We start from the raw sequence: 144179 nt of genomic DNA on the forward strand, positions 1-144179 counted from the left end.
CCTGAAAGGGCTTTGCTGACCATATGTAACTAATAAACACAGGAGTGCATCTTTGCTGTTAAGTCATTTCAGTCATTTCCAATTCTACATGACCTTATTTGGAGTTTTCTTGGCAGAGATATTGGAGCAGCTTGCCATTTCCTTCTCCAGCTCATTTTACAGATGAGGAAACTGAGGCAAGGGTTGAGTGACTTGCCCAGGGTCACATACTTAGTAAGTGTCTGAGTTGAGATCTGAACTCAGGAAGATTAATCTTCATGAATACAGGCCCAGCACTCCATCCACTGCACTACTTAGCTATCATTTAGAGAAGGGGAAAATGATGACCTTGCTTCTCAGGTTAATTTTTGTTTTTATGTCTTTCCCCTAATCCCACTCTTCTTTCATCTGCATGGTAAAGCAGAGAAACAGTGTTTGAAGAGAGATTTCTAGGGTGGATGCTGTTAGATAGAGTATAGTCATTAGAGTTTAGAGAAGAATAGGAAATTTCCATCCTCGATAAGAGACGTATTTAAGTAGAGGCATATCTTAGCTACCAGGAAAAATAGTTTACTGCAAATATAGTTATTCGCTCCTTGTGAAAAATGGACAATTTTATTTAATTTTTCTAGGTTCTTTTCTAGGTTTTATTTTTTTTCTGGGAAGGATTTTCACTAGTCCAATGACTAAGAATGTCTGCTTTCTAGAAAGGCTGGTAATTTCTAAAAGAAAGCCTTGAAAGACTTGAAACTGAAAGAGCATGGCAAAACCCACTCTTCTTTTGAGGAAGAGAAAATACTTCTTAAAGAAGAAAGTTGGGAGCACAACGAACTTCCCCAACTAAGTGTTTACTAGTAGCTAGTTACAAGTGATTATAAAAGGGAGTAACCCCTAGCAGAGAATTTATATCTATTGCTTTATCCACTTTCTTTTCGTTTGGGGACCAGCTTGTGGTGGCAGAACTTCACATGTTCTTTTTGGAAGTGTGGGCTGCTAGGTAAAGGCAAGGTTTTCTCTCTGGCTATCCTGCATAGATCTAAGCTAGGGTTTTCCATTCTATAAGAGATCTGTTCTCACCCTCTCTCTCTTTACTAACTTCTAATACACTTTAATAAATACTTAAAATCCTAAACTCTTACTGAATTTATCAGTAAATCTTAGCTAGTTTCCCCACCCCATAACTGGGACAGTGGGGGTGGGGGAGGCAGGTAAGGACCCACATCAGATTTTAAACATCACAGTAGCAACTTCAGAAGCAGAAGACCTGGGTCAGATCATGATTCTGCCCCTTCCTAACCATGTAACATTGAACAATTCACTTAAACTTTCTACACCTCAGTTTCTCATCTGTAAAATGAGTGGCTTGGAACAGATGAACCCTGAGGCTACTTCTAGCTTCACATCTGTGTTAACCTGTCTGAAGCTGGGCAAGCCAGGAAAGCCTTCTGGATCCCCATTTTCTCATCTGTAAAATAAGGAAGTTGGGCTTGATGATTTTCACTGACCCTTCCAACTCTAAATTTCATGATCTCACAACAACCCTGTGAAGTAGGGAGTATAAATTCCCATTTTGAAGATGAGAAAACTGAAGCTCAGCCCAAAGTCACATAAGTGTTACACTGGAATGTAGTCTGGCATGCCCACCATGACACACTCATGCTGAATGGACTCAAGTGGAAGATTACTGCATACTACTCATAAGGATGGAGAAAACTCCATTGCTAAGTTGGGGCTGCCAAGTTCACCTTAGTATTCTCAGAGGGGAAAGGAGGAGAAGAAATAGGGGAGGGCAAAAGGGTGATGAAGAGGAAAAAAGGGAAGGTGAAGGAAAAAGATGAGACAGGGGAGAGGGGAATAAAGAAGCCAAGGAGAGAAAGGAAGAGTACAAGAAGGGAACAGAGAAGGAGGAGGAGATGGAGGTGGCCAGGAAATCAGCCCTTTGAATGTGTCTAAGAAATTCTCTGTTGATAAAGTTCTTCAATAAAGTAAGTTATTAAATGATTTCTCCCCAATAACTCTTCAAAATTTATTATCTTCATTTTACAGATGAGGAAACTGAAGCTTGTGAGCATATCAAACTACTTTCTTCTGTAAAGGAGGTCTTGGTTCATTGCTGATTCATTTCCCTGGAACTGAGGGACAATATCACCCCAATCACTGGCAGCCACAAATAATGCTTTCACAGTAGTCTACAAAATGTGCTTGGCTATTTCCCACTAGGGCACTGTCATTGACATTAGGAAAAAGAACACAGTGTATTTATTAACCCAGCCATGCACAAAGATAAGCTTTATTTCTTCTCTTACAGTAACTCTAGATTCTGTATCTATATTATCAGGATAGTTAAATAGTTACATATGTTAGGGCCAAAGAACTGAGCTTTGATGTGGTCCCAGCTTCTAGGAAAAGTCTTCCCACTCTCTTGTTTTGGGCTGTATTGTCTTTCCTTCCATCTGGCCTTCTAAGATGCATCACTGCCTGCCAGGGACCAAGGAAGACAAAGCAGGATGTTCAGAAAATAAAAAAACAAAAACAAGACATGTCTGCTGTAAACTATTCTCCCCAGTGAGTAAATATTTGGATTAGGAGCTTCTTGGAAGTAGCAAGAAGGGCTGCCTGGGGATGCTGGGAGGCCTTCTGACTAGAGATGTCAGGCTCTTGTTTAGAATTCCTGTTTGTTTTCTCACGCAGGCTCAGCAGCTCTGTAGCCAGGAAATAATCGAAGACATTAGTGAGGTGAATAGCTAGGATGCCTGTTGTAAGAAAGGCTTAATTCAAAGGTCATGATTACCATCCCTTTTCCCCATCCCCATGAAAAAATGCTTTCAGGGGCAGCTAGATGGCACAGTGGATAGAGCACCGGCCCTGGATTCAGGAGGACCTGAGTTCAAATCCAGCCTCAGACACTTGACACTTACTAGCTATGTGACCCTGGGCAAGTCACTTAACCCCAATTGCCTCACCAAAAAAAAATGCTTTCATATTGATGGTTTCACTTCATTGAATCACAAAATCAAGAAATCTTCAGGTGCTTTAAAAGACACCTAGGCTAAGCTGTACTCATACAGGAACCTGATCTACAATGTCCCTAACAAGAGATCATCTAGCCATTCTTTGAAGACATGAAGTAGGGGTGAGGGAAGGAGAGGCACTACCTCATGAAGCAGCTCATTCTATTTTGGGAAAGCTCAAATCCTTAGGACATTTGTCAATGTAATTTGTCTCTTCAATTTTTCTCATCATTGGTTCTCATTCTTTTTTCTTTTCTTTTTTTTCTTTTTTTTTTTTTTTAAGAATGCCATTGGTTCTCATTCTTAACATGGGCCATGGAAAACAAGTCTTCTCAGTTCACTAATCAAAAGTATCTGTCATATGCCCTTCCCCCCTCCTCAAGGTCTTCTTATTTTTATAGTTCCTTTAATTGATTCTCAAAGGTCATAGTCTCCAGTTTCTTCACTCTCCTGGTCATCTTCTTCTGAATAGGCTTTAGCCTGTCAATGTCCTTCCTAAAATTTGGGTGATCAGCACTGAACACAAGTGTTAAAGAAATGGTCTGAGCTATCCGCCTTTTCTATCCTGTATTACTCAAACCCAAGTATAATACCTTACATGTATCCCTTTTAAATTTTATCTAATTAGACTTAGCTCATTGTTTTGGATCTTAACACAGTTTAAATGTGTTAGTTGTCTATCCCAGCTTTACGTCATTTACAAATTTGTTAAGTATACTAACTCTAGATCCATCCAAGTCATTAATAAAATCTTGTACAGCAGAGGGCCAAGTACAGAGTCCCTGGGGCACTCTACTTGAGATTACCTTTTAAGTTAACATAGGCCAATGAATGACTACTCTTTTGCTTTGATCATTCAAAAAAATTTGATTTCATATAACTGAAGTTCTAGTATCCATTTTTCCCAACTTCTTCATAATGAGCAACTTTGGCAAATACTTTGATGAAATCTAGGTATGCCATTGTAACAAGTGTCTCACCTGACTTTGGGACCCTTGGCTCTCCTGGTTCAGTGTAGGGTGTTTAGGGATAATTATAATTATGTAAACATGACTTTATTTCTCCACCCAGAGTCTTTTCTAGTACCAAACCAGGTAGGAACCACAAATTAGAAAGTAAAGCATTTCATGAAAGTGGAATAGAAAAGTACATAAGAAGAGAAAACCAAGTAGTAGAATTAGTCTACTCAAATTACAATTGCTGGAGTGGCTATGGAAAATAGGCATATTAATGTACTCTTGGTTTAGCTTTGTTTTTGTGAGGCAATTGGGGTTAAGTGACTTGCCAAAGATCACACAGCTAGTAAGTGTCAAGTGTCTAAGGCCAGATTTGCACTCAGGTCCTCCTGAATCTAGGGCCAGTGCTCTATCCACTGCGCCACCTAGCTGCTCCTTTGGTTTAGCTTTCAATTGATCTATCCATTCTGAAATCAACTTGGTACTATGCCCCCCAAAGTTATTAAGCTGTCCCTTTGATCCAGAGATAGCATCATGAGTTCTAGTCTCCAAAGAGATGAAAGAAAGAGGAATATGACACATGGGGTACAACAATATTATAGAAGTTCCTTTATGTGATGACAAAGAAATGGAAACAAAGGTGATATCCATCTGCTAAGGAAAAGTTAAACACGTTATGGTATATGAATATCATGGAATGTTTTAGAGCACTAAGAAATGATGAGACAGTTTCTGAGAAACTTGCAAAGTCTTGTTTGAACTGTTGCAGAATTGAGAACTGTAATAACAATTTATTTAATAAACAACTTCTTGCATTTAAATACATTATTCTGAGAAGTCCATAGGTTTGACCAGATTGTTAAAGGAGCCCATGCCACAAAAAAGGGTTGAACCCCTGCCTAAGCTTAAAAGATACCTTTCCCATTGGAAATACATAACCTCTAAAAATGTAGGTGAATTGAGCCATATCAGTCTTTGTTCTGGTTCCCAAGAATAAAACTTTTTTGTTCCCTTGATGATATGCTTAAAAGACCATAACATTGTTTTGGAAGATGGTACCAATATCTGGCAGTAATGAACTGGACCACTGAAATATATGGGCTTGATTAATGAGTTAGAAAGCATCTTGTATCTATAAAATGCACTTTTTACTGGTGAGGGAATGGAGAGGTACTGGTGCCATTTATGCACACCAAAATCCTGGTCCAGCATCCGTATTATTATGTAAGGCAATTTCCTGGTCACTGTAGCATTTGGTGGTGGAAAAAGTTATATTTGTCGCTGCTCAGTGCCATCTTGCTTGTATGAAGGAGGATCTGAAAAGTACTGTTTTTCTTTCTTGGCTTCTTGGCATAGAGTGTTGATGTTGGAATAAAAAATTCATCAATTTAAATCCTGCTTCCAATTCTTACTAACTATGCGACCATGGGCAAGGAACTTAGTTTTTATGAGCCTTATCTGCAAAGGAGTTAATAAAGAAGGTCTGCGGTATCTCCCGCACAGGGCTATTGGGAAGCTCAAATGGGATAATATATGCAAATTGCTTTGTAAAACTTAAGGTGTAGTGTGAATGTTACTATATGTGGTTACTAATATCATCATCTCTGTCACCATCACCATCATACATACATAAATACTCTGGGTAGTTCAGAGGTGGATTATGAATAAGGTACTTATCATTTTATTGAAGGCTATTTTTTTTTTTGCAGGCAATGGGGGTTAAGTGACTTGCCCAGGGTCACACAGCTAGTAAGTGTCAAGTGTCTGAGGCTGGATTTGAACTCAGGTACTCTTGAATCCAGGGCCAGTGCTTTAACCACTGTGCCATCTAGCTGCCTCCTGAAGGCTATTTTTAAGATCAAAGATACCTCCTTCTAAGGGAAGAACTTTCTGAATCCTCACCCTAAGAAGTCTTTTGTTTCCTTCCTTATCTCATACTTAGGACAAACTGATTGCCAGGATAGCAGAAATGGTTAGTGATGTGGGAAGCAAGCAAGCAGGCAGGTGGGTGGGCAGGCAGCCAGAAGGAAGGAAGGAAGAGATGGAAGGAAGGAGGAAGGAAGGAAGGAAGGAAGGAAGGAAGGGAAGGAAGGAAGGAAGGAAGGAAGGAAGGAAGGAAGGAAGGAAGGAAGGAATTATGGTCTCAGAGAGAAGGGAGGGGAGGGAGAGGAGGGATAGAATTTGGAATTCAAACTTTAAATAAAAATCTTTATTATTATTTTTAAAAATTCAGTTCCAGACTCTCTCCCTCCCATCAATCCCACATCCACTGAGAAGGCAAACAATTCAGAAGTACAAAGAAGGAAGGAAGGAAAGAAGAAAGGAAAAAAGGAAGGAAGGAATAAATGGATGGACAAAGGAAAAAGTCATTTATTAAGCGCTTACTATGTACCAAGTACTGTGCTAAGCACTTTCAAAATATTATCTCATTTGATCTTTACAAAAGCCCTATGAGGTAGGTGCTATTATTAACCCCATTTTACAGTCGAAGAAACTGAGACTGAAAGAGGTTAAGTAATTTGCTCAAGATCATGCAACTTGTGTCTGAGGATAGATTTGAACTCAGGTTTTCCTGACTCCAGGCTGGAGTTCTAGCCACTACATTATCTGGCTGCTTCTGCACCACCTTATTGTCTCACCTTCCCTGATGATGGAATCCAGCAGACTATGGAAGAAAATAATCTCTGGTCCTCATTTTCACTACTCAAGTAGGTAGAGGAATGCTAGGAAACCTCAAAGCAAATGAATCGCAGAGAATCTCTTTATTATAAACATGAGCAAGGAATATGGCTAGCTCACTAAGTGACTTGTTTTTGAACAATGCCCTTACCAATAGACGTGCAGATAGATGAATCCCTCTTCCCCTGCTTTTTCCCCCTTTTAATTATTTATTTTTAACTTTTAAAAAATTTCATGGAGCTATACTCAAAAGGCTATAGAACTGTGTATATCCTTTGATCCAGCAATACCACTGCCAGGTTTATATCCCAAAGACCCCAAAAAGAGAAAAAGACCTATTTGTGAAAAAAATATTTATAGCACCTCTTTTTGTGGTGGCTAAGAATTGGACATCAAAGGAATGCCTATCAGTTGGGGAATGGCTAAACAAGCTGTGGTATATGATGATGATGGAATATTATTGTGCTATAAGAAACGACAAGCAGGATGATTTCAGAAAGACCTGGAAAGATTTATATGAACTCATGTATAGTGAAGTGAGTGGAACCAGGAGAATGTTGTGCACAGTGACAGCAATATTGTTTGATGAAGAACTGTGAATGACTTGACTATTCTCGGCAATAAGATGATCCAAGATAATCCCAAAGGGATTAATGATAAAGCATTACTATATGGCTCCCAAGAAGGAATCGATCAGACTGAAGCATGCTATTTTTCACCTTTCTTCCATTTTTTTCTTTTATTCAAGTTATTCCTCATACAAAATGGACTAATATGGGCAATGTTTTACATAACTTCACATGTGGTGTAACCCTATATCTGACTGCTTATTGCTTCAGAGAGAAGGGAGGGGGAGAGGGAGGATAGAATTTGGAATTTTACCCCACCCCCAAAACTTTAAATAAAAATCCTTTATTATTATATTTAAAAAAGCTTCAGTTCCAGATTCTCTCCCTCTCATCAATCCCCCACCCACTGAGGGAGGCAAACAATACAGACGTACAAACTTGTAGAAGTGAAATCATGCAAAATATATTTCCATATTAGCCCATTTAGTCACCACAAAAATGTGAGAAAACTATACTTCGATTTGGAGTCAGAGTTCAACAGTTTTCTCTCTAGAGATGGATAGTATTTTTTCATCATGAATCCTTTGGATTTATCTTGGATCATTGCATTGATCAGAGTAATCAGGTTTCACAGTTGATAATAATTACAGCATTGCTGTTATTGTGTATAATGATCTCTAAATTTTTCTCACTTCACTTTGCATCAGTTCTTACAGGTCTTGCTATGCTTTTAGTAAAACCACTCCCCTCATCATTTCTTATAGCACAACAGTACTTTATCACAATAATATTCCACAACTTCGTCAGCCATTCTCTAATTGATGAGCATCCCCTTTGATTTCCAATTCTTTGTCACCACAAAAAGAGCTGCTACAAATATTTTTGTACATGTAGGTCCTTTTCCTTTTTCTTTGATCTCTTAGTGCTCCAGACCTAGTACTGCTATTGCTGAATCAAAGGGTCTGCACAGTTTTATAGCCCTTTGGGTATAGTTGCAGATTGTTCTCCAGAATGACCAGTTCACTACTCTACCAACAACTCTTTAACGTACCTATTTCCCTTCATCCTTTCCAGCATTTGTCTCAAAGGCATAAGCTAGTACCTTTTCTCTAACTATAGTGATTTAGAACCTTTTTTCATATGACTATAGATGGCTTTGATTTCTTTTTCTGAAAACTGCCTGTTTATATCCTTTGACCATTTAGCAATTGGGGAATGACATTTTTATAAATTTGATTCAGTTTTCTATATATTGATAAATAAGGCTTTTATCAGAGAAACTTGCCATAATTTTTTATATTACTTTGTTGTCTACGGTAACTTTTAGCAAAACATAGTTTCCCTGATTATCCCTTCCAATTATTTCTATTTTTGCTTTTACTTTGAGATCATGATTGCCACCCCTGTTCTCTTCACTTCAGCTGAATGGACTCTGCTCTGACCCTTCTTTCAACTTTGTGTGTGTCTTTCTGTCTCAAGTGTGTCTCTTCTGTACAATATATCATTAGAGTCTGGTTTCCAATCCATTCTGCTCTCTGCTTTCACTCTATGGGTTAACTCATCCCATTTACATTCACAGTTATAATCACTAACTGTGCATTTCTCTCTATCCTGTTTTCCTCTTTATTCTTTTCTCCTTCCTTTTTATCCAGTCCCTCCTCAAAAGTCTGTCTTGCTTCTGATCATTGCCTTCCCAAATCCACCTTCTCCCTAACTATACCCAACTAAGTGTGTGTATGTGTATGTGTGTGTATTCTTCCCTCTTTGAACCAATTTCTATGAGAGTAAGATTCAAGCATTGCTCATCTACTTATTTCCCCTCCACTATAAAAGCTCTTCCTTGTGCATTTCCTTTATGTGAGAACATTTGCTTCATTTTACCTCTCCCCCCCCCCATTTCTCAGTGCATCCCTGTTTTTTACCCCTATATTCTTTTTGAGATCATCCCAAAACTCATACCTGTGCCCTCTGTCTATGCAGAATTCTTCTAATTTCCCTAAAAATGATAAAGTTCTTAGGAGTTATATGCATCATCTTCCCATTTAGGAATGTAAACAGTTTAATTTTATTGATTCCCTTACGATTACTCTTTCATGTTTACTTTTTTATGCTTCTCTTGAGTGTTATGTTTGAATGTCAAAAGTTCTCTTCACCTATGATCTTTTCATCAAGAATTCATGGAAGTCCTCTATTTCATTAAATACCCTTTTTTCTCCTAAGGGATTATGCTCAGTTTTGATGGGTAGGTTGTTCTTGATTGTAATCCTAGCTGCTTTGCTCTCCAGAATATCATGCTCCAATCCTTCTGCTCCTTTAATGCAAAAGTTGCTAAATCTTATGTTATCCTTATTGGCTTCATGATTTTTGAATTGTTTCTTTCTGGCTGCTTGCAATATTTTCTCCTTGACCTGGGAGCTCTGGAATTTGGCTATAATATTGCTGGGAGTTTTCATTTCGGGATCTCTTTCAGGAGGTGATTGAGGGATTCTATTAATTTCTATCTTACCCTCTAGATCCAAGATATCAGGGAAATTTTCCTTTATAATTTCTTGAAATATGATGTCTATGATTTTTTTTTCATAATAGCTTTCAGGTAGTCTGATAATTCTTAAATTATCTCTCTCAGTCTATTTTCCAGGTCAGTTGATTTTTTTTTTGATGTTTCACATTTTCTTCTATTTTCTCTATTCTTTTGACTTTGTTTTATTGTTTCTTGAAGTCTCATGGAATCATTAGCTTCTACTTGTCCAATTTTAATTTTTAAGGAATTATTTTCTTCAGTGAGCTTTTGTATCTCTTTTGCCATTTGGACAATTCTGCTTTTTAAAAGAATTCCTTTCTTCAGTGAATTTTTGTGCCTCTTTTACCATTAGGCCAATTCCATTTCTCTAAAGGGTGTTATTGTTTTTAGCATTTTGTGCCTCTTTTATCAAGCTGTCAATTTTCTTTTCATATTTTTCTTGCATCACTCATTTCTTTTATCAATTTTTTCCTCTATTACTCTTATCCCTTCCTTTAACTCTTCCACAATTCTTGCTGGCCTTGGGTACAATTAGCAATTTTCTTTGAGACTTTTTTTTTTTTTGGTAGCTGTTTTCACATTATTGTCTTCTTCTAAGTTTAAGTCCTGGTCTTTCCTTCCACTTTATTATCTTTTATATTCAAGTTCTTTGTTTTGTTATTTGCTCATTTCTCCAGCCTATTTTTTTTTCACTTTAAACTTTATGTTAAAGTTGGGCTTTGCTCATCTAGTCATGTGGAGCTACTATGTCAAGCTTTAGGCTTTTTTGTGCTGCTGTTTTCAAAGCCAACTCTGGGAGTCTGCAAGTTTTTGGTGCTTCCAAGGTGATGTTATCCTGGATGTGTGTGTGTGTGTGGGGGGGGGTGATCACTGCTTTTCTGGTCTACACTTTGGCCACCCCAGGAATGGTCACTGCTCCCCTATAGTTGTAAGTACTAGTCTTCATCTTGGCCTTGGAACTATGATGCAGAACCACTTCTGGGCAACAAAGTTGCCAATCAGTGCCAACTGCATCAAGTGCCAGTAAAGGGTCCCCTGTAATCTTTTTTGGACTAGTTTTTCTTTACCATCTTTGGAATGAGAACTACTGAGGCTGCTGTTACTGCCTCATCTCCAGGGCCTATTGCACTTAGTGTGCTCCTGCCATGCCAGGCCTATACCAACTCCAATGTTACAGACTTCTCCTGCATACCTCCTAAGTTGTCTTAGGCTGGAAAAATGTCTTCCTCTGACCTTTTGTTGGCTCCACTACTCCAAATTTGATGTGAAAAATATTTTAAAGTTGTTTGGAAGGGAATGTTGGGAGAGTTCAGCTGGGTCTTGGTCTGTAATCTTCCATCTTGGCTCTGCCTCCCTGGATTCTCTTTTGAGGTGAAGTATTAGGGAACAAACTTAAGATGAAGAATTCCACTTGAGTCTCTTGTTCTATAGAGATGGATTCCATGTAGTTTCTAAGGTTTGTGCCAGCAGATGATTCTTTTGTGTGATCAATTTACAAAGAATATTTTTAAAGTGCCTATTTTGTATCAGGCACTGAAAAAAGGGTCCCCAAATTCCTTCATAGGATCATAAGACCACATAATTTAGAGGTATAAGAGAACTTAGAAATCTACCCCAACTTCCCTAAAGGGGGAGGTGACTTGCCAATGTCCACACAGTTATAGAATGTTTGTAGTAAGTCTTTTTCCAGAATGGAGTTCTATTGGGAGGAAGATAGTTAAGGAATAAACCAAATGTTTATTTATTTACTTGGTTTTCTTTCTTTCTTTCTTGTTTGTTTGGTTTTTGCAGGGCAATAAGGGTTAAGTGACTTGCCCAGGGTCACACAGCTAGTTAAGTGTTAAGTGTCTGAGGTCAGATTTGAACTCAGGCCCTCCTGAATCCAGGGCCAGTGCTTTAATCACTGTGCCACCTAGCTGCCCTCTTATCTACTTGTTTTTATTAAAATATAATAGTTTTGACCAGTTCTTAAGCTCTCAGAATCACAGAATTTCAAAGTAAAGGGACCTTTGCAATTTATACTCATTGCTCCTAGTTTCTCCTCCAGGGACCAAGGAGAAAAATCTCAAATGTCCTTAAAATACTGGAAAAAATAAGTCATGTTTCCCCCACCCCAAGTCTTCTTTTATCCAGCATCACATGATATCAAACTCTAATCCTACTGTAATAACCCCAGGGGTGAGGGCTGCCCTTCCAGCTTATCTAGTATGCTTTTGCTCTCTGAGGGCTGGATTGTGATTTCAGATGTCTCTAGTACATCAGACTTTAATGATTCTTCTACTGCTCTTTCTTAGTTGCCTTGGTTGGTTATTTGTCTTCCTACCCCTTAAATACTGTTGTTGTTGCTGGGTTTTGCCCTTCATTCTTGAAGATGAGCATGACATCAGAGTGATGTCATGAATTGCAATGAATTGTATTTAAGTGAGGGTGGGCTGTTCAAGGTCACCAAGCTCACTCTCTCCTCCAGAGTCATCTCAGTCAAATGCCAAGATATACATCAGGATGACTGGAGATGGCCCTGGATGTTTAAGGCAATTGGGGTTGATTTGCCCAAGGTCACACAGCTAGTAAGTGTCTGAGGTGAGATTTGAACTCAGGTCCTCTTGACTCCAGAGCCAATGCTCTAATGACTGCACCACCTAGCTGCCTCCTTAAATATAGGTGTTTCTTAAAGTGATGTCCTTGGCCCCATTTTCTTCTATACTCCCTCAGTACTGATTTCCTTCATTTCCATGGATTTGATTCTTATCTCTCTACAGATTACTCCCAAATTTCTATCACCAACTTTTACGCACAACTCCAGTCCCATATTTTTGTCTGCCTGTTGAATACATGCACATGTATGTCTTGCCTGCACTTCAAACTATATATCCAAAATTTAACCCATCATTTTATCCCCAAACATTCTCCTCCTCCAACTTTTCTATTTTTGTTGATAGTTAAGTAACTGGTCTTCCTTAAGTCCACTCTCCCCTTCATCTTGCCTCCTTAGTAATCTTCTTGATATGATTCTTATCTAATATATCACTTTTCTAACAACAAAAAAACCCAACCTTAAGTGATATTTGATTGCCTACCAAATTAAGTGTAAGCTCCAGATCCTATCATTAAGACCCTTTACTTCCTGTACAGCCTTATCTCATACTACTTGCTTTCACTTACTGTTATAGGCTAATTACTATCTCTCTTTCCAGTTTCTAGGGTTTTGTTCATGACATTCCCTCCTGCCTGTAAAGGACTTTCTGCTTTTCATTTTTAGGGGTTTAAACTCATTCCTTTCCCCTATGACCAGAGCCTGGATTTGGTGACATTGATCTCACTGAAAGATCAAGGATTTCTTTGATCAGATTACTTGCTCTACCCACACACCCCAGGTTCTTTTTGGTCATAAATCTCTATACTATCCCACAATGATTTCCCAAAATTCTACTATAGTTTTACAGCTGAAATAATAACTTAAACACAATTCTTGCCAAGAAAAGAGGTCTTGTACTGTTGTAGATAGTCAGTCAACAAACATATTAAAAACATTATTTACCAGGCACTGTGCTAAGTATTGATGATTTTTTTAAAAGCTAAAAACAATGATCCCTGCCCTCAAGAAGCACTCATTCTAAAGATGAAGACAGTATGTAAATAACTAAATACCTAGAAGATACATACAGAGTAGATGAATGTCTCTAAACTTTTTATTTTTTCCAAAGACTAACAGTATACATACATATTGATTCAGTGATCAAACACTTCTGCATACTAGATATGGGTTACCAGCATTAAAATAATTAAAATATAATAAAATATATCTTAACACTGAAGTATATAGTGAGGTACCTCAGTCTTCCTTTGGTGATTCAGAAGACCCTCTAGAACCATGAGGTAGCTCAGGGTCACCATTCTGAACATCAAGCCTTTCTCTGCTGGAGGTACATCAAAAGGGGTCCTTCAGGGTCCATTCCAGTGAATGGAATGTCAGATAAGGCATAAAATAATTGTTTGATGCTTATACAGCAAAGAAGGAGAATGGGAGTTCCTATCATGTGAAGCCTGACATCTGGCACCCATCAGTCTTCTTTCCCCATCACCAACCTTGCAATGATGCTGAGAAAGACCCAGACTTAGTCAGAGACAGGGTTTGCCACCTCACCATGCAGTAACCAGCAGTAGAGACAAGCAAGTTATGCCCAGGAGGGCATAACTATAGGGCCTGGGCTGAGCTGCCCTGGACTGCCTTCAAGATATTGAATGTTACTAGATGAAAGGATGCTCATTCTGGCAGATAACATAATACAAGTCAGCATCTCTACACGACATTAAGCCAAGAGGGCAAGGAGGGAAGCATCACTCATAAAGTCCCATTGTTGCACTTTGGCCCAGTGTTGATTTACTGTTTTGCCCCACTGCCTGAAGCCTTCTCTGGTCAAGAATTAAAACAAGCAAGAAACCTTGGTGTTCTTTCCAGTTTGAGAAAAGAAGAAGAAGAAGAAAAAACAACCAGAGGGGGTAAAGATGCAAACTGACAAATCCTTTTTATGATGCATGAATTTATAGGATGTCTGGTTTTCAGTACATTTTTATTGAACCAGAACATGTGTTCTTTGTAAATGATATGCAATGCAATAAACTAAAACAAGATGATGATTTATCCCATAAAAGATAATGACCCCTTTGTTAATTGAGATTTGTTTTTATGCTGTCAACAAGGGAAAAATAAGACTCATGAAATTCTGGAGATGGAAGAGAATGGGTTTCAATGAGGTTTCTCCTTTAAAGTTTGGACAGTTTTTGTTCTGACTGAATTTTTGATGAGGTTTAACTGTTTGTTCTCCACTTTTATGTTCATTTTGCAGAGATTTTATTCAATGCAATGAATCAATGTGTTGAATATCCATATGTCCAGCCCTGTGCTAGGCACTACAAGAGATATAAAAGGAGTGTAAAATACATCTCCTGACCTCTGTACATATAACCTCATTGGGAAGCTAAAACCTTAACATGTGAGTCAGAGAGCAACAAAAAGAGATGTATGATTGTGCCAAGATTAGTGAGGTAGACAACTGCATCAAAGGCAGGTACACAAAGTAATTTGGAGGTCAGCGAAGATAGATTCCCTTTGGTGATAGGAGTGGCAAGGATATTGACCAAATGAGATGAATAACTGGTGGCTGGATTGCATAGTAGCTAGAAAACTGAAGCCAGGGTCAGAAAGAACCGAGTTCAAATTCTTCCTTAGTCACTGTAAAGACTAAGATCTTGAACCAGTCAGTCACTTATCCTCTCTTACCCTGTTTCCTCATCTACAAAATGGTGACAATCATAGTACTTAACTCACAGTTATTGCTCAAATGAGATTCTCTTTTTTTCTCTCTCATCTTTTAAAACTTAGTCTAGATAAATGATCACTACTCCTTACTTAACCAAAGATTTAATTATATGTATACATATACATTCATGTGTGTATAAAAACCTACTGGCAATAATGATTGTCAAATCTATTTTTATTATTTTCATTGATTCTTGAGAATCAGAGCAATTACAGTCTTTGGGGAGTGTTTCAAAGGTCACTCAAGTCACAATTTCTTAGATGTAAGGGACCTCATAGGTTACTTATCTCAACTTGTCCCTCAATAGGAAGCCCCTTTAAAGTTTTTTGACAGATGATCCTCCATTTTTTCCTTAAAGATCTCCAGTGAAAGAGACACTGTTAATGCTTTAAGCCCATGAAACTTCTGTACAGCTCTCAGCATTAGGAAGATATCCCATACATTTAGCTCAAATCTGCTTTTATTTCACTTTTACCCGTCACTAGGTCTGCCATCTTGGATCAAGCAGAAAAAATCTAATTCTACTTTTTTATGAGAGTCCTTCAAATACTTGAAGACAGGTATCTTGGTTCCAGGAAATCTTCTCAAGATGAAATATACCCTTTTCCTTGATTCAGTCTGCATATGGCAGCCTTAAGTCTATTCCTCATTCTTTTGGGCTCCTGAAATCATGTTTTAGCTTGTCAATAAGCTTCCTAAAAGGCACTAGATATGGTCTTACTAGGGGAGGGTAGAATGAGATATCATTTCTATAATCATGAACTTTAAAAGAGTCCTGAGAAAGAATAAGTAATATGCCATGGTCTAATATTCTTTTGGAAAAGTTAGCCCAAGAATTGTGGGAAACTCTCAAGAATGATTCTGAAGACACAAACAGAAACATCTCCAATGAAGGGGGAATCATTAGTCAACTTAGATTTTTAGAAAGACATATAGAAGAGACCAGGCAAGATGGATGAGCAGGAAGAAACAATCCAGTCCAGCTCATCCCTCAATTACTCCAATAATGATCTTAAAAGAACATCAGATGGGTTAGTGAGTGGGTAATTGAAGGAAAACCTAAAGTGGGCTATCTTTTCAGCCCAAGATCTTGAATTTAAGACAAGGGTCCAGAACAGAAAGCGTGGAACAGGTGGAAGTTAATACCACAGACTCAGTGTCCAGAACTCTGAGGGAGGCCAGCAGTACAGGGATTTTCAGAGCTAATCAAAGACTAGGTCACAGGCTTGAGGTGGAAGTGGGAGGGTAGGAAGCAAAAGTAGAAGTCTATACCAATGAAGAAGGGGTATTAAATGCAGGTGTCACTTGAAGTGATGAAAAGTCAAGTGAGTAGAAAGGCAACAATTTCTACTATAACAACATTGCAAGAATAGGCAATTTTGAAAGACTTAAGAACTCTGATCATTATAGTGTTCAATCATAATTCCAAAAGAGCAATGATTTAGAATGTTGCCCTACATCCACCACTCCTGACAGGGAGGTGATGGACTAGAGATGCAGGGCAAAACCTAGTTTTGGACATGGCCAATGTGGGAATTTATTTTGCTAGGCTATGTGTATGTGTAGCAGGGTTTTCTTTTTCTTTTTCCAGCAGTGATGGGAGAGGTGAAAGACAGAGGGCAGTTGCTTGTAACTGGAAATAAAAAGGAAATTTAATCTAAGAAGAAAGACATTTTTTTAAAAAAAGAAAAACAGGAAAGAGAAGATGAATAAAAAAGAGTGTTCCCCAGGGTCTTGTAAGAATAGCATTAGAAATACTGAAGCTCCAAATGAGCTGAGGCTAGAGCAGGATGCTAAGGACAAGAAGCAGGCTTGTTTGACTCTGTTGGGGGAAAAAGGAAGATTCCAGAGAATCTGACAGCTGCTTGGTCTGGATTCCTCCCCAGCCTCAGCTCATTCTGAGTTTTGGCATCTCTACCACTATTCTTACAGAACCTGATCTCTCCTTTTCCATCTTCTTTTTCTTGTTTTATGTTTCTCTATAGATTAAATTTCCTTTTCCTTTTTAATTAACAACAGATGATGGAGAGAAAGCTGAACTCTTTAATTCTTATTTTGCTTCTGGATTTTTTGTTCAGCTAAAATGGATGATATTTGGACCTGGAATGCCAGGTCAAAACTGGCTAACAGAGTTAAAACCAAGAGTAAACGAATAATCAGCTTCCTGTAATCAATCAAAAGGAACAAATTTATTTAATATATACTAATGTTGGAGCAGCTATGTGGCACAATGGATAGAGCACTGGCCCTGGATTCAGGAGGACCTGAGTTCAAATCTGGCCTCAGACACTTGACACTTACTGGCTGTGTGACCCTGGGCAAGTCACTTAACCTTAATTGCCCTGGAAAAAAAAAGAAAAAAAGAAAAAAAAGAACTGGTCCCTTCTGCTCTGTCCTATTCAGTCCCAATCATTTCCATCCTAGCCACCAATTCTTCCTCATTTATAACAATTGGGCCCCAAATATAAGGTTCCTTCATAGGCTCCTCTGATCTTTGAAGGATGAAATTATTTTTAAGGAAAATTAAGAAGATTAAGAGAAGATGGCTGCTCAGCTCTCCAATGCATCTGTTTTCTGTGCCAGAGACCAGAAAAGGTGGGACAAAAATGAATAAGCAGAGTTGTATTCAAGCTAATCAGGACAATAGTATCAGAGAATCTGGAAAGGAGTGTCAGAAAGGATGTTTTGGAATTAGTGTATGGTAACACCAATAACAAAGGGGCCACCAGGTGGTATATTGGATAGAGAGCCAGGCCTGGAGTCTTATCTTCCTGTCTTTGTTACTGGCCTCAGACACTTACTAGTTGTGTGACTGTGGGTAAGTCACTTAACCCTGTTTGCTTTAGTTTCCTCATATGTAAAATGAGCTGGAGAAGGAAATGACAAATCACTCCAGTATCTTGACCAAGAAAACCCCAAATGGGGTCATGAAGAATTGGACATGACTGAAATGTGTGAACAACAGCAGCAACAAATCCCAATAAACACAGCTATTTCAAAGGTGATTAAGAGTTTTGAGAGATAGTGGGCTCCCTGTTACTGGAGGACTTCAAGGAAAGACTGGACAAAGTCTTGTTAGGTATATAGTAGAGGACATATGTTTTTGTCATGTGGATTGGAGTAGACAGCCTCTGGGGTTCCTTCCAATGCTGACTCTGTGACACTGTGAACTATGTGACAACTGTGCAGTTAAAAAAAGCAATTAATATTATCTAAAGTGATATACAGGAAGCCCAAAACAGGGACCCTGGTGCCCCCAGAGCAGACCTCAACTTAAAAAATAAATAAATAAGCTGCAATAATGAGTAAGAAGCAAAAAAGAGCCCTCTACATTGAGAGTTTCTGTATCAATAGGGAAGAAGCAAACACAAACTCAGATGCGGACAATACCCTCAAACTGCCTACATGTGAAGCCTCACGAGGGAAGGTGAATTAGTCTCAAGAACAAAGTCTTCCTGGAAGAGCTCAAAAAGGATTTTAAAAATCAGTTGAGAGAGGTAGAAGAAAAAATGGGGGGAGAAATGAAAGCAAAACAAGAAAACTATGAAAAAAGGATCAGCAGCTTGGAAAAGGAAACACAAAGATTGCAAAAAACAATTCCTTAAAAAATTCATCTGGCCAAATGGAAAAAAACGTGCATAATTTCACTGAAGAAAACAATGCCTTAAAAAAATTCATTTGGCCAAACGGAAAAAAAAGGTGCATAATCTCATTGAAGAAAACAATGTCTTAAAAATTAAAATTGTACAGTTGGAAGATAAGGAATGCATGAGACACTGGGAATCAGTCAAGCAGAATCAAAAGAATGAAAAAATAGAAGAAAATGTGAAATACCTCATTGGAAAGACAACTGATCTGGAAAACAGATCCAGGAGAGACAATTTGAGAATCATTGGACTACCTGAAAGCCATGATCAGAAAAAGAATCTAGACACCATATTCCAGGAACTTATTAAGGAGAACTGCCCTGATATTATAGAATCAGAGGATAAAATCATCATTGAAAGAATCCACCCATCACCTCCTGAAAGAGACCCCAAAAGGAAAACTCCAAGGAATATTGTAGCCAAATTCCAGAATTATCAGGTGAAGGAGAAAATACTCCAAGCAGCCAGAAAGAAGCAATTTAAATATCAGGGAGCCACAGTCAGGATTGCTCAGGACCTGGCAGCTTCAACATTAAAGGACCGCAAGGCTTGGAATATGATATTCCGGAAGGCAAAGGAGCTTGGATTGCAGCCAAGAATCTATTACCCAGCAAAAATGTGCATTCTCTTTCAGGGGAAAAGATGGACATTCAATGACATCGGCGACTTTCAATGTTTCCTGATGAAAAGACCAGAACTGAATAGAAAATTCGATCTTAACATACAAGACTCAAGAGAAGTTTAAAGGGGGCAGCTAGGTAGCACAGTGGATAAAGCACCGGCCCTGGATTCAGGAGTACCTGAGTTCAAATCCGGCCTCAGACACTTACTAGCTGTGTGGCCTTGGGCAAGTCACTTAACCCCCATTGCCCTGCAAAAAAAAAAAAAAAAGAGAAGTTTAAAAAGGTAAACAGAGGGGAAAAAAAGTTACTCAATTAGGTTAAACTGTTCACATCCCTACATGGGAAGATAATACTCATAACTCTTAAGAACTGTAAATGTATTTGGGCAGAGAGAAGGACTTTACACAGAGGGTATAAATAGAAATTGTCTTTGATGTGATAATACAAAGAAAATTAAGGGGTTAAAAAGGGAGTCTATGGGGAGGAGAGGAAAGGGGAGGTGGAACGGGGTGAATTATATCATATGAAGAGGTGAAAAACAACCTATTACAATAGAGGGAATGAAAGGAGGGGTGAACATTGTTTCAAACCTAGTCTCATTAGATTTGATTCAAAGAGGGAATAACATATTGTAACGATTGGAATGACGCCACCTGCTGGATACTTACTGTAGAAGAGTTCTGCCCATGAAGCGAAGGTCTTTGAGGGCAAGACCAGGAGTCTTTTCTTTGGCGGGAGGAAGTGACGCGGACTAGTGGGAGGAGGAAGGAAGAGACTGGCGCTGACTCTGGGGCTCTTTCCTGAGGATGCTGGCGGAGAAGGGAGCTAGAAATGTGCTCTCCCTTTAATAGATAGAAATCTAGGCCTTTCTCTCTCTCTTTACCAAATTCTTATTCTCCTTAATAAATGCTTAAAAGTCTAACTCTTGCTAAAGCTTATAATTTATTGGCGACCACTCATTAGATATTTTAGACAGTTTAGCTAGAATTTTACCCCTTAACAATATACATTCATTGGGATAAAGAAACTTAGCTCATTCTTTAGGGAAGCAAAAGGGGAAGGGGAAGGGGGGATTGATAGAAGGGAGGACAAAAACAAGGGAGAAAAGGGTAAAGAAAAAGAGAGGGGGGTGATAAAAAGGAAGGGCAGATTGGGGGAGGCAGGGGTAAGAAGCAAAATGTCGGTGAGAAGGAATGGGGGAAAGAAGGGGGAAAAAGTACAAAGGGGGTAAATAGAATGGAGGGTAATAGACAGTAATAATAACTGTGAATGGGAATGGGATGAACTCTGCTATAAAACAGAAGCAAATTGCAGAGTGGATTAAAAACCAGAATCCTAAAATATGCTGTTTACAAGAAACACATTTGAAGCAGAGCAATACACACAGAATAAAGGTAAAAGGCTAGAGCAGAATATATTATGTTTCAGCTAAAGTGAAAAAAACAGGGATAGAAATCCTCATCTCAGACAAAGCACAGGCAAAAATAAATCTCATTAAAAGAAATAAGGAAGGAAACTACATCTTGCTAAAAGGTACTATAGATAATGAAGTAATATCAATATTAAATATGTATGCACCAAGTGGTATAGCATCCAAGTTCTTAGAGGAGAAGTTAAATGAGTTACAAGAGGAATTAGACAGTAATACTATACTAGTGGGGGATCTGAATCCCCCCTCTCAGAATTAGATAAAGCTAGCTGAAAAATAAATAAGAAAGAAGTGAAAGAGGAGAATAGATTACTAGAAAAGTTAGACATGAGAGATGTCTGGAGAAAATTGAATGGGAATAGAATGGAATATACCTTTTCTCAGCAGTACATGGCACATTTTCAAAAATTGACCATGTATTAGGGCACAAAAACATCATAATCAAATGTAGAAAGGCAGAAATAGTAAATGCATCCTTCTCAGATCATGATGCAATAAAAATTACATGTAAGAAAGAGCCAGGGAAAAGTAGAATGAAAATCAATTGGAAACTAAATAATATCATTCTAAAGAATGAATGGGCCAAACAACAAATCACAGAAACAATCAATAACTATATCCAAGAGAATGACAATAATGAGACAACATACCAAAATCTATGGGATGCAGTCAAAGCAGTGCTTAGGGGAAAATTTATAGCTCTAAATGCTTACATGAATAAAAAAGAGAAAGAGGAGATTAATGAATTGGGCATGCAACTTAAAAAGCTAGAAAAAGAACAAATTAGAAATCCCCAATTAGATACTAAACTAGAGATCCTAAAAATTAAAGGAGATATTAATAAGATTGAAAGCAAAAAAACTAAGAATTAATCAATAAGACTAAGAGCTGGTTTTATGAAAAAACCAATAAAATAGATAAAATATTGGTTAATTTGATTAAAAAAAAAGAAGAATACCAAATTGCCAGTATCAAAAATGAAAAGGGTGATGGTACCACCAATGAAGTGGAAATTAAATCAATAATTAGGAATTATTTTGCCCAACTGTATGCCAATAAATTTGACAATCTAAATGAAATGGATGAATATTTACAAAAATACAAACTGCCCAGTTTAACTGAAGAGGAAATAAAATCCTTAAATAAACCCATATTAGAAAAAGAAATTGAACAAGCCATTAATGAACTCCCTAAGAAAAAGTTCCCAGGGCCAGATGGGTTTACAGGTGAATTTTACCAAACATTTAAAGAACAATTAATTCCAATATTATACAAATTATTTGGAAAAATAGGTGAAGAAGGAGTTCTACCAAATTCGTTTTATGACACAAATATGGTGGTGATATCCAAACCAGGCAAAGCAAAAACAGAGAAAGAAAATTATAGACCAATTTCCCTAATGAATATTGATGCTAAAATCTTAAATAAGATATTAGCAAGGAGATTACAGCAAGTGATCACCAGGATAATACACTATGACCTGGTGGGATTTATACCAGGAATGCAGGGCTGGTTCAACATTAGGAAAACTATTAAAATAATCAACCACATCAATAAGAAAACTAACCAAAATCATATGATTATCTCAATAGATGCAGAGAAAGCTTTTGACAAAATACAGCACTCCTTCCTAATAAAAACACGAGAGAGTTTAGGAATAGGTGGAGCTTTCCTGAAAATAATAAACAGTATCTACCTAAAACCATCAGTAAGCATTATTTGAATAGAGATAAATTAGAGGCCTTCCCAATAAGATCAGGGGCGAAACAGGGATGCCCATTATCACCCCTATTATTTAATATTGTACTAGAAATGTTAGCTGTAGCAATCAGAGAAGAAAAAGGAATTAAAGGAATTAGAATAGGCAAGGAGGAAACAAAACTATCACTCTTTGAAGATAATATGATGGTATACTTAAAGAATCCTAGAGAATCAACTAAAAAATTACTTGAAACAATTAACAACTTTAGCAAAGTAGCAGGATATAAAATAAATCCACATAAATCATCAGCATTTCTATACATGACCAACAAAGTCCAGCAACAAGAGATAGAAAGAGAAATTCCATTTACAGTAACAGTAGATAATATAAAATACTTGGGAGTCTACTTGCCAAGACAAACCCAGGAACTCTATGAACACAACTACCAAACACTCTTCACACAAATCAAATCAGATCTAAATAATTGGAAAGATATCAATTGCTCATGGATAGGCAGAGCTAATATAGTAAAAATGACAATACTACCTAAATTAATTTACTTATTCAGTGCCATACCAATCAGACTATCTAAAAATTATTTTATAGAGCTAGAAAAAATAATAACAAAATTCATCTGGAAAAACAAAAAATCAAGAATATCCAGGGAAATAATGAAAAACAATTCACAGGAAGGTGGGTTAGCGGTACCAAACCTGGAGCTTTACTATAAAGCGGCAGTCATCAAAACTGTCTGGTACTGGCTAAGAAATAGAGTGGAGGATCAACAGGCTAGGCACAGTAAACACAGTAGTAAATGACACTAGTAATGTAGTGTTTGATAAACCCAAAGACTCCAGCTTCTGGGATAGGAACTCAGTATTTGACAAAAACTGCTGGGAAAACTGGAAGATAGTATAGCAGAAATTAGGCATAGACCAACATCTTACACCTTATACTAAAATAAGGTCAAAATGGATACATGATTTAGACATAAGAGGTGATACCATAGGTGAATTAGGAGAGAAGGGAATTGTATACCTATCATATCTTTGGAAAGGAAAACAGTTTATGACCAAACAAGAGAAAATATTGTAAAATGCAAAATGGATGATTTTTATTACATTAAATTAAAAAAAAAATTTGTACAAACAGAAGCCATGCATCCAAAATTAGAAGGGAGGCAGAAAGCTGGGAAACAATTTTTGTGGCCAGTACTTCTGATAAAGGCCTCATTTCTAAAATATATAAGGAACTAAATCAAATTTATAAGAATCCAAGTCATCCCCCAATTGAGAAATGGTCAAAGGATATGAACAGGCAGTTTTCTGATGAAGAAACCAAAGTTATCTATTCCCATATGAAAGAATGCTCTAAATCTCTAATGATTAGAGAGATGCAAATTAAAACAACTCTGAGGTACCACCTGACACCTATCAGATTGGCTAAAATTACAAAAAAGAAAATAATAAATGTTGGAGAAGCTGTGGGAAAATTGGAACACTAATGCATTGTTGGTGGAGCTGTGAACTGATCCAACCATTCTGGAGAGCAATTTGGAATTATGCCCAAAGGGCTATAAAGCTGTGCATACCCTTTGACCCAGCAATACCACTTTTGAGTCTTTTTCCCAAAGAGATCATGGAAAGGGGAGAGGGACCCACATGTACAAAAATATTTATAGCTTCTCTTTACGTGGTGGCAAGGAATTGGAAGTTATGGGGATGCCCATCAATTGGGGAATGGCTGGAAAAGTTGTGGTATATGAATGTAATGGAATACTATTGTGCTGTAAGAAACGATGAGCAGGAGGATTTCAGAGAAACCTGGAGGGTCTTGCGTGAGTTGATGATGAGTGAGATGACCAAAACCAGAAGAACATTGTACACAGTATCATCAACATCGTGTGTTGATCAATTGTGATAGACTATATTCTTCTCACCAATGCAATGGTACAGGAGAGCTCTAGGGGACACATGATGGAAGGGGATCTCCAAATCCAGAAAAAAAAAAAAGAACTGTGGAGTATAGATGCTGGATGAACCATACTATTTCTTTTGTCTTTGGTGCTGCTGTTTCTCTATTTTGAGTTTTTTCGTCATTTCTCTGATTTTTCTCTTATAACATGACTAATGCAGAAATATATTTAATGTTATTATGTGTGTATATATATAACCTATATCAGATTACCTGCTGTCTAGGGGAGGGGGGAGGGAGGGGAGGGAGGGAGAAAAATCTGAAATTGGAAAGCTTGTATAAATAAAAGTTGAGAACTATCTTTACATGTAACGGGGGAAAAATACTTTATTACAAATAAAAAAATTAAAATAAAGTGATATTAAGAGAGTCAATGTATTCAGAACCAAGAAGGTGATAGCCCTGTCATATACTCTGTCCTTAACCACATCTAGATGACTCTGGTCCATGCTAGACACCACATTTTAGGAAGGACATTGACATACTGGAACACATAAATCTAGTGGGGTGATGTTTAACAATTGGCTCTCTGAAAACCCATGACATACTTTTAAGCTTAATCGACATCATTAACATTTTCTCCATCACTAAAGTCTAGAAAACAAGAAAACAATAAATCAAGTTACGATTTGCAGCATTTGCTGATTTCTAAGATGTAAATGATCACAATGAAAATTTCATAATCAGTTCTCAGTAGTCAGTAGGAGCTGGCTCCAGCACACAAAAAGGTGTTCAAGTGAAAGCTGGATTACTTTTTAGGATTTTGTTCAAGATATCATAGAAGTTACCCCTGTTCAGAGGTAGTTTCTAAGGTCTCTTCTTAATAGTCCTAGAATCAAAAGTTTAAAGCAGCCTCAGATATCATCTAGTCCAACCCTGTCATCTCACAGATGGGGACTCTGAGACCCAGAGACCTTGCCCAACGTCACCTCGGTACAAACCCAATGTTCTTTCCACTGTGCCGATTTCTGATATTCTATGCCAAGTTACTTAACTTTTGAGAAGAACCTGGAAAACCTAGACCTCCTGTGACTTGCTTAGGGTTCTCCTCTAGAAATGAACTTTCCTAGAGGGATCTATTTCTGGCCAACATTCCTAGCAGGTCCTAGGAATGTTGTTGTTGGCACAGGTTCTTTAGGTGGGGGGGAAGGGACAGTGATTTGTCATGGTGGCATTTTCTGCTTTAAATTTATCTTTTGTGGGTAAAGGACCAAGGGAGCAACTATCCTTAAAAGAGTAAGTGTCCCTTGAAGACACTTTTCTTGCATTTGAGGAGTAAAATTCAGTGAGATTTTGCTTGTCAAATTTTAGTATCAGTGATAAAACAATGGTTTTCCTACACACTGTGTTAAGTAGTTATCCTAGACTTACCTCAGTTGAAGCAGCCAAACAGAGCCTTCTTAAGAGATAGTATTCCAGTCTCTTCCTTATCAATTGGTTGGGCATCAGCCCAATAGTCATCAGAAGAGTCTAAGTGATTAAAACACATTAGTAGGGACTTCTGTTGAAAGTGTGGCTGGGGTGGAGAGGGGGACAGTGGATTGCCAGAAGGGAACAAGAAAGCACTAGGAACTCACTGGCTACTAAGAACTTCACCAACACTAAATAAAATTTCTACCTATGAAGTTGTAGAGGAAAACAAGATTTTGCATGAAACTGAGAATCATCTTAAGTACAGTTGACCTTTTCCTCGTTAAGTACATAATAGCTTCAATATGCAATATAGCTGTCTTGCTTGTCTATTTCCTTCTCTCTTCTCTCTTGTGTATCTTTAAAAAAATTGTCAGTGACTCTTTTTTACCCTCTTTTTTTGACAGCTCATCACTTGTTCCTCTCATCCTCCCTTTAAAATTGGAAAAACAAAAAATGTCTCATAATAAATACACACAGTCAAGTAAACCATATTCCCACATATGAAAATATATCTTTTTCTGCACCTCTAGTCCACTACCACTCTGACAGGAGGTGAGTTGTATGAAATTAATTCTTTCAAATATTTTTTCATTGATTCTTTGGAGTTCTCTAAGTAGACCAGCAAGCTAACTGTGAAAAGCAATACTAGTTTCTTCTTTGACGATGCTTATCCCCTCTCTGATGTAGCTTCATGTTTGATGAATGCAAGTTTTTTTCATAGCGAAGAAGGCTTATGTCATCCTTTTGTAGTTGATAGTAGTTGAATGCCAGGGGTAAAGGGACTCAGAGAACCCAGGGACCCAGGCCACACAATCCCTCTTCCATCTTCTCTTTTGTTCTCACTCCTGGCCTTATAAAGTCCAGTTCTTATGAAGCTAGAGATAGATGCATGCATGTTCAAGTATAACATACTCTTGTCTTGATTTACCTCTCCCATTTATTACTTCAGTTGGCTTAAAACTTGGCAGATGCAAGGGCTAAGGAGGAATGGCCCATTGTTTTGTCTATCACTTTCATCTCAGGGTTGTGCTATGTACTGAGCACTTTTTGAATCTATCATATGGCAGCCAGGCCAACGCTATATCTACAAATGCCTGTTACACATACAACAATCATGGATAGCAAGCAAACATTTGTCCAAGTTAAGTGGTAAAATTTGGAAAATTTCCAAAAAGAAATGAAAAAATCACTCAGATTCGTTTAGACAACAGAATATTCATGGGTAAATGGGTACTTCAACTTGAGAGTGAGATGAAATCTCAGCTCTACTGGGGAAAGAACATTTTCACCTAAGAAGTCCACTCTTACCAGTTTTGGGAGGAGAGATGGGGAGTGTGCAGTGGCTGAGCATCAGGGGACATTGGGGCCCAGCTCTCCCTCCATGACTGCAGCTCTGCAGAAGTCTGCCATTGGTGATTTCAAAGTTCAAGTCTTTTCCTTTGAAGTCTTTTGGCTCCCTCATATGTGTGTATGCAGTGCTATAGGTTCAGAGGCTTCTCAGTTAATCTAATCATATCTCCCTTCACATACACAGTCCTTTGGGGAACTGCCCAGGCATACTTGGGGTGGTGGGTGGAGTGTTATAGCTTAATTTTTTTTTGGTCTTATTGATGTGGTTAGGATTTCTAGAATTATATCAAATAATAATTGATAATGGAAATTTTGTTTTACTCCCATCCTTTCTCCCCTATCTATTAGAAAGAATTCTAATTTATCTGCATATATTTAATACTGGCTTCTGGCATTGGATTGTTAGTATTTACAACATTAAAGAAAGATCTATTTATTCTTAAGTTGTTTAGTGGATTGGGGGAGGGGTTATTTGGCACAGAAATGAGGGTTAAGTGACTTGGCCAGGGTCACACAGCTAGTAAGTGTCAAATGTCTGAGGTCAGATTTGAACTCAGGCCCTCCTGAATCCTGGGCCAGTGCTTTATCCACTGAACCACCTAGCTGCCCCCTTTTTAGTGGTTTTTTAAAACAGAAATGAGTTCTGAAATTTTCAGAAGCTCTTTATACATTGATATAACTACATGATTTTTGTTATTAATATGGTCTATTATGCTTAAAGTTTTTTATCTTTAACCAACCTGGCATTCTTGGTGGGCACTTAGGTGGCACAGTGAATAGAGCACTAGCCCTGGAGTCAGAAGGATGAGTTCAAATCTGGCCTCAGACTCATTACACTTGCTAGCTGTGTGACCCTGGGCAAGTCACTTAACCCCAACTGTCCCAAACATCTGGGGCCATCTCCAGTTGTCCTGATACATATCTTGCCGCTGGACCCAGATGGCTCTGAAGGAGAGAGTAAGGCTGGTGACTACACAGTCCTTCCTTAATTAAATCCAATTCATTGCAAGTCATGATGTTTGTCATGGTCCTCTTAGAGAATGAAGAACAAAAACAACATTTCCAGTATAAATCCAATCTGCTGATAGGAAATAATCTTTTAACTATGTCACTTTAGCCTATTATTTGCTAATCTTTTATTGAAGTTTTTTATGTCAATATTCAGCTTAGATATTGGTAGATTTTTTCATTCTTGGCTCCATCTTTCCATGGTTTTGGCACCAAGAACATATTTGTATCATGGAAGGAATTTAGTAGTATCTCCTTTTCCTATTTTCAAAAATAGTTTGTGATATTGGAATCAATTGTCTTTTGAATGTTTGATAGAATTAACTTGTAAATCCATCTTGTCCTTTTTTTTTTCTTTTTAGGCTGAAAAATGGATGAACAACAAAATTTTTATGAATAAGTTGAGTAAGACTATATTAATCATGCATTATCGAATGGATACACTCCTGAAAATGAGTACAAAAAATAAATTTTCTAAGCCAGATACTATTTCCTATTGACTTACTATTTCAGGGACACTATGTCTTCATCTTAGTTTGATTTTATGCACTCATCAGTGGCCTTCTTCTCACCATGGTCTGGGATTTCATCCGTGGGGGTAATTTCCAACGTGGAAATGCCTTCCACAGATAAGACCAGTCAGCAATTTTTATTATTCAAGAATTGCCTTCAACATTGCTAGGGTAAATGATTTTACATGTGACAATACATCCAGCACATGCCACAGTTAAGGCTTTCTGCATCTACATCTTTGTGACTCTAAGGCCAGCTCTCCATTCATCCTATCAGGCTGCCTCAGTCATGTTGTTAATGAGCTGCTCACATAACTCTCTCTTCCCTTTCTGGTATTCTTCATCTTAGAAGGTGAGTTGAGGCTCTTGTGCTAACACAGCCAGCTAGTTCATTTCTAATGCCTGAGCACTACCCCCACTCCATTGATTCTCAGTCCACTGGCTCCCTCTCCACTTTGTTACTATCATTGTTCACTCTCCTCTTGAACCTATTCCACTTTTCACTGATGATTTTAGTAGCTAGTTTAGGTTCATCCTCTCCATCCTGTCTTTGGTAATTTCAGTACTGCCCTCTAAGTTCCTTTAGGGCAAGGACCATGACAAAGATGGGGGAAAGAGGTTTCCCCTCTAACAACTATGCCAGTCTCTTGCACAGAGTGCCCTGCACACGGCTCTATAGATATGGGCTCCATGATAGCTTAGTAGAGCCTGAAACCTAGCAGAGGGCAATATGTTTCCCTCACTCTAGGCCTGCATGGACCAGACTCTAGAGAAAGGTGAGGACAAAAGACCTATGACTTGAAGCGTTCTGCTCGTGAACAGAGGTTCAGAAATCCAGCCTCTTCAGGTCGCTGAAACCCCAATGTTGAGACTGCAGACCTATATCATCGGGTCTCAAACTTGGCAGTTTCATAGCATCCACTGTGGGGATTTTATGTTGAGACAATAGAATTTCAATTAAATTCAACAAAATGATTTCCTTACATTGGTTTGATTTTATTTCTTTTTCTTTCTTCTTCTTTGAGAAAGACTGAAGAAGATATCAGTATTGATTAGTCAATAGGAAATAGGACATCAGATATACAAAGATGACATCGTTAGAAATATTTGGTATTAATTTTACAGATCGCTTGGAGTCTTCCAATATAACGTGATTAGCTTTAAGAATGCCAGTCATGGAATGCATTTAGAAAACACATTTCACCACCATCAGGGTGGAGAGATCACCTTCTCAATCCAAATCACATCCCCCCAAATCACAACAGAAATACATAACGTGATAGGAAAGATTGCATAGTCGACCACTTGAATTTTCATCATTTATATTTTAAAGTTGTTGCATCTGGTTGGCTGAAGTAAAATTTCCTGTTTTTAAATCTACTTTAAAGAAAGGATTATATTTTCCAACTCCTCCTGTGCCTCATGATCCTAAAAAAAATACAAACACATAATGAGATTTAACATATTTCTCTTAAGATGTTTTTTTCTTTGTAATTACTTTTGTACATTTCTTTGTAATTATTACAAAGAGCATATATAATGAGGTTGGATAAGAATTAGATATGATTCATGTCCATGAAAATTTGGACAAGATGGAGAAGTGTTCCAGAATGTTCCTTCCATGTAGAAGACAAACAGGAAGGGTCAAGGAAGTAGGAGGTAAGGGTTGGGGAGAGGGTTGATGTCTTTCTTGGAGGCCTGACATGTTAGGATTTTCCTAACACAGGGACAAAGACACTTTTTATGGTAAGGAATGAAGAGATTCTTTTCTATAAGCTAGCTAGAAGAACAAAATAGATAGCATTTAAATAGTCTTGAAGGTCTGCAAAGTACTCTTTTATGTATTATCCCATTTGACTGGATAAACTCAAGATCCCTGCGAGTGTTCTTGCCTAAGTAGATCATCTTTAGGAATAACAATTACATAGTGTTTACCATTCCAAGTCAATACTGACAGAGAGTGGGTAGCCCTACCCGTGTCTGTCAAAATGCCAACTGCCTCAGTTAAAACTTACTCCTGAAATGTTAGGTCATAGGCACAGCCATGGAGGCTAGAAGACATCAGGCCTTACAACTATCTCATCCAGCCCTCTCATTTTACAGATAATGACAATGACTGACTTCCCCAAGGCCACAGAGAGAATGTGCAGCAGAGTTAGCAGGAGACCTGGGCAGGTCCTGCTCTCTCCACCACAACAAAATACTCCAATAATCAATCCCATTGTCAATTTCAGTCTCTCCTTCTGTAAAATTAGGGACTAAATTTCTCAAGAGTTCATGATCCAGCCCTAAAATTCTATGGTCATGGACTTAGATCTTTTGGTATTCTTCTCTTTATACCTTATAGAGTTAGTCTTCAACTGTTAGAATATATTTCTAATTACTTCTTTAAAGAATATTAATGCCAACAAATGGTGACCTGATTATATGCATATAAAGACATTCTCTTGCAAAATGGTAGTTAACTGACATTCTTCACAAATGAGAGACTTGGTAGAAATTGTTACAAATAGGACACTGCAATAATTATTTATCCAGAATTGTTAAATGTGCCATATGTGTATTCTAAATGGTTTACTAATGAATCAACACTTGGATTTCACTTTAATTATTTTTAATGACTGAGAAAAAGAAAATTTCTTTACTGAAATCAAACATGAGAAAAATATCAGGCTACTCTAGTATCAAGAAAAAGACAAGATAATAATAGATTTACTAAGCAATGTCTTTCTTGTACTTGGACTACGACTTCCAAGATGCCTATTGTTTAAAAAAACAACAACTCATTATTATGAAAAATAAAGCCATTATTATAATAATTGACATACATCACATTAATATAATTGAGTCAGTCAACAAGAATTTATGTTGGATTGGGTGGCTTTTTTTTTTTTTTGCAGGGCAATGAGGGTTAAGTTAATTGCCCAGGGTCACACAGCTAGTAAGTGTCAAGTGTCAGAGATCAGATTTGAACTCAGGTCCTTCTGAATCCAGGGCTGGTGCTTTTCCACTGTGCCACCTAGCTACTCCCCAAGAATTTATTAAGAATTGACCATATCAGAGGGGGCGGCTAGGTGGCGCAGTGGATAAAGCACCAGCCCTGGATTCAGGATTACCTGAGTTCAAATCCGGCTTCAGACACTTGACACTTACTAGCTGTGTGACCCTGGGCAAGTCACTTAACCCCCATTGCCCCGCCAAAAAAAAAAAAAAGAATTGACCATATCGGGACAACTAGATGGCGCAGTGGATAGAGTACTGGCCCTGGATTCAGGAAGATCTGAGTTCAAATTCAGCCTCAGACAGTTGATACTTACTAGCTATGTGACCCTGGGCAAGTCACTTAACCCCAATTGCCTCACCAAAAAAAAAAAAAAAGAATTGACCATATGCCAGACTCTGTGCTAAGCGCTGGGGATGTAAAGAAAACAAAACCATGGTCTTTGCCCTCAAGGACATGACAATCCAATGGAGGGGATGGCATGCATGTGAAGAGGCATCCACAAGACACGCAGAGAATGAATGGAAGGCAGTCAGAGAAGGGAAGGCTCTAGAGGACAAGCTGGGCAAACCAAGGCATAGATGAGGCAGCTGAGCATGTACACTTGGAGAGGAGAGATGGACCTTCAAGGAGGCCAACGCTGCTGGATCATAGAATATGTGGTGGGGAGTAAAGTGCAAGCAGATCAATCATAACAATGTAGGTTTTTTTCAATCCATCAAAGATTTACTAAGTGCCTGGAGTGTAAAAGATAGTACTGGGAAAAGAAAAGATACAAAAAAGACAATCCTAGTTTTCCAGAAGTTACAACCTAATGGTGGAGACGAGGTGGAAGAGAGCTAGGAATGAGAGACATAAACAAATGAGGTGGCTCAATAGATAGAGCACCAAGACTGGAGTCAGCAAGACCTGAGTTCAAATCCAACCCCAGATACTTACTAGCTATGTGAGCCTGGGCAAGTCACTTAACCCTATTTACTTCAGTTTTCTCACCTGCAAAATGATCTGGAGAAGGAAATGGCAAACCACTCCAACCCCAAATGGGGTCATAAATTGTAGAACACAACTGAATAACAATAACAAAGGCAACAACATCAAGTGTTATGAGAAAGGTTTTTTTTGGGTGGGGGAGGGAAAGCCTGTGGAGTTGGAGGTTTCAGAGAAGGCTTCATGAAGGAAGACTTCTCTCCACCTCCCAGTGGTGGGTCTTGAAGAGAAACATTTCAAGAGAGAGAGATGCATGAGTGTTGTCCTGCATGCAAATGGGAGAGGGCAAGGTGAGACTGGGGGGGGGGGGGCGTTCATTTCCATTTGGCTGGAATGTAGTGCATATCAAGAGGAACAATGTGGAATAAAGCTGGAAAGGTAGGTCAGATGCAGATTTTGAAGGGCTTGCTCAGGGCAGTAAGAACCACTATTATTAAGAATTGACCATATTGGGGCAGCTAGGTGGCACAGTGGATAGAGTACTGGCCCTGGATTCAGGTGGTGACTGAGTCAGTCTTGTGGCCCAGAACCATTATTTTGGCAGCTATATGGAGGATAGAAGGAGAGGAGGAACTCTGAAGATCAATTAGGAGGCCTTCATATGACACACGAGCCTGCATAGGAGGTGGAGAGGGCCTAAGCTGGAGCGGGGGAGGGGTTAGATATCAGGAGAGAGAAGGGAAAACCTCCAGTTTGAATGTACTTGTCTGTGCATGTGTCCTTGTCAGCCTCCCCTCCTTCTAACAGAAGATAAGCTCTTTGAAGGCAGGTCTTATTTCCTTTTTTGTTTTCATCACCCCAGCTCCTGGTGCACTACCTGACACTTACTTACTCCTTGCTTGTTGGATTGAACTGAATTAATTAAAGAAAGATTATGAGGGTGGGTGTGACAAGATTTGAAAAATCACTGAATGAAAAGCAGAGGTGGAAGAGAAAAAACATGTGGAAGTAAAGCTCACAGTGGTCATTTATTGTGGATTCTGTGCCTTCCTCAGTTTCTTTGTAATATTCTGCCCCCAAATAATTTTCTATGGTGATTTTTTTAAAGTACTGTTTTTATTTGCTTAGGAAATACTCCATCTTGAAACATAACTTTATTTAATTTTTTTATACATGAGCTTTTTTTTCTCTGCATCAATGAATTAGAGGGAAGGGAGGATGACAACACATGAACAGACAAGTAAATTCAAACTGGAGTTTTATCCCTTCTCTCTACTTATATCCACCCCCCCACCCCAGCTTAGGCCCTCTCCACCTCCCATTGGGCCTCCTAATTGATCTTCAGAGTCTCCCCTCTCCTTCTATCCTGCACATAGCTGCCAAAATAATGATCCTGGGGCACAAGACTGACCCAGCTCCTCCTGAGGCTAACAGAGCAGTCATTATTTATTTAGCTAGCATCCGCACACAACTTTAGACAGAAGAATCCTATTTCTTTTAAGAGAAGAATGTTTCCCAGGGCCTCAGGTTATGCATGTGGGGCCAATATAATACATAGGCTGCAATTTCAGAGCCAGGAAATCTAGGCCCCCTAAAGCCAGAGCACTGGATCTCCTGGGCCCCAAGTCTAAAAGAGGAAGGAGCTCACAGCATACTGATACTAGCTAAGTGATTTCTGTCCTTGGGAGTTTGATGTGTTGGTGAATCTTCTGTATTAGCAGCTTTGTAGGAAATGTTAGCACTAAAGAAAAAGCAGTTTTTAACCTTTGGCCTTTATCCCTTTTTCCTTTGCCTTAGATTTATTTATGTTCATGTCTCACAATTCCCTTTCCTCCTCTACCATATTATAAGCTCCTTGGGAACAGAGAATGAATAATTAATCTTTTTTTTTTTGGCGGGGCGATGGGGGTTAAGTGACTTGCCCAGGGTCACACAGCTAGTAAGTGTCAAATGTCTGAGGCCGGATTTGAACTCAGGTCCTCCTGACTCCAGAGCCGGTGCTTTATCCACTACGCCACCTTGCTGCCCCCTGAATCATTAATTTTTGAATTGCCCTTCCTTGTGCTTGTTGAATTGAATATATTTGGAAGGAATCTCCACAGAAAGGGATCCTTCAGAGATGTGAATAAACCCTCCACTTAGGATTATATAGATTAGAATGGGAAGGGTCCTTAGAAGCCACTTGGTCTATCTCTCCCCATCTCCCCCATTTTACAGATGAGGAAACTGAGGTCTAGGGAGGCTATTGGAATGGCCCAAGGTCACACAAGTACTGAGCAGCAGAATCAATATTCAAACCCAAGATCTCTGATACTAATTCCAGTGCTCTTTCCACGTCTCCCCCTCTCCTCATTTCAACTTTGTTTTCCTTGGTTTTCACAGAATCAAAGAACCACAGAGTTTTGTCCAGTTCATACCCCCAGAAGGATCCCCTTCCACAAGACACCTGTTCTGTAGTCCTCCAGCGTTTGTGTGAAGACCTCCAGTGAGGATGGAGAAAGAACCCACCACTCCCCACAGATGAGAGAACTTTAATTGTGAGGAAGTTTTTCCTTTCTTCAAGTCTCAACTCCCCCCCTTTGCAACTTCAACCCATTGCTTTACATTTCCTTCAAAAGGAAAACACGGGGGCTCTTCCCTCTGAATTTTCTATTAGGTTGGTCCATTTCCTAGGAAGATGAAGTGGGCAAAGCCAGTGAAAGAATAAAGCAATGAGAGAAGCAGGGTTAGAACAACAGCTAATCAGGCACTGCCTGCTAGATCCTTTTAATTGGTCAGCTGAAGCTTCCATATTTCTAAGACTTGGCTTATGACCAATAGTATCCATTGATATTCACACAGAACTTTTATTTTTGCTACATATTATTACTCTTTTGATATTTATTTTATATTCTATTACTATGATACTGGGAACAATATAAAAGTTGATACTGGGAGAAAATAGGAGAAAACCACAAGCATTTCAATTACAAAATATGATGCAATGCTTTATTTTAACCATTGTCCAAATTAGGGTAAAAAACTTCTCTCAAGTGTTCTGAAATTCTATTAATGAGCATTCATAAAGCAAATCATATGGCTCATATGTAATATAAGAACTGAGAGGGGCTCAAGAGATCCAGCAGTCCAAACCCCTTATTTTACAAAAAAGAAAACCAGCTTAAATGAATCAATTATCCAAGGTCACACAGCTGGATAGTGCAGAACCCCAGACTAACACAGGTCTCTTGTCTTCTCATTCAATACTCTTTCTGCCACACTATATTGCATCTAATTAACAGAAGGCTCAGAACCACCATCTTAAAACATAACCTGAAAAGAAAGACTTCACTTTGGCATATGCAGGTGGCTTAACCACTAAGCAACAGAGTAACAGGTGGACGGAGGTCACAGGATCTCTTTTCTCTTCTTGAGGGCAAGAGACACTTGCTGCCCTGCAGCTAGAGTAATGCTAGTCCAGAGAAACTGTCTTGCCCTGCATGTATCTGACCAAGGAGACCCAGTGGAGAGACTTTGTATGGGTGGCCTAGGATACGGTTCTTCATCACCTGAGTTAGAAAAGCAAGCTGAGTGCTCTGCTTCCTGCAGTGGGAGTGTACAAAAGAACTCAGCAGCTGAGATTCTGGCCACTTGATTGCTGAAAAGGCAGCTGTATAGAAGAGACTTAAGCAACATTAGCCACAAGGCTAACAATTAATTTGTGTGGGCTTCATTCTATTTGAGAAAAAAAAACATTTCCACTAAAGTCTTCCTCCTCTAATGCAGCATGTAAATGGATTCTGGTTTTTCAAAACTGCCTGTGTGGCATAAGAGTAGAGGCCAGAAATCTGGCCTCAGACACTTGACACTTACTGGATGTGTGACCCTGGATAAGTCACTTAACCTTCACTGCCCCATGCGAAGAAGAAGAAGAAGAAGAAGAAGAAGAAGAAGAAGAAGAAGAAGAAGAAGAAGAAGAAGAAGAAAAGTAGAGTCTGGGAGATGGACTATCATCTAAATGCCAGCCCCCTTAATCATAAAAGGTTTACCACTAGAGTGCTAGACCTGAAAGCAAGAAGACCTTGGTTCAGATCCAAAGTCTGATACCTACTAGCTATGTCCCTGGGCAAGTCATTCAACTGTTGCCTGCCTCAGTTTCCTCATCTGTAAAATGGGAATGATAATATCACCTTACAGGGTTGTTGTGAGGACCAAGTGAAATAATATTTGTAAGGCATTTAGCATAGTTCTTAGCACATAGTGGCTGCTTAATAATGCTTGTTCTTTCTCTTTCCTTCCTTCCTTCCTTCCTTTCTTCTTTCTTTCCCATTCGGTTACAGAATCAAAACATCATACTGATTAGAAGTAGACTCCCAGATAATGGAGAGCTCTTAAACAGGATTTCCTCCTCACACAAGCAGTTGTTAGGCGATTGATAGCTTTGTAATCTGAGGTAGAACTGAGACAGAGTATTCCACTATTCTGCCCTAACTCGTATAGCTGTTGGGGTTTGCTGCTATTCATCCCCTATGGTTAACAACTTAACATTTAAGTTAGTTAACTCCTATGGTCACTACTTTCTTTTCAATCCCAGTAATACTGAATTCCCAATTGCCTAAGATTAAACCACTCCTCTCTCCAAACCTCATTTCCTGTTCTCTTATTACCATATACCTTAACCCTGGCAATTTCACATCCCATTCCAGCTTTGCCTAGCCTGTCTTTTGTGCCTTCAAGAATTCCCTTTCCATCATTGATTCATTTCCTTTTATTTTTACTTCTCCTAATGTTTCTCCCATCTTCCTATCTCTTTTCTCTAATGTTCAAATTGAGCTCTCTTTCTTCCCCAATTCTTCATCTTAAAAACAAGACAATCTCCCTTGACCCTCCCATCTATCCTCATTCCGCCTTACTCAATGGCTCTCCTCTCTTTCACCGTCAGACGCTTACAAAAAGCTGGCTACATTTGTTTCCTGTTTCTTCTTCTCTCAGTCCCTTCTCAACCCTTTGCAGTCTGGCTTCTGATCTCATCTAAACTGAAGCAGCTCTTTCCTAAGTTACCAATGATCTCTTAATTGCCAAATCTTCATGCTTCTTGACCTCTATGGAACATTGTTGACACTGTTGGCTACTTCTTTTCCTAAATACTATCTCCTATAAGACTTCATGATATTTCTCACTCAACATTTTCTTCTCATCTGTCTCACTGCTCCTTCTCAGTATTTTTTTCAAATTCATCAGCTTTCCCTATCTATGTCTATACTCCAAAGATCTGTTCTGGGACCTTACTTCTCTCTAAGTTATTCCTGATTATCTCATTAACTCCCAAGAGTTTAATGATCATTCTCTATGCATATGATTCTCTTTGCTCTCAAAGCAGCTACGACAGCTTTCTCCTTTGGACTTAGAGCACTCTTAAACTCTCCATTTGCACCTTCATTGTATAGTTTGCTTGTATCATCATTATTTGAAGTGGAAAAAAAATCCACTTTTGTTTGGAGTCATAGGTCCCATATTGGACCTTAGCTCTGTCATTTAATACCTGTCTGAACTTTATCACCATTTTTTACAGCAAAAGTATCATTTGTGATCTTTTCATTTTCTTTTCTTCTGGAATTTTCTCCTTTTTCACATATCTTAAGAATCAACCCCCCCCCCCCGCTCCTTTAAAATTATGTTGCTCTTACTTAGCAAGGCATTTTCTTGTATGTTTTTAGTCCAGTTCAGTTTTTCTTGCCAAGTTATCCTTTTAAGTATCATTGCCATGTTCTCACAAAGTATTTTTGGTAATAATACTAACAATAATAGCAAAGGCCAATATTTATATAACACTTCAAGCTTTTGGAAGCATTTTGTGCCTATTACCTCATTCGAGCTTCATAACAATCCTCAGAGGTAGGTGCAATTATTGTTCCCATTTTACATATGAAGAAACTGAGGCAGATAGATGTTAAATGACTTGCCCAGGCTGACACAGCTAGTAAATGTCTGGGGATGGATTTGAATTCGGGTCTTCCTGATTTTAGGTCCAGTGCTTTGTTCTCTGTGCCACCTAGCCACCTTCTGTGGTAATCAAGTCCAAATATACTGGGTTTCATTATCATTGCTGATGAGAATATATATTATTGTCCTATTTTAATCTAAAAATATTCTAGGAATGATATCACTTAGCTGGATTTTACACTAAATTCTCTCTGGCTTATTTTCTCTTTAAGTCATTTTTTACTGTTTTGTGAGTTGATACTGTTAATAAAGGCAACGAGCTGGTGCAGTGAATAGAATGCTGGGTCTGGCTTCAAGAAGACTCAGATCTGGCCTAAGATACTTATTAGCTGTGTGATACTGGGCAAGTCACTTAACCCTGTGTGCCTCAATTTCCTCATCTGTAAAATGGGTTGGAGAAGGAAATGTATCTTTGCCAAGAAAACCCCAAAATGGGGTCACACAGAATCAGACAAGACTGAACAACAAGAGCACTGTCAATAATCTTGTATCATTCTTTTGACAATCTCTCCCTACCTCCATAGATAGAAATCAGAAACTTGCCTGTAACTTAAAGTCCTAGAGAGTTGCCTGGAGGTTGTGACTAAATCCTGGTCACCCAGCTAGTGTGGGTCAGAGGCAGGGCTTGCAAAAGGTCCTCTTCTTGAATGTGTTGCAAATGTCCTTGCTTTCTAAACTAGCATTACTTGCAGGTGTTTTGTTTTCTGGAATGGAGGGCAAGTGTACAGGATCTAGTTCTGCCCCTCTGCTCCTGGCTCTTCATTTTGGAGCTCGGTGCCTTGCCCAAAGTCACCCAGATTCTCAGGATCAGAGACAGTTTTTAAACAGGCCCAGTTTTTACCCAGAATGCAGAGTGCTCTGCCCCATGCTGTTCACCCCTCATGTTTACAGTCTGAAGCTGAGTCTGGCCTCTTTCAGCTGCCTGGTTGTGACAGGTTTTCACTGGCTATTTTTAAAGGGAAGGTTTTATGTATAAAAAATAATCCAACAGCTATTAACTCCAACTTTGATCCCAAGCTTCTAACCCATCTAACATTTATAAAGTAGAACCTGGGAATTATGAGATAACAATTGAAAAGAACAGAAGACAGCAGTGGTCCTGTTCTGTTTATGCCTCATCCAAAGAAAGGACTAGGTTAAAAAAGGGACTAGACTTCCTTTGTTGTCACAACCATGAGAAAACAAGCAACTTTGGGCCATCTTTCTCAGGTTGTGGCTCAGAGAATATGGTTAAGGCTCAGCTGTGGTTATAAGGGAACAAGAAAACAACATCAATTCCTTCTTGCTCCCTTGATATCAGGAGAAGATGCTGACAGACTAAATTCCCTAAAGTTATTGGCAGGTTGGGAATCAATCACTGATTGATGTCAAAATGATGTCCCTTCCATCACAGGAAACAGTGGGGCTTAGTGGAGAAAGCACTGGACTGTGGCTTGAAAATCTGTGTTTAAGTCCTAGCTTTGAGCCTCACCAGCTGGGTGGCAGTGCTGAAATCACATCACCCCTCTGAAACTCAGCTCCCTTTCCTACAGAACTAGACGGCCTCTGAAGGTCTCTTCACCTCAACTATCCTAGGAGGTATCTCTTGTCACAGTTCTCAGCTAAAGACTAGGCACAATAACATTTGCACAAAAGGTAGGGGAGAAACAGGCAGAGCTAGAGAAGAAGCAGTGCGGGATCTTCCCCTTTGGAGGCAGGAACACAACGGTGAGGAGACAGGAGTTGGAGCAGGCAGAAATGTTCCCTAGCAAGCCTTTTCAACTCTCTCCCACCTACTTTGGCCAGGGTGCCTCCTAAGGAGCACTGGCACCTAGAGGGAGTGGGAAGCTATTGTATCCTAACCATTACCAAACACTGGCCTCTCTGTCACTTGCTATTCTTGCCCCTCCACTAGCTCTCTGACACGAACTGGCTTGTACCTTCCTTCTCTATCTTGATCATTCTGTTTTCCCTGCCTAGCCCCAAGTGGGTATGGTATATTGTGGACTGCTGCCTAACAGTTAGCTTGCTCCATAAACACACTTCATCCTAGATAATCAACCATTACTAGTATCGTCTTTATGTTTAGCAGAATGGAGAAAACCATTCAGAATGTCTCTGAATCAACAAAGGTTAAAATATCCTTAAGCTAATGATATTTTGAGCTATGTTTTGTATTTTAAGAAATAAATATCTCAATATTTCTGCTTCTTTCTGTCTCTTTCTCACAAGGGAGGAAAAGAGTAAGTTGAGAATAGATTTGGATCTGTCCCTGTGATCCATACTTACCTTTTTGTTAGCAGAACAAATTAGCAAAGCAGAATCACAATACATCAAAGCATTTTCTTTTTGTCCAAGATCTTTGTAGCACTGAAATAAAATAAATCCAATTAATGTCCTAAAAAAAACACAAATTTTCAAAACTTTATTAAAATTATTTTTAGTTACCTTTGCCAAATATACATAGTTGTACTTGGAATATCCAGGTTTTAACGCTTCAGCCTAGTCAAAGAAACAGAGCAAAAGGGAATGAAAATAAGCAAAAAGGGACAAGGGGAAATTGACAAACAAAATGATCAGAATAAAATTAATCAATTTCAAATGCCAAAGTACAAATTTCACTAAGATTATACCCTACTTCAATACAGGCATATCTTTTTTTTTTTTTTTGGAGGGGCAATGAGGGTTAAGTGACTTGCCCAGGGTCACACAGCTAGTACGTGTCAAGTGTCTGAGGCCAGATTTGAACTCAGGTCCTCCTGAATCCAGGGCTGGTGCTTTATCCACTGCGCCACCTAGCTGCCCCAAGGCATATCTTTTTAATCAGATACAGTACTACACCATCTTTTGGAAGAAAATATCATTTGCTTCTGGACAATTTACAAAAACTGCACTGTGATTATCTTCACAGAAGTCAATTATCATTGCATGTATAGTTTCTAAAATTATACTTTTGCAAATAAATATATTTACTTAAACTCAAGATAGCTTGGACAACTGAATTTTTAAAATTTACTTTACAACTATGGGATTGGAGAGAAGTGACTTGGTAACAGCTTCCATTAAAAAGATATGAGGGTCTTAGTGAACTGAAAACTCAAAATGGGTCAAAAATGTAATATGGCTGCCAAAAACCCAGTGTGATTTTTAGGCTGCATTAAGAAGACATGAAATAGGGGCAGGTAGGTGGCACGGTGGATAGAGCACCGGCCCTGGAATCAGGAGTACCTGAGTTCAAATCTAGCCTCAGACACTTGGCACTTACTAGCTGTGTGACCCTGGGCAAGTCACTTAACCCCAATTGCAAGAAGAAGAAGAAGAAGAAGAAGAAGAAGAAGAAGAAGAAGAAGAAGAAGAAGAAGGAGAAGGAGAAGGAGAAGGAGAAGGAGAAGGAGAAGGAGAAGGAGAAGGAGAAGGAGAAGGAGAAGGAGAAGGAGAAGGAGAAGGAGAAGGAGAAGGAGAAGGAGAAGGAGAAGGAGAAGGAGAAGGAGAAGGAGAAGGAGAAGGAGAAGGAGAAGGAGAAGGAGAAGGAGAAGGAGAAGGAGAAGGAGAAGGAGAAGGAGACGACGACGACGAAGACGACGACATAAAATAAAGAGAGGGGCCAGGTGTGGGTGTGGGTGTGGGTAGTTGTAGCAGAGATGTTAGAGATCTGGTGTGCTGTACAATGCCCTGGTCTGGAGTACTAGGTACATTTCAGGACACTATTACTAGGAAAGAAAACCACTCACAGCCTGAAACAGGTCCAGAGAAAGGTGACAAGATAGTGAGAAGACTGTAGACCAAGCCGAGGAGCATCAGGTGAAGGAATTAGGGATATTTAGCCTGAGGAATTGTATGTGTTTGGGTGGGGAGGTACAGGTGCCAAGAGGCAGGGCATGAGGCTGTCTGAACATTCAGAAGAGATATCATGGGAAAGTAGACTTGTTCTACTTGGCCTCGTGGAGAAGATTTAGGGGCAATGGATGAAAGTGACCAAAAGGTAAATTTAAGCTAGATTTAAGTACAGATGTATGGGAGAACCCCCTGATACTTAGAACTAATGGAAAGTTGATTGGGCTGTCTGAGGAGGCTCTCCATCACCACAGGTTTTCAGGGATAACTGTTTCTCTCAGATGCTGTAGAAGTGGTTCTTGTTCAATTATGGGTTGACCTACATGGCCTCTGGAGGGCCTTCCATCTCTGATACTCTGTGGTTCTGATAAGGGAAAAAAACGGGATACTCAAAATTATTGGCATCTTATGTTGGTCACATTTGAGATCAATGCCCCTGATCTTTACAAAGTGGTCTTCAGGTCTCCAAAGAATAGGAGTCAGCCCCAAAAGAGGGGGTCCTGGGAACTAGGCAGATAGTGCAAGTTCCATCTTGCAGGTTGGAATGCTGGGTTAGATCATTTATATTAGCTCCCAAATCTCTTCCTTCCTTCCTCTTCCTTCTCCTTCTTCTCCACTTCTTCCTCCTCCTCTCCTTCCTTCTTCTGCCTCTTCCCTTTCCCCTTCTACTTCTAGAAGACATTTAAAGCCTTTCACAAATTGACACAAACGACTTTTCCAGTCTTTTGATACATTACCACCCTCCTTTCCCTCCACTGTCTAGTCAAAATGGCCTTCTTACTATTCCTCATGTGTCCCTCATCTTTCAGTTCTGTGACTTTTCCTAGGGATGCCTTCATACCTGGTATCCACTCTCTTCTCACCTGACTTTTAAAATCCCTTGCTTCAGTCAAGATACAGCTCAGAGTGTTCACTTTCTAGCATGAAGCCTTTCTTGACCCCCAAAGCTGCTACTGCTACTTCCTCCTCCCCAATGACTTTAGTTTTGTTTTCTGTATATAAGCTCCCAACAGAATGCAAATTCCTGGTCTAATTAATGATTACATATGATAGATAGGCAGATAGAGATGTATATCTATCTATCATCTATCTATAGATATGTATATGCAAAGAGCTTTGGTATGCAACTTCAAATATCAGAATAAATGTCAATGTTCCATCCAGCTGCAGGAGAGCACAATGAAAAAAAACCATTCTTCTAAAATGTCCATAATTTGGTTATTTAGCATCATATATTCTGTCAGGGAGCTTATATATACATATATGGTATATAGAAAACAAAACTGAAGTCAAACATATTAAATATCATTGGACCAAGCACAAATCCCTGATGTACTCCATGCAGACTTCCTTCCACATTGATAGTGAAGCATTATTGTTGTCATTGCCAACATCATCTTCATCTTGATGCAGTAAGGGGGGGGCAGGGCTAACTTTTCAGTGACTTAGTCTGACATGTATTGCTTGAATTGTCTGTAATTTTGCCATAGTCTAATCACTTTTCTTTGTGATCCACATAAGGAGTGGTTGAAGAAGCTATGGACAATAAGCCTGAAGAAGAGAAGACTTTGGGGCACAGGATGGCTCTCTTAAAGCATTTGAAAGGCTGTCGTGTAGAACAGTGTTAGATTTGTTTGGTCTGGTCCCAGAGCATAGAACCAGCAACAATGTGCTCAAGTTGCAAAGTGGCAAATTTAAGCCTACTGTCAGGAAAAATCCCACAAAACCTAATGAACAATAAATGAACTATCCAAAAGAATGCCTAGGAAGGTAATGTGTTCTCCTGCTTTGGGGACCTCCAAGCAAAGACTAGGTGCCCACCTTTTGGGATTGGGCTGGACTGATCACTGAGGTCTCCTTCAACTCTGGAACTCTGTGAAAAGCAAAGCCTTGGGCTTTTGCCAGAAAATCGAAAAACAAGAATCCCTTTTGCTATGAGAAAGATCACTACAATTTAAATTGTTTGCCTTGATAGCAAAATTAAAACCATTTAAACCTGGAGTGTTTTATCTTTGTAATATGTTATGAAAGACATGACATATACTTAGATATTTTCCCCACAGATCCTCCAAGGGGCATAGCTAGTTGGAATGGGTTAAAAGTCTTTTTTTCAATTGTTAAAATAAACTACATAAAACTGCCAACTCATCTCTCTATGACTATTTCTGATGAAGATGCTTATAATATCCTGAATCTACACAGACCTATAGTTTCATATACATTATTTCATTTAATCCTCACAACGACCCTGTGGAGTAGGAAGTACATGGTCTCTTATTCAGATCTTATGTAGTGAAGGAACCAGGAGACCACACGTGACTAGTCTGAAAATGGCAGAGGCAAGATCAGGCCCGAGGCCCCTTAACATCCAATTCACTGCACTTTCTATTATATTATATTGTTCAGTTGTTTCAGCTATTTCTGACCCTTTGTGACACCATGTGGGGTTTTCTTAGCAAACATTCAGGAGCAGTTGCTATTTCCTTCTACAGCCCATTTTACAGATGAGGATACTGAGGCAAATAGGGTGAAGTGACTTGCCCAGGGTCACACAGCTGGTAAGTGTCTCAGGCCAGATTTGAGCTTAGAAAAATGAGTCTTCCTGACTCATCTATCCATATCTATGCCCTCTATCCATTGTGCTAGAAATCATAGCATCACAGTTTTAAGAGAGATTAGAATTACAGATTATTGAAATAATAACTACAGATAATCCCCCCAAATTACTCTTCTTTAACTTTATTCAGCCCATTAAATGATAACTGAAACTACCTAGTTTGCCAGTGAGACTTCACCTCTCACCTTTCTTGCTCTTCTCTATTACCAATAAACACCTGGTTTAAAAACCACGGCCTGCGGGGCAGCTAGGTGGCACCAGCCCTGGATTCAGAAGGACCTGAGTTCAAATGTGGCCTCAGACACTTGACACTTACTAGCTGTGTGACCCTGGGCAAGTCACTTAATCCCCATTGCCCCCCCTAAGACCCCCAAAAAACACTGCCTGAAGTATCAGCACACACAGTTCTTGTCAGAAAGAGATTCCAGGTGCCATAAGAGCAGCTATAAAGTATGATATATGATCTTTATGCCTTGAAGGGCAGGTAAGATTTTGATAGGTGAAAAACAAAGGAAGGAGGGCATTCCAAGAGCTTAGCAAATACTGTCAATATCCCCACCTCCTCTGATCACAGATAATTAAGAGTTCTTCAGACAGAAAGTTCATTACAAAGGAGGGGCAGGTAGGTGACAGAGTGCATAGAGCACTGGCCCAGAAGGTGGAAGGACCTTAGTTCAAATCTCACCTTATACACTTACTAGCTGTGTGACCCTGGGCAAGTCACTTAACCCCAACTGCCTTAAACATCCTGGGCCATCTCCAGTCATCTTGATGTGTATCTCACCACTGGACCCAGATGGGTCTGGAGGAGAGAATGAGGTTAGTGACCTTGCCCAGCCTTCCCTCACTTAAATCCAATTCATTGCAAGTCATGACATCACCTCTGGATGTCATGGTCTTTTTTCAGAAAGGACAAAGAATAACAACAACAACCTTATAAAGGAGCTAGACAATTCACCTAGTTACCAAAGGGATAGGGATAGGGACTGGATTTGTGATTTCACTGGTACAGGGAACTTTCAGGTGAAGAAACTTCCTCTGTCAGGGTTATAACCATGGTTATAGTTCACAGTCAGACAGCTAGTATGTTAGCATTGGAATTTGAGCTCAGATCTTCCAGGCACCCAGGCTAGCTTTCTACCCACTACGGCATGCTGCCTGCCTCTCAAGCTATCACAACTTGATGAAATATATTTTATCATCACACTTTTGCTCACCCAAACCTTACCTTCCATTTGAGCTAATGAGTAGAAATATCCATTAAGAAAGAGTGCCCTGTGTGAAGAATTGTTCTAATTTCTAGACAAGTATGTATGTGTAGATGTCTCACTAAAAACATAGTCAGGCAGTAGTGAAGTAAGGGTAATGGTTAGACAATAACGGCTGGACAGCTAGCTCATGGACTCCTCTGAGATTCATATCAGGTCAAGAGATCAAGAGGAAGACTCCCACCCCAGTGGATGAGCCCTGTATGGAGGATGGAGGGAGAGAACAAGGGTAAGCATCCCAAAGAATAAGGAAGTGTGTATGTGCTGTGAGTTGTGCCACTGGAAACACCACTTTCATTGAGGACATCGTAAACCTACAAAAAGAATGAAGTATAATAAATTGGCTTTCAGGTGTATAAGTCAATCTAATGTGCTTTTGGTTAGTGTGACTATGACCAGAGCCTAATCACTACTTGGTGAACGAATAAAACTGAATTTTTGAACCTGAAAAGTTCAGTGAAGATACCCAAAAGGTTAAATCTTGGCTTTATTGGATTTCTAAGATTAGCTTAAACAAAATAATTCAAATTATTTTGGTTAAATATTGTTTGTCTAGAGATATTATATCATTCTCTCACAAGAAGGAGTCATCTATTACATATCAAAGGTAATTTAAATACTGTCACATGCTATTGTATGTAAGAATTATAACTTCAAGTCATTAATTTTACAGGAGCATGTTCTATAGCTAGCAGGGACACTGTTAAGCTTGTGACATGTAGGCAATTACATTTTTTAAAAACAAAAGTAGGAGAAGAAAAAAAAAAGTAGGTAGCCAAGATTACCTTCAGGAAATTTCTCAAAGCTTCCTCTAGAGTCGAAGTTGGTACCATCCCAAAAAGAGCAGAGGCCATTTTCTTCTCCATCCAATTCAATTTGAAAACCTATAGAAAAACACCCTCTTTGGCTGGTTGTCTTTGAGCAATCTCTTTTACTAGACCTTATTATGCTGATAGATTTCAAGTTAGTGAAAAGAGTTCTGATAAAATTAATTCTAAAGAAAGATAAATTCTATAAGTATTATATAAAAAATTATTTTAGAAATTGTCATGGATAAGAAATTTATATATACTGTTAAGTTTTAAAAAGGAACTGTTCATATTAATTTCACTTAACTTTGAAGATCATACAATACTTTTACTTACAGCATATGTTAGCTACTTTTTGGTACAATTCAAAACATTAATTTTGTATGTAATGGATGTATTTATTTAGTTCATATGGCAGATAATGAATGACCAAAGATTAATGTCCCACAGCATGAAAAACACTTAGGAAACTCATTAGTGTACTATTTTCATGTTCACAGTAAAACTCAGTCAATCAACAAACATTAAGAAGCTACTGTATGAAAAAAAAATTTTTTAAATAAGGAAAAAAAAAAAGAAAGAAGCAGCTACTGTGTTTTAGGCACTATGCTAAGTGTTGGGAATACAAAAAGGAAAGCAAAGCAGTTCCTGGCTTCAAAAAGTTTATACATTCTAATGGAAAGGATAACATGGAACCAGAGACATTTGAAACATGTAAATACACAGATAGGTACATACAAAATGAATGTAAGGCAGCCTTGAGGGGCAGCGGAAAGGCTTTATTCAGAAAGTGGCATTTGAGCTGAGTCTTAAAGGAAATCAGGAATTCTGCAAGGTTACTTACTTAGTTAAATTTATTTATTTTGTGAAATATTTTCCAATGACATTTTAATGCGGGCCCTTACTTGGGAACAGCCTACTGGCCACATTTGGCATCTCTGGTCACCACCTCTCCACACCCACACCTAATCCAGACCCTTATCATTTTCTATCTGGACTATTCCTACAGTCTTGTTGGTATCCCTGCCATCAATCTCTCCCTTCTTCAAAATATCCTTCACAGAGCTTCCAAAATCACATTCCTAAGGCACACACCTGATGGTGTGACTTTTCCACTCCAAAACTTGTTTCCTGCTGCCTAGAAGATGTGACTCAAATTCCTTGGCTTGGTATCTAAGACCATTGAAAAGCTAGCACCAGCCTGTCCAGGTGACCATTCTTGTAGGTGCTTAATGAATGATGGATTGATTTACCTCATTGTCCTAGCCAAACTTTATGATTAGCTGTTCCCTGAATTGAATGTACTGTCTTCCACAACTGGGACTTCATACAAGCCCTGCTCCAGACCTGGATTTACACTTTTCTCATCTCCAATGCCAAGCAAATGCCTTAATATGTGCTAGGCACTTAGTATATGCTTGTTTGCTCCTTTCTTTCTACCCTCCAAAGGCCCTCCAGGCTCAGCTCAGGTGCCATCTCCATTGAGAAATCTTTGGTGTTTCCCCCAATGATCCGTGCTCTCTCTTCTTCCTCAGCTATGACTGCAGTTACTTATCTCAAGCTCCCTTTTTGTTTCTTTGCCACCTTCATAATTTACTTAACTGTGGGTCTTGTTGTACTCTTCCAGGAGGACTAAAGCTTCTTGGAAGCAAGGACTATTTTTTGTTTTCCACCTCATGTCCACAGCACAAGGCCTTGTGCACACATAGTAGGTGCTTACTGGACATTTGAGCTAAAATGTTTACTGAAAAGGTACTGGGAAGGGGGAGAACACAAAAACAAATTTCAAATCTGTGACCAAGGTTTACACTGATTATATAAATTAATGTAGAATAGTAAATGTATATCATTGTAACATGATGCTTAGACATCAATCTAGAAATAAAAAAGACCCACTTACAGAATAGCAGTATCTTCCATTGAGGTAATACAAAAGAGGTTCATCAGGTATAAGTTCTATTGCTCTATCTAGATGTTTCTGAAAGAAAACCAATCAAAAGTAAGTATCATTTAACAAATTTAAGGCATTATTGAGCTTAATGAATTGCATTTGGGATCTGGCAAAATAAAACACAAATCACAGTACTACCTTTAGTAAACAACATTATAAAACTAATTTGTTATGACTTTTAGTAAACAACATTTCAAAAACATGTATTCATTATATCAGAGCCTACATATGATGAAAAAAGAATTCTATATTTAATTTAAGGGGAAAATACTGGTTACAAAATACAGAATATTCAAACCCCCAAATTCTCACCTGCTTGCAATTTAACTTAGTGATCCAGAGTGAGGCAGATGAATTTCTAAAAGTCTGAGCCGGGATGAAACATGTGATAGCCAAATGAAAAGAACTCAAGCTCACCAAGCATGGCCAAAATGACCCCATTTTGACATAGACAGGTTGGCAACCAAGGAAAAACTCATTGACCACTCCTTAGGCTCAAAGAATTCTATGAACATTTGATGAGCCTTCTGTAACTAAAGGGACATTCAGTTTTCTTTTATTCACATTGGATTCTCCACTTTGTGGATTAACTATGGAAAATTTTCATCCTAAAAACTGATTCCCACGGCCACATTTCTACTCTAAGATTGTTATTCTAATTAGATTTTAGTGACCCTGTTGGTATTTGTTAAGTATCTTTGATAAATGCTTTATGATTTAGGCAGGCATTTTAATAAGCATTCCCAAATGTAAATTTCTGCATAATGAGTTTCTATCAAGCAGAGTATATCTATATTTTTGAAGTTTGAAGCAAAAAAGGAGTGATTTGATGATTATTTAATGTTTGGGATTATTAATAAGATAATTTTCTTCGAAGGAAACAATTCATGTTGCATTTTTTCTTATAGACAATACAATAAAATAGCATTAATTATAAGTGTTGTTATCAACATTGCTAAATATTAGGTTATTTAATAGCATGCTAGGTCACAAATGTTCTTCAAATTCTTTTATACACAATGGGCCTGGTTGCTTTATTAAGAAGAGGGAAAATTGGGGGCAGCTAGGTGGCGCAGTGGATAGAGCACTGGCCCTGGATTCAGGAGGACCTGAGTTCAAATACAGCCTCAGACACTTGACACTTATTAGCTGTGTGACCCTGGACAAGTCACTTAACCCTCATTGCCCAGAACAAAAATACAAAACAAACAAACAACAAAAAAAGAAGAGGGAAAATTGATTCATTCTGAGAGGAGACAATTTTGCAACACACCAGAGCTTGAATAAGGTTGAAAAACATATGACCTTTTTTAGAAGGTAAAAAAGTAAGAATGGAAAAAATTTCATTTCTATATCTGGATATCTAATGACATGTTGAGAAAAATGTTCAGAATCATACAGAAAGGAGAAAAATGATAATGGAAAGGTAGTATGAGTAGACAAAATAAATATTTGAAAAACGAGCATCTGGTTTAATAAGGAATATAAAATAGCAGATGAAAGGATAGCAGATGTTTTTCTTGGGCACAGGTAGATAACACTGAATTTTGGATTTCATTTTCATCAAATTAATGGCATTTGTATTAATATTGGAGGCAGCTGGGTAATGCAGTAGAGAGAGCACTAGGCCTGGAATCAGGATAAGTTCAAATCTGGCCTCAGACACTTCCTAGCTATGTGACCCTGGGCAAGTCACTTAACCCTATTTGCCTCAGTTTCCTCATCTATAAAATGAGCAAGAGAAGGAAATGGTAAACCACACCAGTCGATATCTTTGCCAAGAAAATCCTAAATGGGGTCACACAGTCAGACTTGACTGAAAATGACTGAACAACAAATATTAATATTGCCAAAATGTAATAGTTCTAGTACAATATAGTTTTTATATTTTAGTGGTCATGATTTATCCATGTAAAACAAAAGGGAAAAGATTAAAGTATCTTCACTGCAACTTGCAGATACTTTTTTTTTGTTTTTTTTAACTAATCTTTAAGATTGTTATTAGGCCTCACCTATAACTGTATGGATAGTTAATTTGCTATTGGTGGACCTCATGTGTAATCATTAATTTGTAATATAAGCAACATTCTTCTGCTGTCTAGTTTCTCTTAAACTGAAATTATTAATCCATACATACATTTTCAACAACCTCACTTTTATTGCCTTAAAAACAGCCATTTATGTTTTCTCATTGTTTTTAAAAAAGATAAGAAAATGCAAATGTGAGATCTGATTTTGCTTAATAACTTAATTTTAACAACTTCATTTATATTAAAAATATAATTTAAAAAGATACCTTAAAAAGATGGCCATATCTGACTTTATTTTGTAATCCCCCACACTCAGCTACATAGCCACACAAATTAGCATACCTAAAAAGATATCACAGTTAAAGTAGTGACACTTTAAATTAAGCAGCTTCAAATTAAACAATAACAATTATTGATTTAGTCAGTGGTAATCAAGATTATTCCTACAAATTCAAGAGACATAAAAAAGTGAATAAACATTAAATTAAAGACTTTCCAATGGGAAGGGTACAACTAAATGAAATATGACCCTTTCTGAACATTTTATTCTTCTATGGTGTTCTTCTATTCTTTTTTTTGTATCTATATGCATATAAACACATAAAATTATTGTAGAATAAATATGTTCCTCTGGACTTATATTCTTATTATTAGGCACATACAGGCTATTTTAATAGTATCATATCAGATCAGTATACAAATAATTTTGTATAAAATATGTAATGCACATAAGATGTACTGCACAGTAGACATATTGTATACAGAGTAGTTGCAGGGTAGCCCTAGCCAGCGAAAACCAGCTGCTAGGGACCATAGAAGGCATCCTGCAGAAGGTAGTATACAAACTGAGTCTTGAAGGAAGCTATGAAGACTAAGATAAGAAGGTGGAGAAGGAGAACATTCCAGAAATCTGTGAGCAGCCAGTGCAAATGTAGAGAGAAGATGGAGGAATAGAAAGTGGGCAGACCAGTGTAGCTGATCATAGAGTGCACATCGTAGGCAGGTGTAAAAAGACTGGAAATGTAGGATGATTCTTAAAAGCCTTCAACGTCAAATGGAGAAGTCTCTATGTGCTTCTGGATGCCACTAGATAGGATACCACTGGACTTTACTAAGTAGTGGGGTAAAATAGGCTGATCTGGGTTTTAGGGAAATCACTTTAGTGGCTGATGGATCAGAGTGGGGTGAGACTTGAAGCAGGGAGACCAATTAGGAAACTACTTCAGTAGCCCAGGTGAGACGTAATGAAGGGGCTGTATAATTGGACAAAAAGGGATCTTGTGGAGGTAGGAATGACAAGATTTGGTGATGAACTGGCTGTGTGTGGTGAGGCATTGAGGAAAACAGTAGGGTTGTGAGCCTGGGTGACTGAAAGGATAGTGAAGAGAGGGTTTTGGGGAAAAGATAATGAGTTCTATTTTGGACAGGTTGAATTTGAGATACCTTTGAGATATCCAGTTTAAGGTGTCCAGAAGGAAGATGGTGATGCTGAACTGCAGTTCAGGAAAGAGATGGGAGATGGATTTGGGAGTTATGTGCATAGAAATAATAACTGAACCCATGGGAACTGATTCGATCAAACTAATCCTAATTTACCACAAGATTATTTATTTACTAACAAATATAGGAATTAAGTAGGTAAGAGTACTTGATAAATCATTATTTTCATTTTAAGAAAAAAATCCAAAGAGCACAGAAAATAGGCACTGGTCCTGTCAAAGACATATTCTATCCTATCTCTTGAAATATTCCCTCAAACTCCACTTCATGTTTCCTTTCCAGTTCTCAAAAATGGAGATCAAGCAAATCTTCATGTTTTGCCCTAAATAAGTTCCCTTTTCTTGTTGTCTTGTCTCTGATATTGGTACTGGACTCTTCTAATTACTCCAACTCAAAACCCTAAATCCATCTTTTGTCTCTTCATCTCTCTTACTGACTCCATACATACCTAGCAACAAGACTGTACTATGGACTAGCTTGGCACTTTGTTAGTATTTCTCAAAAAAGCACCTAGCTGGGTTACTCTTTTGTTGTTGTTTGTCCTTCATTCTCCAAGAAGACCGTTGGAGGTGATGTCATGACTTGCATTAGATTGGATTTAAGTGAAGGAGGGCTGTGCAAAGTCACCAGCCTCACTCACTCATCCAGAGCCATCTGGGTCCAATGGCAAGATATTTATCAGGACGACTGGAGATAGCCCTGGACGTTTGGGGAAATTAGGGTTAAGTGACTTTCCCAGGGTCACACAGCTAGTAAATCAAGAATGAAGTCAAATTTGAACTCAGGTCCTCCTGACTTGTGAGGCAGTGCTCTATCCACTGTGCCCCCTAGCTGCCCCTTACCTAGCTGGGTAGGATGGGGAGAAGAGATGTAGTCACTGATCTATCCTTCTTAGTATTATCTCTCTCACATAACCACACCCTGACCCTTGTTCTTGAACCTTGAACTTCAACTTCCTTACCACCATACTAGGTTTTAGTGGACTCAGGGACATCAGGGAACTTAAATTTCAGCCTGATCCAGTATGAATAAATCCTCATCCTGGCAAGCCCACTCCAGTTGTAATAAAAGTTATTCTGGAGGCAGCTAGGTGGTGTAGTGGATAAAGCACTGGCCCTAGATTCAGGAGGACCTGAGTTCAAATACGGCCTCAGACACTTGACACTTATCTATGTGAACCTGGGCAAGTCACTTAACCCTCATTGCCCCACCAAAAGAAAAAGTTATTCTGAGGCTATACCTGGAATCCATGCTTATCACTTATAAGACCAGGTGCCTCTGGTACATGTTAAAGCCTGGGATCTCGTTCAATCCTTACTTTTCCAGGTAGTCTTTGGGTTACTGTAATATACATAGAAAGATATGGACAGAAATCATATAGGATTATATAGTATATATGAGTAGCAGTCTGCATTATTAGAAGGCACATTAATGTTGTTAAAAGAATATCTATGAATGGTTTAATGGAAAGAGCACTAGACTTGAAGTTAATAATTACATTATTATTAACAGTTATGAATAATATATAAGAATTATGATTATAATACCAATAGTTGGTGATTATTTAATTCTTTAAGGTTTACGTAGAACTTTGTAAATGTAGCCCCTTATCAACAAGGGATATTGTCGATGAAGGGAAATATAATTTTTCCCAGCTGGAGGAAGGGAACTGAATGATTACGGGGTAGGAGACAATGGGAATTTTGAAGCCTTATAGTGCATATGAGTACTGAATCAGTAGCTACCTGATTGCAAGGAAAGGTCTCTACTACCTCAAACTGGATGTAATCATTAGGACTCACTGACCAGCTTAAGGAGTAATTTGCCTAGACAGAATTTGTTGCCACTCTAGAATCTGGTGAACTTATTTCTTCTTTACTTCTTTCCCCTACTTTTCCTCACCAGTGCTGGACAGATTGGTATAACTTATTCTCAAGAGTTTCCTCCTTTCTTTAAATCTTGCCTATTTATTTAAAATGAGTTTTGTTTCCATATTAAAAGAAACCAATTTTAAAAAATCTTTCTGAAGGAGTATTTGCTATAAATAGGTAGACAATATTATTGGGAAGAACCTCTGGACAAATAGCCCTAGCCTTAACTTTTCTTTTGTATTTAACTCCCCCCCCCCCATCTCTCTTTCTCTCTCTCTCTCTCTGTCTCTCTTTCTCTCTCTCCCACCCTCTCGCTTTTTCCCTCCCTCTCTTCCTCCTTTTCTCCTTCCTTCTCTCTCAATCTCTCTCTCCCCTCACTTCCCATCTCTCTCTCTCCACCCTGTTTCTCTATTTTTCTCCTTACCTCTGACCCAACAAAAAGGGGCTTTACATGTATTATCTTATTTGGTAATAAGTGCTAGGTTCAAGTATGAGCTATGTGACCTTGAGTAAGTCTCTTCACCACTGGGCATCAATTTCTTCTAAAAAAAAGAAAAACTTAAATGAGATGATGGCTAAGGTTTGATCCAGTGCTAATCCTGAGATTCCTCATGAAGTACACAGAAATACAGCCAGAGATGTCAAAAGATGAATGAAACCCTGCCTCAAAGTTAATTTTAGGAACTCCTCAGTGGCCTTGAATTTTCAGCTCAGATAAGAGTAAGAGTAATCACACCAGAAACTAGAGCCATAGGATTCTGTCATTGATAAGTCCATAAGACCAGTTGTAGAAAAAAAGTTAAGGAGAAGAAAAGGATCCATTCCTCCCAAGACATGAAATCCATCTGGTAGGGTTACTTCTAGCTCATGGAAAAACTTTCTAAATTATCAGACCTATCCAAAAAAATAATAAATTATTTTGTGACACACTGAACACCCAATCATTAGAAGAATTCATAGACTGGATTATCACCTGTGCGGGATGTTGTAGAGAGGACTATAGTTAAGTAGGAAATTGGACCGGAGGACTTTGGAAAGTTTTCAAAATTCAAAATTTGAGAATCCAAATTCCAACTTCCAAATTCAAGGATTCTATGAAAATTTTTATCATAATTGATTGGTACAATGTTTTTGTTTATATTGTTGGTGTGTACAAACTGCTAGAATGAACTGTGAAGAACAAAGTTTTACATGTAAGTTGTATTAGCATTTGAGAATTAATCACATCAGGAACTGCTACCCTATAGTCTTGTACCCCCATCTAGTGGTTAAACTAAGAATCAGAAATAATGACAAAGTGGGAAACTACTGTTTTTTTTTCTCTTTGAATTAACTGCAAACGGTCTTTGAAGTAAATGACAAACACTTAAATCTTTCAGTTTTATATCAATATTAGTCATTATTATAGAAAAAATAATTCTTTTCATCTTGTCTGGTAGGACTTTAGACAAAAACAGTCCTGTGTCAAGTCACTATCCTATTTATCCTTTTTCATTTAAAGTTCTGGGGAATATAGAGACATAAAACAACTGCTTTTCTTAGATCAATAAAAGCATTAGGATATAAACTCATATTTGAATCCTCACTAAGAGCAACTTCAGTACACCTCCTGTAGTTTTCAGGATGACGGGGATGTTATACACCTCATCTTGCTTCCACATGATTTTGATTACTTCAGGAAGCATATACACACACACACACACACACACACACACATGTATATGCATATATATACGTATATATATGAGGCAATGAGGGTTAAGTGACTTTCCCAGGATCACACAGCTAGTAAGTGTCAAGCATCTAAGGCTGGATTTGAACCCAGGTCCTCCTAAGTCCAGGGCCAGTACTTTATCCACTGTGCCACCTAGCTGCCCCCAAGCTTCATATATTTTTTAAGTTTTTAAATTATTATTATTATTCTACCTTGCTTGAAAACTGAGTATTTTGTATGGAAACAGCTATTAAAAACATTATTCTTAAATTTTTAGCGATCAAGTTGTATCCTGGTAATTTAGGGCAATAGTTTGCAAAATTAAGGTCATTCCTAAGAACTCCCTCTTCTTGTCCCCCTCCTCATCTCTTGTCACTCAGATGTTTTCTCCTCTATGTCTTCCTCCACCCCTGTCTCACATAATGATGTGGCCTTTCTGCTCGATGAGGTAAACTATTCTCTGTGCATGAGTGATCTCAATCTATCCCATCATCTCCAGCAGTTGCCCCATCATTCCCACTCTCTCACTAATCTGAAATAACTCCCTATTGGCTCCTTCCCTACTACCTAAAAACACACCCATGTCTCCACCATCTTCAAAAATCCCTCACCTGACAATGAAATCAAAGCTATCTATAACCATATGAAAAAATGCTCTAGATTACTTTTGATCCGAGAAATGCTAATTAAAACAACTCTGAGGTATCACCTCATACCTATCAGAGTGGCAAATATAACAATCAAAAGAAAAATATTGGATATTGAAGGGATAGGGTAAACATGTGATGCTATTCCACTGCTGGTGGAGTTGTGAAAAGATTCAACCATTCTGGAGAGCAATCTGGAACTATGCCCAAAGGGCTATAAGAACTATACATACCTTTTGATGCAGCAATACCACTGCTAGGTTTATATCCCAAAGACATCCCAAAATAGAGGAAAAGAACTATTTGTACAAAAATATTTATAGCAGCTTTTTTTTGTGGTGGCTAAGAATTGGAAATCAAAGAATGCCCATCAACTGGGGAATGACTAAACAAGCTGTGGTATATGATGATGATGCAATATTATTGTGCTAGAAGAAATGACAAGCAGGATGGTTTAGAAAGGCCTGGAAAAACTTGTATCAACTGATGTATAGTGAAGTAAGCATAACCAAGAGAAGGTTGTGCACAGTGACAGCAATATTGCTTGATGAAGTACTGTAAATGACTTAACTATTCTAAGCAACACAATGACCAAAGACAATCTCTCTCTCTCTCTCTCTCTCTCTCTCTCTCTCTCTCTCTCTCTCTCTCTCTCTCTCTCTCTCTCTCTCTCTTTCTCTTTGGTGAGGCAATTGGGGTTAAGTGACTTGCCTAGGATCACACAGCATGTAAGTGTCAAGTGTCTGAGGCAGGATTTGAACTCAGGTCCTCCTGACTCCAGGACTGGTGCTCTATGACCCAAGACAATCTCAAAGGATTAATGATGAAGCATACTATCCACCTCCAAAGAAAGAACTAATATTGATTGAACACAGACTAAAGCATGCTATTTTTCACTTTCTTTCATTATTTTCTTTTATTCAAGTTTTCTTGTACAAAAGACTAACATGGTAATGTTTTACATAATTAAACATGTATAACCCACATCTAATTCCTTACCACCTCAGGGAGGGGAGGGGCAGGAAAGGAAGGAGGGATAGAATTTGGAACTCAAAACTATATATAAAAATGTTTATTATTTTTAAAAATTCATCCTACATCTCTCCTCCCTTTTATGGCTGAAGTCTGAGAAACCTACCTTCAACAGCATCTCCACTTCCTTTCCTCTCACTTCTTAACTCTGGTTTGGTTTCTGACTTAATCAACTGAAACTCCTCTCTCAAAAGTTACCTGTGATCTCTTAACTGCCAAATCTAATGGTCTTTTCTCAGTCTGTATCCTTCTCTGCAGTCCTTGATCCCATTTCTCCTAGACATATTCTTCTTGACAGGTTTGTATGAGATTGCTCTCTCCTGCTTCTCTTTCTACCTGTCCTATTCCATCTGTCTCCTCTGCTGGCTCTTCATCCTGGTTATATCTATTAACTGTATCATACTGTTCTGGGCTCTCTTCTTTTCTCTGTACTGTTTCACTTAGTGATCTCATCTGCACCTAAGGATTCAATTGTCATCTCTATGGAGATAATCCTAAAATCTCTTTATCTAGCTCTAATCTCTCCCCTGACAGTCTCAAGTCACCAACTATTGGACATTTCAACCTGAATGTCCCTTAGATATCTTAAACTTCTCCCCCCAGCCCACCAAACCTTCCCCTCTTCCTAACTTCCTTATGACTGTCAAAGGCTCTTAGTTACTCAAGGCTTGCAAGATAAGTGTCATCCTTAACTCCTCACTTTCCACTCCCATATCCATTCAGCCTGGTGTAGACCCTTATCACTTCACACTTGGAATATTGAAATAGCCTCCCTGGTTGGTCTTCCTGCCTCAAGGCCCTTCTCACTCCTGTCCATTATTTCCTCGGCTATTACAAAGATGTTCTAAAGGGCAGGTTTAATTTACCATGTGCACTCCCTTACTCATTACTTCCAGGATAAAATATAAAATTCTGTTTGGCATTTAAAGCATTTCACAACCTTGCCCCTTCTAACCTCTCCAGTCTTATTAAATTTTATCTTCCTCATCAGAAATGACCTCCTGATGTATAATTCTAGATATCAAGTCATATCTTGTGAAGCATTTGGTAGATATTACATTTTTGTAACCTGTGGTTTTTACTGTTTCCTTGCATAATTTGTAGTAGGCTAATTAGTTATAATTCTCCCATAATTTCTGGTGATGACTGATCTTTTATACATATGATGATCTTTTAGATGTAATGTTCTATGGACTACTACATCTGCAGATAAAATGACTTCTTTTACATTTGGGTAAGAGTTTGAGATATAGGCATTTTTTTTGTATTTTCACTAGCAACTTTCACTAATAATTTTCACAGAATAACTCCCATAGCAGATAGGATTAAAAGGATTATATGCACTTCACCCTGTTTCCACACTATTTTTATTTCTTTGGATAGATTTTGTTCTTAATCTGTGATTTTGTCTACTATTATGCTCTATTTCCAGTATGCTTTATTTGAAGAATTCTAAAAGATGTTTTGCAGCTTATGTAAATAGTTCAGGGATATGCTATCTGTGAGTTCATAAAAGATAGTAAGTTTCTGCTATATAATTCTATCCAATTAATCATGTCTTTTTAGGTACTGGAAGTTACCAAATTTTTGCAACCTGCTGTGATGTGTCAATTTCCATCATCTCACTGTGTAATCTACATAAAAATATTTCTGAATCACTATCATACACCCTTCATTGTTCTAAGTAAATCTCTATTACACAGCAATTTATTCAACATATTTTGACAATACTTTATTTTAGCTGTTTCACAAGTTCTTTCAATGATGAACAACTTTCAGTTACATTTGACAAGTCCAGTGGCTTATACATGTTTTCACTCACTACTATCACTTTGTGTAGTGAGAGTTGTTCCAAAAGTATTACTTTAACTTATAACTTACTATCAGGTGCTCTAAGGACATCAATCAATCTTCCTCCTTTTGGATGAGAGTTAATCTTTTGATAGCTGCCTTGTGATGAGCCCTGAGTTCTGTTAACATTGTAAAGTTTTAACTAGATGGACTCTCGTTCCATTGTCTACTTTATCATGCCTATATTTACATACACTCACACATATATATACATATACATATACATACATATATATACATATATATATATATGACTGATACTGCATAGGTGGTACTTGCTCTAAATGAGCTCTTCTTGTTAAATATTGACTTCAAGAGGCCAATCACTTTCTCAACATTTTCAGCCCTAGCTTTCTCCTAAATTATATATATATATTTTAGTGAGGCAATTGGGCTTAGGTGACTTGCCCAGAATCACACAGCTAATAAGTGTGTTAAGTGTCTGAGGCTGGATTTGAACTCAGGTACTCCTGACTCCAAGGCCGGTGCTCTATCCACTTCACCATCTAGCTGCCCCTCTCCTAAATAATATTAAGCTCAATCATGTGTCTTGCTTGAAGCCCAAAGTATCTTATCAACTTAATATACTGATTCAACTTGACCTCTATATTCAAGCTAAAAAAGTAACAAGTCTCTACTCTTCCTTAATGCACGCTAAGAGTACTGTGTGTATTGAGTATGAATAGCATTTTGCTAACATTGGAGGAAAGTTTTCTTTCAAAAGATGAAGCATCTGTTCAATGTGTTTTCAATAGTTTTATATAAAGTAATTAATAGAGTGTTTTAGTATGATTCCTTCTTTGACTTGAAGGTGGTGGTCAGTTCTCTTCAGAGTGAGAATAATGGTTTAAAGGCTAGCTAAACAGAATCATGGTGCATTTAAACTCTCTCTCTCTGGAAGATAATACATTTTAAGTAATTTCTTCTTGACTGTGTTTATAGCATGTTTTAAATAGACAGCAGTTCATTACTCAAGAATTCTCATTATGGCTATATTTGAGGCTCATGGCTAAATTATTAGTATAGAAGAGTCAAAAAGCCTTGCACTGACAAGAAAGGTTACAGCACTTTCAGGTGACCTTCCCATGTAGCACCTCCTTTTAGCACTGTGCCCCCCATTCAGAATTTGCACTCAGAGGGAAGCTCAACTAAGAGGAAGCCTGCCCCAAGTTCAAGATATCCTGTGAGGCTGCACTCCTAAAACTACAGCTCATGAACTCCCTACTGCTGCATTTACCTTTAACAGCCAGTTAAGGGACACAAGTTGCTCAGAGCAAAGACATTTATTCAGATGACATCATAAAAACAGTAGCTATAAAACATTCTACCCCATAAATCTGGTTTGTACTCTCCAACAATGGGTACATACATAGAGAGAATGTGCTAGTAGAGAGGCACATTCTCAGGAATATACATGGCCAGCAACTCATTCTTCTGATGCTTCAGGGTCTGGGGTCTTTGCATTCTCATGATGTTGCTCCTTGCTGGGCCATGTTTGTAGTGGGCAGGCTTCTCTGTTGCTATACTGGGTTCCTTGGTTCTGCTCTTCTCCAAAACTCAACTTCTGACTTCCAGAGTTAATTCCCCAAACTCCTCTTGCTGACTTGTGCCACTCACAGCAATGTGCCTCACTACCATGGAAGAGAGGGAAAAGAGAAAGAAGTTCCTATCCCCAACTTGCTGGACTCCATTAAAAAATCTACTAAGAAATGGATGTCTTGACTGATGCCTTAGAGAATATTTTGCTCTTTAAAAGCCATCAGAGACAGGACTGATTTTTTTAGTCAGTAAATGGGTCACAACCCTAAAACATCATTAAACTAATGGAGTTACTTCTTTTAAAAAAATAGACACGTTTTATTTTATATCCCTTATATTTCCCACTATATTCTCTATCATCTTCCATAGACTCATCCTTTATAATGAAGTAAAAAGAAAAAAAAGTTTCACAAAACTAAACAACATATTTTTAAAATATGATGTTATATTCATTATCTCAGAGACATGGTTTCCCACTTCTACAAAGATGCTGGGAGAAGTACATTCTCATAGATTTTCTTTGAGGCCAAACTTGGCCATTATAATTTCTTCACATTAAATTTTCATAGTTTTATTGTTCTTCCTATTTACATGGTGATTATTATTATTATTAGGGTATTTTTTCCTGGCTCTGCTTATTTCACTTTTGCATTAGTTTATAGAGGTCTTTCCATACTTTTTCTGTATTCATCAGTCATCATTACTTAGAACATAGTAACTTTCTCTTATATTTCTGTACAACTGATTTAGTCATTCCCTCCTCATGGACATCTATTTTGCTTCCAATTATTTGCTACCCTGAAATGAGCTGCCATAAATATTTTGGTGTATATGGAGCCTTTCTTCTTATTATTGACCTTCTTAGGATTCCTGCCTAGCAGAGGACCCTCTGGGTTCAAAGGGAGAGGCATTTTATTCACTTCCTTTGCATAATTTCTAATTGCTTTCCAGCACAGATGTACTAATTCTCAGCTCCAGTGAGAATGAATGTATTAATGTGCCTAATATGCATCCCAACAAACCTGGAGAAATGTTTTATACTGATAAAGGAGAAATTAAATGTAAACACTTCTGAACATTTCCTTTCCAGGCTGTAAATAGGTCACTACAACTTACATAATCTGTGAAGAGTACAACACTCAGCATGTTGGTTACTCAAAATCTCATACTTTAAAGGTACAAAGTTACCTAGTTCCCTTCCCCCAAACAAATCTTGTTTTTTAACTAGATACATGATTTCACTATAATAATACCTTTTCCAAACAACTCACCATCTTAAATAGAAAAAATAAAGATATTGCAATAGACCATGCAATCAGATTGATTGTTAAGAAACTCTGAATGAAGGACCTCTTGAGAATGGTAGAAATATGGAGATGTTTTGCAAAGCCAGGTAGAAACAGAATGTAAACCTATAATAGCTAGAATTTATATAATTTATATAGCACTCTAAGGTTTTTAAAGAGCTTCACATATTTTATCTCATTTGATTGCCCTGGGAGGGAGGTGCTATTATTATTCACATTTTAGAGATGAAAAAGCTGAGGCTGAAAGGTCAAGTGACTTGCTCAGAATCAGTAAGAAGTGTCAGAGGCAGAATCTGAATTTGTCTTCCTGATTCCAACTTATTCACTGACCCATCCAGCTTCTAGATAATAAGTGTCATGAGAACAAGTACTGTTTCATTTTTGTCTTTGTTTTATTTATTTATTCATTCATTCATTCATTCATTTATTTGTTTGTTTGTTTATTTATGTATTTATTTGGCAGGGCAACTGGGGTTAAGTGACTTGCTCAGGGTCACACAGCCAGTAAGTGTTAAGTGTCTGAGGCCAGATTTGAACTCAGGTACTTCTGAATCCAGGGCCGGTGCTTTATCTACCGTGCCACCTAGCTGCCTCTCATTTTTGCCTTTGTATCCCTGGTGCCTAGCACAATTTTTGCGTGTAGTAGGCATTTAATGCTTATTGACTGACTAACTAACTGATATAAGGTCATGAAAATGGGAAAAGCAGAGAGAAACAAGAACAAAGAAAGCTTATCTATGGTACCTTCTAAGAAAGTGATCTGCTATCTTGTAATGTCATGTATATAGACAGTATAGTTATAAAGAAATGGAAGATAATCTGGTTGTAGCCTTGGACCTCTGTTCACTGGGTACTCTCAAGTCTGAGATAATGAAGAGAGATCTGAAAATAAAGAAAATATCTACACACTAATACAGAGGAAGGAATTTGCCAAAGACTTTAATGGTTTAGGGCAATTTGAACTGGAGGCTGAGATCTTTCACATATAAAATCTGAACTGATAGACAGACGTGTAACCAAGGACCCATGCCTATTCTCTTGGCCAACAGGAGCCTGTCTCCTGGTAGAAAAGGTCTTCTGAGAAACACCAGGTTCTTCTGTTCTCATTGCTTCCTGACCTTTCACCTGGCTTTATCTTTCTGTTTTATCATTTGACTCTTCTGACTGGATCCCAGGTTTTGTTCTTAATCTCGGTCTTGGCTTTCCTCACCTTGGTTTCTAAGCCTCAACTTTCAAATGACCTTTGCTCAGGAGTTGGCCTGATGATGCCAATGTAATGCTTAGTTAAACACAAAAAAAATTCTATGTTCACCAATGCAAAGTAGCTCGTAATTTGAGGAGCTAGAGGGTGCTATTTCCCCATTAACCCTGTGCTTCAGACAAAATACTGAGACACCTGTAAATTATTTGAATTACTTTGTAAACTGTCATATTAACAGTTTCTCTTAAATATATCAATTCACAAAACAACCTAGAAAACTTCACATTCTACTGCAACTATATTTGGATCCTTTTCCTATCTTGCTCTGGGCATATCTTGGTACTATAATCATTTCTTTCTAGCCTAAAGTCCATGAGTTAATGGACTTAGTGAAAAAGAATACATTAAAATATGCATATGTGAGAAAAATTTTCCGAAGTCACTAACACTTTCTCCTTCAGTAAGTGCTATGATTCAGAAACCTGCTCTGATTTCCATCTGATGTCTCTTCTAACAGCCTTTTTATCCTTGCCCAACATGACAAAAAATTCAAGAAACTACTCTAAACAACTGCTTGAAGTATTTAAAAATAATATGAACTACTATTAGAATTACACTTTGAAAAAGTGGAAGAGAATCATTTTGAGGTGTCTTATTTAAAATTTTAGTAGGGAAAAACCATTTTTTTATTTGTCATAAGGACTTTTGACTCATATTATCTGGATTCAGTTTCCAGCTTGTTATATATTCTTGAGGAGGAACCTCAAACTTTTATATCTAGATTTTACTGATGCTATTATTGCCAAAGTCTCCCATTATTTTAATATCTCCATGTTTAATACAATATTCATACATTTCATCTTAGTGAAAATGCCATTAACTTTACTGTTGAACTAAAAATGACATGCTGGATTTAGCTACTGTGTATTGGAAGCAAGATGTGACAGTGGAAAAAACCCAATATATTAGGAGTTAGGAAGTTTGCTACTAACTAGCTTGAAGAGCTTAGGAAAGTTATTTATGCTCTTTAGATCCTATATTCGTGAAGGTATTGGGACAGAGGATTCCTAAGGAATCTTCCAACTCTCACATTTTATGGTCAAAATTCCATTTTAAGATTAAACCTGGGGCAGCTAGGTAGTGCAGTGGATATGGACCTGAGTTCAAATCCAGCCTCAGACACTTGACACTTACTAGCTGAGTGACCCTGGGCAAGTCACTTAACCCCAATTGCCTAAAGAATCCAACAACGAAAAAGAAAAGAAAAAAATTTTAAAAAAAGATTAACCCTATGATACCATCTCTAACAACACCTTATATGAACAGCCTAATTTAGCAGAATAATCAAAGTCAAAGATTACATAAAGGGGAATGTAAAGCTACATTTTGTTAATATGCTATTATAATCTGATGACTGTGAAGGTCTTTATAAACTAGGGTCAAGGAAATTTCAGCTATAACTTCTAAAGCAAACTTCTAAAAGAAGAAACAGCAAGTAGTCTTTACTTACCACAGGTGACAGTATCCATTTTGGGGGGCCTGAGAAATTGCTCTTTCACCCAGGTCTTTTCCTGTTTAAAAAAAAAAGTTTTATTTAGTGTTGTTTTTTTTTCCCCCATGGGAAAAATTTCAAGATTATGCCATGTGGAGATCATTTGCAGGAACTGAGGGGAGGTGAAGGTAGGGAAGAGAAAGCTTAGGAAAGGCATGATGTCTTCATATATTTTAAGGACTGTTACACGGAATGGGGATTAGATCTGTTCTGCTTGTTCCTAAAGGGCAGAACTCAGATAAAAATTGCAAAGAGATGAATTTAGGTTCCATGTAAGGAAAAAACTCCCTAAATAGGGCTGCCTAAAAAGGAGGTATGTTGCTCCATATTGGAGGTCTCTAGACAAAAGCTGGATTTATTAGATACGCTCTAAGGAAGATTTTTATTCATGTATAGACTGGTTACACTTTTTTGGAGAAAAGTCTTCAAAGGTGCTCTCTCTATTATTTTTTCTGCTTTAAGAGGCAATATAGTAAGACTTTAATTTTCCTCTAGAATTAATGGTTTGTTTTTTTGTTTGTTTTTTTGTTTGTTTGTTTGTTTTTAGTGAGGCAATTGGGGTTAAGTGACTTGCCCAGGGTCACACAGCTAGTAAGTGTTAAGTGTCTGAGGCCGGATTTGAACCCAGGTACTCCTGACTCCAGGGCCGGTGCTCTATCCACTGCACCACCTAGCTGCCCCAAGAATTAATGTTTTACAAATGCATTTGTACTTTAAATCAATGTTACCTTTAGTTGCTATGTTTCTTTCCTTGGAAAAGAGATCAAGTAACTTTTGGCTTCCTAACTGTGGTGACTGTTTTACATTGCTCAAACTTCTTTAAGTTACATGGTGATAATCTATGAAATAATCAGAACTAATGTACTTTTATGCATTTCCCATTTTTAGAGTCAGTAGCATGTTTAGATAGGTGGATTGTAGTTGTAATTGGTCATGGCTTTTAAACTTTGGCTGGTCTGGAGACCCAGACTCTAATGTTGATATTGCCCTTTGGATTTACAGTGTGTCTGTATTCAACCAACAACTATGTATTCATTGTCTACTATGTACAGAGTATTATACTGGATGTTGGAGGAGATATATATGGTTATTGTTCTCATCAGTCTATAAGAGTTTATTATGTGCCTTGTTGGCAAGAGACTATATTAAGTACTAGGGGTACAAAGACAAAAGTAAAAACAATACCTGCCTTCAAGGCACATCCCTTCTATTGGTAACAGCAATAGCACTACCACTACCACCACTACCACCACTACCATACTACTACTACTACTACTACTACTACTACTACTACTACTACTACTACTACTACTACTACTACTACTACTACTACTACCTCCACCTCCACTACCACCACCATTACTCCTACTCCTACTACTGTGGGACAACATTAAATCCATCTCAAGGAATGTGAAAATTAGTATAAAAAATGCTTATTTCCATAGAAGACCAAACAAGAAGAAATAGACTTGATTACATTAGAAACATTTAGGGATGTTCAGCCTGGAGAATAGAAGGCTCTTGTGGGACATAATAGTTATCTTTAAAATATCTGAATGACCATCATGTGGAAAAGAGATTAGATTTACTGTTTTTCTCCAGATGTCAGAAATGGGAACATTGGGTAGAAATAGCAAAGAAGTAGATTTAGGTTCAATATAGGAGGAGAAAAACTCTCTCAGTTTCTTGACAAATTAGAGCTATCTACAAAAAAGACATGACATATTAGGATGTAGGGAGATCTGCCTTCATGGAAACGTTCAACAGAAGTCAGATAGCCATGTGTAGGGTATGTTGTAGGAAGATTCTTATTCAGGTATAGCTTGGACTAAATGGCTTATAAGGTCCCTCCTAACTGAGCTTTTATTTGACATAAGGCAGACCAGTTTTTAAATTTCAAGAGCTTTTATTAACACTAAAAGAGGTTATCAAGAGAGGGAGATGAATCTCTACCCCTGAACTTTGTAAAAAATGTATTATAGACTCTGGGCAATTCAAACCTAGAATTATTTGGCTCAAATGATTCATTTTCCATATGAAAAAATGAGTCTCAAAAAAGGTTAAACAAATTTTTCACAATTGTACTGCTGGGTATTAGTAGAATCAGAAGACAGGTGTCCTATCTCCCAGTCCAGTGTTCTTTCTAGTACTCCATGAAGATCAAGTGAGGTCTTTAGGTTTTATGGAACTATTACTGCATGCTTTTCAATTTTCCAAATTTCTATTTGACCTTAAATATGAAGAGAAGGTACATACTTAATATTTACATATTTAATGACCAATAATGCATTACTTAATTCTATCTATCCTAATAAAATAAAATAAAATTAATTTTAAATAATGATTTCAACTAAGAAATTTATAAATAATTGGTTTACTTTTCAGAATCTTTAGGGGTTTCATTACATGTCATAAGTTATAATCAGGTAATCAACTTTAAAAACTCACTACCTACCAGCAGAGGCATATTTTTTCTTTTCTTCCATATCTATGGATAGATCACACATATCTCCATAAGCTCTGGAGAATCTCCAAATAAATTCAGTTTCATCTTTATACTAAAAAATAAAAGTAAAAATGTAGATTAGATTAAATAATTGATTTGATTAAGATGTAAATGTTCTCTCTGAATGCAACTATTTAAGAATGGTATTACAGATGACTGCCACCAATGTGAACGAATGTATGCCAAAGTAAGATTTGTAATTAAGGAAATTAGTCTCCATATGGTTACCTATCATCCTACAGTCTTAAACTATTTAAACATTAGGCTTATAGATTAGTGCTGAAAGGGTCTTCAGAGTTCATCTAATCAAAGCCCATCATTTTACAGAAGAGAAAATTGAGGTCAAGGGAGAGGAGTGACCTGTCCAAAGTTAAGCAGGTAGTAAGAGCTAAAGTTAGCTTTGGAATCCATGTCTTCTGATTTCAAATCTGGTGGTCTTCCTGCTATACCATTTTGCTTCACCTGCTGTACTGCACAGACACTGTACAACTCTCTGGATCTGAGAAGACAGGTGATACTTTGCACACATTTGTCTTACCCTGCTTCCTCCTACATATATATATATACACACACACACACACATACATATATATACACATATATACATACATACATACATATACATATACATATATACATATATACATATATACATATATATATATATATATATATATATATATATATATATATATATATATATATACCATCTCCTCCATGCCATGTTGAGGCATCAGACTAGGACTTTGTGGAGGAAATTTAATCAATAAGATAATTTAATCAAAAATAGTATTATTTCATCATATTTCCCTTACCTTATTTTTATAGTTGCACAAGAGTTCAAAACTTTTCCGTTTATCAGAATCACTTTTTAAATGTAAGTCATCAATCATCTGAGTAAGAACAGGTAAGCTCAATCTTTTTGCTGTTTTTTTATTTGCTTTATGGCCAGCTAAATGCCCCCTTTCAGTGTCACTCTGAGCTGTAACATACCTAAAATTTCAGAAACAAGGATTAAAGCATCTAAAAGTTATTACAGATCATAAAGGCTAATGATAAGAGTATAGCATAGAAATAAAGACAGAGTAGGGACTCAATAAATTCCCCTTGTTCTTAAACATTCTGTGATAATTTCCCAAATTCTGCTTAATTCATCACAATGTTATGGTATTCAATGTCTACACTGACAGTTTCATTCTCAGTTCATTGGCTTATAACTCAAAAGCATATGGCTTTACTAGTTTTAATTGTGAACTTACAGTATACAACTGCATGACTCAATACTGTTCATTGATTTGAAGCAATATAAAATCTAATGCTAATGCATTCAACACATTTTGAGAACAAACATATTCATCATTTCCTCTATGCTTTAATAGACAGTCTTTATGAGTTTCTGTAACCCCTACATTTGTCACCTTCATGCTTCTGGTAACTAGCCTCTATGTTATGAAGATGGTGATATACATACATGTATACAGTTTGGTGTAGAAATACATGAAACAGGAAAATAAGAGAGAGACTAAGGAGAGGGGAATAAATGGGAGGACATAGTCAGATTAGTTATAAGTAAAACAAACTCTAACTTCAGAAGGTGGAATGTGAAGAGAAATTTAAAAGGAAATAAGAAACTGTGATTGAGGATACAGGTAAGGAGAAGAGAAGCAGGGCAAAACAGCAAAAGTAGACTGCATCAAGCAAAGAGTATGAATGCTAAGTATATTCATTCTCTTTTACCACCCTCTTCTTCTTTCTAAAGGGGTATCACTTAACAAAGAGGAAAAAAAGTACAAGAGAAGGCAATGGAGGGAAATAATTAATGATCATGACTCTAAATGTGAATGGGATGAACTCACCCATAAAATGGAAGATACAAGCTCATTTGTAAAAGATTAATTAGAGAGGAGGATGACAGAATGAGAAGATTGAGCAATATTGTCTCACAAAATAGTGGAAAGCAGTGGAGGAAAAAAGACAGGTCCAATAAATGAAGACATATTATTCTCACAGCATCTGTAGGTACAGATATAGATAAAGATATAGATATCAGCATTGGCATTCAAACCTCATCAGTACCCTCAGTTCTCAGTTCTGTCTGCCCCTATAATTGGAATGCTGGAATATGTAATAATTTTTTTTTCTAAAGTTTCCATTTTAAGAAGGCTCCCAGGTCAATTGTTTCTTCTTAGATATTGCTTTCATGTATCACCCATATGTTGCATGTAGTATATTGGCCACACATAATAAAGGATGTTATATTTGTTTGATGTGGCATTACACTATAAAATGTGTTATTAATAATATTTAATTTAATGCTAGTGTTATATGTGTTATATATGTCATATGTGCTATGTAAATCTAACAAATACTATATATGATATTACATATCACTTATATGCATTCTTCATGTAGATATAGATATGGATGTAGGTATGTGGATTATATAGATATAGATGTATGTCAGCATTAGTACTCACATCTCATCAGTACACTCTGACTGTCTGATTGGAAGGCTGCAGAACTAAAGCTCAGGGTAAAGCACTCCTTCTAAATCTGGCATTTTCCAGCTGTCTGTTCATATATATTGCTTACATATATGCCCTATACATTATACACTGTCCATGTATAATAAATTATATGTATATTATGTAAATTATATGTAAATTATGATATCTCACTTATTAAGCATATGCAATGCCCTTTATTATGTGTACTTTATTCATGCTATATGTTGTACATATTAAATGCGTTATATAGGATGTTTTTTCCTTCCTTCTTTCTTCTTCCATTTCTTTTATTTTCTCCCTTTAGAGGTATTTGAGTGAGAAAAATGTAGATGTGATTACTGCCTATGGATTTTGTACAAAGCATTCTGGAAAGATAACTAATTTTTATAACACTTTAAGGTTAACAAAGCTCTTTCCTCCATGCAACCCTATGAGATGGGTAGTACAAGCTGACTGTCTCCATTCAACAGGTAAGGAAAGTGAGCCTGGGGTAGGTGAGTGATGCCCATGGTCACATGATTAGCCAATGTCAGAGTCCATTTTAGGACCAAGACCTTTTGCATAAAAGTATGACATTTTCCAGTATGCCATCCTAAAAAAGGAGGAAGAGGAGGGATAATTAGGAGGAAGATGCTATGTGAAATTCAATTCAATTCAGTAACCATTTCTTAAGTGCCTACTCTGTGTTCAGTGATCACTTTTGATAACTCACATTTGAGTTATTACACTGACCACCCTGGCTCCCAATAACAATAGCTCTTTTTTCTGTAGCATTCAAACCACTCACAAATTCTTTTCTTTAAAATAACCCTGGGGTTGGTGACAGCAAATGTTACCACCATTTTCTAGAAAGGTAGCGTTTTACCAAGAGACTTACGACCAGTAATTGACACATCAAGAGTTTGGCCCTAGGTCCTTTGACTCCAGCTCCAACATTCTTCCTAATATAGTAAACTGTCTCTGGTATCCTCAAAGGAAATATAAAATTAAAGCCTATCTGGATAATAATTTCAGGAAAAGAACTAGAAGCACCCATATTCTTAAGTGCAGACCAATCTGTTGTACTAAGAAAAAACAATAAGCATTCCTATACAATTTTTCCAACAGCAAATATTTAAGAAGCCATCTGTTTTTTCTTTTTCTTTTTCTTTTTTTTTTTTTTTGCGGGGCAATGGGGGTTAAGTGACTTGCCCAGAGTCACACAGCTGACTCTGTCACACAGTCTGAGGTACTCCTGAGTCCAGGGCCGGTGCTTTATCCACTGCGCCACCTAGCCGCCCCTGTTTTTTATTTTTCCTTGGGCCTAGAGATACAAACTTTAAAATACCACATTTATATTAGTATTTTTGCCTTTTATTTTCTTACATATTCACAGTATTCAAATTTGAAAGGCAATACGGAGATATGTGTATATGTGTGTGTGTGTGTTGTTCCTGAAATTTTTGGGGGAGGGAGGGGATGGTGAATCATTTCTTCATAGAGGAGTGTATTTGTTATCTGCCACAGCTGCTTTGAAAGCTTGTTTAGAACAATTAACCATATATGAAAGTGATGCTATTTGGCTAAATTGAAAGGGGTGTTATGGTGATCACCATAACACAGGCACACACACATGCACACACAAATAAAACTCATTAAGTAAATAAAGCAAATACCCTGTTCAAAGTCTCTTCCAATTACTTCCTAATACTAGTACTGAGCAAGTCTTCTAAAGGAAAGAAAAATGTATTCCTGGCCATAGTAATCTTGACTTATGAATTGTTCTATCTGTATCAGGCAGAGTGAAAAAATTTTCACCACACTCTGTTTAATTGTAAAAGATGCTAAATGGAGAAGGAGAAACATGAAAATAAGTGGAACCCAATTTTACAAGTAATCTGATAAGTAATATCAAACAATATCTACTGTCTTCCTTCAGCAAAAGCTAATATCCTAAGTAAACCTAATACATCTTCATAGTTACTCACACATACTTTTTTTCCCATCCACTGAATATGTGTGAGGGGACAGTTTTAATTTTTTATTGATTACAAATTGCATGCTTCTATATAATTTCTAGTTATTAAAAAGTATTAGAGAGTATCCTTTACCCACTGAAACCGTGCACACTTCTGTACAAACAAGGGCCTGCTGTATACAAGTATGACAAACTTTCCAATATACTACCTAAGAAAATAGGAGGGTTAACTATCTCAGAGGAATGATTTTTCAGATTTCCCCAAACTGATGTGATTATGTCTACGTATACCTCTTTTAAACACTAATTTTGTTAAAATGAATCTGCTTCCTTGAATTTCCTGTCACACACATAGTAGACTGGATTATTTTTGTTTACTATGAGATGCCTGTTTTAGAAAATCTTCTGATATAAGGCAGTGTGACATTAAAAATGGCAGTGGAAGGGGGAAACTAGGTGGTGCAGTGGATAGAGCACTGGCCCTGGATTCAGGAGGACCTGAGTTCAAATGTGGCCTCAGACACTTAACAATTACTAGCTGTGTGACCCTGGGCAAGTCACTTAACCCCAGTTGCCTCACCAAAAAAAAAAATGGCAGTAGAATATAAACTCCTTGATGGCAGGTACCTTTTCAGTTTTGCTTTTGTATTGTCAGTAGGATACCTGGCACCTAGGAAGCCCTTAATAAATTTTTGTTGGAGTTAAGTGAATTGAGTAGGCAGCAATTATCACTAAATGATATGAAAGAAAGTAAATACCTGGGTGAATTAAATATATTTATGTAATTAATACTAATAGTAGCTAACATTTCTGTAGCACTTCCTATGATTTTACACTGTTCTAAGTGCTTTACAATTATCATTTAAACTCATCTTCTTGACTCCAAATCCAGTGCTCTATCTACCATACCAACTGGGTGACCCTAAATTCACCCACAAATTTAATCTCTACAGGATATCTACCCCTTCATCATCATTACCACCACCACCCCACTGGGCAAGATATAAAGGAAATAAGAACCAAAAAGAGGTTACAGAACCAAACAGAGTTGTTCCCTTACCCAGACCAATTTAAAGGTTATTTCTATAGAACAGGGGTAATATAATATTGATTTAAAACTTGGGGAATGACTAGTTTCTAAATTGATTATAAAAATTATCTAAAAGAAGTAATTATGGTTTTTTTTTTACCCTGTTTTAGACTGAATGATGGGGCTCTCATTCTGAGAGTGTAGTCAGACCTGCCTGTCATTATGGTATATGGGGATTAATTGTAGAAAGAAGTAAAATATGAATTCCTTGGACCTGTCTAAAACTTGCCTGGTAGAGAAATTGGTTAAATATAATCATGTCACCCAGCATACGTAGACTGATATGAGTTTCCTGTGGTAACCTGTTCCTAGAAGATGCTGGTTTTGCTTCATCATCATGATTGGGTCCTGAAGTACTTTGACTTTTCAAATTGGCACTTTTCCCTTCATTTTTCTTGAACAAAGAGGACAGTCTAATTGTCCATATGAGATTATTAAACACATTTGGATGACAACTCTGGTTTTTTATAGTGTTAGAGGAATGAAGGGTAGTTTCCCCGATTGCCACAGTGGTCTAGTGAATTTTGAGGTTAGACAGAAGTAACCTCAGGGAAAATTCTGCTTTGAGGCACACAGAGGACAATTTTGTCACTCAAGGGGTATTCTGAGAAAATTCTATCCTCTTGAGTATTTGAGATGCTATTGTCTTGAGGCTCCTCAAATGACTCTTCTCTTTGAGAAATGTCATCCCTATCCCCATGTTTCCAGAGCAAAGAAGACAACCCAAGTATGGAAAGGATAATGCTACCTATGCTCTGAGGGTGACTATGCTTAATTGCACTTTGAAAACAAGGTTTGTTAATATTTTTCTGACTGGTATTGGCTACAAGTAAAACCAGAGAGTAGCTTGTGGCAGCTTTGTTTTGATCAAACTTAGGTGAAATTTCACTCAGATTCACATGAGGGGCTATTTCATTGATTAAATGGAATTCAGTCAGTGTTCTAAGTTATCCAACATCAGAGGTAATTCCATCTTGCTGAGGGACAGATGAAAATGAAATTTCACTATTTTTTAGAAGTGTAGAGGGAGTTCCATTTGCTGGAAATGTAAGAAAATTATCATAGTTTTGACCAACAGTAGTAGCTGCTTGACAGCTAAAGGAAATATGTCACTGAATCAAAGTGAAAAGTCTTTTTATTCCAAAGTCAAAAGACTCTTCACTCTTTTGAATATCACTGTTACTAGTGGGTTCATTAGATGTTACATGAACTCTGGTTTGGAGACAGGAAGCTCATACAACATTTTTTGACAACTAAGTCAACTTCTACTTGCAGGAGGTAAGTCAGCAATACAGTGCTTTTCTAAATTACTATTATTTTCCTCAGGAGAAGACTTGACGCTTATCTGTTAGAGAATTGCTGGTATCTTTACAAGAATTAAATAATCTATTTTCCTTAGAAACAGGGACAGCTCCATGTTGATGTGGACCAGAAGCAACCTGATCTTGAGAGGAATCTGTACTGGATGCCCTGTCTGAAGTACAGCAGCTAAAGGAAGAAAAGTGTGAACATGAGGAAAAATATAAGGAATGAGGTAAAATCCTGATAAGTCCCTTAAGATAATATCATTACATAAACTGTAGGGAAGAACAAAACAAAATTTTGGCTTTACAAGTTGATGTGGCTAATAAGACACTTACTTAGTTGAATAAGCAGACCAAGATATCATCTCTAAAATACTTGCACATAGTTTATAAAGACTTCATCCTTTAAGTATGAGATACAAGATGAACTGAAGTACATGGAAAACAAACTAAGATGTCAAACTGAATATTCTTTAAAGGAAAGGGAGACTATAATATCTAAAAATATTAGATCCTAATGTACTTTGCAGAAAATTACAAGTACATAAAGACTGATAGGTGACTGTTTATGATATGTATGACATTTATATTTTTCAACAGTATCTTTGAAGGTGAATACAAAAATCAGCATTTAGACTGCCTAAGAGCTTATTATTGGTCAATTTAAGAAAGCAATGAAGCTTGGGTTGTGAATAAGTATAGTGTAGTGTCCCTTATCATGTCAAACATAATTAAATGGAAAACACATAAAGATGGCCCTACCTTAAGCACATTCCCATAGTGATAGTCTTAAAGAATCTAAAACTATATTTGACACCTTTCCTATTCCATCATACTTGATTAAATGTAAGAATTGCTTTATAAATAGGGGAAATCACATAGTAATAAAGAAGCATATAAAGTGAACATAGCAACAGCACAGAATGTGATGACAGAGTAAACAGAATACAATGACAACAGTTCAAAATAAAATTGGTTTATGAATGGCTTTTCTAAAACCTAATCCATATGAATGTAGAAAGGTTAAGGTACAAATTCAATTCAATTCAAATCTATTTCTATTGAACAAAAGTTTAAGTGGCTAGAGATTCAAAGATTAAGAAAATGATAACCCCCCTCCCCAGCTTTAACATCAAGGAGGTTACAATTGAACAAAGTAAGATGGTTATACAAGTATGGCACAAGTTAGGGATTAAGACAAATGGAAAATGTAAACTCATTTTATTGTCTGGGCTTGTCATTTCACTGGTATATGAAAATCCTAATAAAGAAACTTATATCAATATAGATAAGCACTTGGCCTGCAAATTTATTGATTGATCGATTAGTTTTCAATATTTAGAATTTTATTTCCCCAAATTACATGCAAAATGCAAATTTTGAGATCAATTTTTTTAAAACTTTGTGTTCCAAATTCTCTTCCTCCATCCCCCCCCCAACCAAGAGCTCAAGTAATTCAATATAAGCTATACATGAGAAGTCATGCAAAACATTTCCACATTAACCAGGTTGTGAAGGAAAATGGACAAAAACAAAACTTCAGATAAAGGAACTAACAAAAAAATATGCTTCAATCTATATTCAGATACAATCAGTTCTCTCACTGTAGATGGACTGCATTTTTCATAAGACCTTCAGAGTTGTCTTGGATCATTGCATTGATGAAAATAACCAAGTCATTTGCAGCAGATCATCTTACAATATTGCTGTTATTTTGTATATAGTATATTTCACTTTGCATCAGTTCACGCAGGTCTTTCCAGGTTTTCCTGATAGCATCCTGCTCATTTTTTATAGTAAACTACATTTATATAGTATTTTAAAGAGAAATTTCCTTACAATAAACCCATGAGGCTTATGGCAACAACAGTAATAGATAACATTTATATAGTATTTTATACCTGACAAAGAATTTTCTTTACAATAGCCCAGTAAAGTAAGCACCATACTTTTTGTCATCAACATCATCAATCAAGCATCATCCATCAACCCTCATCATCATTCTCAATCAATCTTCATCAATCGGTCCTCATCATAATCAATCAGTCTTCCTCTCATCAATCAATCCTCATCTTCATCAAATCATCAATCAATCAATCATTATCTTACATTACTCTTGCCTCTTCTTCAAAATTTTTTCACACTTACTATTGTTAACTGTTTTCCTCCATCCTATTCCGTCCCCATGATATTTACTCTATTTTCTATCTTCTTTCACCCTATCCTTCCTCAAAAGTGTTTTGCTTCTGACAGCCCCTTCCCCCACTCTGCCCTCCCTTCTTTTACCCCTCCCTCCTTATCCCCTTCCCCTCCTACTTTCCTGCAGGGTTAGATAGATTATTCCACTCAATTGTGTGTATATGTTGTTCCTTCCTTGAGCCAACTCTGATGAGAATAAGGTCTTTGAGACAATTCTGATGAATGTAAGGCTCATTCACTGCCCCATTCCTCCCCCATCTCTCCCCCCCACTCCATAAGGCATTTCCTGCTTCTTTCTTGTGATATTTCACTCCATTCTACCTCTCCCCTTTTCCCTCCCCCAAGTACAATCCTCTACCCCCTCAATTTTACCCTAAAGATGTCATCATGGGGTCACTAGGTGACACAGTGGACAAAACACCCACCCTGGACCCAAGAAAACCTGACCCCAAATCTGGCCTCAGACACAAGACACTCACCAACCTTGCAACCCCAGGCATGCCACCCAACTCTGACCACCTCACTAAACAAATCATATACAAAAAATAAATGCTTTACAGATATCATCCCTTTGTATGCAATTCCCACCTGAGCCCTCTGTCTAAATTTATTCTGATCATCTGCCCTAATACTGAGAAAGTTCTCATGAGTTAGATGTATCATCTTCCTATGTAGTAATATAGACAGTTTAACCTTTTAACATCCCTCATGATTTCTTTATTCTGTTTACCTTTCTATGCTTCTCTAGGGTCTTGTATTTGAAAGTCAAATTTTGTATTCAGTTCAGGTCTTTTCATCACGAATACCTGAAAGTCCTCTTTTTCACTGAAGTTCAATTTTTCACCCTGAAAGATTATACTCAGTTTTGCTGGATAGGTGATTCTTGGTTGCAATCCCAATTCCTTTGCCCTCCAGGATTACATATTCCATGCCCTCTGATCCTTTAATGGAGAAGCTGCTAGATTTTGTTCTGTCCTGACTGTGGCTCCACAGTATTTGAATTGTTTCTTTCTAGCTGCTTGCAATATTTTTTCCTTGACTTGGGAGCTCTGGAATTTGGCTATAATATTGCTGGAAGTTTTTATTTTGGTATCTCTTTCAGTGGATTCTTTCAATTTCCATTTTACCTTCTGTTTCTGGAATATCAGGGCAATTTTTCCCTGACAATCCCTTAGAATATGATGTCTAGGCTCTTTTTCTGATCATGGTTTTCAGGTAGTCCAATAATTTCAAATTATCTCTCCTGGATCTATTTTCTAGGTCAGCTGTTTTTCCAAGAAGATATTTCACATTGTCCTCTATTTTTTTATTCATTTGGATTTGCTTTATTGTGTCTTGGTTTCTCATAAAGTAATTAGCTTCCAATGGTTCAATCCTAACTCATAGGCAATTATTTTCTTCAAAGAGCTTTTCCATCTGGCTTTTCAAGCTGTTGACTTTTTTATGACTTTCCTGCATCACTCTCATTTTTTCCCTCTTACCTTTCTTACTTTATCTTCAAAGTCCTTTTTGAGGGCTCCTATGGCTTGAGACCAACTCATATTTTTCTTAGAAGCTTTGGATGTAGGATCCCTGATGTTGCTATCCTCTTCTGAGGGTGCAGCTCGATCTTCCTTGTCACTAAAGAAACTTTCTATGGTTCACATCTTTCTCTGTCTGCTCATTTTGCCCATCTATTTCTTGACTTTTAACTCCTTCTTAAAGTAGGGCACGGTTTTCAGGATGCACTGTCCCAAGCTTCAGGGGGTCCAAAGTGGTACAATTTAAGGAGGGGAAGGTTTTTCACTTGCCTGGCCTGTGCTCCAGTCTGTAAATAACCTCAAGCCTACTTGCTATTTAACCAGGCAATTTTTTTTTTTTGCTGTGGTTGATAGCTCCAGTGAGCCTGTGCCCCTCCCCAACCTGGTCTGCTGCAACTCAAGATTGTTTCCTGGTTACCAGAACAAGCAAGAAAATTGAGTTCCACTTTAGCGCCAGCAGTGACCCCTATAATCTCCTCCTGGCCAGCCACTCAACCCTCTCATCAGACAGTGAGCTGAGTTTCAGAAGTAGCTGCAGCTGCAGCCGATTCAGAAGCACCAGAGGTCTCTTTCTCTGGTGCAGCCTGCCTGGGTTTGGATCTCTGTCAGTGTGACTCTGGGGCTGGGCTCCATTCCCACCCTAGTACAGCAGACCTTTCCTGCTGACCTTCTAAGCCATCTTTGGCTGGAAAATGATCTCATCCTGTCCTTTTGTGGGTTCTGCTGCTCCAGGAATTGTCTCATGGCAGTATTTGGAGGTTTTTGGAGTGATCATGTGGGGAGCTCTGAGAGGTTACTACCTTTCCTTCGCTATCTTGGCTCCACACTGGAAGTTCAAAAGGCTGTCCTCATTTGAATTTACTCTACATATTCAATATATTTCTAAGTAATATTTCCTACCTTCACAATGTCTCTCACATATGTCATCTTTTTTCCATGGCATACAAAGACTACACTGGAGAAGGTACTGAGTACCTCACACATGAACTATTGCAATAACCTGTAGGTTAGTCACCCTTGACTCAGGTATCTCCTTATCCTTACTCTAGCTCATCATCCTCAAAGTTTTGTCATCTCCCCAAAGCACAGGTTTGACAATGGTACCTAAGTATTCAATAAACTCCAGTGGCACCTATTACCTTCAATACCAAATATAAAAAGCTCTGTTTGACTTTTAAAACCCTTCACAACCTGGCCCCTTTCTACCTTTCCAATCATCTTATACTTTCCTCCCCTCCATATACTCTATGATTTCTCACAGGACACCAATTTTCTGACTTTTCACTGGCTATCTCCTATGTTTGGAATGCTCTCTCTCCTCACCTCTGCCTTCTGACTTAGTGCTTAGTCCCACCTTCTTTCTTTTTTTTTTTTTGCAGGGCAATGAGGGTTAAGTGACTTGTCCAGGGTCACACAGCTAGCTAAGTGTCAAGTGTCTGAGGCTGGATTTGAACTCAGGTCCTCCTGAATCCAAGGCCAGTGCTTTATCCACTGCGCCACCTAGCTGCCCCCTAGTCCCACCTTCTTACAAGAGGCTTTTCCTAGTCACAAACTCCCACCTTACCTTATCCTTATGGTACACATTCCTAATGCTTTCCCTCTGAGATTACCTTCCATATACACTAGGATAAAAAGATGGATAGATTTTTTTTCTTTTTGTATGTATATAGTTGTTTGCATGACATTTCACCCATTAGATTCTGACCTCTTAGAGGATAGGGACTATGCTTTTGCTTTTCTTTGCATCCCCAGCACCTAATGCAAGGACTGGGGAATAGTAATGTCTTGATAAATTCTTGCTGACTAACTGACCATGATGTTTCCTTCATCATTACTTCAGACATGTCTTACCAGGGTTCTCTGAAACTGTCTCCTTCAGTATTGTTTATAGCACAATCATATTCCTTCATATTCATATAACATCACTTGTTGAGTCATTCCCCAATTGAGGGGCACCCCCTTGGTTTATAATTCTTTGCTACCACAAAAAGGGCTGCTATGATTTTTTTAAGTATGGGTATTTGTCTTCTTTCTTTGATCTTTGGGGAACAGAGCTAGTTGTGGTATTGCTGGGTCTAAAGTTATATGTAATTTAGTAACTTTGGGGGAATAGTTCTAAATTGCTTTCAAGAATGGCTAGGGGGCAGCTAGGTGGTACAGTGGATAGAGCACCAGCCCTGGAGTCGGGAGTACCTGAGTTCAAATCCAGCCTCAGATACTTAACACTTACTAGCTGTGTGACCCTGGGCAAGTCACTTAACCCCAATTGCCTCACTTAAAAAAAAAAAAAGAATGGCTAAACATGGGGGCAGCTAGGTAGTACAGTGGATAAAGCACCAGCCCTGGATTCAGGAGGACCTGAGTTCAAATCTGGTCTCAGACACTTGACACTTACTAGCTGTGTGACCCTGGGCAAGTCACTTAACCCTCAATGCCCTAAAAAAAAAAAAAGAATGGCTAGACAGGAAAGTGGAGCCAAAATGGCTGAGAAAAGGCAGAGACCTGCCTGAACTCTCCCCAAATTTCCTCATGGAAATTTATTTTGATTTGGGGACCCTGCTTTTGGGCTGAGATTAAAAAGTTTTAGGCCCTTAGGGGTTTTTCCTGTGTAAGAGGGGCTGGTACATTTCCCCCACTGCTTCAGCTGAGCCAAAAAGCCCCATGGGCTTTACAGGACACCATGTCAGATGGCTAGGCGAAAAAGCCCCAGCTCCCTCTGCCTTGTGGGGATCTACCCCAAAGATCTCGGGCTTGTGAAGGCCAGCCTCTAGTGCAGCTCGTGCAGAGGTCCCAGTCGCACAGCAGGGGGCATGGGCTCCTCAAGCCCCACTAGGCACAGCCCTAGTGCAGTTGGCCGATGAGCTTGGCGTGTGTGGGGGCACAGGGAGCCCGAGGTTTGAGGGGAGAGAAGGAACATATATACAGGGGAGAAGACAGTGAAGAGAGGCCGGAAGATTAAGAAGATAGTAAGGGAGGACAGACAGAAAAAAGGATGGACAGAAGGGGGCTGCTACGAGGATGCTAAGGAGACTGAGGCTGTGTAAAGAGAGGGGCTGATGGAGACGGAGAAAAAGCTAAGAACAAGGAGGCTGGAGGGCGTCGGAATACTAAGAGAATTCAAGGAGGTCTGTGAGAGAGAAACACAGGGGTTCAGTGCAGCAGTACAGAGAGGAAAGTTAGATGGTAAGGGGGGGTTGACAAAGTGAAAGGGGCTTGGAGTTAGAAGAAAGGAGCCAAGCAGTGAAAGTGAAAGCACAGGGGAGCTGGAGTGAAAGAGAAAAAGAGTGAAAGTTGGAGAAAGCTGGAGCATACCCTAAGGCAAGAGGTGGCAATGGCCCTTATTATATTAAAAGCAGACAGGTTGTATAATTTGCATTTCTTAACCCTTATCATTAACATTTATTTTTATAAATAAATTCTGCTTTGGTTATTTAATTAAGAGGCTTCTTAATCTTTTACTTATCAATTTGGGAGTGGAGTAGTGTGGAGGAATTTTTAAATGGCCCATATTAAATTAATTGTAGTCAGATAGCCAATAAGTCAAAAGTCCAGTTAGATTAGTCCTTCAGTCAGATTAGTCCCCCCAGATTAGCCCCCAAGCTAGTTAGTAAAAATATTCTTACATTTGAATGGCGACCAAGGCAGGATTTACGGCCCAGTTATAATTTTTCATATAGCCCATACTTATAAAATTTTTCAGATTAAGTTAAGTTAATTATTTTTTTACACCTCCAAATAATGCCTCAAAATGGATTCTGGAGTGGGGAAATCCACAAAAAGGTGACTGAAACAACTTTCCAGCCCAAGACAACTTAGAAAAGGTCTATCACACCAGAGTGAGAGTGGAGTGCACACTAGCATAGGCCATTCCCTAGACAAGAGATCAGAAGGAAATGACAAGGGACATTTGATAGGTGTAGGATGGTACCTTAGTTGTTTTAATTTGTATTCTCTAATCAAATGATTATAGAATTTTTTCATATGACCATATATAACTTTGATTACTTTGTCTTAAAACTACCTGTTCATATCCTTTGACCACTTATTAATTGGAGAATAGCTCTTATTTCTATAAATTTTACTCAATTCTTTATATATTTGAAAAATCCGGCCTTTATGGGAGAAACCTGATATATTTTTCAGTTATGATTCCTACGTATTTCCTGCCACACTATTTACTATTTTACCCCATTTAACCTCCTCTCTCGCTCTCTCGTTCTCTCTCCTTTCAGTTTGTCCATCCTCAAAAGTGTTTTACTTCTGACTATTGCCTCCCTTCATCCATTCCCTTATATCGACCCCTCACCCCTATTCTCTTTGCTCCTTCCCTTCCTACTTTCCTGTAGGATAAGAGATTTTTGTACCCAACTGAATATTGGCTCTTTGAGCCAGTTGCAATGAGAGTATGGTTCAAGTTCTTCCTTGCACTTCTCCCTTCTTCCCCTCCACTGTAAAAGTTCTTTTGTACTGTCATCATTCAAACCTCATTCTCTATCTCCCACTGACTGATACCTTATTGCCATTTCCCTTATGTCAACTTCACCAATGTTCTATTCTAAAACTATCTACCCTTTCTACTATGCTCTCTGGCATACTGGCTCCATAGGGAATAAACTTCCTTTCATATTTAATTTTTCCTTTCCTATTCCTTCCATTTTCTGTCTCTCACTGAGACCTGACTTTCTCCTGATCACAGAGCCTCCCCTGGCATCCCTTTCCTGCACTGGCTGTACTTTCATTCATTCCGCCTGACTCACTGGTTGAGGTGAGGTGGGGTTGGAATACTCCTTGCTTCCTATATTGCAGCTTCTAGATTCTCCCTCTACCACAATTACTTGGTAACCTCTCCTCTTTTAAAGTTCATTCAATCTGTGAGAATCGGGGTGCCACCCGCTGCTGAGAAAGACACTGTGAGGACCAGGGCCCCGCCCCCTAGCAAACATGTGGCTTGGCTTAGCACCCGAAAGTAGTCACTATTCACAGAACCACCTGTAAGTCATGTCAATCAATACTACCAGCCAATTAACATGGAACTATGTGTGGGAACTGCCCTGCTTCCTGTTCCACAGGGGGCTTCTGGGAGAAGCCACTGAGGATTGGCCTTTTCATTCTGGGACTTCGGGTTGGTGGCAGAGAGAGATGAAAGGAGATAGGCTTTTCTCGCTTTACTGTACTCCATGTGTTCTCTTTACTCTTTAATAAATGCTTAAAAGTCTAATTGTTGCTGAATTTATCAGGAAATCTTCGCTAGTCCCCCCCCCCAAACTGGGGGAGCAGGTAAGGACACACATTAGATTTTAAACATCACAAATCCATATCTACCACACAATCACAATCCTGGTAGTTGCTGTCTACCAATATTTAGGCACTCCTTTATTTCCTAAATGAGCTTCATATTGGTTTACAACCTTTCTCTTCTCTTTAACTCTTCCTTTCATACTAAGGTACTTCAACATACATATTGATACTCCTTCAAAAACTCTAGTCTCACAGCAACACATAAAAATTATACCCTTTTCCTTGCTATCATCCACTAATGTACCACTTTTGTTGTTGTTCAGTTGTTTCCATTCATGTCCAACTCTTTATGACCCCATCTGGCTTTTCTTGCTAAAGATACTACAGTGGTTTGCCATTTTCTTCTCCAGCTCATTTTACAGATGAAGAAACTGAGGCAAAAAGGGTTAAGTGACTTGCCCAGGCTCATGCAACTAGTAAATATCTGAGACCCTATTTGAATTTAAGAAGATGAATCTTCCTGACTCCAGGTCCGGTGCTCTATCCACTGTGTCACCTAGTTGCTCAAATGTACCACTTATAAGTTCAAAAACTGAAATTCCTTTAAATGATCATAATCTATTTCTCCTTGTCTTGAAACACTAAACCCTGTCCACATGGTGACCTCTGATCTCTCTACTCTCCAGTTCTTTCTCAGGCCATCATTCCTATACTAGCTACACTCTCCTTCCTTCTCCATCTTGACCCCTTGATATACTACATTGTCAGTCTTGGCTTCGGTACATTATAATATGCAAATAATTAAGTGAATGTAATATATGTATATATGTACACATATATATACACATACATGTTTATATGTGTATATATAATATATACATGTATGGTGTATACATGCATCTACATAAACATGTAAATGGGAAGTATTTTTCATCCTTCATTTCAAAAAGGTCCAATGCTGTCATGGGGGTAATGTCTTGACTATGGAGTGAACTGGAGTTAAGTGAGGCAGAACTGCACAATGTCATTAGCCTCACTTTTTCTTTAAGAGTAATTAAAATCCACTGGAGACACAGTAGTAAATGACATTAATAATGTAGTGTTTGATAAACCCAAAGATTCCAACTTCTGGGATAGGAACTCAGTATTTGACAAAAACTGCTGGGGAAACTGGAAGATAGTATGGCATAAATTAGGCATAGACCAATACCTTACACCTTATACTAAAATAAGGTCAAAATGGACACATGATCTAGACATAAGAGGTGATACCATAGGTAAATTAGGAGAGGAAGGGATAGTCTACCTTTCAGATCCTTGGAAAGGAGAGCAGTTTATGACCAAACAAGAGATAGAGAATATCATGAAATGCAAAATGAATGATTTTGATTACATTAAATTAAAAAGGTTTTGTACAAGCAGAATCAATGCATCCAAAATTAGAAGGGATGCAGAAAGCTGGGAAACAATTTTTATGGCCAGTACTTCTGATAAAGGTTTCATTTCTAAAATATACAGGGAAATAAATCAAATTTATATGAATCCAAGTCATTTCCCAATGGTCAAAGGATATGAACAGGCAGTTTTCTGTTGAAGAAATAAAAGTTATCTATTCCCATATGAAAAAATGCTCTAAATCACTATTGATTAGAGAGATGCAAATTAAAACAACTCTGAGGTACCACCTCACACCTATCAGATTGGCTAATATGACAAAAAAGGAAAATAATAAATGTTGTAGAAGCTGTGGAAAAATTGGAATACTAATGCATTGTTGGTGGAGCTGTGAACTGATACAACCATTCTGGAGAGCAATCTGGAATTATACCCAAAGGGCTATAAAGCTGTGCATACCCTTTGATCCAGCAATACCACTTTTGGGTATTTTTCCCAAAGATATCATAAAAAAGGGAAAAGGACCCACATGTACAAAAATATTTATAGCTTCTCTTTATGTGGTGGCAAGGAATTGGAAATTGAGGGTTTGCCCATCAATTGGGGAATGGCTGAACAAGTTGTGGTATATGAATGTAATGGAATTCTATGGTGCTATAAGAGACAATGAGCAGGAGGAGTTCAGATAAACCTGGAAGGACTTGCATGAACTGATAATGAGTGAGATGAGCAGAACCAGAAGAACATTGTACACAGTATCATCAACATTGTGTGTTGATCAACTGTGATGGACTAGATTCTTCTCACCAATGCAATGGTACAGGAGAGTTCTAGGAGACTCATGATGGAAGGGGATCTCCAAATCCAGAAAAAAAAAAGAACTGTGGAATATGGATGCTGAATGAACCATACTATTTCTTTTGTTTTGGGTGCTGTTGTTTTTCTATTTTGAGGTTTTTCCTCATTGCTCTGATTCTTCTCTTATAACATGACTAATACAGAAAAAAAAAGAGTAATTAAAATCCAGTGGCAAAACAAAAGTCAAGATGACCAGTGATGGCCTGGGATGCAGTGGATGACTTTGGTATCTTAGATGTCTGATCAAGCTCTAAGCACTCCACAGCAGCTGCCTCAGCTGTCTACATGGCTGTTAGAACAAATTGTTTTCATCCTTCACATGCTTGGGGTAGACATCCCCCTAACTCACCAACAATTTTGAGGCCTGTAGGTTACGCTTAATCTGGGTTAGCCATCTGCTGAGATGGTTTACTGGAGTGTGTATGCTACAGCTTGTTGGAACAACAGTCGAGAGTTAGTAAAAGATAGACACCAGAAGTAGATGAACAGCCCTGAAAAGGGCTTGGAAAACCCTCACACCAGAGGTGCTAGTCTTTTTTTCTTTTTTTAACCTCAGAGGGAAGGCACCAGCTGGGGGATGTAGAAAGTAGGGGAGGAGGAGAGGAGAACAGCAAAGACCTCTTGCAAAAGGTGGTATTTGGGGCAGCTAGATGGCGCAGTGGATAGAGCACCGGCCCTGGAGTCAGGAGTACCTGAGTTCAAATCTGGCCTCGGATACTTAACACTTACTAGCTGTGACCCTGGGCAAGTCCCTTAACCCCAATTGCCTCACTAAAAACAAAACAAAACAAAAAAAAAAAGGTGGTATTTGAGCTGAGTCTTCAAGTAAGTCAGGGAATCCTGGGGTAAGGTGAATTAAAGACATGAAAGACAGCCAATGAAAAGTCAAGGAGTAAGGAGATGGAGTAGGGTCACAGAAATGGTCATTGACATTGCAGGAGTTGATGAGATCACCAAGTGAGTTAATATAGAGCAAGAAGAGAAAAGTGCCAAAGACAGGGCCTGAGGGCCACAAAAGGTCACTGGACATGACCTGGAGATATAGCAAAGGAAAGCGAGGAGGAGAAGTCAGATAGGTAGAAGGAGGATCAAGGATAGAACAGAGGAGAAAGCAAAAGGCTAAAGGGAAGTAAAAAAATGTGATGACTGTTAAAATGCCATTAGAACTGGCCTCACTCCTTCCTCAGTAAACCCCAGTGACTCTCTACTGTTTTCTAGGGTCAAATATGAAATGTTCTGTTTGGCATTTAAAGCCTTTTACAACTTGACCTCTCCTTATCCCTCCAGCCTTCTTACTCCACATACTCCATGACTGAGATCATCGGTAACTTTGTTATGAGCAGATTTGGTTGAATGAAGAGGTCAGAAGCCAAACTGCAGAGGGTTTAGCAAAGAGGTAGTAAAGGCACCTATTACAGACAGTTTTCTCAAGAAGTTTGGCCATGAAGGGGAGAAATATAGAACTGTATCTAGTAAGCATGTCAGGTAGGACCAAGTGAAAGTTTTTTTAAACATGGGAGATATTTGACTATGTTTGAGGGTAGCAGGAAGGCAACCAGTAAACAGGGAGAGATTGCAGATTGGTGAAAGCATAAGGATGATAGCTGCTGCAACCCTTGGAGAAAATTATATGAAATGGGATCAAGAGTGCATATAGAGGGATCTACTTTGGCAAAGAGAAGGGCCATCTCTTTATGTGAAGCAGGGGTGAAAGAAATTGTAAGGAGAGGCATCTGGGTGCTGTGAGATGAAGAGGAAGAAAGAAAAGGATCTAGTTGGTGTCAGTAAAGTATAAGTTGTCTTCAGCTAAAGAGAGGCATGAGGAATAGTAGATAAATTTGGTACCTCCAGATGCCTTTTAAACTTATGGAAGGAACTAGACTCCAAACTGAGTCAGAAGACCTGGATCTCGAGGTTATAATAACCTTTTTCCTTTATCCATCTCTCTAATTTATTGCCTATAGGATACTGGAAATAACCTTTCTGGGCCTCAGGTTTTTCATTGATAAAATGGTGAAAGGAATCCTGCCTAATTTTCCGTTTTGATGGTACAATCAATGGCCAGATCCCAACTTCCCAGAGTCCCAGCTCTCACTTTGTTACCATACCCCATATTGCCTTCCTGGGCCAAATGCTGGCATAATACTGGAGATTTTTTTAATGTTTTTTCCAGCTCTGGCAGATTGAAAAGACAAGTATTTGTTCTTTCAGGGCACAATAACTTCATTCCCAATGTAGGGAAATTACAGTTTAGATCAATTTTATCAGTATTGAGACTCACTAACATAACAATAACTACCATAACAATAGTAAAAAAAATTAACAGAAAGGAATATGCTGCTTTTATTAAGCTATGACAATAAAAATGCTCTAGGAACAAGATAAAAGGCCATTTGTTTTAGGGCTCCTAGAGAGCAGTTAGATAGTTGCCTAATGATTGTGTGGTATAAATAATTTTTTTCTATTTTGTGATACAAAGGAAAGAACAATAGTATGGCATCTCCCTTCTAAAATCCCACCTGGTTATTTGGCATTGTAAAACTTAACTTCATTGGGAGCCATTTTTCTTCTCTAAAATGAAGTTGGAATAGATGATTTCTCAAGTTCCTGGTACCTGAAACATTCTGCAATTTTATAGTTCTAAGAACTCACCTAGTTTTCTTTGTGGAGGTATAGATTTTCATCATTTTAAACAAATGTGTTTCACATAATTATTTAGAGAATTTATATTTGGAATTAATTCATTTTCATAAAATGAAACCTAAGGTATTAGAGATATTCTTTTTAATAACACAAAAGGAAAATACTGGATGTTGGAGGGGATGTGGGAAAACTGGGATGCTAATCCACTGTTGGTGGAGTTGTGAAAAGATTCAACCATTCTGCAGAGCAATTTGGAACTATGCCCAAGGTGCTTCAGAACTGTGCATACCTTTTGATGCAGCAATACCACTGCTAGATTTACATCCCTATGTCATCCAAAAAAAGAGAAAAAGACCTATTTGAACAAAAATATTTATAGAAGCTTTTTTTTCTGGCAGCTAAAAACTGGAAATCAAAGGAATGTCCATCAATTAGGGAATGACAAAACAAGGTGTGATATATGATGGTGATGGAATATTATTGTGCTGTAAAGAACGACAAGCAGGATTATTTCAGAAAGGCCTGGAAAGATTTGTATGAACTGATGTATAGTGAAGTAACCAGAACCAAGAGAATATTGTCTACAGTGACAGCAATATTGTTTGATGAAGAACTGTGAATTACTCAATTACACTGATCCAAGACAATCCAAAAGGACTAATGATGAAGCATACTATCCAACTCCAAAGAAAGAACTGATATTGATGGAAAACAGACTAAAGCATGCTATTTTTCACTTTCTTTAATTTTTCTTTTATTCAAGTTTTCTTATATAAAATTACTAAAATGGTAATGTTTTACATAATTGCACATGTATAACCCATATCTGATTGCTTGCCACCTCAGGGAGAAGGGAGGGATAAAATTTGGAACTCAAAACTTTATATAAAAATGTTTACTATTTTTAAAAATAAAAATAAAGTAAAATGAGAAAAAAAAGAGATATTTACTTTTAGATAGCCATTGTGGTAGAGGGGGATATTGTTCCTACTTCTGTTAGCTAGTATAAATACCCAGTAAAAAAGATAAGGAAATTAAATGTTAGATTTAGAATCCTTACATTTTGGAGGATTAAAAAACGTAATAGAAATTCTTCTGACAAAAGGAGAATAATTATAACAATTCATATTTATATGGCTTCTTAAGATTTATAACAAAGCTATAAAGTGGGAATTTTAAGTATTATTGTCCCTATTTCAAATATAATGCTAATAATAATAAATTCATGATGCATTTTGAAGGTTTGCAGAGTGCTTTCAATTTTTTATCTCATTTCAACCACACAGCAGCTCTGAAAGCATTAGCCCTGTTTTTACAAATAAGAAAACAGGACCTCAAAATGGTTAAGTGGAAGGCCTGTGGTCACTGAGTTAACAAGTGTCAGAGCCAGGAGTCAAGCCCAGTTTTTAATTTTTTTTTTACTTCCAATCCAACATCCTTTCCATTCTGCCATTCCAAGAAGGTGATAGTGAGAGATTACAATAGAAGAGAGATCTTGGAAGCAGCAAATTTCTGCAGTATGTTGTGAATCACTGCAAAAACGTTCCCAACTCTAAAATACCCAGCATAACATTGGTCTAGTCATCAAGTTCTTCCTTACTAAAAATGTTTAACTCCTACTGCAAGTTTTTTTATTTGTCTGTTATAGAGAGAAAATGGAATTCGCTTTATAGAAACGTGATATACAGACAAGTTTATTGTGACATATTCTATAAGATACTTTATAGTTCAAACCTGAAACTACCATACTTTCAATATTGTTTTTATTCTTTGTTTTGAAGAATTGTCTCCTTTTGTCACTTGGTCTGTGTATGTAACCTCGTGATTTATATGTTGCTTCTAATTTATCTATTAGGCTAAAAAGTAGGCATTAACTAAGAACTTGTTCAATGATTAACAAATTAATTTATTCACCTTCTCTCTTTAATAAGGGAAGAATAAATAATATATAATGGGGGAGAGGGGCAAAGCCATGATGGCTAAGTAAAAGCAGGGACTTGGCTGAGCTCTCCCAAATTCCCTCCAAACAACTTTAAAATGATACCTCAAAAATGATTCTGAAGTGACAGAACCAACAAAATGACAGGGTGAAACCACTTTCCAGACCAAGACAACTTAGAAGGTCAACAAGAAAAGTCTGTCTTACTGGGATGATAGTGGAACACACTCCAGTGCAGGTGGATGCCCCAGTAAGCAAGTCAGTGCAAGTCTGGAGACATCTCAATGTGGCAGTGACTTTCAGAACTCTCAGCCAACAAATGGTAAGGGGCGGGGGGCAGACAACAGGTCAGAAATAAGTTACTGGGCATAGTTTACTGATATTGCGTGCTGGGCTTAGTTACAATCTCCACACAGGGATCCAGGTTACAGGCCCAGGTTGCAGTCCCAGTGTCAAGAGGAGCACTAGTATACTAGAACTCAAAGCCACAGGAGAATAGAAATACTAGTCACAGTTCCAGCAAATAAAAGAGTGTTGTGTTTGTTCACAGAGAAGAACACAAGACAGGAAAGCTGTGACCATACCTCTCCTTAGATCTTACCATCTTAGAAGACCTAAAAATTCACAAGTATCCAGAATTAGCTCTGAAAACAGCAGCACAAAAAAACCTGAATTTTGGGACAGGGTCCCCTCCAAACCAGGAGCAGGGCACAACTTGAATATAAAGTTAAAAGTCAAGACATTGGCTGGAAAAAATGAGCAAACAATGACAAAAAGAACATGACCATACAAATTACTACAGTGACAGGGAATGATAAAATAAGAGTAGTAGAGGAAAAATTGTGAAAAGAAATGAGAGTGATGTAAGACAATAGTGAAAAAATAGTCAACAGTTTGGTAAAAGAAGCAAAAAAATGGAAAAAGTTGTACAAAAATTCACTGAAGAAAACAATTCCTTTAAAAGTAGAATTAAGGGATTTCTGGAACGGAGCCAAGATGGCAGAGGAAAGGCAGTAAGCTCTGAGAATTCATGACAAAATTGCTCCAAAACACCTCCAAATAATGCTATAGGACAAGTCCTGGAGCAGCAGAACCCACAAAAGAATGGGCTGAGATAATTTTCCAGCCAAAGACAGATTAGAAGGTTGGCAGTAGGGAGCTTTTGTGCTGGGGCAGGAGTGGAGCCCAATCCCATGGTCATATTGACACAGATCCAGTCCCAGGCAGGCCTCACCAGAGAAAGAGACCCCCTGGAGCCTCTGAATCAGCTGAAGTGCCAGTGCTGTCTGGAACTAAGCTCATGGTCTGGTGAGAGGGCTGAGTTGTTGGCCAGGGAACATTACAGGAGTCTCTCCTGGTACTGAAGTAGAACTTGGGTGCTTCACCCCTGCTGGGAACCAGGAATTAGGCCTGAGTGGCTGTGGCTCAGGTAGGGGAGAGGAGCAGGCTTATTGGAGCTAACAACCACAGCACACAAGGTTTTGCTGCCTGGTTAATTAGCAGTTGGCCTGGGGTAATCTACAGACCAGAGAACAGACCAGGCAAGGGAAGAACCTTCCCTTCCTTAAATACCACCTTAGACCCCCTGAAGTTTGGGACAGTACATCCTGGAAGTAGTGTTCCACTTTAAGAAGGAGTTAAAAGTCAAGCAGAGGGGGCAGCTAGGTGGCGTAGTGGATAGAGCACCAGCTCTGGATTCAGGAGTACCTGAGTTCAAATCCGACCTCAGACACTTAACACTTACTAGCTGTGTGACCCTGGGCAAGTCACTTAACCCCAATTGCCTCACTAAAAAAAAAAAAAAGTCAAGCAGAAGAGGGAAAAGATGAGCAGACAGAAAAAGATGTAGACCATAGAAAGTTTCTTTAGTGACAAGGAAGATCAAGGTACACCCTCAGAAGAGGATAACAATGTCAGGGCGCCTGCATCCAAAGCTTCCAAAAAAATATGAATTGGTCTCAGGCCATAGAAGCCTTCAAAAAGGATTTTGAAGATAAAGTAAGAGAGATAGAGGGAAAAGTAAGAGAGGTAGAGAAAAAAATGGAAGGAGAAATGAGAGTGATGAAGGAGGTTCATGAAAAAAAAAAGTCAATAGCTTGAAAAGCCAAATTGGCCAAATGGAAAAGGAGATACAAAAGCTCTTTGAAGAAAAGTGTTGCTTAAAAATTAGGATTGAGCAAATAGAAGCAAATGATTTTATGAGGAATCAAGACACAATAAAGCAAAGCCAAATGAATAAAAAAATAGAGGGCAATGTGAAATATCTTCTTGGAAAAACAGCTGACCTGGAAAACAGATCCAGGAGAGATAATTTGAAAATTATTGGACTACCTGAAAACTATTATCAACAAAAGAACTTAGACATCATATTCCAAGAGATTATCAGGTGAAGTTGCCCTGATATTCTAGAAGCAGAAGGTAAAATAGAAATTGAAAGAATCCACTGATCCCCTCCTGAAAGAGATCCCAAAAGGAAAACTCCCAGGAATATTATAGCCAAATTCCAGAGCTCCCAGGTCAAGGAGAAAATATTGCAAGCATCTAGAAAAAAGGAATTCAAGTACCGTAGAGCCACAGTCAGGACAGCACAAGATCTAGCAGCTTCTGCATTAAGGATCAGAGGACATGGAATATAATATTCCAGAAGGCAAAGGAATTGGTATTACTACCAAAAATCACCTGCCCAGCAAAACTGTGTATAATATTTCAGGGGGAAAATGGGACTTAAATGAAAAAGAGGACTTTCAGGTATTCATGACAAAAAGATCTGAACTGAATGGAAAATTTGACTTTCAAATATAAGCCCCTAGAGAAGCATAAAAAGGTAAACAAGTAAAATAAATTAAGAGGGACATTAAAAGGTCAAACTGTTTGCATTCCTAAATAGGAAGAGGTTACGTATAACTCATAAGAACTTTCTCAGTATTAGGGCAGATAATAGGAATAAATTTAGACAGAGGGCACAGGTTGGAATTGATTATGAAGGGATGACATCTGTAAAGCATTTATTTTTTGTTTATCATTTGCTTTGTGGGGTGATTGGAATTGGGTGACATGCCGGGAGACCAGCAGTCGGTGAGTATCTTGTGACTGGGGCCAGATTTGGGCTGGGGTACTCCTGAGTCCAGGGTGCGTGCTTTATTCACTGTGTCACCTAGCTGCCCCATGATGACATCTTTAGGGTAAAACTGAGGGGTGAGTGGATAGAGCACCGGCCCTGGAGTCAGGAGTACCTGAGTTCAAATCTGGCCTCAGACACTTAACACTTACTAGCTGTGTGACCCTGGGCAAGTCACTTAACCCCAATTGCCTCACCAAAAAAAAACCAAAAAACTGAGGGGTGAGAGGACTACACTGGGGGAGGGGGAAGGAGAGAAGTAGAATGGGGTGGTCACACATGTAAGAAACAGGAAAGGGCTTATGGAATAGGGGGAGAGATGGGGGAGGAGTGGGGCAGTGAATGAGCTTTACACTCATTAGAATTGGTTCAAAGACCTTACTCTCATCTGAGTTGGCTCAAGGAGAGAACAACATACACACTCAATTGGGTGGAGTAATCAATCTAACCCTGCAGGAAAGTAGGAGGGGAAGGAATAGGATGGAGGGAAACAGTTAACAATAGCAACTGTGAAAAAGAGAAAAGGAAAAAATTGTACCCAAAAAACATTTATAAAAACTCTTTGTGGTAGCTGAGAATTGGAAACTGAAGGAATGCTCATCAAATGGGGAATGACTAAACAAGCTGTGTGGTATATGAGTGTAATGGAATAATATTGTGCTATAAGAAATGACAAGCAGGATGATTTCAGAAAAACCTGGAAAGACTTATATAAACTAATGTATAGTGAAGTGAGCAGAACCAGGAGAACACTGTACACAGTGACAGCATTATTGTTCTATGAGCAATTGTGAATGACTTAACTATTCTCAGCAATACATTGATTCAAGACAATCCCAAAGGACTAATGATAAAGCATACTATCCACCTCCAGAGAAAGAACTGATATTTATTGACTGAAGCATGATATTTTGCATATTTTTTTACTTGTCTTTTTACATAAAATGCCCTATATAGTAATGTTTTACATAATTGCACATGTATAACCTATATCTGATTAATTACCATCTCAGGAAGGGGGGAGGGGAGGGAGGGAGGGAATAAGAGAGTGGTAGAATATGGAACTCAAAACTTTAAATAAAAGTAGAATTGGCCAATTGGAAAAAGTACAAAAGCCCACTAAAGAAAAAAATTCTTGGGGGCAGCTAGATGGCACAGTGGATAGAGCACCAGCCCTGGAGTCAGAAGGGCCTGAGTTCAAATCCGGCCTCAGACACTTAACACTTACTGGCTGTGTGACCCTGGGCAAGTCACTTAACCCCAAAAAAGAAAAAAAATTCTTTAAAAATTAGAATTGGGTGACTAGAAGCTAATGACTCCATGAGATCTCAGGAAACAATAAAACAAAATCAAAAGAATGAAAAAATAGAAGAATATGTGAAATATTTCATTGGAAAAACAACTGAACTGGACAATAAATCAAGGAAATGGACTACCTGAAAGCCATGCTCCAAAGAACCTAGACATCATATTTCAAGAAATTATTGTGGAAAATTTTTATGATATCATAGAACCAGGGGGTGAAATGAAAATCAAAAGAATCCACTGATCACTTACTGAAAGAAATTCCCAAATGAAAACTCCCAAGAATATTATAGCCAAATTCCAAAGCTTCCAGTTCAAAGGGAAAGTACTGCAAACAGCCAGAAAGAAACAGTCAGGATAATAAAGGATTAAAGGACTGGAGGGCTTAGAATATGATATTTTGGAGAACAAAGGAGGTAGGATTACAACCAAGAATTACAACCAGCGAAACTGAGTATTAATTCTTCTGGGGGAAAAAATGGATGTTTAATGAAATAGAGGACTTTCAAGTATACCTCATAAAAAGACAGAGCTGAACAGAAAATTTGATTTCAAATATAAGACTCGAGAAAAGAACAAAAAGCTAAACAGAAAATAAAACATGAGGGATTTGATAAGGTTAGATGGTTTACATTCCTACATGGGAAAATGACACTTGTAACTCCTAAGAACTTTCTCATTATTAGGGCAATTAGAAGGAGTATGCATTGAGAGAGGACACAGGTATGAGTTGAATATGATGGGATATCTTTTTCAAAAGGAGTGAAAGGGCAGCTAGGTGGTGCAGTGGATAGAGCACCAGCCCTGGAGTCAGGAGTACCTGAGTTCAAATCCGGCCTCAGACACTTGACACTTACTAGCTGTGTGACCCTGGGCAAGTCACTTAACCCCTGTTGCCCTGCAAAAAAAAAAATAGATGGAGGATCAATGGAATGGGCTAGGCACAGGAGACACAGTAGCAAATGACATTAGTAATGCAGTGTTTGATAAACCTAGAGACTCCAGCTTCTGGCATAGGAATTCAGTATTTGACAAAAACTGCTGGGAAAACTGGAAGACAGTATGGCAGAAATTAGGCATAGACCAACACCTTACACCTTATACTAAAATAAGGTCAAAATGGACACATGATCTAGACATAAGAAATGATACCATAGATCAATTAGGAGAGGAAGGAATAGTCTACCTTTCAGATCCTTGGAAAGTAGAACAGTTTATGACTAAACAAGAGATAGAGAATATTATGAAATGCAAAATGGATGATTTTGATTACATTAAATTAAAAAGGTTTTGTACAAACAGAAGAAATGCATCCAAAATTAGAAGGGATGCAGAAAGCTGGGAAACAATTTTTATGGCCAGTACTTCTGATAAAGGTCTCATTTCTAAAATACATAGGGAACTAAATCAAATTTATATGTATCCAAGTCATTTCCCAATTGAGAAATGGTCAAAGGATATGAACAGGCAGTTTTCTGTTGAAGAAATAAAAGCTATCTATTGCCATATGAAAAAATGCTCTAAATCACTATTGATTAGAGAGATGCAAATTAAAACAACTCTGAGGTACCACCTCACACCTATCAGATTGGCTAATATGACAAAAAAGGAAAATAATAATGTTGGAGAAGCTGTGGGAAAATTGGAACACTAATATATTGTTGATAGAGCTGTGAACTGATACAACCATTCTGGAGAGCAATCTGGAATTATGCCCAAAGGGCAATAAAGCTGTGCATACCCTTTGACCCAGCAATACCACTTTTGGGTCTTTTCCCCAAAGAGATCATAGAAAAGGGAAAAGGACCCACATGTACAAAAGTATTTATAGCTGCTCTTTTTGTGGTAGCAAGGAATTGGAAATTATGGGGTTGCCCATCAATTGGGGAATGGCTGAACAAGTTGTGGTATATGAATGTAATGGAATTCTATTGTGCTATAAGAAACAATGAGCAGGATCAGTTCAGAGAAACTTGGAGGGACTTGCATGAACTGATGATGAGTGAGATGAGCAGAACCAGAAGAACACTGTACACAGTATCATCATCATTGTGTGTTGATCTACTGTGATGGACTAGATTCTTCTCACCAATGCAATAGTACAGAAGAGTTCCAGGGGACCCATGATGGAAGGGGATCTCAAAAAAAAAAAAAGGAGTGAAAGAGGGATGCACTGGGAAAAGGGAAAAAGGAAGGGTAGAAGTATCTCGCATAAAAGAAGTATGAAAGAATTTCTACAAGTAGAAGGAAAGATGGTGGTGGTGGTGGTGGTGGTAGGGAATGCTTCAATCTTACTCTCATTAGAATTTTTTTTCACACTTCAATCTGTATTCAAATACCATCAGCTCTTCCTCTGTTGATGGTTTGCACCTTCATATGACCTTCTGATGGCATCCTGTTCATCATTTCTTTCAGTTACTATTGCTTCCTGTATTACCCTCCATCCTACTCCCTCACTTTGATATTTCCTCCATTTTTTATCTTCTTTCACCCTAAACATCCTCAAAAGTGTCTTGCTTTTTACTGCCCCCTGCCCCAATCTGCCCTCCCTTCCTTTACCTCTCCCCCACTTTTCCCCTTCCCCTCCCACTTTCCCTCAGGGAAAAATATATTACTATACCCACTTGAGTGTTTATGTTATTCCCTCTTTGATCCAATTCTGATGAAAGTAAGTCTCACTCACTCCCCCACTCCTTTTCCCCTTCCCTTCCCACTTTCCCTCAGGGAAAAATATATTACTATACTCACTTGAGTGTTTATGTTATTCCCTCTTTGAGCCAATTCTGATGAAAGTAAGTCTCACTCACTCCCCCACTCCTTTCCCATTTCCCCTTCCACTCCATAAGCTTTTTCTTGGTTCTTTTATGTGAACTTTTTTACACCCTTCCACCTCTCCCTTTCCCTTTCTTTCAGTGCATTTCCCTTACCCCTTAACTTTATTTTAAAGATGACATCATAGATCTGCTAGGTGACGCAGTGGACAAAGCACAAGCCCTGGACCCAGGAGGCCCCAAGCCCAAATCCAACCCCAGACATAAGCCACCCCACCCTGCCTGCCCCACAAAAAAAACAAGGACAAATGCCTTATGGATATCATCCATTCATATTCAATTCACACCTGTGCTCTCTAAGTATATTCCTTTCAGCTGTCCTAATACTGAGGAAGTTCTTATGAGTTGGAAGCATTATTTTCTCATGTAAGAATGTAAACAGTTTAACCTTTTAATGTGCCTCATGATTTCTTTTTCCTGTTTACCTTTTTATGCTTCTCTAGGGTCTTGTATTTGAAAGTCAAATTTTCTATTCAGCTCAGGTCTTTTCATCACAAATGCCTGAAAGTCCTCTTTTTCATTTAAGTCCCAATTTTTCCCCTGAAGCATTATACTCAGTTTTGCTGGGTAGATTATTTTAGGTTGTAGACCCAGTACCTTTGCCCTCTATATATCATATTCCATGCCCTTCAGTCCTTTAATGTAGAAGGTGCTAGATCATGTGTTATCCTGACTGTGGCTCCACAGTATCTGAATTCCATTTTTCTAGCTGCTTGTAATATTTTCTCCTTGACCTGGGATCTCTGGAATTTGACTATAATATACCTGGAAACTCTCATTAGAATTTGATGATAGAGGAAATAACATGCACACTCAGCTGGGTATAGAAATCTATCTTACCCTACAGGGAAGTAGGAGGAGAGGGGAATAAGAGAAGAGGGTCAGGGCAGCTAGGTGTTACAGTGGATAGAGTACTGGCCCTGGAGTCAGGAGGACCTGAGTTCAAATCTGGTCTCAGACACTTAACACTTACTAGCTGTGTGACCCTGGGCAAGTCACTTAACCCCAATGGCCTCACCAAAAAAAAAAAAAGAGAGAGAGAGAGAGAAAGAGAGAGAAAGGGGTCATGGCAGATAGAAAGGAGGGCAGTTTGGGGGAGGTGGTGGTCAGAAGCAAAACACTTTTGAGAAGGAATAGGATGAAAGGAAAGAGAGAAAGACAATAAACAGGGAAGAAACAAGATGGAGGGAAACACACAGTAATCATAACTGTGAATGGGATGAACTTATCCATAAAAAGGAAGTAAATAGCAGAGGAGATTAAACAACAGAATCCTACAATATGTTGTTTACAAGTAATACACATGGGGCAGCTAGGTGGTACAGTGGATAAGTCACTGGCCCTGGATTCAGGAGGACCTGAGTTCAAATTCAGCCTCAGACACTTGACACTTACTAGTTGTGTGACCCTGGGCAAGTCACTTAACTCTCATTGCCCCACAAAAAATAAAAAAATAAAAAACAAGTAATGCACATAAGGTAGAGAGAAGATACAAAGAGTAAAGGTAAGGGGCTGGAGGAGAATTTATTATGCTTTAGATGAAATTTTTTAAAAAGCAGAAATGACGATCATGATCTCAGACAAAGCAAAAGCAAAGCCATATCTAAAGAAAAAAGACAAGAAAGGAAATTACACCTTGCTAAAAGACAATGAAGTAATATCAAGTATAGACAATGAAGTAATATCAATACTAATTATATATATATATATATATTATATATATTATATATAATATATATTATATATATGCAAATGGCAAAATGACAAATTATTTTTTTAATTTAAAGTTTTTTTCCATTTACATGTAAAAACAATTTTTAACCTTCAGTTTTTACAATTTTGAGTTCCAAATTCTCTTCCAGCCTCCCTACTCTCCCCCCTCATTGAGAAGGCAAGCAATTTGATAAAAGTTATATGTGTGCAATCATGCAAAACATGTTTTCATTGGTCATGCTGTGAAAGGAAATAGCCAAAAAAAATTTATTTTTTTTAAAATATGCTTTGATCTGCATTCAGATTCTATTAGTACTTCCTCTAGAGGTGGATAGCATTTTTTTAATCATAAGTCCTTCAGAATTGTCTCAGAGCTTTGTATTTCTGGGCATAGCTAAGTCATTCACAGTTGTAGCATTCAAATTCTTAAAGAAAAAGTTAAATGCATTATAGGAGAAACTAGACAGCAAAACTATACTAGTGTGAGACTTCAACTTCCCCTCTCAGAACTAGATAAATCTAACCAAAAACTAAACACAAAAGAGTTAAGAGATGAATAGAATTTTAGAAAAGTTAAATATGGGGGCAGCTGGGTGGCGCAGTGGATAAAGCACTGGCCTTAGATTCAGGAGTACCTGAGTTCAAATCCAGCCTCAGACACTTGACAGTTACTAGCTATGTGACCCTGGGCAAGTCACTTAACCCTCATTGACCCTCTTAAAAAAAAAAAAAAGAAAAAAGAAAAGTTAAATATGATAGACCTCTGGAGAAAACAGAATGGGAATAGAAAGGAAAATACCTTTTTCTTAGAGATAGATGGCACCTACACAAAAACTTACCATATATTATGGCATAAAAACCTCACAACCAAATGTAGAAAGCCAGAAATATTAAATCCATCCTTCTCCAATCATAATATGATAAGAATTATATTCAATAAAGAGCCATATAAAGATAAAAATTAACTGCAGGAGCAGCGAGGTGGTACAGTGGATAGAGCACTGGCCCTGGATTCAGGAGGACCTGAGTTCAAATCTGGCCTCAGACACTTAACACTTACTAGCTGTGTAACTCTGGGCAAGTCACTTAACCCCAATTGCCTCACAAAATCTAATCCTAAAGAATGAGTGAATCAAAGAACAAAATATGGAAACAATAATTTCATGAAAAAGAAGAGCAATGAGACAATATACCAGAATTAATGGGATTCAGCCAAAGCAATACTTAGGGCAAAATTTATATCACTAAATGCTTATGTCAACAAAATAGAGATGAATTAGGCATGCAACTAAAAAATAAAACTAAAAAAAAAAAAAATTTAAAACCCCCAATTAAATACCAAATTGGAAATCCTGAAAACCAAAGATGAGATTAATAAAATTGAAATGAAAAATACCAACATTGAACTTATATAAATAAAACTAGGAGCTGGTTTTGTGAAAAAGCCAATAAAATGAACCATTAGTTAATTTGATTTTTTTAAAAGGAAGAAAACCAAATTACCAGTATCAAAAATAAAAAGAGTGAATTTTAACACCAATGAAAAGGAAATTAAAGCAATTATTGAGATATCCCAATAAATCTGACAATCTAAGTGAAATGGATGAATATTTACAAAATATTTACAAAAATAGAAATTGCCCAGATTAACAGAAAAGGAAGTAGAATATTTAAATAACCCTATCTTAGAAAAAAAAACTGAACAAGCCATTAATGAACTCCCTAAGAAAAAAATCCCCAGGACCAGATGGATTAACAAGTAAATTCTACCAAACATTTAGAGAACAATTAATTCTAATATTATATAAACTACTTGGGAAAATAGGCAAAGGAATCCTACCATATTCCTTTTATGACACAAATATGGTGCTGATACCTAAACCAGGAAGACTAAAAACAGAGAAAGGAAACTATAGACCAATTTCCCTAATGAATATTAAGGCAAAATTTTAAAATAAAATACTAGAAAGGAAATTACAACAATATATCAGAAAGGTCATATACTATGATCAGGTTGGAGTTATTGCAGGAATGCAAGGCTGATTCTATATTAGGACAAGTACCTGCATAATTGACCATATCAATAACAAAACCAACAAAAATCATAATTATCTCAATAGATACAGAAAAAGCTTTAGACAAAATATAACCCTCATTCCTATTAAAAACTCTAGAAAGTACAAGAATAAATGGAGCTTTCCTTAAAGTGATTAGTATTTATCTAAAACCAACAGCAAGTATTATCTGTAACAGGGATAAGCTAGAAACCTGCCCAATAAGATCAGTAATGAAGCAAGGATGCCCATTATCACTGCTATTATTCAATATTGTACTATAAATGCTATAGCAATAAAAGAAGAAAAAACGTAAGGAATTAGAATAGGCAATGAATAAACAAAATTATCATGCTTTGCAGATGATATGATGGTATACTTGGAGAAGAAAGTCAACTAAAAAACTAGCTGAAATAATTAACAACTTTAGCAAAGTCACAGGATATAAAACAAACCCACATAAATCACCAGCATATCTACATATTATCAACAAAATCCTGTAGCAAGAGATAGAGAACTTTCACTTAAAATAACTATAGACTATGTAAAATACTTGGGTGTCTACCTGCAAAGATAAACCCAGGAACTATATGAATACAATTACAAAATATATTTCACACAAATAAAGTCAGGTCGAAACAACTGGAAACATATTAACTGCTAATGGGTAAGCCCAGCCAATGTAATGAAAATGACAATTCTACCTAAATTAATATACTTGTTCAGTGCCATGCCAATCAAACTAGCAAAAATGTATTTTATAGATCTTGGAAAAGTAATAACAAAATTCATCTGTAAGTACAAAGGGTCAAAAATATCAAGGGACTTAAAAAACAAATGTGAAGGAAGGTAGCCTAACCATATGAAACCTCAAACTTTATTACAAAGCAGTAATAATCATCAAAACAATCTGGTACTGGCTAAGAAATAGGGGCGTGGATTAGTGGAATAGATTAGGTACACAATACATGGTAAGAAACAATAATAGTAATCTAGCATTTGGTAAATGCAAAGATCCAGACTTTTGGGACAAAAATTCACTATTTGATAAAAGCTTCTAGGAAAACTGAAAAAGTTTGGCAGAAACTAGGTATAGCCCAACACCTTACCCCATAAACCTAGATAAGGTCAAAATAGGTACATGATTTAGATGTGAAGGGTAAGCAAAAAAGGAAAGTGTGGAATAGTTTACCTGTCAGATATATAGACAAGGGAAGAATTTATTACCAAACAAGAGAGAGAAAGCATTAATGGATATAAAATGGACAATTTTCATTATATTAAACTGAAAAGGTTTTGTGCAAACTTGCTACCTACCTCCCCATAGAGAAGAGAAAGATTCATAGCACAAATTAAAACATACAGGTATATATTTTTAGACATGTCTACTGTGGAAATTTATTTTGCTTGATTATCCATGTTCTTAATAGGTGTTTTGCTGATTCTTGATTTCTCAATTTTCTTAATTTCTCAATTGTGAAGAATGGGGTGGGATGGGAGTAAGAGAAGGTAAATGTTTGTTGACTGAAAAAATAATAATTCTTTTTAAAAGGGAAAAAAAGCCAGGAAAAACTAGAATGGAGTACTCAGGTCTTTGAGATTGCTGATCTACCAAACTATCAGAGTAAGATGTTTCAGTGGTCATATAACTTGGGACGTTGGAGTGTAGCTAGAATAATCTATAAAGGACAAACAAATTTCAGAACTTTTTGAGCTTTCGAGGACTTTGTCTTAAGTCTATATTCTGAGTTAAGGAAGTCAGGAGACTTTAAAATTATATTTACAGAGTGATAATCAACTCCAGATAATCTAAACATTATATTTACAAAGAGATAGATCATAAACTAAAATCATTAGAGAAAAATGTTTTATTCATATACATGGTCCAATTTCTGACTTTATTATTATCAATAAATCCTGATACAGAAATTCCCTTTATATTCTAAAATATTTATTTTGTTAAAGAAAAATTTAAATCCCTGGTTTTTAATTTTTAAATAGGTGTTGTTTTCTTTATAAAAAAAAAATTTAAGAGGCAGCTAGGTAGTGCAATGGATAAAGCACCAGCCCTGGATTCAGGAGTACCTGAGTTCAAAACCAGCCTCAGACACTTGATACTTACTAGCCCTGTGACCCTGGGCAAGTCACTTAACCCCCATTGCCCTTCATGAATGAACAAACAAATAAATAAATAAATGCTTAAACGACAATAACCTGAACTGTTACATTTTACTTGTATTTGTTTTATGCTTAGGAAACAGAGTACTAGGCAATTCGTAGATTACCTTCTAGAGTTTTCATAAGGCTATTGAAAGAACAAAGCTTTGCAAATCCTAAAGCATTATATTACATGTGAGATACTGCTGCTGATGGTGGTGGTGATAGTGATGGTAGTGATGATGGTGGTAGTGGTGGTGAAAAAGAAGAAAGAAATAATCCCAAGAACTGACATATTGTGTCAAACTCATGAGTCACATAGCTCAATATTCTGTTGCCAAGAGGACTCAAAGGACATGCCATAAGAGGGTACAGCTGTCAACCTCCTTGGTGCCAACCTTCAAAGTCAGTTATAATTCAGTTTTCTTAGTAGCCATAACAACTCTGCCATTTATATTTGCCCACACCCTTCTATAAACCTCTTCCATTTTCTACCTATACTTCTTTGGAGGTGATGAGTTCCAAGAATAGCATTTGTAATCCAGCCATCACCAGGCTGCAGTATTTAAGTGGAACACGAGGTTACTAGCCAACAGTTGGGCAAATTTATTGAGTACTTGCAGGTGGCAGCCACGTGGTCTCAATGCCTTAAATGGTTTTTGTTGTTAATTGGACTTAGAACTTCCTGTTGCCCTTACAATAGTTAATTCAATGTAAGCAACATTTTGTAGACTTACCCTCCTTCACTTTCTGCTTCTTCTGAACTATTGCTAGTTGAGATGCCTCTGCTTGCCTCAGCTTTTTTCTTTCTAGCTGCTTGATGCTGAGGGCTTGTCCTGTGCATAGCGGTCTTCCCTCGGAGTTCAACTCGTACGTGTTTCTCCAACTCTGGAATAGCTTCTTTGAGAAATTTGACTTCCTCTTTGAGTTCTTCCACACTCATCAGCAAATCGTTTAATTTCTCCAGTATCTGAAACTGACTTTGCTGTAATACCACTACTGTTCCTCTTTCATTATGAACTGCATCTTGCAAGTTAATTGAATGAAACTCATTGCTCAATGACAGAAATTTAGGCAAATTCATTGTTGTACCAAGTTTACGAATTTTTTGGTACCACACAATGATCAAGCTTATTCCAGCAGTCCCCATCATGATGCCTAACATTAGTCCTTTACTTGCAGCTTGAGACATTTCTCTGTTCTTTCGTCTCTGAAATTACAAATATAGATGAATATTTTTTTTGCTTTGTCCAATAAAAGCAATAATGTGTAGTTCATTTAAAACAATTATATACCCAAGACCATATATATATTTAAAATTTATAAAAATGGAAATAAACATAATATATAAAATATTATTAGTTCCATGTCTAGAGAGTAAAATCCAAATAAATTATTCTAAAAAAAAATTTATTGAATTCTCTTGTGATAACATCTCCATTAAATCAATCCAAAAAAAAAAAAACCATCTAAAAGTCGCAGCTACCTGCTGATACACTGCAAAGGAACACTATTTGTGAAACTTTCATAAAAATCTAACTTGTTACTAAACATTCACAAGTGGTTTCTATTTTTTAAAAAATGTGTTCTTTAGGACTGGTTCATAGAAATTGCTGAGGATATTAACCACCAAAGGCCTAAGATTTTCTGAGAAAATGACTATATTCTGTAAAAAATATAGAATAAACTACAGAAATTCAGTAGCATGTGAAATATAATGGTTTCCCCAAAAGGTACATATTGTAAAGATGCACATTTTCGTATTCTGAACTTTTATTATAAAGTAGTATAAGCTCTTTAATATTTGTAAACTCTGTTATAGATTACCGTTTGTTATATTCTGTTTAGTTTTATTTTTTCCAATAGTTTTACCCCACAGTCCTTTCATAGCAACCTTATAAATAAAATTTGAATCATATAAACTAGCGAAACACATGAAGTTCATGAAGTTCTGTCCACAAAAATTTTACAATCAGAATTAGGGAGCCAGGAGGAAATTTAGTAATGATCTAATCCAACCTACTACACTATACTGAATACTGAGTCTCAGAGAATTTAAATCACTCACAAAGGTCACAGGGCTAGTTAGCCCAAACTAGCACCCAGTGTTCCTAATTTCCACTGTACACAGTATTCTTGTAGCTTTACTACACTTGTAGCTTTGATGTTATACTATATTTCAAAAACTGATATTAAGAAGAACAATACTTTTATTTTTTCCAAAATGATACTTATAAAAGTGCCTTATTTGTGTAAGCAAGAATTTCCTAAGTGCCTACTATGTGCCAGGCACTGTACTCTGCAGGGAGGCACAAAGAAAGGCCAAAAAACAGTCTGTGTCCTTAAGGAGCTCTATTGTGAAATGAGGTATTTCCATGTGAATGAGTTTTCAAAATTACTGAAATTTATCACCTTTTGGGGGGCAGCTTGGTCACACAGTAGAGAGAGTGCCAGGCCTGGAGTCAGGAAGACTCATCTTCCTGAGTTCAAACCTGGCCTCAGACAATGTGGTCATGGCAAGTCACTTAATCCTGTTTGCCTCATCTGTAAAATGAGCTAGAGAAGGAAATGGCAAATCAATCCAGTATTTCTGCCAAGAAAACTCCAGATGGGATCACAAAGAGTCAGACATGACTAAAAAATGTCTGAACACAACCACCTTTTTAAACACCAAAATGCTTTAATTGTATGTTCTGAACAGGTGAGGAAGCCAGATGAATGAGTTGTTATTCTATTTACAGAGTGGTAAATTATCCCTAAATAATCTAAGTAATATTCTATTTATAAAAAATAAGATTGGGGGCAGCTAGGTGGCACAGTGGATAAAGCACTGGCCCTGGATTCAGGAGTACCTGGGTTCAGATCCGGCCTCAGACACTTGACACTTACTAGCTGTGTGACCCTGGGCAGGTCACTTAACCCCCATTGACCCACCAAAAAAAAATAAATAAGATCATAAACTAAGAATCACAAGGAATAAAAATAAATGTGTTTTACTAAATACATATTTTTGGTTCAGTCTTGTGACTTCATTCTTGATGTAGAAACTTCTTTTACTAATGCAAACCAACAACTCATCTATAACTTAAGAATCTTAAGAGAGATGTTTGGGGGAACTAACAGGTTAAGGAACTTGTTTATGGTTAACTAGCTGGTTAGAGTCAGAAACAGGCCAAGAACCTAGGTATACCTAACTCTCCAAGGCCATTCCTCTATTCAGTAGACTACAATGTCTCTCTATATATAAAGAATGAGTTAAAATGTTAAGAAGTACACAAATGTAAAGAGAAGGATAAAATATTGTATGTGATAAGGTAAATTCATAGTTGTTAGTAATATATTATTCAAAGGCAGTAATTACAATGTGGATAAGAAAAATTAGAAACTAAAAATGAAAGAATCCCCCTCTCTAAAATCTGAGTAACTTAGATAAGCAACAATTTGAAAGTGCAATTAGGGGGCAGCTAGGTGGCACAGTGGATAGAGCACCGGCCCTGGAGTCAGGAGTACCTGAGTTCAAATCCAGCCTCAGACACTTAACACTTACTAGCTGTGTGACCCTGGGCAAGTCGCTTAACCCCAATTGCCTCACTAAAAAAAAAAAGTGCAATTAGAAAGGATGAATAACAAAATATTAAAAAACAAATATAACAAAAATTCCATAGGCATGAATTATAACATAAAATGCTAAATAAGATACATCACCATTTCAAAGCTCAAAACTTTTTCATTAAGTTATTAAAATTTTCAACTGCAAGTGCCTTTACAAGTCATCTATCAATCATTCAACAAGCATTTAATAAGCTCCAATTAGGTGCCAAACACTATGCCAGAAGGTGTGGATTTTTTAAAAACGGAAGTTTATATCCTTATGGAACTGATCTTCTATCAGGAGAAACAGATGTACATGGATAGCATGTACACAATCGACATAAGTTAAATTCTTGCAGCATCTGGAAAGGACTCCTATAAGAAATGGTGTTTGAAATGAGTTTTGAAGGAAATCAGGGGTTCTAAAGAGGTGCCGGTTATCTACGTCCAGGTCCTTCATTTCATAGATAAGGGACAACTTCCAAAATTTACTACTTGCTGGAAATTTTCATTTAAATTATGCAACTTAATTGATCCAAAAAACAAGTTTAGAAATATTACCTTTCAGAAAGGGAAACTGGCCTAGAAGCTCAGAGCTAAAGAGTGTGGCAGGGCCTCAAGTTCACCTATGTTAGATCAACAACTTTAGTATTATTGCTTTGGTGTAGGAAAGGACTGGTGTGGGGGGAGGAGGGTTGGTTAGATGGCTGAACCAAGTGCTCAAAGGCTGGAGAAGAAGCAAGTTTAGATTATTTATCTTGTAGGAAGCCTTTGGCAGCTAGGTGGCAGCTAGAATGCTAGACTTGGAGTCAGGAAGACCTGAATTTGGATCCTGCCTCAGATACTACCTATGTGGTATGGGTCAAGTCATTTAATCTATTTCAGCCTCAATTTCCTTATCTATAAAACGGGGATAATAACAGCTACTTCCCAGGGTTGGGGCAAGTAAGTGGTGCAGTGCATAGAATGCCAGGCTAGAATCAGAAAGACTCATCTTCCTGAGGTCAAATATGGCCTTAGATACTCACTAGTTGTGGAACTCTGGGCAAGTCATTTAATCCTTTTTGCCTTAGTTTCCTCATCTGTAAAATGAACTAGAAAAGGAAATGGTAAACCATTCCATATCTTTGCCAAGAAAACCCCAAATGGAGTGATGAAGAGTCATACACAACTGAAAAATGACTGAACAACTGAAAAACATCCTGGGGTCACTGTGAGAATAAGATAACATATGTAAATTGCTTTATAAACCTTAAAATGCTAGCTATCGTCATCATCATTATGTATCATATATCACATGTATTATATAATGAAGACAGGTGAATTTGGCATTAATTTGTCTTGGAAGTTTTTTTTTTTAATTTATAAACATGAATTATCAGGTATTATGATCATCCTTAAGAAGAGTCCTAGATTTGGGGTCAGGGTGGGGAATGAAGGTTATTAGAATAGAGAAAAGCTGTTATGGTGTTATGATAGTTGAGAAGAAAGAAAAATGTGAATAAAGAAAAGAGGGAACTGCACAGTCAAGAAGGTGAGAAAAAGTAGAGAAGGGTGTTAAGAACTGAAAGTATTGGAAACAATCAAGGCTGACACTATATTGAGTAGTTAGGGAACTTATGCCAAAAGGACACCTAGGAAAGAAGTTAATGAGGACAAATTTAAGGGCAGAAAAAATAGAGAAGCTTAAACAAGACAAGTTTATCTCACTTGGGATGTCCAGGAGCTGAGTAAGAGCAATTTTAGCTCAATATAAGCTGTGACTATATCCAGAGAACTATTCAGGAGGGGCTGGTTCCCCCCAATTCTTAACCTCAGAAGGGCTTCTCTTCTTTTGTTTCAAAGGGAAGGTTAGGCCTGGAGAATGGGCCTGAAAGGGCTATTTTCACCCTGTTCTGTGCCTCAATTGATTTCAATCTTCTTTCATACTTTTATCTGTTTTGGAGAGGAGATACAATTTCTCCTTTTACGGTGGTCTTTATCTCATCCCCTAATACTTTCTCTAGGAGCTTACTCCAATAAGTATCTCCTCTCCCTCAATCAACTTCCATCTCTTCCTCTCCATTGACTCTTTCCCCAGAGCATACAAATATGTTCAGATCTCTCCTATCTTGGAAAAAAATTTTTTCCCTTAATGGTGATACTCCCCTGAGTTACTGTCCTATTTTTCTCGTTTAACAATAAACTTGAAAAAGTAGTCTGTCTTCACTGCCTGAATTTCTTCACTACCAACTCACACTTTAAAGTTTATGAAACCTGATTTTATTTTTAATATTCTATCAAATCTACTCACTTCTATAATGACAAATGACTGCCTAATCACAATGTGAGGTCTTTACTCAGTGCTCATTCTTCCTCCCCTTTGTTGCTTTAGACACTATAGAATATCAAGTCCTTGAAGTTCTCAACCATCTGCACATCTTGTTGGTTTTCTTACTTCTCTTAAACACAAACTATACCTTCTCTGAGCCTCCTGCCTCGGCCCTTTCTTCTTTATTCTCTATATCTTCTCCCTCAGAGATCTCATCCATTCTAATGAATCCACTCTATTACTTCCATTATGGTTCTAAATTTTGATCGTTTCTATAGAAAACTTTGTTTCTGGAGATTTCCACTTGGAAACCCCACTATCATCTGAGTAAAAGTGTATTTCCAGTCAACTTAGTTCTCCTTCTAGGCTTCCATATTTCTTCAAGAAAACCCCTTTCTAACATGAATATTGGTAGATTTGGAGTCAGAGTATCTATGTAGTTCAAATTCTGCCTCACTTACTACTTGTGTGATCTTGCATGGTGTGCTAGATTAAATGACCTCTGAGGTCCTGTCCACCTCGCTATCATAGATCCTATGGCATCAGATTTGTCTTTGGTTCTTCTCATTCTCCTTACTCTGGAAATTCAACTAATCAACTTTTACCTCAGAATGTTTCTTTTTTCTTTGTTTGTTTGGTTTGGTTTGGTTTTTTGGGTGAGGCAATTAGGGTTAAGTGACTTGCCCAGGGTCACACAGCTAGTAAGTGTTAAGTGTCTGAGGCCGGATTTGAACTCAGGTCCTCCTGAATCCAAGGCTGGTGTTCTATCCAGTGTGCCACCTAGTTGCCCCCAGAATATTTCTAATAGTGATATCTCTACTGTCTTCACCATAATCCAGTCCCTCACCAATCCATATTGCAATGGTTTTCTAATTCATCTTCCTCTGAATCCAATCCATTGTACACACTGTTGTTAGATCAAGCCTCCTCTTTCATTAATTCTTTCCTCCTTGGTGTAACTCATTTTTCCTTCTTAGAATGCCCTCCTCATCTCCAGATATCTAAGTTTAAAGTTCAGCTCAAAGAATTGGAGTAGAAAGGGACCTTGGTCTAACCTCCAATCCAATGTGGGGCATCCATTTTATAATATTAACAGATAGTTGTCCATTCTCTGTTGGTATATTTCAAAGTCAATCCAAAGAGTAGGTTTCTTTTTGGTAAGATTACTAAGATAGTAATTAAAGCAATGTTAAAGATAAGGTAAATTTTTATTTTTAACAAGGTTAAAGTCCTATTTTCTTTGAAGGCTTATCAAGTAACCCTGTCCTATGATCATCTTTTCCTCTTCTAAACTGCAGTAATATGTACTGTATATAACACTTATTTAGTACTTACATTAAATTGTAAGCTCCCTAACTCAGGCACTGTCTTCTGCTTTTTTATATTCCCAGTGCTTAGCACAGTGCCTGCCACACACTTAACAAATGTTTATTGATTGACTGATTACTTATCACATGCTGTCTCTCAGTATTATTTCATGTATACATCACATCTCCCTACTCAGTCTATAAGGTTCTTGGGGACAGGACCCATATACTTTACTTTTTTGTATCCCTAATACCAAACGTGGTGCCTTGTACTTTGTATGTACTCAATACACTTACTGCTTTAACTAAATTCAATCAATATTTATTCATTAATATTATTATTCTATGTGCAAGTCTAAGTAGAAAATAAATAGGAATACCACCATGAGAGCTATAGAAGAGGCAACTGAAATTACTTCAGGCTAGAAAAATCAGGAACATCCCTTTCTCTCTATGAGTCCTCAAATTCACTCCCAAACTCCTCAGATGACTTTACCCTCTGCTTTAAGAGGGTAAAGAAACTGAAACCATTTAAAAAAACAACATCAACCTCCTTCCTCTAGACTTCCTAACCTCTTGGTGTCCTCACCCATTCGTTTCTCCTTCTCTCTAGTCTCAGAAAGGAGGGCTCTATTTCTTGAGGCAGCCAGGTGGACAGACTAGTGGATAGAACACTGGCCTCCTATGAGTGTCATGCAGCTGCTTAAGTATTTGAGGCAGATTTTGAATTCAGGCCTTCCTGGCTCCAGGTCCACTTTTCTATTCACTGTACCACCTAGCTGACTCAGAAAAAGCCATATCTATATCGCTATAGATGAGCCTTGACTGATTTAATATTCTAAGAGGTGGAGTAAAGAGGTGTGCATTCTGGCAAGTGAGGAACAACTTGGGCAAAGTCATAGTGGTGGAAGATATGGTTGGTGTAGGCCGATTTGATAGGACATAGAAGAGCAACAACAATAGCATTGTAAATGGTCCTTTCCCAAAAGTCATACTTTTAGCTGTGTGTTTAGTACATGTTATTAGAATATTCCTTAGCCACAGAATGAGAGGGTTAATTTAGATGGTTTCTAAGGTCTTTTCCAGCTCTAAGTTCTCATATATGGGTACAGAAAAGAATTTTGTTTTGTTTTGTTTTGTTTTCCAAAATGGTAATGTGTTTCTGGTTTAGTCAACAAGTCTCTTACAGAAGTTGACCAAGGCAATGGCCTTGTGGGTAATGACAATCCTAGCAATTGTTCATAGGACTACAGATTTATAACTGGAAGGAACCTCAGAGATCACCAAAAAACTTTTATTTTACAGATGAGGAGACTGAGGCTCAGAGAGATGAAGTGATTTGGTAATGTTCAGAAAGCTGGTTAAGTGTCCTAGGCAGGGCACAATTTTAGGACATAAGGTCAAATCCAGTACTCTTTCCTCTAAGTATGACAGTAGGAATTCCCAAGGAGAGTTGATGAACTGAAAATGTTCAAAAATATTTTGTACCAAACTTGGGGACCATCTTTTATATTATTATCATTGTTTCTGTTATAGTAATGAAGGGATCCCTTCATTTTTGGTTTACCAAATACTAGTTGTATGCAAATGTAGTTCACATTTTTCTTAAAAATATGACAATCTAGGTAGGCAGAGAAATCATGTATGAAACTCTCTAATCAAGCCAAGCTGGTTGGGAGTAATAGAAGATTCTCTTATCTGAAAAGAATGCCTGGTCAGGTAAATTGGTGATGATGTGGCAAAAAACAAAAAGAAGTAAAAGAAACATGGGTAGTGAATGGGGTATCAGCCTCAGAGTCAAGAAGACCTGGGATCAAGGCCTGCTTGTGACACATATAAGCCACATGACTATGGGCAAGTCACTTAATATTTCAGTGTTCTAGTTATAGAGAAAATGCCATTGAAACTAGATTTTGGGGAGAATTTAACTGTTTCATGCCTCTTTGAAAGGCACCCCAAAATCTTCAATACCTCCTTTTCCACTAATTATTCTAAAAAACAAAACTCAGAGGTAGTTGCTCTTTTCTCTTGATACTCTCTAATAAAGCACACGGTGGACCCTTATCAAATCCTGACAGTTTGAGAAAGAAGGTGCTGTTTTCTTCTCACTGGTGAAAATGACTATGCTAACATGGATACATTCTTTGTTAACAATTTAAGCATCGTCTTTGTTTTAATTAATATCTCTCTCACACACACACACACACACACACACACTCACTCCTGATTTTTTTTTAAACCAAAACTGCTTTTTAAGAAACATCTCTTTCATTACTCTCTCTGGGTTGAGTGGCTCAGGAGAAAAGAATGTCATCTGTGGAATGGTGCCTACACACATTCATCACCCAATCGTGGGGGTGTGACATAAGCCACAGTTTACCTGTCTATATCCCGGGCTGGCTCATTTGTGCAGTAATAGTGGGCTGCTAGGCATTGTTTCCTCACTTAGTTCCCTATACCAATGAAATCACAGGTCCACTTTTATCTATCTACTGTCACTCTGTCCGGCTTTCCACGGTCCCCATGTTTATGTGCACATATTAAAAAAGAAACTCCGTAACAGAAATGGTTTTTTACATGAGCCCCTTAAGTGTTCTATTCAAAATACCACAGACACACACAAACAAATAACAACAACAACAACAAAAACCGCTAAAGGACTACTAAAAAAGGAAGAGAAGCCGGTGTGTGTATTGCAGAAGCCTGGGTTCGGAGGCAGAAGAAAAGGGCCCAAATCCTGACTGATACCCCATTCACTGCCTATGTTTCTTTTACTTCGCCCTCTCTGGGCCTGTTTCCCCCTAGCTATAAAACGTCAGGGCTGAACTAGATCATGCCTCATGCCGCTTCCAGTTCCAGTTCCTGAGCACTACGGAGGAGGGAGCTTAGGGCTAGAGGGCGCTGGGGTCAAATTCTGGCTCAGTCAATCTTGTGACCATGGATAGATTAATATCGCAATGGGGCCTCAGTTTCCCCGGACGTAAAATGAGGGGGTTGGGCTCCGGCACTAGAGCCGGAGGCAGGAGGCATATGGGGAGCGGCGGTTTTCGGGGTTAAGGCCCGCAGCGGCATGTTCCCGCCCCGTTCTCTGGGACCAGGGCAGAGAGGACGCAGGTTGGACCGCGGGAGTGAGGTACGAGAGCAGTTTGGAAGAGGTCGCGCGGGGAACGTCTGGGCTGGGGAAGGCGCAGGCGCATTAGTGGTGCCGCCGCTGCCACCTCCACCTCTTCCTCCTCCTCCTTTCCCTCCCCGCCCCCCTACGCCCGCGCGCCCGCCCTGGTTTCTCCCTCCCCTTACTGTTCACCATCCTCGCTCTAGCGCGCGCGAGCCCCCTTCCCCCGGCCAAAGCCGAGCGCCCCTTCTTGCTCCCCAGCCCCGCCCTCTCCTCCTTACCCCTAGGCCGCGCGTGGGCTTCGTGCCTCGGATAAAGGGTGGCGCGGCCCGGCGCGGCGTGGCGCGGCCGCCCCCCCCCCCACCCCTCTGCTGCCCGTCCCGCGTGATCCGGAAAACCCGGACTGGCTATGCCTCCGCCGGGGTCGGCGCCACACGCACGACCCACCGGCCTCCACACTTCAGGCCGCTGCCCGGCCCGACCCCGTGTCCGAGGCCGGAAGGCGCGAGGCGGACGGCGCTTTTAGCCCGGGCGGGGAGCGTTTCGTCCGGCCTTCTGTAACCTGAGGAAGAAGCCGGGACTGGCGCCAGGCCCTGTGCCCGGGCCGGGCCGGGCCGCCCCGGGGACGCTGGCCCATCGATTTTGGTGACCCGATAAGGGCCGAAGTTTAGAGCTGGAAGGGCCACCCTTCCCCCACCCCGTGTATAGATGAGGACGCTGAGGTTCAGGTGCCTGCGAGCCGGCTGAGCTCCCAGACTGAGGGTCGCACATCTGCCCGGTCCACCCTACCTGCCCACGGGCCTGCCCAAGGCCGGTGTGTGTGCTCGGTGGATACCTGGATTTGTAGTCGGAAGAAATGGGCTCAAATCCCGCCTGATTGGGTATCCCTTCTACTCGCTCTCTGTTTGACCTTGGACGAGTCACTACCTTCCAGATCTCAGTGGTGTTAGCTAAAACAAACAAACAAACAAACGAGGGGGCCAGGGGACAGGACTCTCAGTTCCCTTCCAATTTATGCCTGAGGGGAGAAAGTAGCAGAGGCACTGGGATGGGATATAAAGTAACATGGCATGTTATAGAATTGGAGGAGACCTTAGAGCTCGTGAGACATCTACCTATTAAAGATACATTATATTCAAATATAAAGTTACATTGGCAAAGCATTAAAAGAACTTAAATTTGAGCTACAATTCAGAGATTACCTCCCCACCCCCCAAAAAACCCGCTATTTACAACAAATACAATATATAGCCAATATTTGCTTTAGGTAAACATGGTCAAGCCAAGCTTAGTATAACTCCTCTGTAAAGAATAGCAGTAAGTCTTTGGTTTAACAAATGTTTGGATTGATAAAGTAGATCTCATACTCCCCCAAAAAACAGCTCTGAAAAATAACAAAAAAAACTTCCTGAAAGCTACCATATTTTTAAAGTCTAAAAAAGAAAAAGAAAGAAAAAGCTCTTTTCTCCAGTTTATCTTCCATTCAGCTGTCAGAAATGATTTTCCTTATACACAAGTCTGACCATGTCAGACTTTCTCCCAATTCAGTAAATTCCAGTGATTCCCTATTACCTCCAGAATCAATTTTTAAAATCTTATGTTTGCTGGGGCTGCTAGGTGGCGAAGTGGATAGAGCACCAACCCTGGAGTCAGGAATACCTGAGTTCAAATCCGGCCTCAGACACTTAACACTTACTAGCTGTGTGACCCTGGGCAAGTCACTTAACCCCAATTGCCTCACTTAAAAAAAATCTTATGTTTGAACTTTAAAGCCCTTTATAAACTGTCCCCTTCCTATCTTTCCAGTCTTCTTACATCATAGGGCGTCCCCATATGTTCCCAGTGTACTCCCACAATCTAGTGACACTGGCCATGCTGTTTTCCAAACAAGACACTCCATCTCTTAGCTCTGGGCATTTCCTATCTCCCATGCCTTAAATGCTTTTCCCTCCTCACCTCTTTGTCCTAACTTCTGGGGTTTCCTTCAAATTCCAGCTAAAATCCCACTTTCTACCAAAGCCTTACCCAGTTCCCTTCATGAGAACCTGACTATAAAGAACTTTAAATGCCAAACAGAAGATTTTATATATGACTTTAGACATGATTAGGAGCCACTGGAGTTTATTGAATAGGAGGGTAATTTGGTCAGATCTCCATTCTAGGAATAATAATAATTTGATAACAGGATCAACTGGAGTAGGGAAGAGACTTGAAGCAAGCAAACCAACTAACAGGTGTTTTCAATAGTCCAAGTATAAGGAGATCCACCAGGGTGGTGGCAGTAGCAGATGAGAGAATATAAAAGAGGTGTTATAAAAGTAGAAACAAGAGAATTTGGCAACAGTTTGAATACAGGGTGGGGGAGAGTAAAGAATCTAGGATGACACTCAAGTTAACTCATTTGGATGACTGGGAGAATGATTTCCTGGCTAATGATTAGGAAGTTAGGAAGAGGGAAGGATTTGGGAGGAAAGATGAGTTGGCCTTCAATAAACATTTATTAAAAGCCTACTGTGTGCCACAGCTCTACTATGCTAAATGCTGAGTATACAAAGAAAGGCAAAAGACAGTCCCTGCCCTTAAGGATCTCACAATCTAAGGTAGGTAGGGTGTGGAGGTGGAGGACCCAACAAAAAGTTGAAAATGGGGGAAGGAAAGGGTACTGAGCACTTATAGTTTCTCCAATTGTCCACTCCCCTCCCCCTTCCAGTCAAAGGGAGGGAGGGGCCCAAAGAGCAAGGGTTACTGAGGAGGTCCAAGTTTCAGAATTAATTTGATATCGTAGGAAGATGAGTTTGAGAGACAATGGTGACATCCACGTGAGCAGCCAAGTGAGAAGTTTTGGACATATTGAGTTTAACATGTCTGTGGCACATACAGTACAAGATATCCAATAAACAGGCACTTGAGAATGAATGGAGGTCAGAAGTGAAGGTAGAGCTTGATAAGTCTATTTGAGAATCATCAGCCTAGCTCTGATAATTGAATCCACAGGAGCTGCTGTGATCACCAAGTTCATATAGTATGGAGGGAAAAGAGAAGAGGCCCCAAGACAAAGCTGTGGGGGAAATCCACCAGTAGGACCATGAGACTAATAAAGGATCTGACTAGGTAGGAGAAAAACCAGAATAGTGTCACCAAAGCTAGTGAGAGTTTATCTAGGAGAAGAGGGCAAAGGACAGTGGCAATGGCTGCATATATAGTGTCTCCCAAAAGAATGTGAACTCCTTGAGGTCAGAAATTGTTTTTGCCTTTCTGTGTACCCCTTAGGGCTTATCACAGTACCTGACATATAGTAGGTGATTAAAAAGTGCTTGTAGACTTGAGAATCAAGCCTTACAAATGTAGTGTTAACATTCTGTGTATTAACATGGATTTTTTAAAAAACAGATATGGAATGCTCTGCTCCTAGCAATATGGGGGTTCCATCTTTGTGGGAAACAAAACTACTGTAATTGGGTGACCATTCCCTCATTCTCCAATCTTCAAGATAGCCATTGAGCTTCTAATTATAGTTATCTGTTATAATTAGATATTTGAAGGGATATGAAGGAGTCTCTCGAGTAGGCAGGATAAAAGCTACTTCCAGTCACTTGGTTAGGGAGTCTTTTTGCCCCAAGTCTAACAGCTTAGTCTGACCAAATTAGCTTTCCTCCTGCCGTATACTTACACAATCACAAATAATTTTTTTTTAAAACCACACACTTATTTTAGTGAGCAAGACAGGAATCTGCCAGCCATATAGATTAGTTTAGGCAGTAGAATACACAAGAGCTCTGCCACTGGAAAGAAAATGAAATAACTGCTCAACTCCAGAGAGAGCAATTTCACCTGAGGATTCATCTCTTAGCAGTCTCTGAGGATGCAGGTGCTGGGAATCAAGGGACACATTGGTTGGGGTACTGATTTCCCCACTGCCATCATGCCTGAGGCTCCAGGGACCTCTCCATTTCTCCCACAGAAAGCATTGATACTTTTACTGTATCTTTAGAGTGAATGGAATGCTGAGAAGCTACAGGTTCTCAGAGCAGTTTGTGAGAGCACTAGCAGTTTAACAGGCATTTTAGAGAGTTGACATTCATGGCTGCTGTGAGACTGAGGAACAAAGAAAGTCTTAAAAGACTGAGTGATTTAACTGTTGATGAGAGAGACATTTCCTTAGAGAAGAGTTTAACTTACTTTTATCTTGCAAAGAAATGTCACATCTGTAGTACCCCCTCCCTCACCTCTCTATTAAAAAAAAATCCCTTACCTCTCTATTTTTAAATTGCCTTAAAAAATAACAAATCTATTTTTTTCTCCATCCCACCATGCCATCCATCCTGTTGGGGGAAAAAAAGAGAAAAGAAAAACATATTCCTGGCAAAAAATGTGCAGAGTCAAGCAAAACAAATTCCTTCATTGACTAAAAACAAAATTATACATTATACATATCTCATTCTGTACCCCTAAATCTATCACCTCTAGGTCAGAAGGTAGATAGTATGTTTCATTTTCATTCCTTTGGAAACATAGGTGGTCATTGCTTTGATAATAGTTTTTATAGCTTTCAAAGTTGTCTTTACAATGTTATTAACATAAATTGTTCTTCTGGTTCATTTCATTCTTTGTTTATAAAAGTCTTCAAAATTGTTTATTTTTATAATCTTAGCACTTAAAGTATAAATTGTTCTTCTAGTTCTGCTTACTTCATTCTACATAAGTTCAAATATCTTTCCATTTCTCTTTGATATCATCTATTTCCTGGGGGCAGCTAGTTGGAGCAGTAGATAAAGCACTGCCCCTGGATTCGGGAGGACCAGAGTTCAAATCTGGCCTCAGACACTTTACACTTACTAGCTGTGTGACCCTGGGCAAGTCATTTAACCCTCACTGCCCTGTAAAATAAATAAATAAAAATAAATAAAAGATATAATCTATTTCCTAATTTCTTATAGTACAATAGCATTCCTTCATGTTCATATACCATAATTTATCCAGCCATTCTTCAATTGATGGGCATTCCTTTCATTTCCTGTTTTTAGTTATTTTGTTTATTTTTCTGCTACCACAAAAAGAGTTGCTATAAATATTTTTGTGCATATAGGGCCTGTTCCTATTACTTTGATCACTTTGATCACTTTGATCACTTTAGATATAAGCCTAGCAGTAGCAAAGCTGGGTCAAAGAGCTTACTCTGTTTTGTGTTTCTAGCCAAATGGTTTTCCATAATGGAAATTTAATTTTCTCAGCAGGTGTTTTTTTTTTTTTGGTCATTTCTCAAAATATGATCCCCCTCCCCAAAAAAGAAACAAGAGTCTGCCTTGTGAAACAGAAATGGGAGGTTATGTTTCAAGCAGCAACGGTAGTCTGTATTGTGAAATAATTGCTCTCTTATTGGGGACAGCTAGGAGGCACAGTGGATAAAGCACTGGCCCTGGATTCAGGAGGGCCTGAGTTCAAATCCCACCTCAGACACTTGACACTTACTAGCTGTGTAACCCTGGGGAAAGTAACTTAACCCTCATTGCCTTACAAAATAATAATAATAACAAGATTCTCCCTTCTGACCCCTTTGAAATCCTATCTCCTAAAACCTAGGGTATGGATTAATTATTAGGACTTATTTATGATCTATTCTTTTATATTTATTGATTACAAGAATAATTAATTACTCTGAGACCAATCAACCTGTTAGCTTTGAGAATAAGCTAAGGTTTCTCAGAAATACCCTTCAAATGGAAATTAATATGTTTTGTTGTACGTTTAATTTTCTGGGAAATTTTCTTTTGTCATTTCTTGAAATATGATGCCAAGGCTCCTCTTATGATCATGGTGATATGGGTCTGGGGTAACTCTCCTTGAGAAGCTAAACTAAAGGACTGATATACCTAAGAAGTAAGGGAGATAGGTCTATTAGGTGGGGCTGCTAAGTGACCGGCACTAGGGGACAGAGATAACTCTAGAAGTCAGGACCACCACCCTTCCATTGTCAGGTGGTAGGTCACCCCATCCACCCTCTATAAAAGCTTTGGTTTCCCCTCCATTGTGGGAAGGAGAAAAGATGTCCCCAAGCCATCTCCTCCCCAAGAGGGAAGTTTTCCTCTTTTTCAAAAATTTTATTTATTTATTCATTTACGGAGAAATGAGGGTTAAGTGACTTGCCCAGGGTCACACAGCTAGTAAGTATCAAGTGTCTGAGGTCAAATTTGAACTCAGGTCTTCCTGAATCCAGGGTCAGTGCTTTATTCAATGCACCACCTAGCTGCCCTGGAAGTTTTCCCTCTCGATCACTTTCTCTACTGCCCAAATAAAAGACCATTTTATTCTAATTGGATTGTGTTGCAGAGGTGTAATCCTTGAAGAGGAATTCTAAGGAACCTAAGGACCCCCACCATTTCCCATTGACAATGGGCTTGAGCAAAAACTTTTTAAAATTTTAGGTAATCGGGCAGCTAGGTGGCGCAGTGGATAGAGCACCAGCTCTGGATTCAGGAGTACCTGAGTTCAAATCCAGCCTCCGACACTTAACACTTACTAGCTGTGTGACCCTGGGCAAGTCACTTAACCCCAATTGCCTCACTAAACAAAACAAAACAAAACAAAAATTTTATGTAATCAAAGTTACCCACTTCATCTTCTGTGATCCTTTCTAGCCCTTTTTTGATTATGAAATGTTCTTCTATCCATGCAATTAATAGGTCGTTTTTCCACATTTCTCTAATTTATGATAAAAGGTCATAACCTTTTATATTTAGGTCATGTATCCATTTCTCATAATATGTGAGGTGTTGGTCTAAATCTAATTTCTTACATATTACAACCTATTTTTCTCAAAGATAGTGAATATTTATTCACATAACTTGGGGTTTGTATTTATTTAGTACTAGAGTAATAGATACATTTGCTTCTATATGTTGTGTACTAATCTGCTTCCCTGTTCAATCTTTCTACTAATATGCACCAAATTGTTTTGAGGAAGATTGCTTTGTGGTATAGTTTGAGATCTGATACTTCTAGGCCCTCTTCATTCCATTTAATTTCATTATTTCCTTTTATATTCTTGAGTTGTTTGTTTTGGTTTGTGCCTCCATATGAATTTCATTAGAAAAGAAGACTTTTAGATGGTCTAATGATTCTTAAATTATCTCTCCTCTACCTATATTCAGTGTAAGTTTTTCTGTAAGATAGCTCACATTTTCTCTTTTTTCCCAGTCTTTTGACTTTGTTTTAATATTTCTTGATGTCTCATGAAGTCTTTTTTTGAATGTCTGCATTTGTCATATTGTGAAAGAAGAATCAAAGCACAAGGGAAAAATCTCAAAAAAAGAAGGAACAAAACAATGGCCCAAAAGTAGAAGTAATATGGTTCAATCTGCATTCATAGATCATAGTTCTTTCTTCTGGATATTGAGAACATTTTCTATCATGAGTTCTTTGAAGTTGTTTTGGATCATTGCACGGCTGAGAAGAGCCAAGTCTATCACCATTGTTCATCACACAATGTTGCTGTTACTATGTGCAATGTTCTCCTGGTTCTGCTCCTCTCAATCAACATCAGTTCTTGTAAGTCTTTCCAGGTTTCTCTGAACACCTCCTGCTCATCATTTCTTACAGGACAATAGTATTCCATTATATTCATATACCACAACTTGTTCAACCATTCCCCAGTTGATGGGCGTTCACTCGATTTCCAATTCTTTGCCACCACAAAGAGAGCTGCTATAAATATTTTTGTATGTGTGGATCCTTTTCCCTCCTTTTTGATCTCTTTGGGATACAGACTTAGCAGTGGTACCACTGGGTCAAAGGGTATGAACAGTCCCATAGCTCTTTGGGCATAGTTCCAAATTGCTCTCCAGAATGGTTGGGTCAGTTCACAGCTCCACCAACAATGCATTAGTGTTCCAATTTTTCCACAGCTTCTACAACATTTATTATTTTCCTTTTTTGTCATATTAGCCAATTTGATAGGTGTGAGGTGGTACCTCAGAGTTGTTTTAGTTTGCATATTTCTAATCAATAGTGATTCAGAGCATTTTTTCATGTGGCAATAGATAGCTTTGATTTCTTTATCAGAAAACTGCCTGTTCAAATCCTTTTACCATTTCTCAATTGGGGAATGACTTACATTCTTAGAAATTAGAAATTAGAAATGAGGCCTTTCTCAGAAATACTGGCTGTAAAAATTGTTTCCCAGCTTTCTGCCTCCCTTCTAATTTTGGCTGCATTGCCTCTGTTTGTATAAAACCTTTTTAATTTAATGTAATCAACATCATCCATCTTGCATTTCATAATATTTTCTATATCTTGTTTGGACATAAATTGTTTTCCTTGCCATAGGTCTAAGAGGCCATGAAGTCTTTAGAGTCTATTTGGTCCATTGTAGTTTTCAGGGAATTATTTCCTTGGGTAAAATTTTGTACCTCTTATGCCAAACTTTTTTCATATCTTTTTCCCATGATTCTCATTAGGTTATAAAAATAATCCTTTTTTTAAAATTCTTGCTTTAACTCTTAAAGGAATTCTGGTTGTGTCCAAGGCACATTTTTCTTTGAGACTTTGCTTGTAGATATTTTTGATCCATTCTCTTCTGGGCATGTGTCTTGAGCCTCTCTATTACTATAATAGCTCTTTATGGTGCAATTCTTTTGTTTTCTAATTTTTCAATCTTACTTCTTGACTTTGGACTTTATATTAATGCTGGGATTTCTGTACTTTTTTTTTCTAATTTGGAATTTTTGTTGTAGACTTTCCTGTTTTCCCAGATTTTAACCATATACAATTTATTTTTTGTAAAATAACTTGAATCTGAATGAAACTGACAAAAGTAAAACAGAAAGACAAGGGAAGTACTAGACTGAACACTCAGTAAGATGAATGATAGCAGCTCACAGATGTGTCTGTCTAATAATGTGGGAATTGATTGAACCATACTGACTCCATCTTGTGACTCAATTCTGCATCTATAGATCAGTTCCTTTTCTATTCAATTATGGGTCTAGTCCAGTTTCTGTCATGTGTGATAACTTTATTCAATGATGGGAATTGTGAGAAAACTTTATTGCATTGTTTGAACCTCACCTTGAGTGTCTGGGAACCTGGACCACCTCTACCTGTTACTTAGAGGATCTTAACTAAGGACCAAGGTTATGCTGACCAGAAACTCAGTCAGATCCAAAGACTGCTGCAAAGAGTCTTCTCACAATTACATCTCAAGCAATCTATATGTCTTATCTGAAAACTGGCCCATTCTAGTCAGTTACTGTTTCCTTATTCCTTTGATTGAATAGAAACTTGGGGGGAGTGAGACATCCTTTTTCTGATTCCAAGGAATTGGACCTGTTTGCTCTCCCCTCCCCACTTTGGAGAGTCCCTAATTTTTCCTCCAATTAGAAATTAGATTACCTAATTTTGTATCCTGGTTTTCATGCTATTGTTTTCTTTTAATGCATATAATCTGTTTCCCCCTTTGTATTCAGGGTCCAGTGCCAAATTGAGAAGACCTGTTCTTGATTTCTTATTCAATTGTCATGTTACAGGAACAATGAAACCCATTAATTTCATTTTCTTTGGACAGTAAGCTCACTACTCAGTACCTTCTACTGCCCAGGAGGGGGTAACTGCCACCACTGGAGCAAAACACTTGAGAGTAAAGTAAACCTTAATTCAGCTCTCTTCTAGCATAGCCAGGAAATGGGTATGACTTCGCAACCAATAAGCCCTGCCTACTTTTGTATATTGTGTTAATATGGGAAAAGCTAGTGAAAATAGCTTAGGTTAAAAATTTTAAACTTAAGTACTAATTCAAATAAGAATTGAATTGTGCTTCGGCCAGCTTTGGAATCAGTAATTATGTTGCACACACAAAATGTAGCAAGAGAGGAGAGCAGCATCAATATCTTCCTCTCCTAAGCAAAGCCCATTAAACTTATGGTGTTGAAAGGATCTTTGTCTCCAAAAAGTTACTTTTTTTCTCTTTCTAAGAGACTGGTGTAGCCTATGTTCAAACCAGTGTAGGTGTCAATGCTAAAAAGAGGATAAATCAATATGAGATTAATTAGAATGCCTGTCTTATGCCAGAAAGACCCTTATGATGATGCCTCTCTAAATATATAACAGATATTCATTCTTCACATTTAAGAACTAAGGTTCAGTTTTTCTTATTGCCTCATTTTACAATGTTCAGTTCCTCAAAATAATATGCTTACATGATAGAACAACATGAACCCAAACAAAATTACTGAGAGTACATATTAGCCATAAGAACAGTTATGTAAATATCAGTTATTTTAATGTTATACACATGAAATCATAATTTAAAAATTATAAAGAGGATGCTGTTTCTCTATTTTCATTAGCAACATACTTCTCTTACAGTAGACCAAGTTTGTATTCCACCATCTTGTGTGATGGATCATTAAGAATATCTTTAGGGGCAGATAGGTGGCACAGTGGATAGAGCACTGGCCCTGGATTCAGGAGGACCTAAGTTCAAATCTGGCCTCAGGCACTTGACACTTACTGGCTGTGTGACCCTGGGCAAGTCACTTAACCCCAATTGCCTCACCCCCCCCCCAAAAAAAAGAATATCCTAAATATAATACTCTTATTATTACCCATAAAAATATGCAGAGAGAGAGGTTTGAGCTCTGAAGAAATGGAAGATGCTGGACCTGCTTCACTGCCTCAAATTCCATCTGTAACTTCAGGGGAGCATATAAGCCTTGGGTATTTCTCAGTGTAGAAAAATTTATCTTTATTGATCTAGAAATCCTTTTCTGATAATTCAAGAGAATAATTAGGCAAAAGTTCATTTTTCTCCAGTCTTCTTGACTTATGTCTTGCCAGTGAACTCATGACTCTGGAGGAAAGAGTGAGGCTGAAGACTTTGCACAACCCTGCCTCACTTAAATCCAATTCACTTACAAGTCAATACATCACCTTCCTGATGTCATTGGTCCTCTTTGAAAACAGAGGACAAGCAACAAACACCTCTGGGCTGGAAAAATGATCCCCTGTGACATTCTCTTGGATTTCCCCAAAAGAATTCAGTCTGAAGCATTTTCTAGGATTCTAGGAGGTTTGGTGGGTTAGGGTATACTTCGCACTCTACCATTTTGATTCCAGCCCTCATTTAATTTTCTATATACATATTGATCCCTCCTAATAAAATTTAAGCTCTTTTAGAGAGTGAAGACTATTTATTTTTATTTCTGCATCCATACCACCTGCCTGGAACATAATAGGCTAAAGTACAATGAAGTGCAATCTCACTGCTAGCATTCAGTAAGCAGATGTGGTATAGATTTGAATGGTCACCTAGATTTTAATGTGTTATAATGCATACCAAGTAAATACTTAAAACAATATTATTTACAAATTTAGCAGTTTTAGAAATTTAAAAATGACCACGGTCTGGGGGCAGCTAGGTGGCGCAATGGATAAAGCGCTGGCCCTGGATTCAGGAAGACCTGAGTTCAAATCCAGGCTCAGACACTTGACACTTACTAGCTGTGTGACCCTGGGCAAGTTACTTAACCTTCATTGCCCTGCAAAAAAAAAAAAATGACCATGCTCTAAAGTTATTGGACTTATGGCAAAAGGAAGGCAGAAGGAGCAAAGTTGACTTCTCTAGTATGACAACGTTCCTCAAGTAACAAGGAAATGTGTGTGGTCTTCAATCAATTTCAGTCGTGCCCTACTCTTCACAACCCCAAGAAAACTTCATTTATTTTTGGCAAAGATACTGGAGTGCTTTGCCATTCCCTTTTCCAGTTTACAGATGAGAAACTGAGGCAAACAGGGTTAAGTGACTTGCCTAAGGTCACACAGCTAATAATCAAACTCAGGTCCTCCTGAATCCAAGCTCCATACTCTATCCACTGTTCCAGTTAGCTGTAAGGTAAGGGAATAAATGGGGCAGATAATGGAGACAGGGGGAGGTGTGTGTGGAATTCAGTACCATAGGGGAAAAAAAGCCAGGGAAAAGTTTCCAGGGCAGTTTCATCAATAGCCATGTTTCTATATCTCTAGGATTCTGTCACTGGGCAGCAGCAATGCCTGAAAGTGTTCAGCCCAGTCCATGATAACAAAATTCAGCATATAAGCTTTGGCTGGAATGTTGCTCTGCCTCCACTAATAACTACCCTTTTGCTGATGTCAAAGTATTTCTCTCTTTTCTCTCACTTGCTTGGCTTGCCTTCCTTTTTTTTTTTTAACCCACAGTTTATCCTAAGGTAAAGCCTAAAATTCCTTCTAACCTTAGAGAACCTAGAATGAGACTGCCTTGTGTCCCTTTGCTCCATTCTCAGGCTTTAAGCAGAGTTCCAAAAGGGAGGTTTACATCATGAAAGCTCTCTCCTTGCTGACTGTAGGAGAATGCACCATGTTTGCAAACCCAATGTTTACAAAAGCCTTGTGAGTCAGCACTTTAACTTTTTCTTAAAATAACAGAAAAGTCAATAATCAAAGGCAAATGATTAAATATCACCAGAATGTATCATGCAAATTAGCAAAAATCCTACCTTTGGGGTTTTGACCACCAGTATAAGACCTTGACTTCAGTTTCAACACTGCTATTGTTGACAATAGTAGCCTCTATTACACAAAAGAGGAAAAAAAATCTTGTTATTTTCATCTCAAAATATGAGGGAAAGGCAAATTAGGGATATAAGTAAGGGGAAAAAAAAGACTCATGGATTCATTAATTTTTCCAGATGGAAATGAGAACAGAAAACCTATGATTCAATCACTTCATTTTCCTTATTAGAACACTAGCCATATGAGCAGGGAAAATACACAAGTACATATAATAAACCCCAAAGATGGTATCTACATACAATGATTTAGAGTTTGTTTTTGTTTTATATATGAAAAAAGTCAATAACCTTCTAAAGTGTCTAAATTTTTAAGTAGTGCTTAATAAAGATACAATAAAAAAAAATCTATAAAAGGAAAACCTACAGAGAAAAATGGAACTGTTATTGTATAATCAATCTCTTAATTAAAGTGTAAATTATATCAATAATAAAATTAACAGAGAATTCTAGTTAAGAACATAATCAGTACTGGTTAGAAGAAAACATTGCCCTTGATCTAGGGAGTTCATTTATCTTGAGGTTCAGAGAGTTGTAGAATTTAAAATTGTTTAATTTTAGTTTCATTTTATTCTGAATTTAACAAACATCAGATAAAATAAGTATTTTTCATTCACATTATAGAAGAGAAAGGATTGTATATAAAACTCTGAATCTCTATTATGTGCTTTTCTTTTCGTTATACAATAAATTCAGCATATAACTTTCAAACTGTCATTCTTGTCTGTGATTCCTTCATGAATTACAAAATTTAGAGCTTAGGAGGAGGATTATTATAACAGAAAGAATACTGGATTTTAAGTCAGAGGCCCTGGGCCAGCTCTGGTATTTGGTCTCTATGAGCATGGACAAATCGCTTCTTTCCTTGGACTTCATTTTCCTCGTCTGTAAAATTTGATATAAATCTATTATATGCAATCCTGGTCTCCCCATGTTTCAGTTTCTCAAACTTTCCAATGAGTTTGACTAGATGCCTGAAAGACATACACCATCATAGGTTTAATTGTTCAATATCTAACTTGACCCTATGGTTTTACAGATGAGAAAATGGAGAACATGGTAATAGACTATAACAATTTTAATCATTCCTATGATTAGCTTTCTACCTTTGTGGTTCAAATATGAAAATTGTTCATCTGCTATTAAGCTATCAAAGATTCAGGTTTGATCTAAATGTATTACTGAATCAAACGCCAGTAAAATCTCAACATTTTGGAAATACTACATAATGCTATGAATTCTTCATTCCAAATCCATAGGACCCAATAATATATATCCCAAGGATGTGTGGGAGGTAAGGTCTTTCATTTTCCATTTCTGTTGTAGAGGGACCCATATTCTCTCAACATTTCATAGCTACTCTACAGAGGGCTTCCTATTTTAAAATTAAAATATCCCAGGCTGTACACCATGAGATGGAAAATTGGGCTTAGTATTTGCTAAAATTTTCACAGTACATTGCATGTAAAATATAGGCCTTTCACACTAGCAGGAAATGAAACAGTTGGAAAGTAATAGAGAAAACTCCTACCCTCATGCTTCTAAGGTAATAGAACAATAATCAACCCCTCCCCCCTGCCCAATGTATGAGACCATAAAGTTTTTAAATAGTTCAAAAAATTATTGATTAGCTAAAATCAAACTTCTAATGAAAATGATTGCAAGTAAAAAGTAATTTTTTGAAGATTTAATGAAAATGAATTACTAAATTATTTCCATGAAACTAGATTTTTAGTAAAATTGATATCAGTAGTCAGGACATAAATTTTTTAAATGTCCTGTGTTTTTCATATGGACCAATGTTTAACAATAGGTTTTGTCTGGTTTGAATATAAAACAAAAGTTTACAAAGATGTGAAATAAATAGAAAATTATACATTACATTTTATTCTAACAGCTTAACTATCTTACTGAAAAGCTTTCTAACTATCTCCCTTGAGATATGACTTTTATTAGTGTTACTCAATTTTGACAGAAAAATGAAGTTAGTGAAGGAAGAATAGTTTTCTGTTAGGATTATCACTCACCTGATAGAAACTAACCTTTCTGTGTAGTTAGAAGCAGTCAATTACTGGTGTTTCAGATTAAAAAGTTAAAGCTGCCTGATTTGGGCATTTAATTAGTTTAAAACACAGCCTTGAAAACCCTTTTCAATGAAACCCTATTCCTCTGGCCACTGGTTCCTATCTTTGTTTTGGTAGAAGATCCTCAGGGACATCTTTGACAGGAAATATGTTACCATCATAAACCAAGGTCAGTTTAAGTGATATAGTAGATTAAAAATAAAGCTAGATTTCCTTGAATTGAACAAGATTTCACCATCATTCCTGCACACAAACAGCTGAAACCATTTAATTTTATATGTGGCATATTTTAGGTACTGTGATTTTGATTGAGTAGTATTTAAATTGCTTGTTATTTTCTTTTTTTTTCCCTTGGGAGTATTTTATTTTTCTTTTACATGTAAAGATTGTTTTCAACATTCATTTTGGTGAGATTTTGAGTTTCAAAATTTTCTCCCTCCTCTTCCCTTTCCCCTCTCCAAGAGAACAAGCAATCAGATATATTTTATTTCTTTCTTTCCATCCATCTATCTATCTATCTATCTATCTATCTATCTATCTATCTATCTATCTATCTATCTATCTATCTATCTATCATCTATCTATAGTCATTTTATATCTATATATCTATACACGTCTATCATTTTATATCTATATCTATGTATCTATCTCTCTGTCTATATATACACAATCATGTTATATAAATATTTCCATATTAGTCATGTTGTAAAAGAAGAATCAGAACAAAAGGGAAAAACCACAAGAAAAGAAAAAAAACAACAACAAATAAAGTGAAAATACTATACTATTATCTGCATTCATACTCCATAGTTGTTTTTCTAGATGTGGAGAGCATTTTCCATCATAAGCCTTTTGGAACTGCCATGGATCATTGTATTACTGAGAAGAGATAAATCTTTCACAGTTGATCATCACATAATGTTGTTGTTGCTATGTACAATGTTCTCCTGGTTCTGTTCATTTCACTCATCATCAATTCATGTAAGTCTTTCCAGGTTTTTTATGAAATCCACCTCATCATCATTTCTTTTATCACAATAGTATTCCATAATATTCATATACCACAACTTGTTTAGCCATTCCCCAATTAATGGGCATCCCCTCAATTTCTAATCCTTTGCCACAACAAAAAAGCTGCTATAAATATTTTTGTACATGTAGGTCTTTGGTAAATATACCTAGTAGCAGTATTGCTGGGTCAAAGGGTATACACAGTTTTATAGCCCTTTGGGTATAGTTCCAAATTGCTTTCCAGAATCGTTGGATCAATTCACAACTCCACCAACAATGTATTAGTGTTTCAATTTTCCCACATCTTCTCCAACATTTATCATTTTCCTTTTTTGTCATATTAGCCAATCTGATAGGTATGAGGTAGGATATCAGAGTTGTTTTAATCTGCATTTCTATAATCAATAGTTATTTAGAGCATTTTTATCATATGGCAAAGATAGCTTTGATTTCTTCATCTGAAAACTGCCTGTCTATATCCTTTGACCATTTCTTAATCAGGGAATGACTTGTATTCTTATAAATTTGATACAGTTGTCTGTATATTTTAGAAATGAGGCTTTTATCAGAAACACTGGCTGTCAAAATTGTTTCCCAGCTTTCTGCTTTCCTTCTAATCCTGATTACCTTGGTTTTATTTGTGCAAAACCTTCTTATTTTGCATTTCATAATGTTCTCTATCTCTTGTTGGTCGATTGCATGTTATATTCTACTAGAATGAGGATATAATGGCTTAGCACTTTCTTCAGGCCCACTGTCCTATGTCACTAGAAGGAAAAGTTAATATTGTCTTAGGAGAACTTTTTCAAGATGTTACTTATTTCAATTTGTTTCTGAGTACAATCTCTTTTGCACATTATAAAAGGAATACTTTACTGACCAAGGATAGTTAAAACTTCCAACAACCTGGTCTTCAGGCATCTCACATATCATTTAAAAAAAATTTTTAAGTCATCTACAAGTATAGATAAATGTTGAACTGTTTTTTTTTTTCTATTCCCAGAGTACAAATTCCAAATCTACCTTTCTCATTCTCTCACTCACATTCAATCTGCTCTTCCCTTCTAGTTCCTCAAATTCTCACTATTGTAGTACATTAGGCCTTACTGGCTTTACTTGTTTTTTTACTTATCTTGGATGCCATGACTATCTGTTTCAGTCCTGATTAGATGAAAAGCCACGTACAGGAAAATACCTAGTGTGTCAGTGTCACTAGAACAGTGAGTATATGAAAGGCAATAAAAAAGAAATAAAAATGGAAAGGTAAGTAGGATCCATGCTGTAGATTTTAAATACTGGGTGGTAGATCTTTCATTTTATTCTAGAAGCAATTTGAGGAAGTGTTTATCTCTAGAAGACAAGCCTAGATAGCTCCAAGGTATAGACAGACTCATCCTCCAGGAGAGTGGTCACTGATGATATTTTGGGCTCTAACAACTCTTAAAGTTATAATCCACCAGGGTATGGGGAGGTTAGAATCCATGCCACTAAAAAGAACATCCATACTAGCTTAAATCATGGGTGTTTTGAAGCCTAGATATGAAGAATGGTATACTTTGCCAGTATTTCCAATCAGGCCATCAGGAACATAGCTATTGCTGGAGCTACGTCAACTGCTGGCTGTCTTTCCCATCTAGCCACTATTCTCATTTGTAGCTGTGGCTTCTATTACCACTGATCATAAAGAAATGTCCCCAACTAGGCTGGAAACTCAGTCTTTGTCTCTCTCTCTCTCTCTCTCCTTCTGAGAGAGATCTACCTCTTTGCAGCCATGGTAGTCACCAGCTTCTTGGTAACAAGGTAATAAGACCACTGATAAAGAATATACTCTTTCCTCCAAAGAGTGCTTCTCCAATCCAAGACAGGCTTTGATTGTTGTTTTTATCCTCTGTTCTTGAAGAGGACCAAAGACATCAGGAGGGCAGTGTCTTGACTTACAAATGAATTGGATTTAAGTGATGCAGGGTTGTGCAAAGTCATCAGCCTCAATCTCTCCTTTAGAGTCATGAGTCCATGGGCAAGACATAAGTCAAGAGGCCTGGAGATGCCCCAGGATGCAGTAGAAGACCTTGTCCTTTTTAAGATAAGGTCTTTCCCAATGTCTCAGTTTGTCTGAGGCAACACCCATTCAGAGATTAAGGGCTAGGTAAGAATTGAGACAAAAGAGGTCTTAGTTTGTCATCTTCTGGGAGGGGAAGATCCTCAGAGTTTTTGGCAGGAACATAAAACAGTTGCTATTTACTCTCACTCTGAGCCACCAAAACCCTTTGGACTGGGGCTATAATTGGGCAATCAATGAAAGCCAGAGAGATTTGGGTTTAAAGGCATAACAAAGTATCTCCATTTGAATCACAATGGGATTTTTCAAGGTCTTTTTCCCCCCAGAGCTTTATTTCAAGAAATTATAAATGAAGGTTACATTAGAAAAAGAGCTAATTGCCCCAGCTTTTTGAAAAAAAAAAAAGAACTCTTCTACAGTTAGTATCCAGCAGGTGGCGTTATTCCAATCGTTACATAGGAAAAAAAAAACTAGCCCCTAAACCCCAAGGTACCTTGCAAAGTATAAGCATTCAAAAATTATATACCTTTGGACAGAGCACTTACATACTTGTATGGGTATTGATATGGGATGGAATTTTGGGTCAAATTGATCATGAGTCATCCCAAAAGAATTACAAGACTCAGTGGCTCAGTTTCCCAAGTTTGATTGCAATACTGTGAGTGACCGCAAGGAGAGAACCAGAAACATGAAAAGGTATCTCTCAAATAAGGAAAGGAAAGGCAGTTATATTTATAGTATGGATAAATTGATTATCAGTCTCATTATAATAATCTCCACCTTGGGAAGGTACAAGAGAGAGTCTATCCTCATTATAATATTCTCTACCTAGGGGTGTTACAGGGGAGGGCTTATCCTGATTTGGAGTTTCTGGGGTCCTAAGCCAAACCCGAGGCAGGTACCTTTTTCTATGGAGGAGTGTTTTTGGGATTTACATGTCATAAAGTGAATCTGGGGATAAATCTGGCCTTTTCTGCGCATGTCTCTTTCTGATTCCAATGGCTAGTTTCAAAATATCTCCATTTTTCATGAGAATTTCTATACCCTTGTCATTTAGTCTAAGGTCATCATGGCCTCTCTCTCTCTCCCTCTGTTCCCATTATGGGCACTGATTTCTGTGGATAAGAGAACCTAGCATTTTGACTTGTAAGTTAACCTCTAACTCCCTTTTGGAGCTAATATCTGAATGAAAGCTTGGGTCTTAGGTTTTTCTGTTAACCTTTTTTGCCTCCTACATCAGGTATGACTACCCACATAGACAGAGACAGAAGAAGAAAGAGAAAGAGGAGAAGAAATAGCAGCTTGCCCAATTGGAACTGGCCAGTTGGGTCCCCAGGGAGGCAGCTACTCACAGATTATTGTTTGTCCTTCTTTCTGTAAGAGGACCAGTGACTTTTGAATTAATTGAATTTAAGTGAGGCAGAACTTTGCAAAGTCATCAGGCTCATTCTCTTCTCTGGAGTTATCTGTCAGAGCCTCCCACTTGGACCTCTGTTCTAATAGGGGAGAGCTTTCACCTTGTCTTGCCTGTAAGCAGGCCACCTCTTACTTCCTGTTCTCCAAACCTTGCTGCCTGTACTGTGCACAACCCACTTCCCCCACCCACTGAAATTTGGTCTCCTTCCCCAGGACACTGAGATCCTGATAGGTGAGTTATCACGTACTCTTACTTCCCAAAAGTTTCTAAACTATAACATTGTGTATCTCCTCCACACTTCTCTTCTACCTTCTTTCCTTCATTATATGTGCTTCTTTTATTAGAATGCAAACTCCTTGAAGGCCAGAACTGTCTCACTTTTGTATTTGTATCCCCATTGTTTTGAATAGTGATTGGCACATGATAAGAATTTAAAGAATGTTTTCTCTCTTATTCATTTAATCATCCATTCATGTACATATTGTGATTGTATGGATTCATCATATTCCTTTTGATTCTGACATACAGGTTGTCCAGGGAGCCAGAAAATCAGAATCTGATTTATTATTTTATGATTCCATGAAAAGTGAAAATTTGAGTCACTGATCCAAAAATAGTTTAAAAATAGCTGGAAGTTTGGCATTAAATGTAGGTAGAGCTATTTAACACCCATTTTCACTTTTCATCCAGAATGTGTGGCATATGCAGAAACAAAATGTTTGGGCTATACAGAAACCTAAACATTTTGAAAGTTGAGACATTTGTGCTGTTAAGACACCCACAATATTTTCTTGGAAAACAATGGATTAAATTCAATTCACTCAAAAGTCACTGGTCCTCTTACAGAAAGAAGGACAAACAATAATCTGTGAGTAACTGCTCCCCTGGGGACCCAACTGGCCAGTTCCAACTGGGCAAAGCTGCTATATCTTCTCCTCTTTCTCCTTCTTTTCCTTCTGTCTCTGTCTATATGAGTAGTCATACCCATACAAGTATGTAGGTGCTCTGTCCAAAGGTATATAATTTTTGAATACTTATGTATTAACTCGGGCCAAGGGACTTATAACCATCCTTGACTTCTTTATTTTCCCCCCTAGACTTCCCTCTGAGCTCCATGAATGAGTTTGTGGATTTGACAGGGCTTGGGGCATCCCTTTAGAAAGGAGTTATTGTCGTGGTAAGTAAACAGATCCAGCCAGTCATTCAACAGCTCCCTTGAAACAAACACTTTGTGCTGCTCTCTCAAATTTCCAGGGGCCCGAGAGGCTGGAGAGCTAAGCCAGCCAAACTATGTGAAAAATATTTCACTGCCTTCAAAAGACAATGTCGATGATAGAAAGTAGGTGGGTACTGCCCCAAAGAGATCACTTTTGTCAGTGATTTTTGTAAGCATTTCTGGCCTCAGAGAGGTTAAAGTGTTCAAGAACTTGACGAATCACCTGCAGAAACCAGAGCAGACCTGAAATAGTATTTCCTTTGATTTAAGGAACACTGCATTTTACATTTAAGGAGCGAAACAATAGAAAACACTATCCTCCCATAATGTGTCGCTCTTTTGAATTCTAAAACCCAAGTTAGAGTCAAAACGCAATAGTTCAATCATTTTGTTTTAACTAGACCTGGGATTTTGTTGGGGTGTGTGTGTGTGTGGGGGGGTTCCTCATAAGCAACTCCTTCTGCCAATTCAAGTTTAGATCTGTCCTGCAACTGATGGTCTTCAGTACCCGGATCATTAGTTAAGTCATTTGCCTAGGATCATACAGCCTGAAACAGTCTGAGATGGAATTTCAACCTAGCTCTTTCTTATTCCAAAGCTAGTTCTCTACTAAATCGTGCTTCCTCGTTAGAGGCAGGGAAAGAGATTTTTTATATTAAATTATTTCAGTCATGTTTGACTCTCCATGATCCCATTTGGAGTTTACTTAGCAGAGATACTGGAGAGGTTTGCCGTTTCCTTCTCCCCCTCATTTTACAGATGAGGAAACTGAGGCAAACAGGATGAAGTGACTTGCCCACATAGCTAGGAAGTGTCTGAGATTAGATTGGAATTCAGATCCTCCTGACTCCTGGCCTGGCACTCTATGCACTATGGCGCCCTCTAGTGGCTCAGGAAAGAGACTGGAAACTTCCTCTACCAGCAGGTTGTAGCCATAGATAGATTAGACTAGGGCACTGAGAGTTTGACAGACTTTCCCACAGTCAAGTCAGTATAGGCAGGCAGGTAAGTGACAAAGTAGATAGAGCACTGGACCTGGAGTCAGGAGAACCTGAGTTCAAATCCAGGCTTAGACACTTACAAACTAGGTGACCCTAGGCAAGCAAGTCATAAGCCTCTCTCTGACTCAGTTTCCTCATCTGAAAAATGGGTTGTTATTTCATAACATTGTTATGAGGATAACATGAGATGATGTTTATAAGGTGTTTTGTAAACCTTAAATTGCTATATAAACAAATATTAATTATTAGTAGTATTATGTCAGAGGCAGGTCTCAAACCCAGTTCTTCTGGGTTTTAAGGCTCCTCTCTCTCTTCTACTTCTACTGCCTCTTCCTTCCTTATTTGGACCCCCAAATTTAAAAACCTTTTCTTGTTTTGGAGGTTAATATAAGGAAATATTTATACATGTGTACATATTTATATACATGTATATATGTTAAAATATATATAAATATTAGTAACAGTATTGTGATTTGGTTGTGGGGGATAAGCTTGATGATTGGTTGCTGGGGAGGGTGAGTATGGGGGTATAGAACAAAGATTGGTATTTCTACACGTCTCAGATGTGATTTCCATTGTCCCAGGACAGAACAGGGATGTGATGGGCCGTGAAGGGACTCACCTCACCACAGTCCTCTAGTACTTTACAGGAATTGAGAGAAGGCAACATGAATTTCCTGACCACAACTCACATGAGTTTAGTCTTAGTAATAGCAGAGGGTTTAAATTCAAAGGACATACTTTTAAATTCCTATGGGCTTCTCTAACTAGTTGGTGACTGAGCCCAGCTGACTGATGTCTGGAATCACAAAAACATCTGAATCAGGCTCAGGAATATAAACTGAGCTGAGATTCTAGGTTTTCTTGGTAGATATACTGGAGTAGTCTTCTATTTGCAGTGTACCTCCCTCATTCTAGGCAACATACCTCTATTCATATAGCCTGCAAATTCACTGGAAAGACTGGCAGAAGGCAGCAGGGAGTAAGATAGCAAAAAGTAACTTAGCTAACTGCAACTCAAAGACCATGTATTAAGTCATGGAGGGCGTCACAATTTACATCAGTGGAGGGATTAAGCCAGACTGATAAGTAAATGGAACCATGAAGTATTGAATAAGTATATAAACAAAAATGTAAATACACATATGAAGCACCATACTTTTGTTTTTTGTTTTTTGTTTTTTGTTTTTTTTTGCGGGGCAATGGGGGTTAAGTGACTTGCCCAGGGTCACACAGCTAGTAAGTGTCAAGTGTCCGAGGCCGGCTTTGAACTCAGGTACTCCTGAATCCAGGGCCAGTGCTTTAACCACTGCGCCATCTAGCTGCCCCCTGAAGCACCATACTTTTGACTTTCAAATTAGGTGATTAGAAAGTAAAATGTTACAAAAATGGTATTCTGCTTTGAGCTTTTTTTCTTCAGCTCCATATTTCAAAACATCCCTGTGACATTTATTTCTTGTTACTGACCTGTTCAAATGTAATCTGATATTGTTTGTAGAATATTCAAGGGCAGGTACCAGCTAGTTCTTTGAAATACTACTATCATTATGGCCTTCTTCCAACTTGAGTCAAGGGTCAATAGTAGAAAGGAGTGTGGAGTTAGGGATGATAAATGAGGACTAAGCCTTGAATTAAAAGATGGAAATAAAGGTTTTAAAAGCCATTATCAAGAAAAAAGCAAGCTTCACATATTAAAACTTAAAGGAACATTATTTTTTTTGAAATACTACTAAAATGACCCTAAAATGATAATCTTGTGGGTGGCTAACAACAGTCATCCTAAACTCAAATATTAGGATGTTGTAAGTGATTGGGGGTTATCAGACTATAACATCTATTAGCTTTTAAATATAAAATTGTCAAACATAGGACAAGGATGCATTTTGGTGGTTCTGTTTCTGGTGCTGGTTTAATTGAGTTAAGTGGATTCGAGGAAGTTGAATGCCAATGCCTTCTCTTGTCTCCCTTTTTCTTCATGAAGTAAGCTCTTCAGTGTGGCAGATATGGCCAGCATGGAGTAGAGAATCCACCAGGGTGGGGAGAAGGTAGGAATCTGCTTTGACAGAGATTTTTTATAGGGTCAGAAAGATACCAGGGACCATATCACCAGTGCAATACCTTCAGTTATGCATGAAACAATGAAACCTCTCTGCTCTAGTTAACTGCATCAAAGGGGCTAGTTTCCATCAGCATCCCCTAATTCCCAAATAGTTTGTAATCCTATTTGCTCCATAGCCTAGGGACTTCCCCCTTGAAATCCTATCTATACCACAACTTAGAGACTTTTCTAATGAAATCCTATCTGGTTCCAAGGGCCTCCTTCCTCCCTGTGCCTGGGCACAGCTAAAAAGATTAAACTCAATAGGAATAAATTTAAAATCCAAGGGTACAAACGAACAATTGACCAAGTATAGGATGGAAAAGGTGTAACTGGAAGAAAATCTATGTGAAAAAACAACAACTAGGGATTGTGGTAGGCTGCATACAGCTTTGGTAAATTGTAAGGGATTGTGGTTAACAGTGTAGTGACACCTAAAAGAGCTAACGCAACCCAAGGTTATATTAACAGAGGAGTGTTGTCTAGAATGGGGGAGGTGGTGGCCCCATTACACATTGCCCCAGTCAGACCACAACTAGAGTGTAGTGTTAAATTCTAGGTGCTTCGTGTTAGGGGAGATTAAATCTGGAGTATATAAAAGAAGGGGAGGGGCAGCTAGATGGTGCAGTGGATAGAGCACTGGCCCTGGAGTCAGGAGTACCTGAGTTCAAATCCGGCCTCAGACACTTAATACTTACTAGCTGTGTGACCCTGGGCAAGTCACTTAACCCCAATTGCCTCACTAAAAAAAAAAAAAAAAAAAAAAAAGAAGGGGAACCAGAATGGTGAGAGTACAGGAAACCATGCCATGTGAGGATTGATTGAAGAAAATGTGGCTCTTTTAGTCTGAAGAAGAGAAGACGTAGGGATAACATGTTAGGGGCTTCCATATATCTAGCCCCAAAGGACTGCACTAGAAACAATGTATGGAAGTTGTGGAGAGGCAAATGTCCTGGAGTTTTTTGGAGCCAAAGGTACCAGCTCATAGGAGCCAATTGTGAAATTTTCAATTTGAGCATTTACACCTCAGAAATTGTCAAATGCTGCAAAATCATGTCCTGACTTATTGTGCTATTGATTGCCTAGGCCTACAAAAATGATGGAGAAAACATTAATAATCAAGATTAAACTTAGAAGAGTGTCCTGTGTACTTTTTTTTTTTTGAGAATATGTTGAACATTTTCCAGCACATCACTGCTTTCAGCTCAATATAAGGAAAAAAGTCAAGTTTTCCTAAAGTAAAATGGGCTTCTTGGAAAGGGAATATGTCCCCCCTCAATGGGAGCCTTCAAGAAAAGGTCAGATGGTGACTACTTATTGGGATTGTTGTAGATGAGATTCTTGTTCAATATGGACTAGCTGACCTCTAAGATTCATTCCAATTCAGAGATTTTGTGAAATGGAATGTGATGAATTCCAAAGCATAGGGTAGTATTCTGAGAAGTCACAAACATACCATTTTGTTTACAATTATTTTCTTAACTTTATTTTGCTTTGTTTTTGTTAAATAACTACTTTGGTTTGTGGTTTCAGGAGACATTTGTCATTTGCTAGACCAAATAACCTCAAGTCTCTTCCGCAGCAAATATAAATATAAATGAACACATCTCAAATTTCTTATGATAGCAATAATGACATTGATTTTTCAAAATAAAAAAGTGAACAACCAAAATATAAAAGCATACTGCTTAAACTTAGGTTCAGGCCAAATGGTACAACTCCACAGAATTCATACCCATAGTAAAATTAGCATCTTTCTTTCTGAAGCAGTTTTAGAAAATTCTTAGTTATCAGGAGGGTACCTGCATTTGCTCTACCTCCCTCACATGGTGTTTGACTGATGTTCAAATTAAAAGTATAGGTGAAGGGGGCAGCTAGGTGGTGCAGTGGGTAAAGCACTGGCCTTGGATTCAGGAGGACCCGAGTTCAAATCCAGCATCAGACACTTGACACTTACTAGCTGTGTGACCTTGGGCAAGTCACTTAACCCTCATTGCCCTGCAAAAAAAAAAAAAGACAAGAAAAAGGATAGGTGAAAATATTCTGCAGGTACTATTGAAATGTCTTCTCTTATCATCATGATTCATATCTAAATTACCAAATACACACATCTTTCAATTACTGGTTTTAACAGTGTTTTGAATATAAATCATCTTAAGAGTTTTTAATGGATCTATATGCATCAATTACTTGTATTATATAGAATGCAGGAGTTGGAAGGTATTCTAAAAGGCATGTGGCCCTTTGGGTTTGCAAATGATGAAGCAAAGGTCTAAACAGATGAAATGACATCTCCAGGTTGTCACAGACATTTAGTGGAAGAGGCTGACCAATAACCCAGGGTTCCTGATTCCCAAGCCAATGATCCCTATATTAACTATAACTATCACAATATACACTTATTGTCTGTAGAACAAAAACTAGCTTTATCTGATAATTTCAAAGAGCTTATTGATTCCTGTGTCTTAAAATATTATTCTCATGCTAAAGATTCCTAAATCTCTATCTCCTGAAGATTCTCAAGTCTCTTCCGCAGCAAATTTATCATGTACCACACCTCTTCCCTCCCCCTAAACTGGTTCCCAGCTCAGTTTCTCTATTTCTGTCAGTAATAACTTCAAGGTCATTCCTAGGGGATTGTGGGGCCTTGGTCAAAGCATGCTGTGGGGTTTTTTATGTTCTATTATATCATTATACAGGAAAATCTGGTAAAAATGAAGATCAAGGCACTTCTTTGAGAGAAATTATTATTTCTCTCATATTAATATCCAATTATTAAAATTGGGGAGGCCCAAGATTTTTCACTTGTCCCTCTGTCAAGGTTGCCCAAGGCTGTGGGTGGTCTAGGTATAAAGGTAGTCCCTTTGTGCAAGAGTGACATGATGCCACTCTCCAAACCACTCATTAGAATAGGTCCATCTTTCATTAATTGTTAACCAATCAGAATTGATTGTCACCCTTTGGAACATTCAATTTTCCAAGGGTATATAAACCTTCTGCCCCCCACCATAAATGACATAATTAAATGTTAGCATTATTAATAAAATAATTAATTACCCAGAAATTATGCCTCTCAAACTTTTTAAATGTCACACCTTGATCAATGGAATAGAGAGTATGAACCTTTAGAGAAGAGAAAAGTAGATAAGGGGGAAATTATTGTACAAAACAGCAACATGTAACCTGAGAGACATGTATGAAGGGGAAGGGGTGGGGCAATATTACTATCAATCAACTGGCAGGGTATCTTTAGACAAAGATAAAAATGAAACAATTGCTACATTCAAGGACCTTACATTTTATCAGCAGAATCAACATGTACAAATATGTTGTTGTTGAATCACTTCAGTCATGTCCAACTCTTCATGACTCTGTTTGGAGTTTTCTTGGCAAACATACTGGAGTGATTTTCCATTTCCTTCCCTAGCTCATTTTACAGGTGAAGAAAATGAGGCCACCGGGGTTAGGTAACTTGCCTAGGATCACACAGTTTATGTCTAAAGCCAGCTAGGGTCTGAAACCAGATTTGAAATCAGGAAATTGAGTCTTCCTGACTCTAGGCCCATTGCTGTATCCACTATGGCACCTAGCTGCCCTATATACAAATATAAGGAAATACAAATGTATACTAAGTAATTTGGGAGGAGCATTAGCAACTGAAGAAAACAGGAAAGGCATTATGTTGGAGATGGTGCTTGAGTTGAGTTTTGAAAGGAGCTGAAAATTGATTCTAAGAGATGGAGGTGAGAAGGGTGTATATTTCAGCCATGGGGAACAACCTATTCAAAGGCATGGAGATGTGAGAAGGAATTTTGTATATACAAGGAAGAGCAAGTAATCAATAAAAAAACCCAAAACATTAAGCACCTATGTTGTTTGGGCACTGTGCTAGATGCTGCACGTACAAAGAATAAAATGAAGCTTACCATGCTCTGTCTGGCTCTGTGTACCCCTTTTTATACACTTTGGATCCTTAGAAAAATGGGTGTATACCTTAGTTTTAGTTTCATGTCTAAGGTGTCACCAAAAGGAGAAGTAAAAAAGTATTAAATATAGTACTCATTGGACAGCTATATATTTATTCTACACAAAAGAAGTGCTTAACATTCACAAGACCCACCAATATGGACTGATAAACTTGAACAATAAATAGAAGCTATTATTATGATACTTTGTCAGGAGGACAGTATTAAAATATCAAGACTTGATGCCATTTGTGGGACAATTGCATAGTCATTTTATATTTCACTCTTGCACTTCACTATCCAAACAATTCACACTGGCTTGTTATCTTTTGGAAAGACAGGAGAGCAGTTTGGCTCCTCCCCCTGTCAGTGGTCTGTTGCCCTAGTATGATCTCCCTGTCACCTGTCAGCTCCAACCAAAGGACTGCTCTATTTTGGACATGATGAGTTTGAGATATCTATGGAACATCCCATTTAAAAGGTGAAACTGTAGGTCAGGAGAGAAATTGGGGCTAGAAAAATATACCTGAAGATCATCTGCATAGAGATAAAAATGGAATATAGTGAAGCTGATGAAGTCACCAAGAAAAATGGTGACAGGGAGAAGATATAGTATAGAGGGAAGACAGAGACCCTTGGGGGACACTTTAGTGAGAGTGACCAGAAGATAAAGATTCAGTAAAGGAGACTAAGAAGGAATAGTCAGAGAGGTAAGGGGAAAACCAGGAGAAGATTGTGTCATGAAAACCTAAAGAGGTTATCCAGTAGAAGAGGATGATAGATAGTATCAAAGGCTAAAGAAAGGTAAAAAAGTATGAGGAGGGCAGCTAGGTGGCACTGTGGATAAAGCACCAGCCCTGAATTCAGGAGGACCTGAATTCAAATCCAGCCTCAGACACTTGACACTTACTAGCTGTATGACCCTGGGCAAGCCACTTAACCCTCATTGCCCCACGAAGAAGAAGAAGAAAGGAGGAAGAAGAAGAAGAAGAAGAAGAAGAAGAAGAAGAAGAAGAGGAAGAGGAAGAGGAAGAGGAAGAAGCAGAAGAGGAAGAGGAAGAAGAAGAAAGGAAGAAGAAGAAGAGGAAGAAGAAGAAGAAGAAGAAAGGAAGAAGAAGAGGAAGAGGAAGAGGAAGAAGAAGAAGAGGAAGAAGAAGAAAGGAAGAAGAAGAAGAAGAGGAAGAGGAAGAGGAAGAAAGGAAGAAGAAGAGGAAGAAAGGAAGAACAAGAAGAGGAAGAAAGGAAGAAAGGAAGAACAAGAAGAAGAAAGGAAGAACAAGAACAAGAAAGGAAGAAGAAGAACAAGAAAGGAAGAAGAACAAGAAGCATGAAGACTGTGAAGAGGTCATTCTGTTTGGTCATTACAAGATGGTTGTTGGGGCAGCTAGGTGGTGTAGTGGATAGAGCACCAGACCTGGATTCAGGAGGACCTGAGTTCAAATCCGGCCTCAAACACTTAACAATTACTAGCTGTGTGACCCTGGGCAGGTCACTTAACCCCAATTGCCTCACCAAAAAAACAAAAAAAACAAAAAAACCCAACCAACCAACCAAACAAACAAACAAAAAAAAGAGATGGTTGTTAACTTTGGAAAGAGCAGTTTCTGTTGAATGCTGAAGTCAAAAACTAGACTGCAAAGGGCCTGGAAAAAAGAATATAAGTGAGAGGAGAGCCATCATAGATGGCTTTCTTCAAGGCTTTTAACCATGAAGAGGAGAGATACAAGACAATAGGTAACAGGGATGAAAGGAATTATCAAGTAAAGTTTTTTTAAGGATGGGAGAGACACGTTTGTGGGGGACAGGGAAGCATATATGGGAAGACATCGGAAGAATGGGAAGACATTAAAGATTAGTGACACAGTGGGGATGATAGCGTGTGTAATCTATTAGAAAAGGTGAGATGAAATGCAATCAGAGGAATTCCCCTTGGCAAGGAGAAGGGCCATTGGTTCATAGGAGACAGAGGTGAAGGTACAAGAGTGACATGGGATTAAGAGGAGGGAAGAAGAAGGACCTCTCAACAAATGGTCTCCACTTTTTCAGGGAAATAAGAGGCAAGATCCTCAGCTGAGAAGATATCGATTGGGGTTGAGGGTGGGGGTGGGATAAAGTGGTTTGGGATAGGCACTGTGGTGGCTGGGATAGCGACTCAGTTAGGGGCGGAGGGGCTAGAAGGATTGCCTGGTTGCCCAGAAGAGATTGTGTAACATAAATTTGTCAGCATGGTTTTTTGAAAAAATATACCCAGTTCCATTCATCAGCTTGTGAATAAGAATGAAGACAGAAGCTGGCTCAAGTGTTCCATTTCCCCACCCCCTCCTGATATGACTCTCAGTGCTGGCAAAGGTCAAGGTCTGAGTGTGAGCATCTGTTTGGGACTCTTTGCCCTGCTGCTTCTTGGTGCTAGCCTCATGAACGACCCACTTGAAACAAGGATGTCTCTGACAAGTCCAGGGACTCCTCAGAGCTCTGCCTGAATCCCAGGATCTCAGGTGTAGAGCAGAAAAGGACCTTATAATCATGGAGCCCAACTGCCAAACCTTACAGGTGAGGAAAGTGAAGTCTGGGGAGGTGAGTGACTTCACCAACACAATGCAGGTGGTACATGGAGTGAAAGGAGTAGGCTTCAGACCCAGGTTCCCTGACTCCATATGCAGCATTCTTTCCAGTGATCCTAGCATCAGCTGACACTGTCCAGTACCCGTTGCTCCTGCTCAGCATTCCCTGCTCCACCACCCCTGCTACTACACTCCACTGCTGACATACTCTCCACAGCTGTAGTCCCT

The 144179-nt window shown here is 38.0% G+C and overlaps 1 protein-coding gene across 5 annotated transcripts; it reads right to left on the reverse strand.

Annotated features, from left to right (window-relative positions):
• Window positions 1-29999: 29999 nt before the first annotated feature.
• On the reverse strand, window positions 30000-114909 carry RMDN2 (regulator of microtubule dynamics 2). 5 transcript variants are annotated; one of them, XM_043980072.1, is made up of 11 exons: window positions 114797-114909; window positions 104378-104850; window positions 68628-68805; window positions 67762-67864; window positions 65265-65325; window positions 51359-51434; window positions 49012-49089; window positions 47088-47186; window positions 41032-41085; window positions 40873-40953; window positions 30000-30122 (listed from the first exon to the last, which is right to left on the reverse strand). In XM_043980072.1, exons 2-11 carry the CDS (start codon window positions 104830-104832, stop codon window positions 30072-30074), a joined length of 1236 nt encoding a protein of 411 aa, XP_043836007.1. In that variant the 5' UTR covers window positions 104833-104850; window positions 114797-114909; the 3' UTR covers window positions 30000-30071. The 5 variants fall into 5 exon arrangements, with proteins under 5 accessions (XP_043836007.1, XP_043836006.1, XP_043836005.1 ...); XM_043980071.1 differs by having other exon boundaries at window positions 114751-114859; XM_043980070.1 differs by lacking the exon at window positions 114797-114909 and adding an exon at window positions 114243-114532.
• Between the last annotated feature and the right edge of the window lie 29270 nt (window positions 114910-144179).

This window comes from Dromiciops gliroides, chromosome 2, assembly GCF_019393635.1.
Source record: "Dromiciops gliroides isolate mDroGli1 chromosome 2, mDroGli1.pri, whole genome shotgun sequence".
Lineage (NCBI taxonomy): Eukaryota > Metazoa > Chordata > Mammalia > Microbiotheria > Microbiotheriidae > Dromiciops > Dromiciops gliroides.

What these genes read in the sequence shown, in the direction of transcription:
- RMDN2 (XM_043980072.1), bottom strand. Translation starts at nt 104,832, where the DNA reads ATGTCTCAAGCTGCAAGTAAAGGACTAATGTTAGGCATCATGATGGGG. An exon ending in GATATGGCCATCTTTTTAAG is followed by an intron (nt 49,090 to 51,358) that starts GTATCTTTTTAA and finishes GTTTTCTTTCAG; the next exon opens with AAACATCTAGATAGAGCAAT. An exon ending in CTTTGAGAAATTTCCTGAAG is followed by an intron (nt 41,086 to 47,087) that starts GTAATCTTGGCT and finishes TTCTTTGACTAG; the next exon opens with GCTGAAGCGTTAAAACCTGG.